At 39.3% G+C, this 144,179-nt stretch overlaps 1 protein-coding gene and 1 long non-coding RNA gene across 3 annotated transcripts; one reads left to right on the top strand and one right to left on the bottom strand.

Annotated features, from left to right (window-relative positions):
• Positions 1 to 45,247: 45,247 nt before the first annotated feature.
• Positions 45,248 to 103,932, bottom strand: LOC133823525 (D-lactate dehydrogenase [cytochrome], mitochondrial). Of its 2 annotated transcripts, XM_062256338.1 has the most exons (18): positions 103,569 to 103,930; positions 103,012 to 103,114; positions 102,729 to 102,829; positions 102,418 to 102,466; positions 102,074 to 102,166; positions 60,526 to 60,640; positions 60,350 to 60,410; positions 59,688 to 59,724; positions 59,520 to 59,581; positions 58,764 to 58,860; positions 47,749 to 47,823; positions 47,568 to 47,676; positions 47,346 to 47,455; positions 46,959 to 47,021; positions 46,612 to 46,691; positions 46,355 to 46,485; positions 45,981 to 46,024; positions 45,248 to 45,775 (listed from the first exon to the last, which is right to left on the bottom strand). In XM_062256338.1, the coding sequence occupies exons 1-18, from the start codon at positions 103,847 to 103,849 to the stop codon at positions 45,656 to 45,658; spliced, it is 1,731 nt and encodes a 576-aa protein (XP_062112322.1). In that variant the 5' UTR covers positions 103,850 to 103,930; the 3' UTR covers positions 45,248 to 45,655. The 2 variants fall into 2 exon arrangements, with proteins under 2 accessions (XP_062112322.1, XP_062112323.1); XM_062256339.1 differs by lacking the exon at positions 47,749 to 47,823 and having other exon boundaries at positions 103,569 to 103,932.
• Positions 103,933 to 104,008: 76 nt separating this feature from the next.
• Positions 104,009 to 104,878, top strand: LOC133823526 (uncharacterized). Its single transcript, XR_009888392.1, has 2 exons — positions 104,009 to 104,411; positions 104,671 to 104,878. It is a non-coding gene; the product is annotated as an uncharacterized LOC133823526 (long non-coding RNA).
• Positions 104,879 to 144,179: the final 39,301 nt, after the last annotated feature.

Below are 144,179 nucleotides of genomic sequence, written 5' to 3'. Positions count from 1 at the left end.
AGTCGAGGATCTATCTATTGTATCTGATTAAAAGCTCGACTTGTTATTCTAGAGTATATCTAGTTAAAAGGCTCTACTTATAAGTTGAGGGTTTACAAGACTCAGTTTAGAAGTCGAGGGTTTAAAGGCTCGACTTATAAGTTGAAGGCGGCAATAGCATGTTGAACGCCAACCAATGTGGTTAAGCTAACCCAGAAGTGTGGTATATGCTTGAACGACCCTATGGCTACCTAAAATATAAAGCGTCGGGTATGCTTGGCTAGCCCTAAGGCTAGTTATGCAGGGAACGGGAAAATGGGTCCGGTGTGGCCCTATAGTCACTTATCTGGACTTGTTAGTCGAGGGCGGCAATAGCGTGCTGAATGTTGGCCGAAGTGGTTAAGCTAACCCAGAAGTGTGGTATACGCTTGAACGACCCTATTGCCACCTGAAATATAAAGTGCGAGTTACACTTGGCCAGCCCTAAGGCTTGTTATAAAGGGAACAAGGCAATGGGCCCGGTGTGGCCCTATATTCACTTATCTAGAGAATAGGGCAATGGGCCCTTGTGTGGCTTTATAGTCACTTATCTGGATTAAATGCATGCACGAGTAGGGTTATTACTGCTAGGCATGTTAATTATGATTCTGTGACCCAATGATTTACCGCTTATGAGCATGATTATGTTTTCTTGCTGAGCCTCAGCTCACATGTGCTAAATGGTGCAAGTAAAGGAAAAGAAAAGCTAGACCAGCCATGAGTTGGAGACCTTTAGGGGCAGGGTGTACATATGTGACCTGCTCGACCGCCACATTGGAGGGTATCCCTTGGAACTAGGGTTGGTCTCTGATTTTTTTTTGCTTAGGTCAGCTTTTGTATTCATTTTGAGTATGTAATAGTTTTAAACTCTATTGGGATCCCCTGTATCGAACTCAAACTCTTTTAATGGAATAGTTGAATTTTGACTGAAATTGTTAGTACATAAACTTGGTGATAGTTTCAATTACAAGTTTTAAGTCTAAATGCCTTGTTTAGAGAGTTAAGCATTATTTTAATTACCAGTTTAATGGTCCTGGATTAGGAGGACATTACATACATTATGAGTCGCTACCTAAAGTATCAGATGAAGACAAATCTGTGGAAGCACAACCCCATGAGCTTCAGAAAATCTCACATGAGATTATCACAAAAGGTATGACTCTTGGCGAACAATTTCATGTTGATGTTTTAATTGATAAATTACCCCCTTCCTGGAAGGATTTTAAGAATGTTCTCAGGCGTAAGACTAAGGAGTTTTCCTTAGAGAGTTTGATTACCCGCCTTTGCATTGAGGAGAAGGCACGAAAGCAAGACCAGAAAAAGAGGTGATTGTTGTTTCAAATAACAACAACACTAAGAAGTCTGCTGTTATAGTTCTGAAGCCAAATGGAAAAAACTTTATGAATCAGAATCGCAAGCTGAATCCAAATTCCAACCGCAACAACAATCCTCAAAATAACAACAACAATAACAATAATCAGAATTGGAACCCTCCAAGGAACCAAAATGGAAGGCAGCAACAACCACCCCCTAAGAATGGCTCTGGACATTTTTTATGCTACAATTGTAACAGACCAGGTCATATGGCACGAAAATGTAGGAATAGGCCAAGCTCTGCTCCGTAGGCTAACTTGACTGTAGAGACTTATACGGCTATGATTTCTAAGATCAACCTTGTTGGTGGATCAGATGGGTGGTGGGTAGGCACTGGTGCTTCTCACCGTGTCTGTTATGATCATGCAATGTTCAAAACATACACTGCTGCTGAGGATAAGAGAGTACTACTGAGAGACTCTCACACCACTATTGTTACAGGAATTGGAAATGTGGAACTAAAGTTTACATTTGGAAAGACTTTGTTACTGAAAGATGTAATGCATACTCCAAAGATGAGAAAGAATCTGGTTTCTGGTTTTCTGCTTAATAAGGCTAGGTTTACTCAAACTATCAGGGTTAATTTGTACGTCATTACTACGAATGGTATTTTTGTTGGGAAGGGGTATGCCACTGATGGCATGTTTAAGTTTAACGTTGAATTTAATAAAGTTTCTTCTTAGGCTTACAAGTGTGATTTTAATGTTTGACATGCTGGACTTTGTGATGTTAATAAGCAAGTTATTAAGAACATGAGTAGCTTAGGTTTAATTCCTAAAATTTCATTAAATGATTTTGAAAAATGTGATTTTTGTATCCAAGCAAAAATAACATAGACCCCACATAAATCTATTATTAGAGAATCTGAGCCTTTACATTTTATTCATTCTGATATATGTGAACTTGATGGGGTTTTGACCAGAAATGGTAAACGCTACTTTATTATATTTATTGACGACTATTCTGATTATACTTTTGTCTATCTTATGAAAAACAAAAGTGATGCGCTTGATATGTTTAAATTATTTGTGATTGAAATTGAGACTCAATTCAATAAGAAAATTAACAAGTTTTGTAGTGATAGAGGAACTGAATATGATTCAAGCTTGTTTATTAAGTTTTATAATTCACATGGTATTGTACATGAAACCACTACACCATATTCACCTGAAATGAACGTTAAGGCAGAAAGAAAGAATAGAACTTTTACTGAATCTGTTGTGGCTATTTTATTGAATTCTGGTGGTGCATATCATTCGTGGGGTGAAATTTTGTTAACTGCTAGTTATGTGCTTAATAGAGTTCCTAAATCTAAGAACAAAGTTTCACCATATGACATTTTGAAAAATAGGCAGCCTAACCTGTCTTATTTTAGAACCTGGGATTGTTTGGCTTATGTTCGTATTCTTGTTCCTAAGAGAATTAAGCTAGTAAGTAGAGCCTATGAATGTGTATTTATTGGTTATGTAATTAATAGTAAAACATATAGGTTCTATGATTTAAATGTGTGTGTTATTGTGGAATCAAACAATGCTGATTTTTATGAACATAGATTTCCTTTTAAATTGAGAAATATTGAGGGTGCATTTACTAGCAACATTCCTATGATTAGGAGTATTGAGCATATTGAGGATAGAGAATCAGAACCCAAGAGAAGTAAGAGAGATAGAGTTGCTAAAAATTATGGAATCAATTTCTGTGCCTATACATTAGAGGAGGGTCCTACTAATCTCAAAGAAGCTTTGTCTTCATTAGATGCTCACCTTTGGAAAGAAGCCATAAATGATGAAATTGACTCTCTTAATTCTACCAAAACCTGGCACTTAGTTGATTTACCACCTGGTTGCAAGCTTATAGGTTGTAAGTGGATTTTGAAAAAGAAATTGAAACCCAAAGGTACTGTTGATAAGTACAAGGCTCGTCTTGTAGCCAAGGGTTTTAGTCAAAGAGAGAATGTAGACTTCTTTGACACTTATTCACCTATTTCTAGAATAGCATCCATTAGAGTTTTTTAATTTTTTTTTTACCATGAAACTTAGCACAAGTTTAATCACTATGCTAGGGGTACAGTTGGCGGATGACTATATGGAAAAAGAAAATGAGTAGAATATCTAGCTAATGATGATGTGAGCTGCTCGAGTTAGGACTTGACAACACAACATTTAGGTAATTGGTAGGTCTCCTCTTAGATGGCGATCCAGTTTGAGACAGGTAGTGGCCATATTCCCTTTAGGGTGCCCTGCGTATGTTCAGCTCGTGGAAACCTGGTCATGAAGCATACTGAAGGATCCCGAGAGATTCGGAGACACTCTATACGCTCATTAATGTCCAGGCTATATTGCATACTTATTGTCTGAGATAACAGGAGTGTATTCTGTAAGGCAATCATATCCCTACATAAATGGGAATTATCTATATTAAATGTATACCATATTTATGCACACGGTTGCCCAAACCTGTCTAGGAAATTCCACTATAAATATCATGGATAATGGACAGGAAAAGGGACAAATACTGAAACTCTGCAGAAATTTTGAGAGAGCAATAATATTGTCTCGTGGACTAGGTAGATTTTAACTATTGAACCATGTAAAATTATGTGTGTTCATATAAGTTCATTATGGTTTGCAAATAAGCACTAATACTCTTATTAGATTTCTAAATCTACTGTTGGCGAAAAACTGCGTCAACAGTTTAGTCTTTCGTTGAGAGGAAATTAGTGCTTAATCATTTACAAGTTTCATTCGATGTTCGTCGTGGTGGTTACTCGATTGATGCATGACAAAAAAATGGAACAACGTGGTGGGAAAGAACCGCATCATACAACCATTCCCACTGAAAATGGCCCAAATGTTCAGCAACGTTCTGAAAAGCAATTGGTGGGCCAAGACGACACTAGGAGTTCAGCGTCACACCCACCAAATCCTAATCCACGATATCTAACAGCCATCGAGATGGAGAATGCCCAATTAAGGAGCCATCTAGCTAGGAAAAATAGACAGATCGAAGAGGTCCTCGCTCAGTTATCCCCTATTGCAACCGATGCTAATGTCGAAAAGAGGCAGAGTGAAACCCATAAGTCCACAGGAATAACCGGTCCAAACCTAGTCGTTCTATTAGAACCACCACTCTGAGCTCTGTACCTTCAGAGCGAAATCACCGAAGTGCTCAACCCAATAATCATCACAGGAACCATCATCCACATGTCAGTCGGTCAGTTAGAACTGTGACCCCCAGCTCTGCCTTTCGCACAGATTCCCAGGAATGCACATAACAACCCTCCAGAGTGAGCTGGGACAAATTCACAGAGACAAAACACCCTAGTGAATCCTCCTACACCCCAGAGAACTCGAGACATCAGGGTAGAATTGAGACAGGTTAATTTAGTTCGTCCTGATGGAACGAGGATAGCCTCATCGATAAGACATCTGCCATCGCCGGTTAGACATCCTACACCACTGCGCCCACAAAGAGACGATCCAGCTCGTGGAAATAGTAGGATAAATCCTCCCCCATCAGTAGACACTTATGTCCCACGGGCATGGGCTGATAATCCAGGTCCTTAATCTCAGCCGCGGGCTGTAAGTTTTGCAAATGGAAGTTACTGGACGGGGAGCCAGCGTAGAGGCAGGTCTGAGAGCAACTTAAGGAATCATCTCAGCTCAGCACAATGTCCTCATTTCGATCCACATCCCAACCTGCGTGATCATCTTAATTCACGAAGGAGGTATCCAGCTCGCAATAATGATATGAGTTATAGTCAACACGAGGGAGGTCCGTCTATTGTACATGGAAATGGGAACATCCCACTAATAAAGCTCGTACTTGGAGGGACAACAACCCATCAAACGCGTACAATAGGATGCCAAACATGCCAACATTTGATGGAAACGCAAATCCATCCAACCACTTCAGGATGCTCAATATGTTGATGATGGCTCACAATGTCGGGTTCGACCTAAGATGTATTATGTTCCCCAGGACTCTGATCGGACCTGCTAGCCAGTGGTTCAAGAAGTACAAAAAACATTTGATAAGCTCTTGGAAGAAATTGTCTTCCGAGTTCAAGAAAGCGTTCCGAGTTTCAAAGGAAACTCGTGTAGAGGCCGACTCATTGGACATAATAAAACAGTAACCTGGTGAGTCCTTAAAAGCGTATCTAAGCAGTTAGCATGAGCTATAGACATTGATGATAGCTCCAAGCTCATGGAAATGAGAACAGGAATCCTAGTAGGAGGCAATCTGTGGCAGGAGCTCTAGCGAAAAGGGGTGAAAAGTGTAGATGAGTTCTGGGCCCGAGCTCAAGAGTGGATAAACTTGGAGGAGGTGCGATCTGCTATCGCAGGAACCAGCCAGACCCCTATTTAGCCCCCTGGAGCGGTGACAGGCGGTGGAGCTATGACTCAACCTGTTACTCAGAATAACCAAGCGGGAAACAATAAGAGGAAATGGAATGGTGATGATGACTAGAATGGTAGAAAGAAAAAAAGTCCTAGGAAATATTCAAGACCATTTATGCCACCTACACTGACCTGACAGATACACGGGAACATATTTTCCTGGAAAACTCTAATCACCTTCTGTGGAAGAAACCAGAGCCATTAAGGCATCAGAGGGCGAAGAGAGATCCCTCAAAGTTTTGCCGATACCACAATGACATCGGTTGTAATACTGATGATTGTCGACAACTGAAGGATGAGATTGAGACTCTCATTCAGGATGGATCGTTAGCCAATTACGCCCGAAATCAAGTTGCTCCCAATCAATCTACCAGGCAGAATTCTCGTCCAGCTTCGAAAACTTTAGCAGGTCAGCCGAGGACTCAGATGGATCAGATGAATCAGAACCAAGTTGATCCTCCCCCAATAGTAGGAGGAGATATAACTACTATTGCCGGAGGACCTCACTTGGTGGGCATGACCAATGGGGCCTAAAAGAGGTATATACAAGAGCAAAAAAACTCATAACGGTATGGAATTTATTCCGAAGCAATGGTTATCAAAACAACAGCGGTTGGAAAAACAACCAAATTTTCATGGAGGAGGACACTAGCCACGTTCAGTTCCTACATAATGACTCGCTGGTGGTAACCGTGCAGCTCGCTAATCAAAGGGTGCGAAGTATATTGGTAGATAATGGAAGCTCAGTAAATGTGCTTTTCAGGTCCACCCTAGAAAAGATGGGATAATCTGTGACTGTTCTAAAGGCGACCTCAATGACATTGTACAAATTTTCAGGTGAAGGGACGGCGGCAATAGGGACAATCGGACTGGTGGTTACACTAGGGGATGATGCACAAACTGTTACTAAAATACTTGAGTTCGTGATAATCAATTGTCTGGCTGCGTATAACGCGATTTTGGGAAGACCCCCACTGATGGTTTTTGAAGCTATCACCTCAATCCGTCATCTGGAAATGAAGTTTCCCTTAGCCTCGGGGTTATGCACGGTACGTGGAGACCAGTTCGTCTCCCGAGAATGCTACAAGATAGCCATGAAGGGAAAATTACAACTCGGGCAGCAGGCAATGGTCATAGACGAAGAAGGTGAGGAGTCCCGGGTAAGGGAAGTTACCCATGGGACAAAAGAACCTCGAGAAAGGGATAACAAGGTCACCTAACAGGACAACATTGATCCGCGAATAGACGATGATATATCTAAGCTCAAAGTTGTAGAGGAGCTCAAGGAAATCAGTATCGACCCAAAAACACCTTCAAGAGTTTTAAAAGTTGGGAAAAATCTTGGGGCTGAAAGGAAGAAGGAGATGGTTGAATTCTTAAGGAAGAACCTGGACGTCTTCACCTGGTCGCATGAAGATATGGTGGGAATCAGCCCGAGTATAATACTGCATACTTTGAACTTGGACAAGAATGTGCCTGCAAAGCCTAAAAAATGAAGGCTTCTGAGGAAAGTACAATCAGAGGCATTGGAAGAAGAAGTGGCTCACCTACTTAAATGCAAATTTATCAAGGAAGAAAAATACCTGTTCTAGGTTGCTAACCCCTTTTTGGTCCCGAAGCCAAACGGGAAGTGGAGAACATGCATTGATTTCTCCGATCTAAACAAGGCATATCCTAAGGACTATTTCCCACTACCTAGAATTGATCATTGGTAGACGCTATAGTCGGTCACGAGCTCATGTCATTCATGGACGCGTATTCTAGATATAACCAGATTGCGATGAACCCTACAGACCAAGAGCATACCAGCTTCATGACTGAGCATAACGTATACTTGTAACGACCCAAAATTACTAATAAGTCCTAAAGGCCTTGATTAGCATGCCTGGAAGGCATAATTGGTATATGTGTGAATAAATGGTTAAATGCATGATTAATATGATTATATGGATATATTATATGCATGTTTCTGAGTATTAGATATGCATGTGGGCCCTTTGTAGCTTATAAGGGCATATCTGTAACTTTGGCCCATTAAGGGCATAAATGTGATTATTTGTGATAAACTGTTGAGACCACATTATTATGTGGATATATTCGCAACATATGGCTCGAGACAGTCCTAGTGAGTGGATTAGTGAAATAGTCACAACATGGTTTAATACCCTGCTCAGAGGAGCCTAGGGGTATTTTTGGGAATTTAGAGAATATTTTGGGACTATTAGATGTTGAATAAATGTTTAGTAATTAATTGGATATGACGGGATTAATCGGTAGATATTAGGAACACTTGAGGAATTAGCGGGAACTGGGAGTAGAATGATTATTTTACCCATAGAAACAACTTGAGGATGAATTAACTTAAAGGGGTATTAGGGTCTTTTTAGGGGCTGAGAGATATACTTGGAAAAAGGGTAGGAATTCACTAGAAACTTAAAGAAAAGTTCTCAAACTCTCCTCTCTAGCTCCGTCTTACGATTTCTTCCTCTCTCTCACTCACTTGTGTTGAAGCTAAGGAAAATTGAAGGAGGAGGACTTAGGCTTGAAGCTAAGGGGAAGAGCAGAAGGAAATTTGGGTGATCAAGCTAGGAATACTCAGAGAAATTGAGAGGAATTTGGTTGCCACTTGAGGTAAGAATTCAGGTTAGAATCTCTAAATTATGTTGAAATTATGTTGAGGATTAAGCTTGCTTAAGGTCTTGTTTTGTTAGTTGGTTCAGGGTTAAATTTGGGTTCTAGTGAGAGTGTGAATTGCTACTGAATTAGGGTATTGATTTTAGTATAATTGTTAGGAATTTTATGATTAAAATATGTGATTAAAGGTCCTAACTCGTAGCTAGGCTTGGTTGTGGTTTGGAGGTTCTTTTGAGTTTTGAATTCTGGGAAAATTGGCAGGGAGAAATGAGAAGAAAAACCCAGAATTTCTAGGTTCAAAGGGGGCACGTCGCGACCCAGCTCAGGGGCGCCGCGATGCATGTGCCCATCAGACCCTGGGTGTGCTCTCTGTTTGGGGGAGCGCCGTGACCTTGGGGAGCAAGTCGCGGCCCGCCTCTCCTTGAGGCTTGGGGGTATAGCCTCTGACTTGGGGGCAAGTCACAACCCTTGGGGCCAGGTCGCGGCCCACCTAGGGATTTTTTCCTTAGGTTAGTTTCTAGGTTTGGTAAGGCTCAGGGGCTTGAACCTAGGCTCTCAGGACAATTTCTACTACCCGGTTTAGTGAAAATTGAGGTCCCGGAGGCTAGTTTTTATCTCCTAAGTATTTATTTGGATTAGAAGTTGAAGATTACCTATTGGGCACTGTGACTAGGTTTATCGCCAAGGCTGAGGACTGAGGATCATGCTTGGGATCGTTCTATTATCTTCGCTCAGAATTCAAGGTAAGAAAACTACACCCTGTGTGGTTGTGAACGGGACTGAGATTCCCAATTATTGATTGTTTATATTATGTATTTGTAAGATTGGTTTTTCATACAAGAAAGACTGGCCTAAGGGAGCCGGGGCTAATGGTAAGCGTACTGAGCGCGACCCTCCCTAAGCGAGCCGGGGCCAGCTAGATCAACAGGGGCTCGGCCTAAGGGTGCCAACCCTGATTACTTGAGATTATGTGATTGTCATTGATTAATTGAATATCTGTACTCTGTTTTATGTTTATATGAGATAAGCTTGATTGAATATTCTTATTGTTTCATATGATTGTTGTTTTGGTTTTCTTGTTGGGCCTTGGCTCACGGGTGCTATGTGGTGCAGGTAAAGGCAAGGGTAAGTTAGATCAACCATGAGTTGGAGAGCTCTGGGGGCGAGGTGTACAATGTCAGCTGCTTGTCCACCACGACCGAGGGAAGTACAGGGACAGAAGCCTAAAACTTGTATTTTTCAATTAGAGTGGCCATTGATTGTATATAATATTGAGAGTTTGTAAATTAACACTTAAACCTTGTTTTTGGGATCCCATGATCCAAACATCTATTTTAATGAAAAATTAACCTTTTATGATCAAAATATTTTAACCCTAATCCAATTGTTGACCTTAGGATCACATTTTTAATAAAATGACTTGATTAGCAAGTCCTGCACTATTTTAACTGCACAGTGTAACAGTCTTGGTTATCCAGGGCGTTACAATACTACTACAAAGTTATGCCATTCGGGATGAAGAATGATGGTGCTACGTACCAACGATTAGTCATCAAAATGTTCGCTAACCAAAATGGGAGAAACATGGAAGTGTATGTCTATGATATGCTCGTTAAATCAAAGACTGTCAATAACCATGTATCCGACCTAGAAGAGTGTTTTGGCGTGCTAAGAAGGTATGCTATGAAGTTAAATCCGCAGAAGTGCACTTTCAGAGTTTCGTCGGGAAAGTTTATGGGGTTTATAGTCTACACAAGGGGATAAAGGCAAATCCAGAGAAAATTAGATCGTTGTTGGAAATGCCTTCGCCTAGGTCGCGCAAAGAAGTACAAAGTTTAACTGGAAAGGTGGCGACCCTAAAGTGCTTCGTTTCAAAATCCACTGACAAGTGTCTTCCATTCTACAACTTGCTCATAGGAAACAAGAAGTTCATGTGCACCGAAGAATGTGAACAGGCATTTCACGACCTGAAAGCTCATCTGGCTGAACCCTTCGTACTATCAAAACTGGTGTCTGAGGAATGTTTGTGTTTGTATCTGGCTGTGACGGAAAATGCGGTCAGTGCTGTGTTAGTTCGAGATGAAAATCGGGCGTAGAAACCAATGTATTATGTAAGTAAAAGACTTCTCGGAGCTGAGTCTCAGTATCCATTAATAGAAAAGCTCTCTTTTTGTCTTATTTTGGCTTCAAGGAAGCTTAGACCATACTTTCAGTCCCACACTATCCACGTCTTAACCGATCAACCTTTAAGGCGGGTTTTGCGAAAACCTGAAACGTCAGGATGTCTACTAAAATGGGTCATTGAACTCAGCCAGTTCGAAGTATTATATATGCCACGCACAACAATCAAGAGTCAAGCCCTCGCAAACTTTGTGGCTGAGTGTACAGGTTTTTCAGGACGAGCCAATAAGAGAACCAGTGCAGGAATTGTGGAAAATCTTCATGGATGGATCCTCTAATGAAAATGGATCAGGAGCTGGGATAATTTTAATCTCACGTGAAGGGCATTGATTCCATACAACTCTCATATTCAGATTCGAAGCATCCAACAACGAAGCCAAGTATGAGGCCTTATTGGTAGGGCTAAGGGTGGCAAAAGAGCTGAAAGCAAAGGCAGTCCAATGTTATAGTGATTTCCAAGTCATAGTCAATCAGATATTGGGAGAATATTAAGCTCGCGGCATCAATATGGTAGCCTACTTAGCCAAGGTTAAAGGCGAGTTGTTTGAATTCGAGTTTAGCTACATTGAACAAGTGCCCCGCGAGCAGAATTCCAATGTTGATGCTTTGGATCGACTTGCTACCACCAAAGAAGCGAATACACTAAATGTATTTTTGGTGGAATTCTTGGAAAGCCCAAGTATAATAGTAGAAATGGTTGAGTTCGAAATAATTAACATAAAACCGACCTGGATGACCCCCATAGTGGAATATCTCACAACTAGAAAGTTACCTGATGATCGAAAGGGTGCAAGAAAGTTGTTATATCAAGCTCTGTGATACGTTATGGTTGAAGGGGTTCTATATAGACGAGGGCATTCGCTACCTCTCCTATGGTGTGTTTTTCCCGAGGAAGCATAGACTATCTTGCAAGAAATACACGAAGGCTTCTGCGGAGACCATACTTGGGGCAAAACTTGGCTCTGAAGGTACTGAGACAGGGTTATTTTTGGCTCACACTGACAAAGGACTCGATCTCATATGTACAGAAATGTGACAAATGCCAACACTTCGCCATAGTTGTCCGAGCAGCTCCCATTGAGCTAACCATGATCTCATCCCCTTGGTCATTTGCAGTATGGGGAATCGACTTGATTGGTTCTTTGCCAATAGGAAAAGTAAGATTTCGTTATGTTGTTGTTTCCATCGATTACTTCACAAAGTGGGTGGAGGATGAACCTCTGGCAAGCATCACCTCGAAGAGAGTCCTGAATTTTGTCGTAAAAAATATTATATGTCGATTTAGGCTTCCAAAATAGATCCTGTCTGACAACAGAACTCAGTTTGATAGTGATCTCTTCACAAACTTTTGTGAAAAATATGTCATAACCAAGAGTTTTTCGTCGGTAGCATACCCGCAGGCTAATGGGCAGGTCGAGGCCGTAAACAAGACCCTAAAGGTGAGCTTAAAGAAGCGATTAGATGAAGCCAAAGGACTATGGCCCGAGCAACTTCCGCAAGTACTCTGGGCCTATAGAACCTCACATCGAACCTCCATTGGACATACCCCTTTTTCTCTGACATTTGGAAGCGAGGCTATGCTCCCGATTGAGGCGCTAGTGATGACCCACAGACAGAAGACCTTTGATTGAGATCAGAACCATGAGCTACTCAGTGCATCTCTTGATATAATCGAGAAAAAAAATGAGAAGCATCACAATTGCAACTCGCCCATTATCAGCAGAAAATCACTCATTACTTCAACTCAAAGGTAAAAGGACGCAGGCTTGGACTAGGTGATTTGGTTCTCTAGAGGGTGTTTTTGGCAAGTAAAGATCCGAAGGACGGTGTGTTACGGCCAAACTGGGAATGACCATACCAGATCGTGGAGATCCTGTGTGAAGGGAGCTTTAAGCTAGCCTGATTAAGTGGAGAAATAGTTCCACATACCTGGAATGCCCTACACCTCAAAAATTATTATCAGTAATTTTGTTGTCTTTAATGTTTTTGGAATTATTGTTTATGTAAGGCTTATCTATAAAAGCCATTTCATTTTAATGACAATTGGATTATTACGTAATCAATTTTGTCGTTTTATTATTGTTGACGGTGAAATCTCGTCAATGAAATTAGATCGAAAAACTCAAAGATAAGTATGGAGATATTTAGATTTAGATAAGAACTTAGAATAATCTTAAGGAAGGGTAAAACACAGATCAACAATGGAGTAAGCCTTTGTATATTGCACAATAGCCTGAGTGTACAATGAGTTTTCCAACTCCTTTACTGGAGGGGTGAAAGTCTATTTATATTGGAGCTCTAATGGCTCATGGTACATCGTGGTCCCAGGGGACAAGATGGTACATAGGTACACTATCAGGGTTACGGCATAGGTCGTAGTGGTGTTGAAGGAGTGGTGGTCGGCTCTAGTACGTGTCAGGGGCCTGCAAAAGTACTCTTGTCTTGGTACCATATTATGCCTCCACTACTTTTCGGGTACGGACCTCATAAGTGTGCTAAGGGAGTCCTCACCATCTACCATTCTTGTACTGCCACTACTTTTCTGGCATGGACGCCGTATCCGTACTCTAATTCCTCTTGGTTAGTAGGCGCATTTCGTACCTGTACTAGCTCTTTGAGTCATACGTGAGTTCTTACTCTCACAAGGCTCCTTATTCCCACGAGCTTAATGTATTGAAATCCTTATGCGTTGCCTCGGATGACATGGTTCCAAGATGCCTGTGAGGGAAGGCCCTCATGACACCCTTGATGGGCGCGAGGCATTGAGGGGCGTGAGGCGCTGAGGGACATGAGGCACTGAGGGGAGCGAGGCCATGAGGGGTGCAAGGTGCTGATGGGCGCAATCCGTAGGTGCACATCACCTAAGCGCAAGACGAAGGCCATGAGACCATCGAGCCAAAGTTGCTTGGGTGCTAGGAGACGCATGTGCGAGATGGTGCCTGGGCATGGTCCGTAGGTGCGCATCACCTAAGCGCGAGGCGTGAGGTGGCTGGAACACTCGCGTGAGACGGCACCTGCGCAAGACCCATAGATGCGCGAGACCATGGGGTCTCTATTAAGGCAGGCGAGGCGAGGTCCATGGGTGGCTGGAGCACTCGCGCGAGGACCTCCTGGCCGAGACACCAGCATGTGTGCGAGGCCACCAGCGTGCGCGTGAGGCCCTCCTGGCCGAGGCATCAGTGTGCGGGGCTCCTTGGCCGCATGTATGGCGGGATGGTCCCGTTGAGCATGCGGGTCTCGCCAGGCGTAATGGTGCGTGGTTCCTTGGCATAAGGTGACTTAGTCTCTAGAAAGGCAGAGACCTACGGGGTTTTAAGAGTTTTGGCCAAAACGTGGTCTCATGAGACCTATGGGCACGAGCCCAGTGACATGACTAAGTGACTGTTATCCCTGTGCTCCAACCAAGGACTATAGATTTTTTTTCTTTGGTGGATTTTTGGCATCCACAATTATCACAGGCTCACTTTGTAAAATCAACCTAACATTTATAAGTTTTGGTTGCTTGAGGGGCACATAACCGAAGAGAGCTTTTAAAAGAGTTCATCGTATTCGGATGAAATCTGAAACTTAGAGTTTAGAAAAATTTATTATTCAACGGCTTATTAAAGCTTGGATTTTCAAATCCCGGACACAAACTAAGTTTGAGAAATTTCTAAAACAAAACCTCTAGAAATAACCAGGTCCGATGCCTGATTCCTAATAGGTACAATGTTATTCAGCAGACTAAAACCCCTGGATACGACCAGGTCGAGGCCTGATTCCTAACATGTACAATGCTATTAAGCAAATAAAACCCCTAGATACAACTAGGTCTGAGGCCTAACTAAGATATCGACTAAAATTAGTCGAGCCATCAAAAATCTATCTCGATCTAAAGACAACCCCTAAGATTTCAAGTGTACAAGAATCCAAGAATTCAAAAACATGAGAAAACAATAGACTAAGGGGAACACGAATAGATCACAAATTAAATATGTATTCAAAAGTATATTGTTATCTCGAGGAAAGAAATAAAACCTCGATCTGAGCCCGAAGGCGATTGTTTTAATCCCGATGGACTTAGTTACAAAATGTAAAATAAAGAAAAAAAATCATTGAGCTCCTTCGACTCGCTCGGAGGATGTCACTTCCTTGCCATTCCCTTCAGCAGCATCAGAAGCCTCAATAGTATCAGAGGGTTCTTATGAGAATCGAATCTTGAATTTGGAAAGATAAGGTTCCCTAAACCTTGGCTGCATGAAAGTGATGCTCCCGTCCTGGCTGAAAGCCCAGGACCAGTAAAGCATCTCCTCCATTTGATTCGACTACTTCGCAATCTCTGACCTCGCCCTCTCGACCTCGTCCTTGGCTTTGGCCTTTACCTCACCACGTTCTTTTTGAGGCCATCATTCTCGACCTCCAGCTAGTCTGGTCGATGACTCACCTCCACGACCTAAGTCTTAGCGATTCGCTCACCTTCCTAGGAAGCAGTCAAGGCATCCTTTGCATACTACTCGCTCTCTTGGGAGGCGACTAGGGTGGCTTGGAGTTCATCACTCCTAGCTTGAACCCGAGCAATTCCACGAAGTTGAGCCAGGATAGACTGCAAAAGGAAAAGGCAAGTCAAGGTTAGTAAAAAAAATAGAAGGAAAGAAAAAGAAATGCTAGAAGAATGAAAGGGGATCACAATGAGATTCATGCCCATAGCAGACTTTAGAACATATTTGGGAGTACGCTCCTCCATGACCCTCAGATTCTTGACATTGGCTCTATACGCATGGCCCACCATATGGCTTGCCATCTTGTAAACAGTCCTCCTAAATGCTTCGGGGATCCTTGCCAGCTCGAGTGGCTTTACTGGGATTTGAATTGACGGTGCTTCGCCTTGGATCACTTGATGAACCGAATGAGGTACAGGTCGAGTTAGAGGAGGAGGAGCCTCGAGAACTGTGACTGTTGTCACCAGAGCTGGGGGCTGAGTCTGTTGCTGATGGTCCTGGTTGGAGCTGGCACCTTTGTCTTTGACTGGAGACACATTGGAAGTTCCAGTCTTGGAGGCGTGTTTCTTAGGAACTGAAAGAAAATAAAAGAAAACTAAATAACTATGAAAACCTGAACTTAAGAATAAGAATACCTTGGATAACTATGACTTTGATCTACACCTCGAAATAACACTATATCTCACTTCCCAAGTGTTTAAAAAAGCTTTTATCCCAAAACCCAAGTGTTTCTCTCTATAGTAACCTTAGCAGCTTGGAGGCTCTGAACAATGCTTGAATGATGAGTGAAATGGCTGAGTACTAGGTCCTATTTATAGAGCTCAAGGAGAGAAACTAACCCCTTTTTAATTTGAATAAATAAATGAATATAAAATGAAAAAGATTTGAATTTTCGTTTAGCAGATGCCCAGAACTCGGTCAAAATCGTTCAAAGGCAGGTCCAAGTGGTTAAGGCTATTTTCAAATTTAAATCCTCAAGATTCCAAAAATTCACTCCTAGGGGCGATATATCGCCTACCCTGGGCGATATATTGCCTAGACCTATATCTTGAGCACCATTTGTTCGTGCGAAGTCGACATGTTTTCTGTATCTCTTGTAGGCGATATATCGGCCCCTAAAGCTGCGATATATCAGCATACGTTGATATATCAAACACGTATTTTCACATTTTCAACATATTTTGAATTGATTAAACAGCTTTGACTGAGTCAAAATGTGATCCTAACAGCTGCTGGAATGTTCTAGAGCTTCTAGATCTTTCTTTTAATTAAAATATTCATCAAAAATACATAAATCTTTAATAAACATGATTATGACAAGTGCCACATTCTTAATAATTCTATCTAAACCTTAGGTTATAATAAATAATATTTCTAGGATAGCAATATTAATCAGACCTTATGTTATAATTAATATTTCTAAACTTTAGGTTAAACTTATAAAATCCATAACTGTTGCTATGAGTTTCCAACTAAGTCCCGTCTTGACCCAAAATCCATGGAAACTAACATACTACAAACTACTACTACTATCTAGCTAAGTAAAAATTCTGGGACACTACAATTCTCCCCTACTTAAAAGAATTTCATCCCTAAAATTTACTTACCAAACAATTACGGTTACCGTGCTAACATGTCTCCCTCCAATTCCCACGTTGCCTCCCGTTCAGAACTATTACTCCATAGGACTTTGACTATCAAAATACTCTTAGACTGTAATTCCTTCATCCCTCTATCTAGGATGCTAACCGGTCATTCCTTGTAACTCAAGTCTTTCTAGAGTGCTATCGTATCGTACTTGAGGACGTGAAATGGGTCTGACACATATCTACGCAGGATCGAGATGTGAAACACATTATGGCTATCTGCTCGAGCTGGCGGTAGGGATAGTCTCGATGCAACTGTTCCCACCTTGTCCAATATCTCAAAAGGACCTATACACTGGGGACTAAGCTTGCCTTTCTTCCCAAACCGCTTCACACCTTTCATAGGAGATATCTTTAAGAAGACTTGATCTCCGACTTTGAATTCCACATCACACCACTTGGCATCCACATACTTTTCTGTCGGGTCTAAGCAGCGAGCATACACTTTCTAATCAGTGCCACTGCATCCTGAGCCTTTCTAATAGCTTCAGGTCCAAGAAGTTGCCTTTCTCCTACCTCGTCCCAATGTAACTGTGATCGAAACCTCCTTCCATAATGTAACTCATATGGTTCCATACCGGTCGTTGACTAGTAGCTATTGTTGTAGGAGAATTTTATCAGTTGCAAATACTTACTCCACGATCCTCCGAAGTCTAGTACACAAGCGCACAACATATCTTCTAAAATCTGTATGGTACACTTGGACTAACCGTCAGTCTGAGGATGAAATGTCGTACTAAGACTTAACTTAGTACCCATGGCTTGCTACAATCTTCCCCAAAATCTCAATGTAAACACCGACCCTCTATCAGATACTATGGCCGGAGGTGTTGGCTGCTGCCCTGGACATAGCTCGCTCTGGATCAGGACCCTGATTATCTTCAGGAGCTCTCCTTTTGCGCACCAGTGGTGCCATGTCTTCTTCCTCCTTGGTATCTTCAATGGCGGGCAAGACTTCTTGAGGAGGGGGGAGCTCGGGAAGAACGAGAGGTTGACCTCGGGTCCTGATAGCCAGCATCTGGCCTTTGCTATTCAAGTTGCAGGGCACCATGGTAGCATCATTCAATACTTGACGACAATCATTCTCCTTCGAAGGAAGGCGAGACAACATCTTGTATTGCCCCCCAAGGGTCTCAGACCACTCTGCCCTCTTGAATATAGTTGCACAAGGAACAAACTCAGTTAGAAGGATTAAACAAAAAAAAGAAAATGATAAGAGAGTTCGCGTATAGAATTCATAAATTTAGGAGACTTACGAGGGTGGTTGAAGTATCGATGATCGCAATTATTGAACCCATTTGACATAAAGAGCTGGTCTTTATAGTCATTTGGGTGGTTGGGGAGGTCAATGACGGATGGAGAATTGAGGAAGTGAGTGAGGTAGTAAAAGCCATCACCTCTCCCCTTATGATCAGGACTGGCCTTGAGGCAGAAGAAGTACCTAATATCTGCTGGGGTGGGGACCTCCCACTTGTGCCTCAGGAACAGATATTTTAACCCCGCCAAATTCGATACAAGTTTAGGGGGAGCTGGAATAAAGCCAGTTCGACGTAGTTCAAAAAATCTACGAAGTGCTAATCTAATGGGAGGAAAGCACCTGCCTTCAGGTGCTCATCACTCCAAGCCCCAAAGTCATCTTGAAGGGGGGCGCAGCTCTGCTCTCCTTCCAACAGAGGTCGGGCAAGGAGGCCATCAATTCACATCTCGATCCCATGGCTCAGTAGTATTTTGTTCACTTTCCCCTGCAACGTTATTCAGGACACTATGTGCTCGGCCTCGAAAAAAGTGTTGGGGTCGACAACAAGTTCCTCTCCACCACAGGACCAAAGCAAGGAATTGGAGATTCAGACACGATCTACTTTCCCTTATTCTTGTTCTGGGTAGAGGAGCTCAGGACGTTTTTCTTTGGTGGGGCCATGATTTAGCTTGCCTGACGACAAAGCGACCTATAAGTGGCGACCTAAGACAATTACTATCTACGAAAAAAAAAGGTACGGTGACTCGAGGGTTTGAGTGGTTTCCTTTTGACGAATCAAAATTTACACGAGCTAAGATATGTCTTACCATCAGCACATGGTTCCACGCGTAGTCCTAGGCCATGCGCTATGAATTCGGGAAATTCCCTGATACTTCAGGATTCGTGTGTCAGACTAGTCAGACCCACTACTTTTATTTTTAATGTAGTTTAATGCAAAACCGCTTAAGGAATCGTGACTCTTAAGCTACCCAGGGCCAAACCTAAAAACCTCTCAAATTCTACATCAAAACAGGTATCCTAATCTATTCATCAATGACATTTTTCTTGCAAAACCCAGAAAATTTGCTCAGTTTTCGAATACCTTATTTCTAAACAAGTCTAGTATTGTTCTTTTAGCCTAAACCAAACCCTATCTAAACTCAGACATGGCCAGAACATGAAACGATACTGAAGAAAAAAATGTTTTTTGAAGTAAAAAACTCATTGGAAAATAACAAAGTGAAATATTCAAACTAGATGAGGAAATATTTACAGTTTATACGTTTGTTCGATGAGAATGATTGATGCGTCCATAGGCAGGACCTTGAGAGCTTCTAAGAAACTGAAGGGCGATGAAGGCGATGAAATCTTGAAAAATAATCAACCAAATATCTCTTATTTTAAAACTTGGGGTTGTTTGGCATATGTTAGAATTCCTGATCCTAAAAGGATAAAACTGGCTAGAAGAACATATGAATGTGTGTTTATTGGCCATGCTGTTAACAGTAAAGCATATCAATTTTTTGATTTGAAAGACCATGTTATTTTGGAATCAAATGACGCTGATTTTTATGAACATAGATATACATTTAAATTGAGAAATAGTGGGGGTGCATCATCTAGTAACATGCCTGTGATTAGGGACATTGAGCATAATGAGGGTAATGAAAATGAACCTAGAAGAAGTAAAAGATCTAGAGTCTCTAAAGACTTTGGTTCTGATTTCTGTGCATATACATTAGAGGAGGATCCTTCAAACCTCCAAGAAGCTTTGACCTCATTAGAAGCTGACCTGTGGCAAGAAGTCGTACTCATAACCACCTATCTCATAAATCGTATGCCTAGTCGAGTACTACAATTCAAAACCCCAAGAAATTTGTTACTCGCAACATTCCCTCATATCTCAACTTTCTCCTCAAATATTCCACTCAAAGTCTTCGGTTGTACTGCTTTTGTCCATATTTATGATCACAAAAGAACAAAGCTTGATCCAAAGTCTCACAAATGTCTCTTCATCGGCTATTCTAGCACTCAAAAGGGATACAAATGTTACTCCCTAGTTACAAAGAGGGTTTATAACACTATAGATGTCACCTTTTTTGTAACGCCCTAGGTAACCAAGACTGTTACACTGTGTGTTTAAAGTTGTGCAGGACTTGCTAATCAAGTCATTTAGTTGAAAATGTGCTCCTAAAGTCATAAACAAGTTAGGGTAAAAAGATTTTGGACATAAACGGATAATTTTTCATTTAATTAAACGTTAGTACATGGGATCCCAGAAACAGGGTTAAAGGAAAAATTTACAAACTTCCAAAAATCAAATACAAGAAAAGGCCACTCTAATGGTAAAATACACATTTTAGGTTTTTTGTCCCTGTACAATCCCTCGGCCATGGCGGACGAGCAGCTACCAATGTACACCTCGCCCCCAGAGCTCTCCAACTCATGGTTGATCTATCTTACCCTTGCCTTTACCTGCACCATGTAGCACCCATGAGCCAAGGCCCATCAAGAATTCCAATATAGCATAGCATAAAAAATACTGACAATCAAATTATCCATAAAGAAGTTAACTTGGTATTCATCATGTTATAATAGACACATAATCAGTGATGGCAATCAACAAATCACAAGTTATTCATCCCAGTATTCAACAAGCCACAAACATCAGATTCGCAATAGTAAACATATTATTACTCAACAATTTATCATAATCATCATACAATACTCAGGGTTGACGCCCTTAGGTCGCACCCTTTGTTTAACCCACTAACTCCGGCCTGCTTAGGCCGAGCTCAGTGTTAATCTTAGCTAATCCCAGCTCTCAGTGGCTGAGCCGCATCCTGTGCACAAATATCAGCCCCAAAACTCTTAGGTCATTTATTTCATGCTCTCATGGCATATCATAATCATACAACATTTGTATTCAATCATAGGGTATCTCAGTCCCAACACATCCACACAAAAGGGTGCAGTTTTCTTACCTTTAAGTCCGAGCGGAGTAAACGAAATGATTCTGAGCACGATTCTTAGCCTTGAGCCTTGGCAATAAACCTAGTCACAAGGGCCAATGGTATCCATCAACTTCCAATCAAAATAAAATACCTAGGCGACAGAAACTAGCCTCCAAGACCTCGATTTCTACTAAACCGAGTAGTAGAAATTTTCCCGAGTGCCTAGGTTCGAACCCCCGAGCCTGACCAATTCTTGAAACAATTCTAAGGCTAAAATCCCTAGGCGGGTCGCGACTTGGCTTAATGGGTCACGACTTGCCCCCAAGTCAGAGAGCAAACACTCAAACCAAAGGGGGAGGCGGGCCGCGACTTGACCTAGTGGGACGCGGCGTGCCCCCAAGTCAGAGGCCACACACACCGCAGCGCCCCCAGGCTGGGTCGCGGCGTGCCCCCTCGAACCCAGAAAATCTAGGTTTTCTCTTCTTCTTCTCAGCCAAGAACACCAAGACTCTGTTGGAAAAACTTATACAGGATCTTTATTTATTTTCATGTATATCTAATATTAAACAAATTAATACAAGATAGCCTAAAACATGTTTCTAAAATTGAATTCAAAGAGAAACAAAAATAGAATACTTACAGTATACGCAGTGGAATTAAAGAGTCCTTCCTTCAGTATCTCTAACTCTTGAATCCTCTCTGTCGCAGAGTATTATCAAGAAACTGAACTGATCTTCTATTTTCTTCATGATCTTCCAATGTATCCTTAGAACCACCTAGACTAGTGTGGGCAATTCTCAACACATGAGATAGATATAGAGAGAAGAAGAGAAAATAACAAAGTGGCTTAGAAAAGGACTTGTGTTTAGAGAGAATATAAAACTATCAGAAAATCTGACTTGTGACTTATCTGTCGTCTCTCAAATCTTCTCTCTAAGCACTCCTTTTATAGACTCAATTAGGCCATTTAATTTAATTAAAAAATCAATAAAATAACAGCCATTTTGAAGCCCTAGGTCGAAATTATCATGGGCTATAGGCCTGTGAAATTTCCCATTTGATTATAAGCCCATTGGACTTAAAATCAAGGCCTATATTATTTTCTATTGATTTAATTAATTAAATAATTATTTAAATCCTTTATCAAATTAATTATTTATAATTTTAACCTTGATTTAAATTTATTTATTAATTTAGATACCAATTTATCTTAATTAATAAATCTGCCATAATTTCTCTTTTCTTCTCAAAATTACACAACTCTGTGAAACTATCCAAAATTGACCTGGTCAACTTTGATAATTCTAATTGATAATTAAATCAATTAATTGAGACTATCTAGATGATTTTATCCAAGATACAATGGGGACCATGGGCCTATGAAATCACGTTCCAATAAGTTATCATAAATCTAACAAATAAATTTACTAACTTATTAATTCCTCGTGACTCCACTATAGACTTGGAATTGCACTCTTGAATTCATAGAACGCTCTATAACAAATATAGATACGCTATTAATTATCCATTGTTACAACCATAATTGTCACTCAATCCTCTATAGACGGTCTACAATGAGATAGGACTAAAATACCGTTTTACCCCTCATTGTATTTTATCCTTAAAACACTTAGTTCCTTGTAAATGATATTTCAGTAAACTAATTTAATTACTGAAATGAGATCTCTATCATTTAACACCTTGAACCAAACTAAAAGGAAACCATCGTTTCACTTCTTCATCAGAAGCTATAGATGTTCATATCTATGATTAACACTCCCACTCAATTATACTACCGAGTTCCCAAGATGTAAGTATGGGCTAGTCCGTAGGGTAAGCTGGTAACGAACAAGTCAAAGAACTCAAATAATACAATCAGTTAGAATACTAACCACTCGGAATTGAGATTGAATTGACCTATGGTCAACTATATGATATGACTAGAATAGATAATAACGGTATGTTTACTTATCTTATCAACTGTCAATATCGGTCCTGTCCGATGTAACAAATACATCCGATCTTATCTACTTTGCTAATGTTCTGGAAAGAACATAACACTGTAATGTGTAAGTAGATCATATTGTAGATTGGCAAGTCAGTGTAAATCCAGTGCACTGACTAATCTTAGGACTAACATATTTTGAACATATAATCATATTTATATTCCACTGTGATTATGTCACTATAAATAAGATTAGCTATATGCTCGAGATTTAATAGATGTTTATATTAAACAAATAATCATGAAAATAAAACATGTGAGCAAAGTGATTGACCAAGTCAAAAAATGATTTCTATTCTTTTATTGATAATAAAATGAGATTACAAAGAATTTGAGTTTTAATTAGGGCATAAAACCCCAACAGACTCTACTCATATTTTTCCCTATCAACTCCCTTCAATTCAACACTGAACCAGCCATAAATTCAAGATTAAACTACCTTTTTTAGACACCAAAACCTCAGAGATTACTCCTTAATTACTATCTTAATTCAACTAGAATTCATCACCCAAGAACCCAGAATTGAACCAATTCTTAAGCTCTAGGATACTCAGCTCCTTTCTATTCCATTAAACTAAAGTCATCAACTAATTTATACCTAGAAACCCAGCAAAATACAAGGATGAAAAGTAGAGTTCTTACTTCAAATATAACTGACTTCTCCTCTATTTTCCAGCTCCAATTCCCAGCTTGATTCCTCTCCAATTCCTTCTGTTTTCCTTCAAAGATCTCCAGCCCAAGCCTAGCTTTCCTTTCTTTCTTTCCTTGAGTTATTCTACCACTTTCTGTTTTGTTCTAATAATTATGAGTATATCACTTAAACAAAAGACCTTTATACCCCTCCAAGGTTTACTAATCCTCAATTAGTCCCTAGGGATAGAATAGTCATTTTGCTCCCAATTTCCAACTAATTCCTCAAGTGTTCCTAATATTTACCAATTAATCCCATCATCCAATTATTTACCCAATGTCTAATAATCCCCGATATATTTTCTAAATTCCCAAAAATACCCCCCCCCCAAGGCTCCACCGAGACGGGTATTAATCCCCGCCGTGACTATTTTGCCAATCTGCTCGCTAGAACCGTCTCGAGCCATATACTGCAAATATATCCACATAATAATGTAGTCTCAAAAATTTATCACATATAATCACATTTATGCCCTCAATGGGCCAAAATTACAAATATGCCCTTATAAGCTAAACAGGGCCCACATGCATATTTAATACTCATAAACATGCATTTTACATATCCACATAATCATATACTCATGCATTTGATCTTTAAAATCACACATATGCCAATTATTCCCTCTTGGCACATTAATCAAGGCCCTTAAGCCTTAATAGCAAACTTTGGGTCGTTACATTTTTTGAACACCATTCTTTCTTTCCCAAACCTGGTATTCAGGGGAAGCATTCAAAGGAATATCAACTTTGGGAAACTCTTCAGGATCATCAGGCTGCATTTCTTCAACCCAATGTCTTCACACCTGAACATCATCAAACTGCTCAACCCTTACCTTTGTTGTCACAATCAACTGGTTCTCCCTTGCCTTCTTCTTTGCCTATCCAACCAAATCTCAGCCCAGAAAATACCTCCAGCCCATCCTCCTCACTTCCTATAGTCAGTCCAACCTCATTTTCCATCTCAAACATACCGTCACTTCAAACTCAAGCACAATTTGATATAGGTAACAAAGAACTTTGTGTTTATAGTAGGAGAAAAGTTGGGAATATATAGGTCAACATGCAAGACAAGGACTGTTTAAACACTCAACCGAGCTCTTGCGACCTTGAAAATCATGAAGGTAAGGATTCTATGACTCATGAGTTAGTTTCTCCTACTATTGATGACATTGACCTACATATTGCTCTTCGAAAGGGTGTTAGAACTTGTACTAATCACCCAATAGAGAAATATGTTGTCTATGGGAAACTAACACCTATGTACCAAGCCTTTGTCTCTTCCCTTGATCTTATTCAGATTCCTATAGACATTTATGAGGCATTGAAAGATCCCAAATGGAAGATTGCAGTCGATGAAGAAATCAATGCTCTTGAGAAAAATGGTACTTGGGTTCTCACTGAGTTACCTCAAGGAAAGCGGACAATTGGTTGTAAGTGGATTATCACCATCAAGTATAACTCAGATGGGAGTATCAACAGATTCAAGGCTTGGTTGGTCGCGAAATGGTTCACTCAATCATATGGTGTTGACTATCAAGAGACCTTTGCTCCCGTCGCCAAGCTTAATACAGTAAGAGTTTTGTTATCACTTGCTGTAAATTATGATTGGCCCTTATATCAGTTGGATGTTAAAAAATGCCTTCTTGAATGGGGAACTCAAAGAAGAAGTCTATATGGAAATTCCACCAGGGATGAAAAAAATACTCCAGTGGTCGAGTAGTGTGCAAACTTCTCAAATCTCTTTATGGCTTGAAACGGTCACCTCGAGCATGGTTTAATATATTTGCAAAGTCAGTTATTAAACATGGATATACTCAAAGCCAGGTTGATCATACCCTGTTTGTTAAATTCTCTTCAACAGGGAAGCTGGCAATTCTCATTGTCTATGTGGATGACATAATCCTAACTGGAGACGATTCATGCAAAATTTCAGATCTCAAAAGACTTCTTGCCTCAAAGTTTGAAATTAAAGATTTAGGTCCCCTCAAATACTTTCTTTGAATAGAAGTATCCCAATCCAAAGATGGAATTGTTATATCTCAATGAAATTATATTCTAGACCTTTTTAACGAAATTGGAATGATTGGGAGTAAGCCTGTTGACACTCCAATGGATCCAAACTTGAAAGCAATTCGAAGTGAGGATTCAACTCCAGTAGAGAGGGGGAGCTATCAAAGATTAGTGGGGAAACTAATCTGTCTCTCTCATACTAGACCTGATATCGCTTTCTCTGCCAACGTGGTAAGCCAACATATGCACAATCCTTTTGAGGAGAATTTGGAAGTAGTTCGTCATATTCTAAGATATTTAAAAATGACACCAGGTCTTGGTTTGCACTTCAGAAAACACAACAATCGAGACTTAGAAGTCTACACAGATTCTATTTGGGCTGGAGAGCTGACCGACAGACGATCAACCAGCGGTTATTGCACCTATGTATGGGGTAACTTAGTCACTTGGAGAATCAAAAAGCAGTATGTGGTCTCAAGGAGTAGTCCAGAGTCATAATATCGTGCTTTGGCCTTAGGTATATGTGAAGGAAGTGGCTCAAAAGGCTAATGAATGAGTTGAGAATTGACTCTCCTGAGTCATTTAAGATGTACAGTGATAGTCAAGCTACAATCAACATTGCTAAGAATTCGGTTCACCATGATAGAACTAAACATGTTGAAATCGACCGACACTTCATTTTTGAGAAAGTAAATTCAAAGGTCCTCGAGCTCAACTACATTCCCACAAAGAAACAGATTGCCGACATCCTAACAAAGGCCCTACCAAGAATGAGTTTTGAAGAATTTAATTCCAAGCTAGGTTTGTATAACATATACAACACAACTTGAGGGGGAGCGTAGAAATAGTGATAGCATATGTGTAAATATCTAGGGTGTGTTGTACAGCTAAGCATAGGTTGTAATATTTATTTCTTTCCTTTTTAGCTATCATGTACATTGTAATTTGCCTATATATTGGCATTTCTATTCTTCAATAAAATTATATTAGAAGAATTAATCCCAAAAACCTACACCATTAATGATGAAATGAACTCTCTTGAGTCTAACAAAACCTGACATTTAGTTGATTTGCCCTCAAGTTGTAAGACAATAGGATGTAAATGGATTCAGAAAAAGAAATTGAAACTTAATGGTACTGTTGATAAGTACAAGGCACGTCTTGTTGCCAAAGGTTTTAGACAAAGAGAAAATGTAGATTTCTTTGACACATATTCACTTGTCACCAGGCTAACATCTATTCGTTTGCTTATTGCTTTAGCTTCATTACATGATCCTGTTGTGCACCAAATGGATGTTAAAACTGCTTTTTTAAATGGTGAATTAGAAGAAGAGATTTACATGGACCAACCTAAGGGATTTGTGATCCCTGGTCAAGAACATAAAGTGTGAAAATTAGATAAATCTCTGTATGGTTTGAAATAGGCACCTAAGTAATGGCATGAGAAGTTTGACAATCTAGTTATCTCACATGGTTTTAAAGTGAATGAAAGTGACAAATGCACTTATTGTAAATCTGAGAATGACATTAGCACTATCATATGTTTATATGTGGATGACTTTCTTATTTTTGGTTCAAACTTGCATGTAGTGAATGATATGAAATATGTGCTATGTGAAAACTTTGACATGGAAGATCTAGGAGAAGAGAATGTGATCCTTGGTATAAAGATCACTAGGTTTGAAAAGGGAATTTCTTTGGATCAATCTCATTACATTGAGAAGGTCTTAAAGAAATACAATTACTTCAACTGTAAACCTGCCTGCACACCTTATGATCCCAGTGTAAAAAAATTTAAGAACACTGGTGATGGTGTAAGATAAACTGAGTATACAAGCATCATTGGCAGCCTTCGGTATGCCAATGATTGTACTAGACCCGACATTGCCTATGTTGTGGGATTACTATGCAGGTTTACTAGTAGACCTAGTGTTGAGCATTGGCATGCTATAGAAAGGGTCATGAGGTACCTTAAGAGAACAATGATCCTTGGATTGCATTATCATAAGTTTCCCGTTGTCCTTGAAGGATACAACGATGCTGACTAGAACTCCTTGTCAGATGACTCTAAGGCAACCAGCGGCTATATTTTTAGCATAGTTGGTGGAGTTGTTTCATGGAAGTCTAAGAAACAGACTATTTTGGTTAAATCCACAATGGAATAAGAAATGATAGCACTAGCTACTGATAGTGAAGAAGTAGGATGGTTGAGAGGCCTACTAGCTGAGAACCCTTTATGGGAAAAATCGATACCAGCTGTGTTGATCCATTGTGATAGTACCAAGGCTATTGCAAAAATTCAGAACTATTATTACAACGGTAAAAGACGTCAGATACAACATAAGCACAGTACTATTAGAGAGTTCCTCTCTACTGGAGCTGTAAGAGTGGATCATGTATGAACTAATGAAAATTTAGCTGATCCTTTGACAAAAGGATTGGATAGAGAGAAAGTCCTTAAAACATCAAAAGGAATGAGACTATTGCCCTTAGAATGATGAGTCACACATGATGGTAACCCGACCTATAGACTGGAGATCCCAAGAAATAGGTTCAATGGGTAATAACAAGTTATGATGTGATATGAGTTAGATCATGCTATTACTTAAAGTTAACTTGAAGCATGAATAAGATTGAGTTAATAGAAATTCTTAATGAGATCTATACTCTATGGACCCGGTGAAATTGAATTCTCCGTGAAGATGTGGAGTACCAACGTTAACTATAGCTTCGCAGCAACAACCTTGATCAAATGTGTAGGATAGGTGGGAGGTGGTGACACACAATGACCAATCCTGAAAGACCACTCTTTTGTCTAAGGAAGCCTAACTTCCACACCGATAATCCAGGGAGCGGGGGGGGGGGGGGGGGGCACAGTGAGGTGAGTAGTATATATGGAGGAGATTCCACCTAAAGAGTAACAGAGGTGTGTGAAGGTAGGCTGAAGCTAAGATTCTACTCGTAAGCGTAATGGTATAAGTCTGGTTGATTATGAGACCCACTGGTCGAATAGAGACGAAAGTCGACCATAGTGATCCGGGAGTCCAGTGTGGAAGGGCTATCGCTCAATGGATCAAAGGTACGCCGGGGATAACAGGCTGATGACTCCAAAGAGCTCTTATCGACGGGGTCGTTTGGCACCTCGATGTAAACTCATCACATCCTGGGGTTGAAGAAGGTCCCAAGGGTTCAGTTGTTCGCCGATTCTAGTGGTACGTAAGTTGGGCTTAGAACGCCGTGAGATAGTTCAGTTCCTATCTATCGTTGGTGTTAAAGGGAGAACTACGAAGTAGCCAACCCTAGTAAGAGAGGACTAGGTTGGGCCAACCTATGGTGTCTGATTACTATGCCAATAGCAATGCCAAGCAGCTAAGTTGGTATGGAAGAACTGTTGTACCGCGAGAAATCCTTCTCTATACAAGTTCTCGGACGAGGTTTTTGAACAAAACTTCGATAGGCGAGAGCTGTAAGCACTGCGAGGTGTGAAGTGATCTCGTACTAAACGAAGCGACTTTCATTTTTCATAACAAAAATGAAAGAAAGTCAACATATTCCTGCAATTGTGGTCAGTCTCGCTACCTCTTCAGTTACCGCCCCCTACTTGCTTATTCGCAATTACTACCACAAGAAAGTAGCCCCTTTCTCTAAGGGGGCTTATGCACTCCACAAATTTCTTATGTTATGGGGTCTCGAAGACTGAATTTAGCTTCCAACCCTAGTCAGCAAGCTAAAATATCCCTTTCCCCTTTTCATAATAATAAGGCTTCATAGCTCCAACCCAGACAAGGTAGTTTACTAGCTTACTTGTTAGAGTAAGGTCTTGAAGAGCCTTACTAAGCGCTGGTTCTATCCCGGCCAAGCAACCAAAGTCAGAGACTTAGGTGGGAATAGTGAAAGAAAGAGAAGGGGAAGAAGCAGGGTAGAGGAATTGGTCGACTCATCAGGCCCATGACCTGAAGACTGCAGGTTCGAATCCTGTCCCCGCCTAATCACTTGAGACGTATTTTTGGTATCGGTGGTATTGGACAAGCTCTTAGGGAATAATCTCTTTCTTATTTCTGCCTTTCTTTCCCATGATGACTAGGAACGGGCAAATCAAAAATTTCACTTTGTTGTTAAAAGGTGAGAAATTTAGGTGTTGGTATTGGTCGGTTACGCAGCTAGTGTATTTTCACGGTATGCCATACATGGCATGGATTGGGAAAGAGTACGACTGATTTATCACCTTTCTGTTTCAGTAGTGGTCTGTGTTGTAATTCTACTTTATCTATTTTATTTATCTAATGGAAACTTCTTGTCTTGGGCCGAATGTGTGGGCTTGGGGCTCCAACTAATCGAGCATTGGCTTGCAGGCCGACGACACCGGTAGAGGCGGCGGCTCTGTTTGCTTGCATTCTCTATCGCACTAGAAGCAGGTAGTCAATGAGAGTGTGATCTCGTTATCTATGTCAATGAATGAGACTATAGGCAGACTACTGTAACTACTTAATTGTCATTATAACATAACATCACTATAGACCTTCAACAAGTAGGAATCTAACCTACAATGTCACCCTTTTGAAAAGCTTAAATCACCATCGTCATTCGCAAACGGTAGCATCATGATATCTTCTTTGATGATGTGGGTAGACTACCTTCACTTTTCATGGAGCAAACAGAGTTTGGTAGTCAGACCAGTAACTAACTGTTAGAAAAGAAGTAGACAGAAGAAAGTGTTAGAAAGGAATAAGCGCGTTTCATAGTAGACTGAACCTCAGTTGACCGATGATTGGGTGAGACCGCTTGCCTTCCTCTTCGAACTGCCCTCTAAAACTCAGTTGAGCACAAATTTCCTTTCCTGAGACTCAAGCCCCGGGTCACTTATTTGCTGGTCACGACCTCTTTGTGGGAGAACTAATACTTCCCTTTGGGACAGGATTCCACAAATTTATCATTTTCATGAGAGCCCTTCTATGCAGTATACTTTTGCTCTGACTTCCACTGACTTTGGACTGCTGGAGCCAAAACTAGTTGGTGCTTTGTTGGGTCCAGGAAAAGTGGATTCTCAGTTAGCTGCTTTATTTTTAGCACAAGAGGGGTAGATCAGGAAACAAGTTTGACACTCATATTGGAAGGGACTGAATTCCACAACTTATTATGAATAGGGACTTATGGTCCACGCATTAAAGCGCTTATTTTTGGTTTGAAAAAGTGACTGTTTTAACACTGATTTGATAAGATTACAAACAACTCTCTTTCTTGTATGCTCCCATCTGATCTACGACCACCCTCAATCGTAGGTTTTGCTGCCCAGAGACTGTCCCCCATCTAACACTAAAGCAAAGAGCAAAGAGTAGTCCCTGTGGGGCAACCAGCCAGCAAAGGTAGGGCTAAGGATTTGGGGTTTTCATTGACCAGCGATTAGAAAGCGGTCAAAGTCAGGTCAAACCGAGCTGGTTAAGTAGCAAGAGGAGAATTGGTCTAATCTCAGGGAAACCACAGTCGAAGTCATAAGGAAAGTACCAGTTGGACAGGGGTGGTAAAGCCATTTCTTTACCTTCACAACTTTCAGAAGGTTGGCCAGCACAAGAGAAAGCAGAAGCATAGCTATAGAAGTGGGGGATTTATTCAAAAAATGGTTTCAATAAAAAAAAATAGGGAACAAGCCCAGTATAGGGCTTTGCAGGGACCAGTTTGGAGTACCCAGTGGTGAGGAAAGCAGTAGCTTGCTTTTGACCTAAGAGGGAAGCGCAAGTGGAAGATCAACTGGAAGAGAGAGGATAGAGGAAGCTTACTCAACCATTGGTGGAAGGGACCAGATCCTGATGAAACCACTTTTTCCTTGTGCCCGCTATCTTTGTCTTTGGAAACAAGTGACTTTTCCTCCCCAATCGCAAATGACTCATTCTTTGATTTGTCCCTGTCTTTTTGAAAGAGCTCTAGTTTTCTCTCGATGCGAGGGTCTGATTTTGAAGCTGCCGCTACGGCAGCCGATACAACTTGAAAGCGAGCCCTTCACTCTACTCCTAGTTGAAAGATCGCATGCATTGAAAAACTATTTGACAGGCAGACCTAACTGATTGATGTCATAAGCAATCTTCCTCGTATAGCATCAGCCTGAAATCTCTAATTCACGCTCAGTGTGAAGGAAAGCACTTCTACTCTCTATGAGCCCTCCATATAGTGGCACATCACCAACCTTTCCTTAGTTCTCTTCTTGTTCAATGCTGTTTTTTCAGCGCTGATGGAAGCATGCCAAGGTAAAGTTGACGATGTGTGGTGAAGTTTAGCCTTTCTTTGGATCTTCATCTTGCCCTACGAGCTCATGCAGTGAGTGTCGATGTTCAGGATCCCTTAGTCATGAGCGACGGCTTGACCCATTGAGGAGGGCATATTCTTCTGCATTTCTCTTGTCGGATTGCCCATGATGGGATTCCCCGTGTCCACGTCGTCAAAGAGAAGGTCTTTGGACCCTGATTTCCCATCGTAGGGAACACTCTTCCGAGCACCAAGATTTTCCAAAGGATGAGATCTTGCCTATGCAGTAGGATTCAAAGGAAAGTTATCCGAACAGTGAGACCTGGGAAGACTACTACTTCTGTATTTTTGAAAAATCAAAGAGGTGTTTGAAGCATATTTTCAAGCAGGGTCTGGATCGATAGGTATAGGGCTCAAAGCGGGACAAAAGGGCTTACAAGGCTCTGGGAAAGAAAGGTTCCACTACGGGACCTAGACTCCAAAAAGTCAACGAATTATTTCTTCCACGCCCTTTGCGATGACTTGTTCAGCTCACTAAACCCAACATGATTTCCGACTTCATTCACCAGTGCCGTCTACTCCGACGTTGGTTGATCTACTACTCCGCTTGCGCTTCTGGGCTTGACAGACACTGGTAACTAATGTTTGGGTAGTTCTTCTTTCTTTTTCCAGTGATGAGATTCTCGCAAACCGCCTTACTAACCCTTTTATTTGGCATACCAACAACTTTTCACAAAAGCCCGATAAATTGACTTCAAATATCAAAGAAAACTAGAGATGTTCGAGAGAGAGCTTTGGATTGAGAGGGGGAACTAGCGAACACCTTTGATTTGCTAGAAGGATGCTCAAAATACCACCGAAGGGCGTTTAGCACGAGCTTCCCAACAAAAAGGCCAGAAAGAGTGACCAACCACAGGGAGGGAAGGTTTTTATTCCACTACTAGAACGACACTGACTAAAGAGAGAGAATTTTCTCAATCCCACGAGTGACAACACAACAGAGACAACACACCTTATGATGAAAGGGGAGAGTGAAACCTAGAATGATACTTACCGGAATGAAAGCTGGAAAAAAACCTACTGGAAAGAGAGATATTTACCAACACTACTAGAGCAGAACGACACTGACAACTAATAGTCATAATGGCACTCGCCTATTCCACTCTCTGATCTACGACCACCCTCTCTTTCTATCGAGCTCCCTCAAACACAAGTACGGATAAGGCATGGGACTACCAGGCGCTATGAAACTAACCTTTAGTCTAGTCCTACTGCTACCACTTGCCTCAATACAGACAAGGAATATCTATCTCTTACTCAAGCAATGGAACAAGCCGGACTCCACTTGGGAGCTCTTCCTTCTTCTTCTGAAACCATAATTCATGCTTGCTTTCTGCTCTTGACCGGTCTTGACTTCAGGAGGTTCCACCACTAGGGGAAACAACAACTACAACACGAATCTACTGACGAACGACGTACTCACGCGCTTCAGCTCCTGGTAGCCTACTCTTGTTCTCCGTCGTGCAGGTCCTGATTCCGGCCACTTCATGTTTCCGTGACACCGTCTTTATGTGTTGTTAGGAACTGTCGCTGAATTCCAGAGCTATTTACAATCGATAACCCCCTTTAGCTAAATAGCATCCTGAGGAGTTTTGGGTCCATACCAGCTTATCTGCCTTCTTTGTCTTCGGTAAGCGAATAGCTTTAAGACTCTCCGCAGCCTGCACACCCTGGGATCCTAAAGGTTTATAGACGCACCATTCCCTACTCGCCAGCAAACATTGTTAGAGACTACACTCCATTCCCAACTAACCGCCTTCCACACAGCAAAAGTTTGCGATCTTTGTTTGGGAGTTAAGCCCTCCATAATGATACAATACTTCCCCTTGAGAATTTTGCTCCAAAGACTTTCATTACCCACTACCAAATCCAGCTCTTCTTCCCCAAAAGTGCCTGGCTCGCCGTGGAAACTCTCCAACTACCGAGACCACCCTAGTCTAAAGGCTTTTTCACAGTTTCCCAATTAATCGCCGTCCAATCCTCCAACTTTAGACCAAAAAAATAAAAAGTATATCTATTATTATTCAAGCTCTTCAACAATAGAAAAAGGAATCCTTAGGCAGGTCCTCTAATGCATAGGAAGACCCCCTAGAACTTACTTAATGAGTGTCAATTTTTCAGCAAAGGATCCAAAATGGGATTTCCCTCTCGGTAGTATTCCAATGAACCAATCCACCAAGGGTCTACAGTCTTCCTTGTTAAGGCAACGTACTTTTAAAGGAATACCCAGTTGAAGGGGAAAGTACCTTCATTCATGCCTAAATTCCTACCATGTCTTCTTTTAAGCGGGCATGAAGACTGAAGTAGGAATGTGACTTAGTAAAGTTCACCATCTGACTTGAGGCTCTGCAAAACAGGTTGAGGGCCATTGAAGTTTTTTTCTTTTAATAACACTAGTGGAATTTTCTAAAATTAGGGTGCAGTCATCTGCATAAAGCATATGTATGACAAGGGTTGCCACTCGGTCTACTTTAAAACCTCTAATTGTATTTCTTGAGGCCAATTCCAATAGATATCTTGAGAATACATCCATACCAAGAACATAAAGTAAAGGGGAAGTGGGTCACCCTACCAAAGTCCCCTTGAGCTCTTGAAACTTTAGGGGGGAGGGCGGGGGTGGTTCTCCATTAATAATGTTAGGAAAAGTTGGAATTTTCACACACTCCATAATCCGGTAGAAGAAAACCCTAGCTTCTTTAAGGTTTCCTCAATGGAAACCCATTCTATCTGATAGCATATGCTTGTTGCATATCCACCTTAACTGCCACATATCCATCCTTGGCCTTTGATTTATGCAAAACATGAACCAGCTCTTGTGCAAGGATTGCTTGATGGTGGTGCTTCCGTCCTAGAACAACCTGATTAGAGGAAAAAATCTTTGGAAGCACCCCGGCTAGTCATAATCTTGGAAATGGCCTTAGAAACAACATTACACAAACTAATGGGACGAAATTGTGATAAGCGAGAGGAACCTTCACCTTTGGGGAGAAGGGAAATGAAGGTATGATTGAGACCTCTAGGCATGGTCCCAGAGGAAAATAAGTTATGTATAACATCTACCACATCAGCTCCAACAGTGGCCTAGAGATATTGAAAAGGAAGCTGAAAATCCATCTGGTCCCAGTGTTTATGAATTGGGCATTGAGAAGATTACATTTTTTTATTTCGCTTTCTTCTGGCATGGAAATCAATCTCTAATTTTGCTATTCTGTGACCAATCTAGGAATAACTTCCATCAGCTTGACCCATAATCTAGGATTGTACAGATTATAAAAATAGGAAACTGTTTCATTCTGAATGCTTTGCTGCCCATAAATTGTTGAGTCATCATCAAGCCTCAATTGTGATAAGTGATTCCTACTTCTGTGGTTAAGGGTTTGGAGATGGAAAACTTTATATTCCAATCCCTTTCCTAAAGCTAATAAACCCGAGACTTTTTCCTCCAAAGAATTTCTTTTGGGAGTAGGCATTCATTATAGTATTTTTCGCACTTTAGCCTCTTCTTTGAGTTTAGGCCTGGATGCATTACCAATCTCAACATGTCAAGCTTGTAATCTTGTAAGAGCTTTCTTTATCAATATTAAGAAATTCCCCAGGTTCCATCTTCTTAATTCTGGAGCTGTCCTGTCCAGATTTAGGGAAAGTCTCGAGCTAGAAGGCATCGGGAAATGATTGTGCCAAGCTATTCTGACCACGTCCACAAGGGTGCCTTAACCAAAATTCATGGAACCAGAAAGGGAGCCTTCGAGGACCAGGGTATGGACCAGTCGAGATAAGTAAAGGAATTGAATATGATTTTGCTCTAGCAAGATGATTCACCATAGTCTCACTAAAACTCTATAATTTCCATTAGCAAGAGGGTTGGTCTGGCCGCTCTAAAACGAAAGAAAAATTGTCTAACTAAAGTTTGAACCAGAGAAGTCGAGCTCAAAGAAGTTGCATTGGGCCATAGTCTCCTTTTTCTCATTTGAAGCAAGCGAGGGAAAAGTACGCGAACCTTCGCACTTTTCAGATGTTGTAGTAATGGAATTCAAAGCCGACCGCCCCTCCATTCACCTAAAAAAAATTTTGACTCTTCCCAAAATAATATTCGTCAGAGATATTAGGGACTTGCATAAACCCCAAAGAGTTACCTCTTCGTTTGGTTCAAAAAGAAGAACATGAATGGCTTTCTTAGATATTAAAAGGGTTAAAAAATATTTACCTTTGTAGTCCAGAAAAAACAAATACCACCAGCTCTTCTTTCCAGATGAATACAAATGCAACAATCGTGCGAAGTCTGAGTTTCAACAATCACAGTTATTTCATTTTCGTGGCCTATAACACATGGTTATCAAGCTTCTTACTACCACCCTATGGGGAAGTAAGCAATAGCGCAAAGAGAGGGAAATGCGCTAAAGCAGTGAGCAAGTAAGAGAGAGCACACTTAAGAATGGGTTTTTTCGTAATAGTTGGAAGTTCCCGTGCAATTTAAAGTCCTATTAAGAGATGGGATTCTAGGATTGGGCGGTGTCCGTCCACTAATGTAAAGATTTGGCGTGGGAGAAGTGAATTTGATGAAAGAAACTTTCCGGGCTCTTCTAAGCTTTGATTTATGACAACCCTCACACTGCTATTAATCTGGCGGACAGATGCCAGTTCTGCTGATCCAAGCTTCTTCTTCTAGACTAGAACAAAACAGAATGAATCTTTATCTGGGAAGGCATGATTGGGAGCTAGCTCGAAATCCGATAAATTGAATACCTCTTGGCCTCAGTTAGAATGTTATTCGCCCCGCCTTGAGTTTCGGTCTTGCGCATTCAAGCGTTGAATAAGGCCTAAGAAGGGCTTTCTTGAGGCTGGGCGTAGATGTATCTATTCGGGGCCGAAACCCTCATTAATGATCATCTTGGGAAGGATTGGGTGGAATTTACAGAACCATGGACCATTACCATCGCTCCTGGGGGTTTTCATACCATCACCAATCAATTCATGCGCCTATTCAGGGACGTTCAAAGCATGAAAGAGGATCTACGACCACCCTTTCTTGTTTGGTGTAAGCCATTAAGGGATTTCTTTGTGAAAGAGGATGGGTTTTAAAGCGGTGCTTTAGAGGGTTTAATATCACCCGCTTCGAGCAATTCTTCTAATTACTTTCAAAGTTCTTCTAGGTCGACGGGAACCATCCAGTAAGGTGCTTTAGTTGGGGTCGTGCACCTAGAACCAACTCAATTTGGTGATCAATAGTCCTTCGGGGAGGAAGAGCTCTCGGTAGTTACGGTGGCTTGACATCCAAGAACTCAGTCAAAAAATTTGTTATTTCTTTTGACACCGGGAACTGTTTGGTCCTCTCTTATGATAGCATCATCATCAGCGCAATCTTTCTTTATCCCTTGCTTTTGACGGCCCTACTACTAATATAATACTAAAGCTTCATTGGGTGCTGCTCGCTGGCACCATGCACGGGGCCCTGTCATCCAAGATGCAAAGTGAGTTTCGTTTCAGAGGGACAAGGTTTCAAACGAGCATGCTCCAAGTGAGCTTTAATCAAATACAACTTCTAAGAGAGCGTGTAGGTCTGCGTATAGTTTTTGAGTAGGTCTGCTCGTACGCCTGCTAGTCACTTTGCCCTCTAATAATTAGTAAGAATGATGTATGGAGGAATCATAATCGCCTATTAAAGAACTAGGGCAAAAAAAAGGAACAATCGTAATAGAAAGCCAATCCCTTTTCCCCTTTCTCCATTGAAAGCTTTCTTTCTGACCTCCAAGGTCGAAAACGCTACAAAAAAGATCAATTATGAATAGGAGCAGGACTAGTCATACCAATTGCAGGAAAAATCTCCTTCAACTCAATCAAAAACGGGAAAAGCCAGTTAGCCAACAGAAAAATATCACCATCATATCTTCATATTAGATTAGGCCTTCCAGTGGAAACCATCCCAAATCATAGGTTGTATTGAACAGTCACACCTGCGAAAAAGCCCGAAAAAAGGGAAAAACCCAAGCAAGTGCTCAGTTTCAGATCAATGAATAAACCAAAAACTGTGACAATACAATAGAAAAAAAAAACCTTCGTTCATCACAGATTCAGAAACTGCGGAAGGTGAAGGCTCTAGAAGAGAGACAGATTGAGAACAATTTCCAGAGATCGGAACCCCTTATAGTAAGCTTAGCAGACCAAAACTGAGGGGACCAAAGATCATGGATCATGGACCTTTGTACGAACTATCTTTAGTTCAAAAGTGAGGAAAGAGAGACATGCCAGCCCGACTTAGATGACTAATGACTTCTTCGACTTTCGCTCCTCTCACATTCGTTCGAGTGGCTGCGCTCCTACTCATACTCTTCTTAGAAGTCGAAATCGACATCGAGACTCTTTGAATAAGAGGATAAACCCCGTAAGCAATAGCAATACTCGTCACTAGCTGCTTCGCTGTCTTTGACTGGAGTGGAGTCCTTGAACTGGAGTTCCTTTAAAAGAACATAAGATGATTTGAATAGCCTGAGCCAAGGAAATAGAAATTGGTTACGCAAGCGCAAGCATCCCACCGCAAGAAAGAAATGGCTCTTACCCTATCGTCCTTGGAAACTTTCGTCAATCAAGTCTGTTTCTCAGTCAACAGCTAGTCACAAAGCAAGAGCATAAAGTTATGGAAGAACTTAGAAGTTGGTGTAGGATTCAAAGGAGCACGTCTTGAAGTGAAGAACCTCCTCTAAGCCAAGCTATCGACATTGAAATCTACATTATCATCAGAGACATTGGCACTCCCTATCACTAAAAGAAAACTCTTGAAGATCTTAGATCCCCCCTATTTCGACTAGCTTCTAGTTCTTGTCTTTTAGGAGGAGCGGGAAGCATTCCTTTTTCTCTCGCTTCTACGCAGGCTTTTTTTTTTATAGAAAGAGAGTCAAGGGGGCAGAGCTTTACTTAGCCTTCTCCCGCCTTACTATGTTAATATTAAACCAATCTTCCAACATAGGGAAGGACAACGTACCAATCCTATATCATTTGTTAATAGATGGGGCGCCTCCTAGAGAGATATATATAAGGATATTTTGGAGAGAGTAGAGGCTCTCAAGCATTTAATATAATGCATTTAATCATATATTATGTTTATGCGTGAATACGAGCTTCTGCTTGGAGTAAGCTACATGTTATCCCATATTCTACGAAAGGGTTTGAGAGAAAAGGGGGGTTTTTGTTTCTAAAATGAATATTTTTGAATGCAAAGGTGGTAAGGTTCAGGTCGGATCTCCTTATTTATACGTAAAATTTGGGAATTAATTCAGACCAACTGATCGGGTCAGCTCGAGATCCAAAGGCCAAGATTAAATGACTCTTGCAACGGCAAAACGTTGATAGGACAGTTGTCACAGTCCTCGAAACCCGAAAAGACGCCAATTACAGACGGTCACGTGCTCAACACTCAAGTAGTAGGTAGACACGATTTTACATAACAGAAGCCTAAAAGCCCCTACTGTGCATGTCAGAAAGTGATGACGCTAAGCACGAGCAGGAGCTTGGGGGAAAATGTTGTACCCTAAAAATTAGCACGAGTTTAATCACTCAGCTAGGGGTACAGTTGGCAGATGAATATATGGAGAAAGCAAACGAGTAGAACATTTAACTAATGATGATGTGAGCAGCTCGAGTTAGGACTTGACAACATGACATTCAGGTAATTGGTAGGTCGCCTCTTAGGATGGCGGTCCAGTTCGAGACAGGTAGTGGCCATATTCCTTTTAGGGCGCTCTGAATATGTTCAACTCGTTGAAACCTAGTCATGAAGCATACTGAAGGATCCCGAGAGATTCGGAGACACTCTATACGCTCATTAATGTCCAGGTTGTATTGCATATTTATTGTCCGAGACAACAGGGGTGTATTTTGTTAGGAAATCAATTCTTATGTAAATGAGAATTATCTATATTAAATGTATAGGAAATTCCACTACAAATATCATGGATAATGGATAGGAAAAGGGGCAACCTTTTTGTAATACTGAAACTCTGTAGAAATTGTGAGAGAGCAATAATATTGTCTCGTGGACTAGGTGGATTTTAACCACTGAACCACGTAAAATTGTGTGTGTTCATATAAGTTCATTATGGTTTGCAAATAAGCACTAATACTCTTATTAGATTTCTAAATCTACTGTTAGCGAAAACTGCATCAACAGATTTCTTTAGCTTCGGTTCATAATTTAGTTGTGCACCAAATGGATGTTAAGACTGCTTTTTTGAATGATGAATTAGAAGAAGAGATTTACATGGACCAACCTGAAGGGTTTGTGAACCCTGGTCAGGAACATAAGGTTTGCAAACTGGATAAGTCTTTATGTAGTCTTAAGTAAGCACCTAAGCAGTGGCATGAGAAAATTGACAATTTAGTTATCTCACATGGTTTTAAAGTGAATGAAAGTGACAAATGCATTTATTATAAATTTGAGAATGACATTTGCACTATTATATGTCTATATGTAGATGACTTGCTTATATTTGGTTCAAATATTCATAATGTGGCTGCTGTAAAATTATTTTTGTGTGTCCAACTTTGATATGAAAGACCTCGAAGAAGCAAATGTAATCCTTGGTATAAAAATTACAAGGTCTGAAAAGGAAATTTCTTTAGATCAATCTCATTATATTAAGAATATCTAAATATAATTACTTTGACTGTAAACCTACTTGCACACCATATGATCCAAGTGTAAAATTATTTAAGAACACTGGTGATGGCGTAAGACAATCTGAGTATCCAAGCGTCATTGGCAGCCTACGGTATGCCACAGATTGTACTAGACCCAACATTGCCTATGTCATGGGATTACTGTGCAGGTTTACTAGTAGACCTAGTATAGAGCATTGGTATGCTATTGAAAGGGTCATGAGATACCTAAAGAGAACCATGAACCTTGGATTACATTATCAAAAGTTTCCAGCTGTTCTTGAAGGATATAGCAATGCAGACAAGAACACTCTGTCAGACGACTCCAAAGCAACAAGTGGTTATATTTTCAATATAGATGGTGGAGCTGTTTCTTGGAAATCAAAGAAACATACTATTTTGGCTCATTCCACCACAGAGTCTGAAATGATAGTACTAGCTACAACTAGTGAAGAAGCAGGTTGGCCGAGAAGCCTACTAGCTGAGATCCTTTTACGGGAAAGACTGATACCAGCTGTGTTGATCCACTACGATAGTATCGCAACTATTGAAAAATTTCATAATCGTTATTACAACGGTAAGAGATGATAGATACATAGTAAGCATAGTACTGTTAGAAAGTTTCTCTCAACATGAGCTATTAGAGTGGATCATGTATGCATTGATGATAATTTAGCAAATCATTTGACTAAAGGATCAGCTAGAGAGAAAGTCCATAAAACATCCAAAGGAATGGGACTGTTGCTCTTAGAATGATGAATCACTCATGATGGTAACCTAAATTAAAGACTGGAGATCCCAAGAACTAGGTTTAATGGGTAATAACAAGTTGTGAAGTGATATGAGTTGAATCGTTTTATTTCCATTGAAGTATTTAGAAGCTTGAAATTATGAAGCGATGAGAGGATGAGTTAATAGAAACTCTTAATGAGATACCTAGCTACAAGAGTACTTTTGATAGACTCATCTATGTGAATGTGGAAGTGGGGGAAAATTTCTAGAGCATTCACTATACTAGGATAGAGGTGCATGGCCATTAACGCACGGGCTTTTGACTACACCCTTGAAAGGTTGGTGTCCAGTACAATGCTAGGGATAGAGTTCAAGAATACGTTTTACTCTAGTATAATCTAAATTGTATTCACTACGCAAATGTTCAAGTCGAAAGATACATTTTTTTTATGCACAATCTTATAGATAATGATATTGCTCGAGAAAATATTTTTTAAAAATTCAAGTAGGGGATTGTTGGATTTTGGAAAAGTAAATGAATTATTAAATAAAACATAGAAAAAGAGTATTTGGTGTGTGATATGAGAAAAGTCTCACATGAATTTGGAACACTTTTCCAATAGTGTATACAAGATGCAAGTGTTAGCCATTGGAGTGTGCCCCAATGGGTACCTAGTTTTGTGCGAATGAGTGATGACTCATATACTTGACCACCACATGCACGCCGTCGCTGCCTATCCGACCGACCAATCAAGCTGGGCGAGTGGTGTGGTGTCACACTTTATTTTTTATTTGGAAGGCTTAAATATCTATTATTTCTCCTTAATTTTCTCACGATACCACTTCTCACCCTTGTTTAGAAAAATATTTTCTTCTTCCCGTTACATCTCGAATCTGGCTTTTTTAATTCAATAAGAGACATATCAAAGAACATAAGAAACATCTCTTTTAGAAAAACAAAAATATTCTTTTGATCCTCTCAAATTTCTTGAGAAATTATGGGGTGTATGTGAACGACTTCATTCACTGCAGAGGGATATCGTACAGTGACGATCTAGGATGTTTTATTCTGGTGACGACGCAATTGATAGACTGTTGTGCACACTTGGGGCAGAGCCATAAAACATCTTAAAGAGAGCGACTTGGTCTGCGACTCAATCTAAAATATTATATCAGTAATTTCGTTAAGCAATATTAATGGCGTTTAACACTACAAACTATATGAGACTTACGTTCCTATATAAAAATTATAATAATTATATAAAATTTGTCATTTTCTAGCGTGGGATGCATTTTTTTAAACAAAAGGATTCCATTAATTAAGAGGCAAATCTCGATTACCCTAAAAGATATACAACTAGAAATATCAATCAACAAATAAGATGCAACTCATGACAAAGCCTAAAACATCTCAACTTTTAATTATGTCACAATGTTGGACAATTAGAATCCATTCGTAAGGAACAGTAACAAGGACCAAGCATGACCAAGTGAATAAAACTCCACCACAAGGGTGGACTACAATACCACCTACATGGACTACAACCTCCCTCGTAGGGATATTATGAAGGAAACTAAAATAAAACTATACAAATCACCAAAAAACAAAACTAAAAGAAAGCACAAGAGCAGCACCCTACACTGAAGAATCAACTCCAAAGCGGACGAGACTCTACCACCCCGTTCCCATGACAAAAGACAACCCGCCAAGTAATAGGAACACGCCGATCAAACCACCCCAAAACCATCCATACCACCGAGGAAACAGGCTATGCTCTTCAAGCAAGCCCCATTCCGTCAAATTGCCCACACACCCCAACTAGTAGAAGCCCACAACCCATCAATCCACCATCGTTGAGCCTCACCACTTCCATCCTTCGCCGAACTAGATTTGGACCCAACCCCTGATCATTTCAACAGAAAGCCCCTGATGGAACACCAGGAAATAGTCGGAATCTACACACACCAAACGCGTGGGATGCACTTAAGGTGCTACCATAAATTCTAAATTAGTGTATAAATGACAGCTTAAGTACCCAATATTTTCAAAATGTTGCACTTTTATACCCATTTTTTTTTTTGCAGTATATATACTTAATGTGTTCAAAATGTTACACTTATATACCCAAACTTTTTTTACAGTAAATATACTCAATGTTTTTAAAATGTTGCACTTTTATACCTATTTTTTTATTATCTTGATAAATAATAAAAAAGTGAAGAAAAAATATAATATTTTAATTATTTTTAAAATTTTAAATTATTTTCTCTTTCTTATTCTTTCACAAAATAACTATTTTAAATTAAACATTAATAAATATTTTGTTAAAATTAATAAAAATTATTTAAAATAATTAAAAGCTTATATATTTTTATCAATTTAAAAAATAATTTTTAATTATTTTGATTAATTTTACTAATTTTAATTTTTGTTTATTATTTTGAAAGTAAAAATAATTTAAAATTTAAAAAATAACTACAATCATAATCATTTTCTTTCACTTTCTTATTATTTCTCAAAATAATTTTTAAAAGTATATATAAAAAAGTGCAATATTTTAAAAATAGTAGGCATATTTACCGCCAAAAAAATTTTTGGGTATAAAGTGTAATATTTTAAAGACATTGAGTGTATTTATCGCAAAAAAAAGATTAGGTATAAATTACAACATTTTGAAAACAGTGAGCAGGTTAGCAATCATTCACTCTAAAGATTAATTAATATTATAACATAAAAATTAAAGAGAAGCAACCTAAATATGAGAATAGTAATAAAATAAAATAAATATATAATACGTAGCTGAGCAGATAATGCATATCCTAATATGATTAAGTGGATATTATGGCAATAATTTTGGGACAGCCCTTGTGATAACTCTAAAAAAGTATTATTAACACTATAAATCAATTCTAAAATGTGCAACTACACACACACATTGAGGATAGAGCATGTTGGGAAGTGACATAAGCTTCGACTGCAGAATACAGAAAATGAACGGTTCGCGATGCTTATCCATAACAAAATCACTCTATTACATACAGAAAAAGGTTAACAAATCTGCAAGTACTAATTTAGAAAGACAAAAAAAAGTTACATGGGAATTTAAGATAAACTTCGTAAACAGTAAATATTATCTTCAAGAAATAAAAACAAGGAGAAGAATATCATAAATAGAGGTCTAATTGCGGTTCCTGCATGTAATTGGTCTACAGCAGTACAGCCTAGCTACGAAACTAGATTCTATAAGTTGTAGATACAATTCAAGAACCAAGATTATTTGATTTCTTAAAAGAATCTTGAAGATCTTAACCAAACAATCTTGAAGATTTCGGCACTTTTAAAGGGAAAAAGAAAGCACTTTCAGCATAAAAAGATGCACACGAATCTTTTCAAGAGTTTTGTATTTTTGTCCCCATACTTTTGTCTATTTCCTTTCCATCACCATTGACTTGAACTATACAGACATTTCGCTTAAAACCAGGAGACTCCCACCCAAACCAGGGCAACTTGTATTTGCATATTTTTTTTCAATGCAAATTGTATGTTATATAAATATATATATATATATATGTAATATAATAACGAGAAAGAGAGAGTGAGTAGAATCTATATAAAGTTAGAGCAAAAAGGTAAAGCACTATGAATACAAGCTGAAAATCTCCACAAAATCATCAATTGAGGTGACATCGAGTATTTTATTCAACGTGTATAATTAGATTTTTTCAGTTAAGGGGCAGCTGCATATCCCGTCTAATGGTCATGTATTTGATAATGAGGTTTGAATTAAGCTAAATAAATCAAATTCGGGTCCCTTTCTGTATTGATTCGAATCATCAAAGAATCACCAATTGAAAGGCAATTACTTATCCAAGAAAAAAGGGGTGAAAAAAGGAATTGAAGAAAAGCACAAAGGAATGATAGTAAAAAGTGATGTGATGTGATTGTGTGTAAAAAGATATGATGTTATTTATTGTGTGTGCTGTATGAGTGATTACAATCATCCATTGAAAGCCAAGCAAAAAGATTCAATCTGGATTACATTCCATGCTCATATCCAAGTAGTTAACTCTTCACATCAATGGGAGTGAGTGAAGTGTGAAAGGGAAAGATTACTGAGAAGTCCAGGGAATTTAGTAAATCTTTATTCCGATAAAGTGAAAAAGGGTGATAAGGTCTATCAACCTAGATGGCACTAGACCAACAACACATATCATGTAATGCCGAAAGGACCAAGGGACCGGGAAATATTCATGTTAATGTACAACAGTTTCCACAAAATTTTGCATGAATGCACAGATGCAGGACCAGGTGTTCACCACATTCATATTAAATGTAAAGAGAGGGAGGATTTAGAAACAAATGTGGGGAGGAATGAGCTTTCCTGGGTTCATGATATTGTTGGGATCTAAAGCTGCTTTTATTCTTTTCATGGTCCTCAAAGCCTCTGCTCCCAGTTCTTTTTCAAGATACTGGTAGACATAAAACAAAATTTAGTTAGAACAGTCTCTGAACTGAAGAATGTACCTAAAAACATTTGTGTACCAGTTCTGATACATGTCAAGACTGCCTCAACAGTTGACACAATATTTCTTAGCCAATGAAGTTTGCATAGTTAAACTTAAAGAGTACTAGAATCTTATATAAACTAAATAATTTAAAGCTATGAATGACTACCTTCATTTTCCCAGTACCAACACCATGTTCACCAGTACAAGTTCCTGTTCAGTTGTCAGAGACGCATGAGACATGTCAGTATAATTGTTGCTTTACAGTAGATAATGTAATATTTTGAAAGTGGACCACTAAAAAAGAAATAAACGAACTTGAGGTATGATCAACACCTACTTACTAAACAGTGAAACACTAGCCACTAAGAAAGAAAGAGAAAAAAAGAAAGAAGAAAAAAGAATAATCAAAGGACTTTTTGATATAGAGGTAAGAATGATGGCTTTTTTTACTTTTTTGAAATGGCACCAAAATAAAAGAAAAATAGGACAGAAATTATCCTGATGATACATTGGTCTCTAAAAGAGATGAAACATGTGTACCATCCATTGCCAAAGCAGCATTGACTATTAAATGGTTCAATCTCTCTGCTTCTTGCCGTTGTTCTTCTTTTTCAGGATCAAAAAGGATAACAGTGTGGAAGTTTCCATCACCGGCATGAGCAATGACTGGGCTGTCATTAGGAACAAATATTTAAGACATTAAACACCTAGGACATACATTTCAAGCAACATATTCCAGAAAAATACTTATTCTGATGTGTTTGTGTGTAGAAGAAAGAAATTTGAGGAGACAATACCAGATCAATGAGGATGCAGCCAACTTCTTTTTGGACTCCGAAATCAGTTCTGCAAGGTGTGAAAGAGGAACACATACATCCTGCACAAAAATGAGTATTTTTAATGTAAGACTAAAGAAAGATTAATTTGGCTAAAGCGTAAATGGAATTATTTATTTATAAAATATGATCGGCACAACTGTAAGAATCTACTAGAATAATGCAGAAAATGGTCCGTCAGAAATACCAATAGCAGCCACAAGATCACTGTATTTTATATATTTAGCAGATTCTTAATATAATTGTGATTTCTCACAGCAGTTAATTTGTGAAGAACAAAAGAAAACAAAATATATCCTGCAACTCACTGTAGTCATTGCCTCATGATTAGGTACCATTGCAAAACAAGCCCAGAGTGCCTCCTTTCTTATCTGCATGTAACCAAAACTTTACTGTATAACAACAAATAATTGGTGTAAACTAGACCCTGGCCAGCGACGGGACCTCAAATGACAGACCTAGAGCTATTTTTTAGTGAAAAGAAACTATGAACAATTTACAACAATAGATTTGTGATTCTGATTCTTTCAAGATTATGCTTCAAGAGATATAGAGATCCAAATTCAATTGAATGGGCACAGGCATGGAAACAAAGTATTCAATCTTTTTTTTTTAAGAAAAAAAAGGGAAAATAACAACAGAACCACAAACACTGGCATTGAAAGGTAGTTGTTATAAAGGTTTAAGTTCCCTACCTTCCAAAGTTCCTTCTTTGTTTTTAGGTCTTCTGCAAAAACAAAGTCCGAGCCATTGTGTTCGGAAGCAATCTTCTGAACAATCAGTGTTTGCTCGCGGGCATAAGCCTCTAGAAACCGTTAAGAAATTGAGTACAAATCACATCAAACAACTTTTATAAGAAACACCATTAAGATTTGACTATTAATCCAATAGGAAAAAATCAATAATATCTAATATACCTGTACCAATGAATTCGAACATTAAGGTTGGAGTTTCGGGCAAATTCTTTCCATTGGCAATGTTGATAGCCTTGACTTGAACCTCATCCAATAGCTCTACCCTTGATACCTTGCAAGAATTAACAGAAAAAACTGCTAAGAAAGTCAAAATTCACAACATAACATAGAGCCAGATTCCTACCTGTATACCAGAATGCATAGTAGCAATAGCTACATCCGCAGCTTCCTTTATAGTAGGAAAATTACACATGGCAACCTGCAATACATTGTGCTTAAAATCAAATGCATCTTGTATGAGACAGTATAAATTTAAATACACAGCCAGAACTAACAGACAGAAAATTAGCCCCAAGTAAAAGAAATGCTTTACAAAACAATTGAATTTTGTACAAGTAGTTGGGAATAAAATTGCATATTCTTATACATGACTAAATTAGCTTCTTGTGCACATATTGTGTGCGTAAACGTTCTGTAAGCGTCCATTATAAATGCTATGATACCTGTTGACAGATAAGAGAAAATCAAAGAAAATCAAATCCCATGATTTGATTGTAGCTGTAAATTAGTAGCTTTCCTTATTTAGAAGATTTGTAATTATCTTTGTGATTTGTAGTTTATTTTGTAATTAAGAAGATTAGGTGTATAAACCCTATAAATAGGATTGTATTTTAATGATGGAATACACAGAAATAAGAAAAACAAATTTCTCTTACAGATTTTCACATGGTATCAAAGCTGTAAGGTTCTTTTCTTTTTTTTTTTCTCGATCGGATCCATCACCCCTATCCAATCCGACCATTCCGTTAGGGTTCAAGCGACCTCTCCGGCTCCAGGAGACATCTACAACTCCAGTTCGGCGTAGGTGTGTTCGTCATCCTCGTCCAGACTGGCATCACTCTCAGGCGCAGGCGTAGCTCTCCAACCCTCTGTTCGTCGCTCCCAAGCTTTTCCTCTCAGTCCGGCGACATCTTATCTTCTTCGGCGAAGTCCCAAGCCATCGGACCTGTCCTTGTCCGCATTCGGTTTGGCCTCCCACCCAGGCGCTTTCGTTAGACTTCTGTTCAACCTGTCCTTCTTTTCCCACCCAACCCTCGGACCTGTCCTTCTTTTCCCAACTGCTGTTCCAGGCCCAAGTTTTTTTCAGATATTGTTCAGCCCATTGTCTCCAATAATGTCAAGGAATGAAGAAGTTTCATCCCAAACCAATGGGCCCACTCAACTTACAGCCCAAACTCAGGCCCACAGTCAGTCCTCTAGCACCATGGGCCACATTTACAATCATGACAGCAGCTCTCTGCACATAACAACCCACAAACTTGATGGTAGGAATTATCTACAAGGGGCAGAGTCGTGGCAAACTTGGGTACCTCATCGGTGACCTTCCTACCCCTCCTCTGACGGACACAACCTACAAGGTATGGTAGACTGAGAATTCTATTGTCCTTGAATGGCTTATTAATTTAATGGATCCTAAAATTAGTCGAAGGTATTAATTTTTTAAAACTGCTAAGAAAGTATGGGATGTTGCAAAAAAGATGTACTCTGACCTTGGGAATGCCTCTCAGATTTTTGAAATTCGTACCAAACTCAAAGAAATCAAGCAAGGTAATCACACTGGTACCCAATATTTTCAAACTTACAAGACATGTGGTAGGAACTCAATTTGTACTTGGATACCACACATTTGTGTGCTAATTGCACCACACTCCAGCGCCAACAATTAGAAAAGTAGCAGGTATTTGAGGTTTTACTAGGTTGAATAGTAATCTTGATGAAGTTTGAGGTCGTTTGGTTAGTCGTTCTCCGTTTCCTGACACTGAAGAAACTTTCTCTAAGGTCCAGCGTGAAGAAGCACGTCTTCGCGTCATGCTTACCACTCCAAAACAGCCGCCCATCAAGAGCTCAGCACTGGTCTCAAAGTCTAGCCCCCCACAACTTGGAAGATCCACTCCCGACCCTCGACCTAATCGAAAAGGTGAACGACCTTGGTGTGATCACCGTCAACGTCATAGTCACACTCACTCCACTTATTGGAAAATTCATGGTAAACCACCAAACTGGACTCCTCGTCGCCAGAATGACAAGGCCTACCAAACTCAAACTGAGGGTCCTACAAATCGGAGCAGTATTGCTCCTCCTTCATTCACTAAGGAACAACTCGAGCATTTATACACACTCATCAGTCAATCCTCCATGACACCCAAGTCTGGTCCAGAGTCTCACAGTGCCTTAGTTGTCCATTATGGTAGTTTTTCTTCCGCTTTCCACACACCATGGATCATCGATTCAGGCGCCACTGATCACATGATAGGTTTACCTCATTTGTTTGATTCTTATTGTCCTTGCTCTACTACCTCTTGTGTTAAGATTGTAGATGGTACTCACTCACATATTGCAGAAATCGGCACCATAAAATTATCTACTGATTTACTTCTTAAATCAGTACTCCATGTTCCTTCATTAAAATGCAATTACAATCACTGTCTTGCTAAATTTGTGTCCAATTCTTGTCAATTTCAGGATCTATCATCAGGGAGGATGATTGCTAGTGAGGATTTGTGACCGACTTTATTTCTTTCACTATTCGCCCAAAGAGCAGCCTTCTTTGCATTGTAAAGAAATTCAGAAGAATGGTAGTAATTGTATTTTTTTTATTGAGATGAATATGTTACAAATGTATAGGCTTTACATGATATTCTAACATTAATACAAAATCACATCAATTTCTAAATATAGAAATTAAATATAAACACACCTAATATACTTTGATTTCTTATCTGTCAATACTCCCCCTCAAGCTTGACTTAGATGTTGATGAGTCCAAGCTTGTGTGTAAGGAAATCAAATACTTTTTCAGATAATCCCTTGGTAAGAATATCTGCCAGTTGTTGGTCTGTGTGCACATATCTAATTTTGATAACACCTCCATCAATTTTCTCCTTGATAAAGTGACAACCCACCTCTACGTGCTTTGTTCTATCATGATGTATCGGGTTATGAGCAATACTAATAGTAGACTGGTTGTCACAGTTAAGTTGAACAGGAGCTTCATATTCAATCTTTAACTCCTCCAATAGTCTCTTTAGCCAAATTGCTTCGCACACTCCATGGGCCATGACTTTATATTTAGCTTCTGCACTACTTCTTGCAACAACAGTTTGCTTCTTACTTTACCATATTACCAAGTTACCCCATAATAAAGTACAATACCCAAATGTAGATTTTCTATCAATAATCGATCCAGCCCAGTCTCCATCTGTAAATACTTCAATTGTCCGTTCAAGAGCTTTCTTGAAGAATAACCCTTTTTCTGGTGTTTTCTTTAAAGACCTCAACACTCGATACACGGCATTGAGGTGACCTTGGCGAGGGTATGCATATAAACTTACTAGACTCACGACGAACGCAATGTCGGGTCTAGTGTGTGAGAGATAAATGAGTTTTCCAACTAACTGTTGGTATCTCCCCTTGTCAACTGGATCTCCCGTGAACATTCGTTTTTTATCTCCAAGTTCGATTGGAGTTTTGCAAGGTTTACTGCCTAGCATTCTAGTTTCCTTTAGGAGATCAAGAGTGTACTTTCTTTGTGATACAGAAATACCCCTTTCACTCCTAGCAAATTCCATACCCAGGAAGTATCTTAATACTCCAAGATCCTTGACTTCAAATTCCTTTGCCAACAATCCTTTGATCATAATCTTGTCTTTGGTATTATTACCGGTGACGATTATATCATCAACATACACAATCATGATAGTTATTTCTCCTTTTCCTGAGTGTTTAACGAACAGAGTGTGGTCTGTTTAGCCCTGCGAGTACCCAAGACCATTGATTGCTTTCAGAAATCGATTGAGCCATGCCCGAGGAGATTGTTTCAGGCCATAGCGTGACTTGTTGAGCTTGCAGACGATCTTGGAATTAGGAGTATCTTCAAATCCTGACGCTCGAATCATATAAACTTCTTCTAACTCTCCATTTAAGAAGGCATTTTTTACATCCATCTGATGTAACTCCAGATCCAGATTGGCTGCTCGCGAGAGTAAAACTCTGATAGTATTGAGTTTAGCAACAGGAGCGAAGGTTTCAGCATAATCAATCCCATAGGTTTGTGTAAACCCTTTTGCAACTAACTGAGCTTTGTACCTTTCGATAGATCCACTTGCATTATACTTGACAGTAAACACCCATTTGCATCCTACCACCTTTTTCTCAGGTGGTAATTCCATTATTTTCAAGTCTCATTTTTCTCAAGGGCTTTCATTTCTTCAAGAACAGTTGCTCTCCATTCAGGAATATCAAGTGTTTCTTTGATGTTCCTAGGAATGAAAATTTCTGACAAGCTAGAAGTAAAAGCTTTAAATGAAGATGAAAATTTTGAATAAGAGATGAACTTGGAGATGGGATGTTGAGTGCAAGACCTAGTTCCTTTTCTTAGGGCTATAGGAACGTCTAGATCAGTGTTTGAGTGATTATTACCTAACTCATTTGGAGGAAGAGGATCTACCATCGGGTTGGCTTCCTGACTGTGTTGAGGGTTCATAGTTTGGTTATTTCTTTGTCGTCTAGAATAAACACACAACTCTTGTTGTTGGCTTGGAGGATGTGCATCCATTTTTATTGACTCAGAAGATGAGGCAAGATCTTTTGAATTTGGATCTGCCGGAGGGTGACTGGATTTTGAAAGAGATGAGTCTGTGGGATGTGATGGGATTATAGATTGACTCAAAGGTAGTTCTAATCCCCATGACCACTGAGCTTCATTCTCTGGATAAGTGTTGGTCTCCCCTTGAAGCGAGGTGGGAGAGAAGTATGGCGTGGTTTCAAAAAAATTGACATCTCTAGAGACAAATTTTTTGGTAAGAGGGCAGTAGCATCGATAGCTTTTTTGAGTAGGAGAGTAACCAATGAAGATAGATTTTAGGGCTCTAGGGTTAAGTTTGGTGCGATCCTTAGGATGGATATGGACAAAAGTGGTACACCCAAAGGTTTTGACAGGAAGACTGTTTGAAGATAGATGGGGATAGGAAATCTGAACGAGAGAATATGGTGTTTGAAAACCAACGGGACGACTAGGTAGACGATTGATGAGATAGGCAGCGGTAAGGATAGCATCTCCCCAAAGGTATTTAGGAACATGCATAGTAAAAAGTAGAGCTCGGGCAACGTCTAAGAGATGGCGATTCTTACGTTTAGCAATGCCATTCTATTGAGGGGTATCGATACATAAACTTTGATGAATAAGGCCATTTTCAGATAGGTAGGGACCTAAGATAGAATTGAAATATTTTGTGTCATTATCCATTCGTAATATACGAATAAAGGTCTGAAATTGTGTTTGAATCATGTTATGGAAATTTTTAAACACATCAAATGTATTAGACTTGTGTTTGAGGAGATACACCCAAGTAAGACGTGTGTGATCGTCAATAAATTTGATAAACCATCGATGACCATGAGAAGTGGTGACTTTTGAAGGTCCCCATAGGTCACTGAGAATTAAAGAGAAAGGGCTGGTTAGAGTGTAATGTTTTGGAGGATATACAGCTAGTGTGTGTTTAGCCAATTGACAAATATCACATTGCAGAGAACTATAATTATTATTTGATAATAATGATGGAAAAAAATGTTTTAAATGTGAAAAACTTGGATGACCAAGTCGATAATGTCATAACATAATTTTACTAGAGTTTGAAATGGAAACAGAAATTATTATAAAAACAGAAGTAGAAGCCAAACTAGATGAACTAGGTTGCTAGAAGCCAAACTAGATGAACTAGGTTGCTGTATTATTTGTTTACAATTTTCAAAGAAATAAAGTCCACCATGAATCCTGGCACTGCCAATAGTCCTCCCCAAGGATAGTTCTTGAAATTGAAAAGAATTGGAAAGGAATTTAGCAAGGCAACGATTATCAGTAGTCAACTTACTGATAGAAATTAAATTGCATATTAAAGAAGGAATATGAAGGACAGATTTCAGAATTAAATCAGCCGACAATTTAATGATACCAATTCCTACAATAGGAGAGAGCGTGTCATTTGCTATTCTGACACTAGAAAGATTAGAACATGAAGTATAGGATTTAAATAAAGAATACAAACTGGTCATATGATCAAAGGCGCCAGAGTCAATTATCCAAGGTGTTTGTGAGAATCTATGAGAGCAGAGGAAAAATTACCAGAGTGGGCAACAAATCAAGACGCACTATGAGACCCGGAACCCGAGGAAGATGACTGATTCAAGAGAGCATACAACTGTGCAAGTTGTTCCTTACTGAATGGGAGTGAGGCAGAGTCTGGTGGAATATCAGTGATGCCTTAGTTCTGTGTTTGGTACACCTTCCTCTCAGGTTGACGCCGAGGAGTCCAATTAGCAGGTTTTCCATGAATCTCCCAGCAAGTGGAGCGGGAGTGCCCATGGCGTTGACAATGATCACACCAGGGTCGTTCACCCTTGCGGTTTGGACGTGGATCAGGATTGGATTTTCCATAGGATGAAGAACCAAACCAGCCATCAACAAGTTGGGATTCAGGAATAGTAAGCATGACTCGGCAGTGCATCTTCACGATGGACTTCAGAAAAAGCTTCCTCGGTATCAGGTTGAGGAGAACGACTGACTATACGGCCCCAGACTTCATCAAGATTGTTGTTTAACCCCGTAAGGAACTCGAAAACTCATTCCTTTTCCAATTGTTGTCTCTGGATTATGATACATCCAGTACAGAGGGGTATGGTCTCGAGATACAGATCGAGCTCCTACCATAAATCTTGTAAGTCTGAAAAATATTGAGTCACAGTCTTATTACCTTGCTTGATCTCTGAGTTTCGTGCGAATTTCAAATATCTGAGAAGTATTCCCAAGATCAAAATACATTTTCCCAGCAGCATCCCACATCTCCTTAGCCGGCTTAAAAAATAGATACCTACGGCTGATTTTCGGATCCATAGAATTAATGAGCCAAGCAAGCACAATTGAATTCTCAGCCTGCCATACCTTGTAAGATGCATTGGTCTATGGAGGCGCAGGGAGGTCACCAGTGATATAGCCTAGTTTTCTGCGACCACAAATGACAATTTTCACAGATTGGGCCCATTGCAAATAATTTACCCTCAAGTTTGTGTGTCGTAATTTGGATGGAGCCACTGTCATGGCTGTAAAGTGATCCCACGGAACCCATGGACTGAGTTGGGGCTAAAGAAGTGGTGTCTGATTGTTGAAGGGAACTGATTGGGCCGCTGGACTGAGAGGAGAGCTCTTCACTGGTGGTGGCCATCACTGGGAGATCTGAAAAGTAATTTCAAGTTTACAGAGGGGAAAAAATGCCAAGGCTGCCGAGAGTGATTCTGAGATCGTCGTCGAACTTCGCTAGACAAGGATAAGATCGTGAGAAGGGCTCCTAGGTTTGTGGGCTGCGAAGGGCTCCTGAGTTTCTGGGCTGCGACGGTACCGTGTAATGGGCTTGTGATGGGCTTCTGTGTGATGGCTCCTGGTTGTTTAACTGAAGGAGGACAGAGGACAAAGGCTACCGGTGCCGGAGAAGACAACCGGAGCTTGGACAATTTTTTTTTTTTTTGCGAAAGAGAGAATAGAGCCTAAAGCTCTAATACCATAAAGAAATTCAAAAGAATGGTAGTAATTGTATTTTTTAATGAGATGAATATGTTGCAAATATATAGGGTATACATGATATTCTAACATAAATACAAAATCAGATTAATTTCTAAATATAGAAACTAAATATATACACAACTAATATACTTGATTTCCTATCTATCAATACATTGTTTGACTTCAAGTTCTATTTCTAATTTTGTTTTTTATTCAACTTCTCGAACAATTATGTTATGGCATTGTCGACTTGGACATCCAAATTTTTTATATTTAAAACATTTGTTTCCTTCTTTATTTATCAATAAAATGGTTGTTGATTTTCAATGTGATATTTGCTAACTTGCTAAACATACTCGTGTGTCGTTTCCTCGTAAACTATATACTCCTTCCAACCGCTTCTCTTTTGTTCACAGGGACTTAAAAGGGACCATCAAAAGTCACTACCTCTTCTGGAAAACGTTGGTTTATTACATTCATAGATGACCATACACATATCACTTGGGTTTGTCAACTTGGGCACAAATCTGATACTAGCTAGGTCTTCCAAAACTTCCACCAAATGATACACACACAGTATCAAACCTCTATTCGGACACTTCGTACTGATAATGATGCTAAATATTTCAATACCACTCTCGGTCCCTATCTTCTTCAACATGGGATTCCTCATCAAAGTTCGTGCGTGGATACTCCGCAACAGAATGGCATAGCCGAAAGAAAAAATCGTCACCTCTTAGAAGTAGCCTGTGCCATTATGTTCAATATGCATGTTCCAAAATACATTTGGGGAGATGTTGTCCTTACCGCTGCTTATCTAACTAATCGCCTCCCCAGTTGGCCCCTTCAGTTCAAGATACCATACTTTATTCTTCAGTCTCTACCCTCATATTTCTACAAATACTTTATCAGTCAAAGATTTTGGTTGCACTGCCTTTGTCCACATGCACTCCCAACACCGGAGTAAACTTGATCATCGAGCCATAAAAACAATTTTCCTAGGATTTTCTCCTACACATAAAGGCTACCGTTGTTCCTGTCCTCTCACCAAGAAATCCTACACCTCAAGGGATGTCACTTTTTTTTTAAAATTCTCCTTATTTCACTCCCACCACGCTTCAGGGGAAGCACATCCATCACGAGCAAGAAGCTCAGTGCTCATGGGGTTTACAATTACCCCTAGATACTTCATTCCCTTCAGAGCCAGATACTCCTCAAGATCATCCTTCTTTTGTTTCTCAAATCACCCATCTTCTTCTGCTTCTCAAGATTATCCATCTCAATAAAGAAATGCAGGTGTATACCAGATGAGAAAGAAATAAACAAGTAACAAATCCACATCACAGTCAACAATTTGATCCAATGATAGAACCACTTCCCTTAGATGATCCAGGTAAACTTCCCTAACACTCAGTCAGATCTAGATATTCCTATTGCATTAAGGAAATGAGCTAGATCTTGTACCCAACACCCTATTTCAAAATTCATCTCTTGTGCAAAATTATCATCTCCACTTAGATTTTTTACCTCTAGTCTGACAGATGTTGTGATTCCCAGGAATATCAATGAAGCACTTGGTACTCCTTAATGGAAGACGGCAGTTCTCGAAGAAATAAAAGCCCTCGAGCAAAATGGAACTTGGAGACTAGTAGAGTTACCACCAGACAAGAAAGTAATAGGTGCAAATGGGTATTTACGGTAAAATACAATGCAAATGGATCTATTGAGAAGTACAAAGCGCGGTTAGTTGCCAAGGGTTTTACTCCGGTTACAAACCTATGGAATTGACTACACTGAAACCTTCGCTCCGGTTGCCAAACTCAATACTATCAGAGTATTGCTCTCGCTAGCAGTCAACTTGGATTGGGAGTTGCATCAACTAAATACATTCTTGAATGGAGAACTGGAAGAAGAAATGTACATGAGTCAGCCCCCGGGTTTTGAAGAATCTCCCAATACAACCAAAGTGTGCAAGCTAAACAATTCTCTCTATGGTCTAAAACAATCTCCTCGAGCATGTTTCAATCGGTTCCTGAAAGTAGTCAAAGGACTCGTATACATGCAAGGACAAACAGATCATACCCTCTTCCTCAAACACTAGAAACTAGAAAAATGTCAGTACTGATTGTGTATGTTGATGATATCATTGTCACTGGCAACCATACTGAAGAAATGATTATGATCAAAGAAATGTTGGCAAAAGAATTTGAAGTCAAGGATCTCGGCGCACTCAGGTATTTTCTAGGAATGGAATTTGCTAGGAGCAAAAGAGAAATTTCAGTTTCTCAAAGAAAATACTCTTGATCTCCTAAATGAAACAAGAATGTTTGGCAGTAAACCCAACAAAACTCCAATCGAGCTCAGAGACAAGAAGAAAATGTTTGAAGGAAGTTCAGCTGACAAAGGAAGGTACCAGCAGCTAGTCGGGAAGCCTATTTACCTCTCACATACCAGACCTGATATTTCTTTTGCATAAGTCTGGTCAGTCAATATATGCATGATCAATGTCAAGGACATCTCAATGCAGTACACAGAATTATGAGGTATCTAAAGCAAACACCAGGAAAAGGTCTTTTCTTCAAAAAGACAACTAAGAGGAAGGTTGAAGTATCCACAGATGCAGATTGGGCAGGGTCAGTTGATGATAGAAAGTCTACATCTGGGTATTGCACAATTATATGGGGTAATGTGGTGACATGACGAAGTAAAAAACAAACATTGGTTGCAAGAAGTAGTGCAGAAGCTGAGCATAGAGCCATGGCCCATGGAGTGTGCGAAGCAATATGGATTAATCGCCTATTGGGAGAATTGAAGATTGAATATGAAACCACCATTCAGCTCTACTGTGATAATCAGTCTACCATCAGTATTGCACATAACCCTATACATCATGACAGAACTAAACACGTTGAGGTGGATCGGCACTTTATTAAAGAAAAGATTGATGGAAGAACTATCAACATCAAATATGTACAGACGGATCAACAGTTGGCTGATATTCTCACAAAAGGGTTATCCGAACGAGTCTTTGATTTTCTAGTAAACAAGCTCGGACTCATTAATATCTACAGTCTAGCTTGAGGGGGACTTTTGAAAGATAAGAGAATCAAATCTGTAAATTAGTAGTTTTCCTTATTTAAAAGAATTGTAATTATCTTTGTGATTTGTAGTTCATTTTGTAATTAAGAAGATTAGGTGTATAAACCCTATAAATAGGATTGTATTTTACGGATGGAATATACATAAATAAGAAAAACAAAATTCTCTTACAGATTTTCACAATACCTCATTATTCAATCAAATTAATGGAAATAATATACTGTACATTTTAAAATGCATCCAACAATTTTTTAAACCTTCATTTTAAGCAGGCTCTAGAGAAACCGTGTGGTTTGAATATCCGAAAATTCATTTAAAAGTAAAATGAGAAAGAAACATTAACATGAATGATTTGTCATTAATGCAACATCTACATGAAATTACACAAATAAACAGGATTTCATTGTCGAAAGGCACATAAAATAAATCAGTAAATTAATCTGAATTGTCCAAATAAGCCTTCAGTAAATAAGGACAATGGTACCAACCACTGAGTGTTGCGGAATTTTCTGAAGCCTAAGAGTGACTTCTGTTATTACACCTAGAGTTCCTTCACTTCCAATTAACAGGCGAGTCAAGTCATACCTATTTATACAAATTTGTGGTTAAATTTTTTGAAAATTCCCAAGTTAACACGAATGCACGAGGTACAAAAGCCTTTAAATTAAAACAGTTCCATTGAAATAACAATTCAGAAATCCATTCATATTGTCAAAATCCACTAATTTGGCCAACCTTAGAAATTAGAATAATATGTATCTAAGGCTCATTTCTTACCCAAAACATGGAAAGGGGCATATACAATCTAAGGCTCTGAATACGGGTTGACAATTTTCTTTGGTTAGTAGAGGGTGTATGCAAGGATAGAGAAGATAAGATAAATATATGCAATATTTGCAAAGAATAAAATCACTGATTAATTACTATAATCTTGGCATCTTAATCTATTTTCCATTAGGTAGCATTTCTCGAGAACCTTTTAAATGAAGGAATATTGTACTAGCTTTTATGTTAAAAAAAATCCAATAATATAGTTGGATTATATATTTTTCAAAACACCCAAGAACATTAAAATCCATATCCTGAAAGTGAACAATAAATTTATAAACTACAATTATTTATCACAAAAGGAAAATTGTTAGCTTTTATGCTGATAAGATCACTGAAAATACTGTCCCTAGAGAGGGTATCCCTTTTTATAGTGTACTAATTCACAGAATAATATTGCCAGAAATTAAACTTACCCTGCAGCACTCTTCCGTGCACGAGATGCTGTCTTGACTACATCTCCATTGGCAAGAACTACCTGGAACAAAATTGCATTCATTAAGAACTTGGGTATCACAAGGAAACAGCTAACCAACCTTGAGATTCAAAAAATAATAATTAACAAATTAATAAAATCAAGCCACCTTAAGATTAATGACATTGTCGCGCATTGTTCCATACCTACAAGCTTAAAAAATTTCATTAAAATCAATCACTATTTAATAGCATCAAAACTGTGTCTTGGCATGTTGTTCATAATATTGTTCATAATGTTTGGTTAAACTAAGAAAATTTTAAGGAGCCATAATATTTTACATGATCAAAGATTCAAATTTCAAAGGCTATTGAAATGTGTAGTGAAGAAACAAAACTAATATAGGTCTTGTTAAAGAAAAATTAACAAGACCTATATTAAAATAAATGTGGCTAGCTGATTGTGAATTCATGAAAAATCCAAGTGGTGTCACTTGGGAATCTTTATATGCCAGGGAGTTTTTTTTACTTTATGTACCAAAGTTAGGCATGTCCAACATTCAAGATATAGCTCAAACTTTGTTGGAAGTTGTTATACTCATATAATGGTCTAAAACCTTAACCATATGAAATATATAATTCAGTTAAAGAAAATAGATGCAATCAAATATTACTACCAAAATAAACAAAGCTGGAAAGTTGAAAGATTATTTTTTTTTTTATAAAAAAAAAGTAGAAGCTACTATAGGATGCAACTATAATGCAAAAGTAAAATCAGATTTTCTTTTTCTTTTTCTTTTTCTTTTTCTTTTTTTAGAAGAAGCAGATTTACCTGACAGCTAATGAACCAGAGCAACGTGTAGCACACATTCCCCCTATAGTTGCACCAGGCCCTGCAAATTTTTAAATTATATGAAATCCTAAATAGCAAACATTGAACCCCGCATGAAAAGAACTGAAAACCATTCACACTGGCATGTTCTAGTCTGCAATAACAAATAAACTAACCTGGATCAAGGGGAAAGAATAGACCATAAGGCTCCAGGTACTCATTAAGCTCCATCCATCCGATACCAGGTTCAACAACAACATCCATGTCCTCAACATGTAATGCTTTAACTTTCTACAATGTGAATAATAAAGGCAATATAAGCACAATAACAATAAAATCTATCTAAATTATACAAGTACTAACCTTTAGGTCTAATTCTAATACATTGTTATTTTGAGAAAATTACCAGTCATGCATTTCATACAGAAAGTATCAAAGCTTAAAAGTTGTAGCGCAACGGGGACAAATGCCATCAGCTTAAGAATTTAGATGAAGGGAAAAGGAACCAACAAACATGTCAAAGATTGAAAAAAAAAATTCCATTATTGAAATTTTCATTTTCTGAAGATTACATGTACATATGTGAAGAAAATAGAAACGAAAAACTATCTTATTTCCTTCAATTTAGACTAGGCTACTTCACATAATTTATAGGAGAAGTATGACAACAAATCTGCCACTAATTCCCCTTTATTACATGATAAAATAATCCCTTAAAATCATGAATTTAAATACAAACCTGATTACATCAAATCGGCAAGTAGATTTCAAATCTTAGAGATCCTTTTTCTTTTATTGTAAGAATAAACATAAAAATAGAAATAAATCTCCTAGCAATAAATTCGACATTTGTAGAAAAATATACGTTTTCACTTCTAAAGGAATAGCCGTACAAAGGTATATTCTAAGTATAAACTAAATTACACATCAATTACACCTTAACGGTAACACACTAACTAATAAACTATAAAATACCAACAAATAAATTCTTATTATTTCTACACCCTCCCTCAAGCTGGTGCATACAAGTCCAACATGGCCAGCTTGCACACTTGCTCATCAAAACTTACTTTTGATAATTCTTTTGTTAGTAAATCAGCAGCTTCTTGTTTGCTTGGCACATAAACAACAAATAGTTCTTTTTCTTCAATTTTTTCTTTTATGAAATGACGGTCCACCTCCACATGTTTGGTTCTATCATGATGAAACAGATTGTTTGCTATATTAATAGCTGATTTATTGTTGTTGTATAGTTTCAAAGGATTCATCCTTTGAAGTTGTAGTTCTTCAAGAACTCGTTTAATCTAGATCAATTCACATACTCCTTGAGCAAGAGCTCTAAGCTCAGATTCAGCACTGCTTCTTGCGACAACGAGTTTTTTCTTGCTTCTCCAAGTAACAAGGTTCCTCATACCTTGGTACAATATCTAGATGTTGATCTTCTGTCCTCAATTGAACCTGCCCAGACTGCATCTGTGAAAACTTCTATGCCTCTTTCTTCATTTTTTATGAACAACGGACATTTTCCTGGTGTCTTCTTTAGATACTGTAATATCCTATAAACTGCCTCCAAGTGTTCTTCTAAAGGGTTTGTGCATATACTGACTGACCAGGCTAACTGCAAAGACAATGTTAGGTTTGGTCTGAGACAAATAGATCAATTTTCTCATTAGTCGTTGATACATCTCTTTGTCTATAGGTATCTCATTTTCTTTCTTCTTGTACTTCCTTTTGGGTTCCACTGGAGTTGCTGCTAGTTTACATTCGAGCATACCAGTCTCTGAGTAGATCAATAACATACTTATGTTGAGAGACTAAAATCCCTTGCTTGGTTCTTGCATCTCCATACATAGAAAATATCTCATCTGACCAAGATCTTTCACCTCAAATTCTTGAGCTAGTAGTCTTGTAAGCTCCCCCATTCCATTAAGGTCATTTCCAGTTAGAATCATATCATCAACATAGATAATAAGAATTACAATCTTACCATCTTGTGAATGTTTGAAAAATAGAGTATGATCCAACTAACCTTGTTTGTACCCATGCTTCTTAATCACTTAATTGAACCTCTCAAACCATGCTGCACGTTAGAGTAGAACCCTGATAGTATTCTTTTTTTTGAAAAAAAGAGATAGAGGTCGAAGTGACCTCCTCTCAATAATATTGAAAACCCTCACTTATGGCGGAGGAAAACCGTAGTAACATAGGGAAAAAGAAAACAAAAGTTATGACCACAAATGCACCCACTCCCTAAGAAGATCCAAAAAGAACACACCCTCAAATTCTTTCGTTCTATACACCCAAGTGGCAACCCAGAACCTGATTTTATCCCAAAGAGTGACCACTGAAGAAGAGGACTCGTCAAAAGTCCTAGAATTCCTCTCCAACCAAATAGCCCAAAATGTAGCGAGGACGGTACACTGCCATAAACGCCTCACCCTCTTACCTCCCTCCAATTGGGAGAGGAACAATTGCGCACAAGAGGAAGGCATACACCAATCGACCCCGAACTCTTGTAGAGCTTTATTCCAAACGAAACTGGCGAACGAGCACCGAAGAAACAAATGGTCCACTGACTCGCTATTGTTATTACAATTAACACACCAATTTGGCGACAAGGAATGGAAAGGTCTCCTCCTCTGCAAATTATCATGGACACTTAACTTGTCAAGGAATAATAACCATCCAAACACTTTAATTTTGTAGGGGACACCACTTTTCCATAACCTCTTCGCCCACGGCCACTCTGGCCCCAAATGATCATAGGCTAAACTTTGAAAGGCCGACTGGCAACTGAAAACCCCGCTACTGTCAGGTTTCCAGATCCTTTTATCTTCCAAAATTTCCGGCAGATGCACATCCTTAATCAAATCTAACATCTCAATCAAGCTAGGAATCTCCCTGTGGAATAAATTCCTTCTAAATCTGAAGTCCCAGCCTAGACCTTCAGTGCTACTACCAACATCAACCCCTAACAAGTCTCTGATCGAAACATTCGCTGCCTCGGACACCCTGAATAAATCATTGAACCGTGAGCTCAGGGAACAGTCACCAATCCAATTATCCTCCCAGAAACGAATCCTATCACCCCTCCCCACTTTGAAAAAGACCCTACGCCTATACTCCTCATACAACAAAGAAATGTCTCTCCACGGACCACGAACTAAAAATCTACTCCCAACGTTTGTATCCCAGAAGCCAGCATCTTCCCCATACCTACTGACCACCCTGTGCCATAAAGAAATTTTTTCCAAGGGAAAACGCCACAACCACTTCATAAGAAAAGCCTTATTCCTCAAAACCAAATTCCCAATCCCCAACCCTCCATGACTACGAGAATTACAAACATCGACCCAGGAGACCAAATGATCGGCACCTGACTTGTCCGCACCTTCCCAAAAGAAATCGCGCATCAGTTTCTCAATTATCATCACCACATTCTTAGGGAGACCAAAAAGCGACAGGTAGTACACGGGAATGGAAGACAGAACAGATTGAATAAGAGTCAGCCTCCCACCACTAGACAGAAAAGCACTCTTCCAGGAATCCAACCGATTAGCACATTTAGATATCACCGGGTCCCAAAACCCTTTGGAACGAGGGGAAGCCCCCAAAGGAAGCCCCAAGTACTGAATAGGTCACTCACCCACTTCACACCCAATCTCACTAGCTTTCTGATCTACTAACTCTTTCTGCAAATTAATCCCCAGAAGCTGACATTTCTGCAAATTGATAGATAACCCAGAAACTACACCGAAGACCTTTAGAATGTCCAAGAGAACCACCAGGGACTCATCATTTGCGAAGAAAATCGTATCGTCTGCAAACTGAAGGTGGCTCACATCCACTTTATCCTTGCCCACTGAGAAGCCTCTTAGAGCCTTGGCGCTTTTAGCTTTATCTACCATTCTTCCTAAAACATCCGCTATCAAAGTGAACAAGAATGGAGACAAAGAGTCCCCCTGTCGAATACCCCTATAACCTTTAAACTTTCCTCTCGGACGCCCATTTACAAAGACAGAGTAAGAAGTGGAGGATAAACACCCACGCATCCACCTCCTCCAAACTTCACCAAAACCCTTCATTTCCAAAACTAAATCCAAGAAACCCCAGTCCACACAATCATAAGCTTTAGTGAAGTCTATTTTAAACACCCAACATTTTCTTCCTTTGCTTCTATATTCCTCCACTGCCTCATTTGCAATCAGAACTGTGTCCAAAATCTGGCCCCCCTCGACAAAAGCACCTTGATTTTCGGCAATTGTGTCTGAAAGAACTCCTCGAAGTCTATAAGCCAACACCTTTGAAATAACTTTGTACAGACTAGTGACTAGACTAATAGGCCTGTAGTCCCTAACCCGACAGCTATTCAATTTATTCGGAATTAGGCAAATGAAAGTTTCATTGGTTCTTTCGTGGATAACACCATCCTTGAAAAAATCATGAAATACATCCATCAAATCCTTTTTCATTACCTCCCAATTGTTCTGATAAACTGCAATGGAAAACCCATCTGGCCCCGGGGCTTTAGAGCCATCACACGAAAAAACAGCTTGTCTGATCTCGTCTTCCGCAAAAGGACGCTCGAGGAAAGAAGCCATAACCGACGAAATTGGAGACCAGGAAATCCCGTCCACCCCAACCCAATCTCTCGGCACCGCCGAATACAAAGATGAATAAAAACCCACAATAGCCCTTTCAATATCGGGGTCTTTATCCCAAATAGTTCCATCCTCTTCCTCAAGCCTAGAAATGAAATTCCTTGCTTTTCGAGCATTAAGAATGCTATGGAAAAGTTTGGAATTAGCATCCCCTTCCTTTGCCCATCGACACTTAACCTTAAACCAAACACTTCTTTCTTCTTCAAAAACAATTTGCTGCCAATCCTCCTTCACCTTTGAACGTTCCAAGAGAAGATTCTCATTCCAAGAACCCCCTTCCTCCAATCTATCCAACTCAAATAGTCTCCTTTTCAAGAAATGTTTCCGCATTTTCCTCTCCCCAAAGACATGACGACTCCACTTCTTAATATGACTACAAATAGAAACTAGTTTTGACATAAATCTCATGCCCGGCCCCCCTTGCCCCTTAGCTGAACCCCACCACTCCTGGAAAAGAGGAGAAATCCTTGCGCTCCAACCAAGCATTATCAAATCTGAATGGAGAAGGGCCCCAAGACGGAGGACTAGAATCCAACACTACCGGACTATGATCAGAAACTACCCGAACCAAAACTTCCTGTCGAATGAAAGGATAAAATTCCGACCACGAAGGAGAGTGAAAAAACCTGTCCAGCCTACAGCAAATTGGCTTATGTCTAAAGTTTGACCATGTATAACGACCATTTTGAAGCTTTGGATCAACCAATTTTAATTCTCTAATCAAAGCGTCGAACATCTTCATGCTCCTAGTATTAGAATTGCTATTCAACTTCTCCTCAATTCTTCTAACCACATTGAAATCTCCCCCAACACACCAGTTATCCCCACAAATAGCACTCAACCCAGCCAATTCATCCCAAAAACTCTCTGCTACCATAGACTACAGGACCGTAAACACCTGAGAACCAGCAGGGACCTTTCCCCTCAGCCTCCAAGCGAATTGAAACTGAGAAATCCCCGACTAAAGAATCAATTACAGAGACACACCTCGTATCCCAAACTACCAATGTGCCTCCCAAACGGCCTATCGGATGCTGATAAATCCAAGCTTTAAACCTAGATCTCCAAATACTTCCAATGAAACTCCTATCTATTGAGCTCCTTTTTACCTCTTGTAGAACAATAATGTCTGGGTTTACTTTACAGATCAATTCCTTAATTGCTTTCCGTTTGCCTTTATTGCCACAACCTCTCACGTTCCAAGTAAGCATCCTCATAACTTGTAACTGTGCCCCAAACCCCTCTTTTTCCTGTTTCCATAGTTAACATTAAAGCTCAGCTTGCGTAATTCCCGGTAACTTTTCTAAGATAGACTGACAGAGTCTCCTAAACTTTCCCCTCCCAAAGCAGAATGGATCACCGATATACCCAAAGAATCCATAGACTTAAGAAGTCTAGAAGACTCGCTCAACTTCTCCTCATCCTTGTTCCTAATATTGTCGAGAGAGGCTGGCCTCTCCTGCGAAATACCTCCCTCTGACGACCCTTCTACGCACGTAGTCCCGTGAACTTCCTCAACCTGAGTGCTTTCTTCATATCTTCCTCCATCCCACAAGTATCTCACCTGCTCAACACAGTCCTCTTTGTCATTCTTTTCGCCGTCTCCAATCTCATCCACATATTCATCTTCTGAACTGCCTGAATCAAGCTCCTCATCTATTGGAAAAACTAAATCCTCCTCTTCTCCTACAGTTTCAAAAGAAGGCTTACCCCCAGCTTGATCTTCTATAAAATACTTACTTTCTACGCCACTGTTATTTTGCCTGCGAGAATACACTTTCAATCCAACCATGTTATCTTTAAACTCTGACTCCTTCTCCTCTAACTTCTCCAGCAGAACACTCTGCTTCGTGTTGACCTTCCTTCGCACCGAAACATCCCAATATATGATATTCCCTTGTGAAAAACTGCCACGCTGCTTAGGAGAAATTCCTTTTGAATTGGACAGCTTAGCTTTTGATTCTGTCCAACCCAAACCGTGGCCCAAAACCTTTAAAATACTTATTGGATTGAAGAGAGCCCTTGGCTTGACAATCAAATTAAAAAGACAAGGCCCATTTGCCAAAAAAATTTGAATCCGGCCCAAAGAAACTGCTGAAACAACCCAACATTTTTCCTTAAAATGCCACGTGTAAGAATCATTTTGAACCTCCTTTTTGAAAGTGAAGCACGTGCTTGCCATCCCACTAAAATTAATAGATAAGTCTGACTTTATTCTATTAAATATTCTCTTTAATGGCAGGCATAAGTTACGTGAAGTAACAGAATACTCATTAATGTCAACCATGTTTGACGCCGATCCTCTCCTTGCTGTCTGCAACTTCCGATCAGTCATGGCCACCATGGTACCGCCTTCCATCTCCTCAGCTTCCCCATACGTCTCTTCCTTCCCATCGTTGGTCCCCTTTTGCTTCTCCGAACAAACTCCTTCATCGGGACCCGATCCACACTTAGACTCCCTGGACGTTTTCCTCTCCCAGAATTTCCTGACCGGAAAAAACTTCTTCCCTCGAACTTTAAACATACGCAAGGAAAGCTGATTGCCATCATACGGGAAAGAGATCAAACTTGGAATAAAACCCAAAACATCCCCCTTCACTTTAATATTGGCACAAAATAAATTCTTCCTTTCCAAAGTATGCTTGTCTATAGCTAATAGCCCTCCACAGATTGAGCCGATCACCTTGAAAACATGGTGGTTCCATATATTCAACGAAATACCTTCAATACCAATCCAATCGTGTTTACAAGAAATTTTCCTGTTCACCAGTTGATTTCTCCAACTCCATTTTGCAAAGGAGACTATTGACACTCCAGGAATAGTAACCGAGCCAGTAGAGATCAGCCTTTCCTGCTCCCTCTCATTTGCACACTAGATTAAAGCCCTGTCGTCTGAGAAATTCGAAACACATAACTTTTTCCCCCACCATCTTTGGACTCCCTCATGAACAGCCGACCAAGGGCACCGACTGTCCCTTCTGAATATGAAAACAGCCAACCTCCAATCGAAACAGGCCTCATCCCCTGTTACCAAAGAATGGCAATCCTTTAATAACACATTTTTCGGTTTGACTGCCCCTTCCTTCTCATCCACGATTACCTCCTTGGGATTTCCTTTAACGATACAAGCCCAAGAGACTTTTCTGTCCACCTTCCTTCCGAGATCTCCTTGTGAATCAAAGCCCTTCTTCTTAACCAAGTGCTTCAGGCAATCCGCTAGTCCTTTCCATCCCTGAGCAAAGTCCTCCGGAATGATGATCGAATTGAAAGCACTGTTATTGAGTACGGAAATCTTCAAAAAAAACTCCTCTAACATTTTGAACACATTCCAACAACACCCTCGTGGAATTATCCCTGTAAGTTCTCCTCCGATGCACCCTAAGGTCAGCTTTAGAATCGATAAACCACACTACTACTTCTAACAGCCATCTAGAAGCGTCTAAAGATAGTGAAATCTCATAACCTGATAGCCTTGTCCTCTCACAAATCCTTACTGAGCCACCATCCTTAGAAAGGGTCAGCATAAACACCTTGAAGGCTGTACGAAAACTCCAATACCTCTGACCAGAAGACAAGATGGGATCCCCCGAACCAGATTTTTGTCCAAATCCAGTGGGAAAATGGACGTATTTCTTCCCATAACCAGTGGGGTTATGGTGCGCATTAGATATGGACATACACTCTCTCTCTCACTACACTCTCACTAAGCTTGGTGTGGATTTATTTCAGTAATTAGGAAGTTGACCACAGCTGTATATAGGAATCAATTTGGTATTAATACCAAATATTTTGTATATTTATTCTTTCTAAAATTAGGGGATTTTAATGGTGTACTTTCTAGAATTAGCTATTTATATTTATTAGGTCAGATTCTAGGTTGTATATATATTCCCTCTCTTTGAGATAATAATACATAGAAAAATATTCAAATTTTCACATGGTATCAGAGCAAGGTTCCGCTGCCTAGCTCTCCAAAAAAAATTTTTTTCCTCTTCTCTGTGTCCATCTCTGTCCTTTTCTGACTACCATGGCTGCCGAAAAAGACAGCTTCATCTCAGAGGTAACCTCCAAGACCTCCTCACCAGATCAGCCCCTCTCTACTCCAACTCCCTCTCACAGCAATGAAGCTATCTCACAGCAATCCTCCACTCCGTTGACTGCCACTCATGGTATTGAAATGTTGGCAGAACGAGGTAATAAATCAGTAGCTTATTTTGTCCATAAAAGAACTACTAAATCTTGGATTCTTGATTCCGGGGCTTCAGATCACATGACAGGAGATGCATTAAATTTTTCTGAGTTTCACATGAGTACAGGAAATCATACTGTCAAAATTGCTGATGGTACACTCTCTAAAGTTGAGGGTTTGGGTTCAGTCATCATTAATAAGGACCTAACCCTCACTTCTGTACTCTATGTACCGAAATTGGATTGTAATTTACTTTCTATTAGTAAATTTACTCGTGACCACCATTGTGTGACTAAATTTTTCTCAAATCTTTGTGTGTTTCAGGACTTGGATTCGGGGAAGAGGATTGGCAGTGCTGAGATGTGTTCTGGTCTTTATGTTCTAAGGAATGAAACTCAATCTACTAGCACAACCCAAAAGTTTAGTTTGCTTTCTTTGAATAATCAATCCATTTCTTGTTCTAATAACGATAGTGATATTATGTTATGGCACTATCGTCTTGGTCATCCAAATTTTTTGTATTTGTCAAAAATGTTTCCCTCTTTATTTATTAATAAAAATCCAAACTCTTTTTGCTGTGAAATTTGTCAGTTTGCAAAACACACTCGCAATAGTTATTCTAGATCAACATATAAACCATCCAAACATTTTTCATTAATTCATAGTGATGTTTGGGGGCCTTCGCGGGTCAACACTATATTGGGAAAAAGATGGTTTGTATCTTTTATAGATGATCACACGAGATTAACTTGGGTGTTTCTCATGAAAAATAAAACAGAAGTGAGTGAAATATTTCAGCGCTTTCATTCTATGATTCAAACACAATTTCACACAAAGATTCAAATTCTCAAAACTGACAATGCCAAAGACTTCTTTAATTCTGTTCTTGGTCCTTATTTGATACAACAAGGCATCATTCACCTAAGTTCTTATGTTGATACTCCTCAGCAAAATGGACCTGCTGAACGCAAAAATCGACATCTCCTTGAAGTTGCTCGGTCTCTCATGTTTGGGACTCATGTTCCCAAATTCTTCTGGGGTGATGCCATTCTTACTGCTGCATACCTCATCAATCGGATGCCATCCAAGGTGCTAAAATTTCCCTCATACTCTTTTGCAACTATTCCCTCATACTCGATTCATTAGCTTTGTTGACCCTAAAATCTTTGGATGCACTGTTTTTGTCCATCTCTATTCACAACATCGTAGTAAGTTAGATCCTAAGTCTATCAAATGTATCTTTATTGGTTATTCCTCCCATCAAAAGGGTTATAAGTGTTATTCTCCTACTACTCGAAAAACTTATAATTCTATGGATGTAACCTTTTTTGAAAAACATGCTTACTACAAATCTGAGATTCAGGGGGAGAATGTAAATGAATCTCATCTTTGGGAGAGTATTCCAGGTACCCATACTGACATTATTCTGGGTACTCATACTCATACTCCGCCTCTTGATCAATTTTCCAATCCAGTCAATGACACTTCTTCGACTTCTTCAGTCATGGAAAATCAAGGTCCATCTAGTTCTTCCCAAGTCATAGAAAATCAAGATCCACCGATGACTATTGAGCCTCAACAACAAGAACCTAAAGAGATCCGTGTCTACCAAAGAAGGAAAAATTCTGACAAAGAATTAAAAGATCGAACACATCTTGAGTGCCACCATGAATCAGAACTGGATCCACATCCTCCAGAAATACATTCAGGTTTGAGTAATCCTAGTCATGATAATGTTATTCATATAAATGATGATCTGCCTATTGCTTTAAGAAAAGGTGTTCGAGCTTGTACTCAACATCCTATTGGCAACTTTGTGTCCTACAAAATCTTATCTCCATCCTATCAGGCATTTGTTTCTACTCTTGACAGTGTACAGATTCCTCATACAATTCAAGAGGCGCTGATTGATCCTAGTTGGAAAAAGGCTGTACAAGATGAGATCAACGCCCTGGTGAAGAATGGTACTTGGGAAATCACAAAATTGCCAACTGGGAAGAGACCCGTGGGATGCAAGTGGGTATTCACTATTAAGCATAAAGCAGATGGTAGCATTGAGAGGTTTAAAGCTCGCTTGGTTGCCAAGGGTTTCACTCAGTCTTATGGGATAGATTATCAAGAGACCTTTGCACCCGTTGCAAAACTCAACACCATTCGTGTTCTTCTCTCTCTTGCTGCAAACCAGGACTGGCCATTGCACCAACTAGATGTTAAGAATGCTTTCTTGAATGGAGATCTTGAAGAAGAAGTCTATATGGATATTCCACCTGGTTTTGAGAATTCATCCAACCAGGATAAAGTATGTAGACTCAAAAAATCTCTATATGGCCTTAAGCAATCTCCACGAGCATGGTTTGGAAAATTCAGTAAGTCAATCATTCAGAATGGCTATACTCAATGTCAGGCAGATCACACATTGTTTGTCAAAATCAACTCAGATGAAAGGATAGCTATCCTAATTGTTTATGTTGATGATATAATATTAACAGGCGATTACAAAGAGAAACTAATAAGGTTGAAAAGTTTCTTATCAAAGGAGTTTGAGATTAAAGATCTAGGGTATCTCAGATATTTTCTTGGCATGGAAATTGCACGATCAAGACATGGCATTTTTGTTTCTCAACGTAAGTATGTTCTAGACTTACTCAAAGAAACAGGAATGCTTGGGTGTAAACCAGCCTCAACTCCAATGGAGTCGAACAAGAAAATTGGCTCGGGGACAAATCAGACCCCTGTGGACAGGGGGAGATATCAAAGGCTAGTTGGACGCCTTATTTATTTATCTCACACTAGACCTGACATTGGTTTTCCTGTTAGTGTGGTGAGTCAATACATGAATAATCCAACAGAGGAACACATGGAAGCGGTTACAAGAATCCTAAGATACCTCAAGATGACTCCAGGAAAAGGTTTGCTATTCAAGAAGAAAGAAAATAAGGAAATCAGAGTGTACACTGATGCAGACTGGGCAGGAGATATAACAGACAGAAGGAGAACTTCAGGTTACTGTTCTTATGTTTGGGGTAATCTAGTAACATGGAGAAGTAAGAAACAGACAGTTGTTTCCAGAAGCTCAGCTGAAGCTGAGTTTAGAGCTCTAGCTCTCGGTATTTGTGAGGGAATTTGGCTGAAAAAGTTACTTGGTGAACTGGGAGTATTTACAGAAGAGTCTATCCAAATGCTTTGTGACAATCAAGCTGCCATCAGTATAGCAAAAAATCCTGTTCATCATGACAGGACTAAACATATTGAGATAGATAGACACTTCATCACTGAGAAGATTGAGAATGCTATTGTTCAAGCTATTTATACTCCATCAAGATTTCAAACAGCCGACATCCTCACTAAAGCTCTCCCAAGAACCAGTTTTGAAGATTTAATTTGCAAGCTTGGGATGTTTATATACATAACCCAGCTTGAGGGGGAGTGTGGATTTATTTTAGTAATTAGGAAGTTGACCACAGCTGTATATAGGAATCAATTTGGTATTAATACCAAATATTTTGTATATTTATTCTTTCTAAAATTAGGGGATTTTAATGGTGTACTTTCTAGAATTAGCTATTTATATTTATTAGGTCAGATTCTAGGTTGTATATATATTCTCTTTGAGATAATAATACATAGAAAAATATTCAAATTTTCACACTTGGCAACCGGACCAAAGGTCTCGGTGTAGTCAATCCCATAGGTTTGTGTGAATCCCTTTGCTACCAATCGTGCTTTGTACCGTTCAATAGAGTCATTAGTATTATACTTGAATGTGAACACCCATTTGCACCCCACAACACTTTTATTAGGAGGTAATTCCACTATTCTCTAAGTATCATTCTCTTTGAGTGCTTTTATTTCTTCTAGTATAGCTAATTTCCACTCAGGAATTTTAAGAGCTTCTTCAATATTCCTAGGAATAAAAACATTTGACAAACTAGAAGTGAAAGCTTTAAATGAGGATGACAAATTTGAATAACAGATGAATTTGGAGAGGGGGTGTTGAGTGCAAGACCTAATTCTTTTTCTCAAGGCTATAGGAATGTCCAGAACAGTGTTTGAGTGTGTAGAGATAATTTGAATTATTACTTAGTATTTTATAGCTAAGGTGTAATTAATGTAAATTAGTTATACCTAGAATATTCCTTTGTACTCAGCCTATTTAAAGGCTATTCCTTTAGAAGTAAAAATAACAATCAAAAGTATATTTTTCCACATGGTATCAGAGATTTAAGAGCTTAAAAATTGAGAATTTTTTTCCAAATTAGGCTTATTTTTCTGCCTTTTCTTAAAAAATTAGGGTTTGATACTCTTGAGGTTCAATTTTAGAAAACTATTTTGGAGTTGTTTTCTCTTCTCACCACCACCACAGAGAGATTGCTCAGCCTCTGATCAACAAAACCCCAGCGTCCACTGTCCAGATCACCGGCGAATACTGTTTACGCGCGTCACTATTCACTCGCGGTACTGTTCACGAAAATTTATTTTTCTTCCCAGCCAGCACCTTTCCTTTGATTTTCAACGGTTCTGGGCTCTATCAGCTGATTTCTCTGCTGCACCACTTCCCAATCCTCTCCTCATCATCTCATCATCTTCTTGCACTTGTTTTTTTTTTGGGTTTGTTCCGTTGTTTTTTTCCTTTCTGACCATTGAAAATCGACCATGGTCACTTCTCCAACTGATCTCAACACCACTTGTGATAATTTAGATTGCATTAAGTTTCATTAAATTAAACTCCAATATCTTCTCTTCTTAAAATTTATCCTCAAACTCACCTATTCTCAGATATTCCACTAAAAATGTTTGGTTGTACAGCCTATGTTCATTTTTTAGGACCTAATCATACCAAACTTGATCCTCATTCTCAAAAGTGTATTTTCCTTGGGTATTCTTCCACCAAAAAGGGCTACAAATGTTACAACCCTCTCACTCATCACCTTAGTGTCTCATCAGATGTCACATTCAATGAAGAGTAACATTTTTATCCCAACACTTCGCTTCAGGGAGGGATTGTTAAATATACTCACTGCTAGGATACCTATTTACCAATGATAGGACCTGAATTCAGTCCACCCATTGAATCTAATCCACCAACTGAGTCTAGTCCGCCAATTGAGTCTAACTCTGCTAAATTCTGAACAAAACACTTTTGAAACGGAAAAGAAAGACCAAAAAAGAGTTGTTGGTTTATATTAGACGACGGAATAACATCAAGTAATACCGCCAGCTACGGATCTCGTCTCCCATGAGTCTGAACCAGTGACAAATCCCAATGTAAGTGATTCTTTGAGTCCAATTTCATTTGATTCTAATCTTAACCTACAATAATCTAAATATGGAAACTATACAAAATATACAGCTAGGTTTCCCATTCTAAAAGAGATATCGAATAATATTTCCTACACCCTCCCTCAAGCTGGTGCATAGAGATTCCACATGCCTAGCTTGCACACTAACTCATTGAAACTTTCTTTAGACAAACCCTTAGTCAGTATATCTGCCTGTTGGTGCTTGCTGGGAATATAGACAACACATAATTCATTTTCATCAATTTTTTCCTTGATAAAGTATCTATCCACTTCAACATGTTTAGTTCTATCTTGATGAATTGGATTATGTGTGATGCTAATGGCTGATTTACTGTCACTATACAACTTCAATAGAGCAGTCCTTTGAAGTTTTAGTTCTTCGAGTATGCGTTTAATCCAGATTAATTCACATACTCCTTGAGCGAGAGCTCTAAGTTCTGCTTCAGCACTACTTCAAGCTACCACTAGTTGCTTCTTACTCCTCCAAGTAACCAAGTTCCCCCAAACTTTAGTGCAATAACCAGTTGTTGATTTTCTATCCTCAACTGATCCTGCCCAATCCGCATCTGTGAAGGCCTTAACACCTCGCTCTTCATTTTTCTTAAACAATAACCCAGTCCCTGGTGTTTTCTTTAGATAGCGCAAAACTCTATACACAGCTTCCAAGTGTTCTTCTAAAGGATTGTGCATGTTTTGACTAACCAAGCTTACAATAAATGCAATATCAGGTCTTGTGTGAGATAGATAGATCAGTTTGCCCACTAGCCGCTGATACATACCTTTGTCAACTGTCTTCCTTTTTTCCTTTTTGTACTTGCCTCTTGGTTCAATCGGTGTTGCAACTGGTTTACAGCCACTCATTCCAGTTTCTTTGAGAAGATCTAGAATATATTTCCTCTGAGATACCGAAATACCTTGTTTTGTTCTTGCAACCTCCATTCCGAGAAAATACTTCATTGGCCCAAGATCTTTAACCTCAAATTCTTGGGCTAGCACTCCCTTGAGTCTTCCTTGCTCTTCATAATCATAATTATCATGTCATCAACATAGACAATGAGGATAGTTACCTTCCCCTCTTATGCGTGTTTGAAAAACAGGGTATGATCTGACTGAGCCTGTTTATATCCATGCTTTCTTATCACCTGATTAAATCTTTCAAACCACGCCCTTGGAGACTGCTTTAGGCCATAGAGTGACTTTTTCAAGTGACAGACATTCTCTGTTCCATATCTTCCTTCTAACCCTGGAGGAATCTTCATGAAAACCTCTTCTTCCAGATGTCCATTGAGAAAAACGTTTTTAATGTCAAGTTGTTGTAAGGGCCAATCAAGATTGGCAGCAACAGATAATAAAACCCTTACTGTATTTAACTTCGCAACCGGAGCAAATGTCTCATTATAGTCCACCCCATATGTTTGAGTGAACCCTTTTGCAACAAGTCTTGCTTTGTACCGATCTATTGTTCCATCTGCCTTGTGTTTGACTGTAAAGACCCACTTACACCCCACCACATGTTTGTCTCGAGGCCGTTTGATTATTTTCCATGTGGTGTTGGCTTCTAGTGCTCCAATTTCCTCATACACTGCTTTCTTCCAGTCTTCTTGTGTGAGAGCCTCGGTAATAGTCTTGGGAATCACTACTTGCTCGACTTTTGCTAAAAAAGCTTTATAGTGAGGATTCAGTCTACTATAGCAGACATATCTTGACATTGGATGTTGAGTACAACTTCTAACTCCTTTCCTTTTGGCAATTGGTAACTTAGACTCAGGTTCTACCATACTGGAAGACTCAATATTAGAATTATCAGAAACTCTGATAGAGGTACGGAACTTGTCCATGTTTCCTCTACTGGCTTTACCACACAGCAATCTTTTTTCTTCACACCTTCCATTATTTGCTTTAATTTTTCTCTCTTTTCCTACCTCCTCCTTCTCTCTTTTCCACCCACCACAACAGAGTCCTACATTATGAAGATTTTCTTTGTCAATAAATATAATTTTCTTTTCTCGATTTCCTCAAGGTGCACATGTGTCATGTGGTGTACTTGACCAACTGTATCTGTATGTTGTTGATATCTGCCAATATAGGAATTCTCATAATGCTGCATGCATAGAAATTATATATACATATATATATATATAAATAGACCAGCAATTTACTGCACTCAATGTCATATTGTATAAAAAACATATCAACTTCTGAATACCGTCAAATGCTTGTGCCATCACAAATCATGGGTCAGGAGGAAGTTCAAATGATCAAATGATTGAATCAATGTATTTGAGAGATCATGTCTAGGTCTAGGTCTAGAGGGCACCATAACCCCTCTGGTTATGGGAAGAAAGTTGTCCATTTCCCCACTGGATTTGGTCAAAAAAATCATTCGGTGATCCCCAATTCAGTTTCTGGTCAAAAATATTGGAGCTTCAGAACGTTTCATAAGGTTTTTATGTTGATCCTCTCTAGGGATGGTGGTTCAATTCGAATCTGTGAAAGGACAAGGGTTTCAAGCTTTGAGATTTCGTTGTCTTTAGACGCCTCTTTGTGGCTGTTAGAAGAGGTGGAAGGGGTGCTAGAGGTAATCTCTCTGTATATCGAAGGAGAACCTTCAGGAATAATTCCTTGAGGGTTCTGTTGGATTGTGTCGAGAATGCGAAAGGAGTTTTCTTGAAGATTTCAGTTTTAAAAGACAGTGCTTTTCATTCGATCGTCATTCCTCAGGAGAAGTTCAGCAAGGGATGGAGAGGTTTAGTGGACTGTTTGAGTCAATTGGTCAGGAAGAGAAAAGCTGAATCTCAAGGGACTCTTGGAGGGAGGGTGGACAAGCCAGTTTCTTGGGCCTCAATTGTTAAGAGGAATTCAAACTCGTCTTCAATGGCAGTGAAGGAGACAGATGACGTTACTGAAAAAAGGATATTGGGGGACTACCATTCAGATGATTCAGGGGAAGAGGAAAAACTCGACTGGCCTTTGGCTGTTCTTATGTTTAGATTGGATAGTCGATCTTCCTGGTTGTCTATTCAAGATGGAGTGCAGAAATGGGTGGGTCAAAAATTAAGGATTTCTTCATTCTCAGATGACAGAGTGAGAATCTGGTGTGCAAATGAGAGTGTGCAGGAGAAGTTGGTCTCCATTGGATTGGTCAACATTCCTGGACTCACTTCAGTTTCTTGTCAAGTGGTGTTGGGCGAGTCAATCGATGGAAAGGAGAATATCATGTAAATATGAGTGGATCGATGTTGAAGGAATCCCTCTAAATTTGTGGAACTTTCAAGTTTTTGAGATGATTGGTACAATCTATGGAGGGTTGTTAGAAATCGATGGAGATACTTTAAAAGGGAAGAATCATTGCCGTGCTCGTCTCAAATTGGTGGGGGGTGACTTTGGCTTCATTCCCAGCTGCATTACAATTCCGATCGAAGGGGAAACTCTCTCCTTGCGTTTGTTTAGATGCCTTCTCGTTGAAGGGAAGCGGCCCCAGCACTCCAAACAAGTTTGGATGAGGAAAGTCCCTTCGAAATCTTTGAGTGGTCAGAAAATGTTCATAGCGAAGGACTCAAAGGGCTTCAGTCGTGGAAGAATGGAGACTAGGGAGGAAGTCGATGGTGTTATGGGAGGACTTACGGTGGCCATCGACGATCCGGGAGCTTTTAATGCAGAGCAGTTAGAGGTGTCTTTTTTGGCAGATTCCCAGGGGTTAATTTTTCCTTCACGTAACGGGTGCATGCCATTAAAGGAGATTTTTAAAAGATTAAAGTCAGACTTATCTTTTAAAAATACAGAAAGGAAACACACGTATTCAGTTTTTAAAAAGGAAGAGTTCTCCTTATTCACGTGGCAGCTGGATGGATTAAAAGTTCCTGTCTTGGCCAAGGCATTGGGCTGGATCTCAGTTTTTAAGACTGATGGGCCTTGTTTGTTCAAAGTAGATTTAAGGATAAGGGCTCTCTTCAATCCAAGGTTGGGTTTTAATTGTCTGGGCCAAGAAAATTTCGCTGGGCCTCTTTCTTCTGACTGTATTAGACTCCATCAGGGATTTAATCCAAAGGGAAGGGGTAGATTCTCTCATGGACAAATTAATTTCTGGAATGATTCGTTCAGGAAGATCCACTCTAGTAGACAGTGTCTTGTTGAAAAGCACAAAGGACAATGAGTCACAATTTGAAGCAGACTTGAAAGGCTGGAAGGTGTACTCCCGCAAGACTTCTCAAAGGAGCACAGTAAGTCCTATCTCAGAAGAAGAGGGAGGGGCCACGTCTTTCTTTGACCCTGTTTTGGAGGAGGATAATTTTATTTATCTAGTGGTTGAAGAACTTGAATCTGGAAGCTCAGAAGAAGAATTTGTCGATGATCATTCCGATGATGGAAAGGTGGACGGGGATGATATAGGATTACAAATGAGCAGTTTGTGGGATGAAAATATTAGTAAAGAAGATTCCTTGCTTGGCGTTGAGGTCAAGGGTGAGGTACTGGAGGAAGGCTCTACACAGGAGGACAAGAATGAGGTACTAAAGGAAGATTCTACACAGGAAAATTCAGCAGTTTTGGGCATCTCCACGGGAATGGAGGATAAGAGTTTGTCTGAGTCTCTTAGACTTATTAATTCCATGCATTCTCTAGGTATCTCGGTGAAACCTTGTGTCATGGGAGAGGTCGATAAAGGGGGTTCTGTAAGTCTTTCTCATAAAAGTCACCGCGAATTACGGAAGCTGAGTTTCAATGTCAACTATGACAAAAGAAAGAGGAATGTTGGGGGGTATAATTATGACTTATGAAGATTCTTTCTTGGAATGTGAGGGGTTGTGGTTCCAAAGAAAAACGAAAAGCAATTAAGGAGTTAATTTGCAAAGTTAATCCAGATATTATTATTCTTCGAGAGGTTAAAAAGGCGTCTATAGATAGGAGATTCATTGGAAGTATTTGGAGGTCTAGGTTTAAAGGTTGGATTCTTCAGGAGGCCATTGGTCGGTCAGGAGGTACCTTGGTAGTTTGGGATACAAGGAGTGTTTCCGTTATTGAATCGTTAGTTGGGGATTTCTCCGTTTCTATCTACTTGGAGGCTGAAGGGAAGGAACCGTGGTGGCTCTCAGGTGTTTATGGACCTGTAGTGTATGGTAAGAGAGAGAGTTTTGGGGATGAATTAGCTGGTTTGAGTGCTATTTGTGGTAATAACTAGTGCGTTGGGGGAGATTTTAATGTGGTTAGGAGAGTTGATGAGAAACTGAATAGCAAGTCAAATACTAGGAGCATGAAGAAGTTTGATACTTTGATTAGAGAGTTAAAGTTGGTTGACCCCAAACTTCAAAATGGTCGGTTCACGTGGTCAAATTATAGACTTAAGCCTATTTGAAGTAGACTGGATAGATTCCTACATACTCCCTCTTGGTCAGGACTATACTCCTTCGTTCGTCAGGAAGTTATGGTTCGAATAGTTTCTGATCATAGTCCGGTGGTGTTAGACACGAGTCCTCCTTCGTGGGGTCCCTCTCCTTTCCGATTTGACAATTCATGGCTGGAGCATAGGGAGTTCTCTAGCTATTTCAAGCAGTGGTGGGAGTCAGCTAAAGTGCATGGTTGGCCAGGTTGTCATTTTATGTCTAAGCTTGCAATTAGGGGTGAACATTTGACCCGCAAACCCGCCCAACCCGCAACCCGAAAACCCGTTTTTTGGGAAAACTCGTCGAAATCGGGTTAAATCCGACCCAAACCCGAGAAAAGTCGGGTCGGGTTCAAGTTTGAAATTTGTTAGCCTCGGGTTCGGATTCAAACCCGAAATCCGAAAAAAAAAATAGTATTTTTGAAAAAAAGTGTAAAAAACATGGTATTTTTGCAAAATTTAGCTTTTCGGACCAAAACCCAATAGGCTCAACCCAACCCAAAATCTGAAAAAAAAAATGGTATATTTGAAAAAAAGTATAAAAAATGGTATTTTTGCAAAATTTGGCTTTTTAGCCCAAAACACAAATGGCCCAGCCCAACCCGAATCAAACCCGAACTCGAACTCGAGTAAAACCCGAAACCCGAAAAAACCCGAAAATTTCGAATCGGTTTCGGTACCATTTTTCTTAACCCGAAACCCGTAAAACCCGAACCCGAAACCCGAAAATCCGACCCGTGTGCACCCCTACTTGCAATGGTTCGAGATAAAATAAAGTAGAGTCGGCTGGTCTTTGAGGCTGGGAAAGTGCAAAAAAATCTGCTCGAAAGAAGGTTGTTTGAATTAGACAGATTAGAGGAGGGGGATCGTAGAATGACCATTTTCGTCTACAGCGCTCTAAGGTAAAGGAAGAATGGCAGCAGATTGTCTTTGAGGAGGAAAGGAGTGTTTGGTTTAAAGTGAAGTGTCAATGGGCCAAGGAAGGGGATGCTAACTTCAAACTTTTCCATAGTATCCTCAGTGCGCGGAAAGCGAGGAACTTTATTTCTAGGATAGAGGAAGAAGATGGTACTGTTTGGGTTGAAGATGAGGATATTGAAAAGGCAATTGTGGGTTTCTATTCTGCTTTGTATTCAGCGGTTCCTAGAGTTTGGATTGGAGCGGAGGGCATTTCGTGGTCCCCGATTTTAGCAGTAATGGCTTCCTTTTTAGAGCAGCCTTTCGAGGAAGACAAAATCAAACAAGCGGTTTTCGCATGTGATGGATCTAAGTCCCCGGGGCCGGATGGTTTCTCCATGGTTGTGTATCAGAATAATTGGGATGTTGTCAAAAATGATCTTCTCGCAGTCTTTCAAGGTTTTTTCAACGACGGAATCATTCATGGAGGAACCAATGAAACGTTCATTTGTCTTATTCCTAAGAAATTAAATAGTTGCCAAGTGAGGGATTATAGGCCTATTAGCCTGGTGACTAATCTTTACAAAGTCATGTCAAAGGTGTTGGCTTATAGACTTCGGGGAGTTCTTTCGGACACAATTGCAGAATCACAAGGAGCTTTTGTAGAAGGTAGGCAAATACTGGATACAGTTTTGATCGCAAATGAGGCAGTAGAGGAGTAAAGGAGCAAGGGTAGGAAGGGTTGGGTTTTCAAAATTGATTTCACTAAGGCCTATGATTGTGTGGATTGGGGATTCCTGGATTTAGTTATGAAAAAGAAAGGGTTTGGCGATCTTTGGAGAAGGTGGATTCGTGGTTGTCTTTCCTCCACATCTTTTTCTATATTTTTAAATGGTCGACCGAGGGTAAAGTTCAAAGGTTCAAGGGGTCTGCGGCAAGGGGATTCCTTATCCCCGTTCTTGTTCACTTTGGTAGCAGATGTTCTGGGCAGAATAATTGATAAGGCTAAAAGTAATTCAGCTTTTAGAGGTTTTACAGTAGGCAAGGATAATGTGGATGTCAGTCATCTTCAGTTTGCCGATGATACGATATTTTTTGTGAACGATGAGTCGTCTTTGGTTGTGCTTTTGGATATCCTTACGGTGTTCAGTGTGGTGTCTGGTTTATCTATCAATTTGCAGAAATGTCAATTGTTGGGGATCAATTTGAATGAGGAGGTCGTGGAACGACAAGCTAAAGAGATAGGTTGTGAGGTAGGACAATGGCCAATTCAGTATTTGGGTCTTCCTTTGGGGGACTCTCCTCGTTCCAAGGGATTTTGGGAGCCTGTTATCTCGAAATGCGCTAATCGTTTGGAATCTTGGAAGAGTGCTTTTTTGTCTAGAGGTGGCAGATTGACTCTTATTCAGTCGATTTTGTCTTCAATCCCTGTTTATTATTTGTCATTGTTCTGTATCCCTAAGAGTGTGGTGGGGATTATTGAAAAGTTGATGCGAGATTTCTTGTGGGAAGGGCCGGAACAGTCAGGGGCTGACCACTTGGTATCTTGGCATGAAGTATGTAAATCCGTAGTCACAGGGGCTTGGGTATTGGAAATTTAGCGTTGCGGAATAAGGCTTTACTCTTCAAGTGGTTGTGGCGGTTTCCTATGGAGAGTACTTCTTTGTGGCATAGGGTGGTCAGAAGCAGATATGGGAGTGATGGGGGCCATTGGGACACTAATGTTGGAGAAGGATTTTCCGCTCGTGGCCCTTGGAAAGACATCTCGACTTTGTATGAGTATAGAAGCTTGGTCTATTTTAAAGTTGGAAGGGGAGACAGAATTCGTTTTTGGGAGGATGTTTGGATTGGTGATTCATCTTTCAAACTGAAATACCCAGATCTGTTCAGGGTATCGGAGGCCAAGAATTATTTGATTAAGGACATGGTAGTGGAGGAGGAGGTCAACAGTTCGGAAGGCCTATGCTTGGACTTTAGATTCAGAAGGAATCTTTTTGATAGGGAGATTCCTAGTTTGATTGAGCTGATAAATTTGATTAAGTTTGTAGATTTACCCCAGATTTTGGAAGATAAGAGGATTTGGATTCCAGACACTAGTGGAGTTTTCAATTGCAAGACTGCCTTTCAAACTTTGTCCTGTGCTAATTTAGGTCCAGAGTTACCTTGGGCTAAGAGGTTATGGAAGAGTGTGGTCCCTTCCAAAGTGAAAGTGTTTGGCTGGCTGTTATTTTCGAATAAATAAAGTGTCTTCGACATTTTGCAGAGAAGAAGACTTTTTCAATATTTGTCACCAAATTGGTGTGTTTGCTGTAAAAACAATGGTGAATCAATTACCCATCTTTTCCTAGAATGCTCTTTCTCCACGGCTTTGTGGAGTAAAGTGTTAAAAGAGTTTGGGGTATCTTGGTGTATGCCTTCTTCGTGTTCGCAACTGTTCTTGTGTCAACTAGAGGGAGAGAAGAGAATGGCTCGTCTTTGGCAAAGTATCGTGCTGGCGACTTTCTGGGTTATTTGGTTGGAAAGAAATAGCAAGATCTTTGATGAGTCCTCTTCTTCTGTTGATTCCCTTTGGGATAGAATTAGATTCTGGGTGACTACCCGGGTATATAGGTCGAAAGGATTTGAGGATGTTTTCTTTTTGTATCTTTGTAGGGAATGGATGTATTTGTGGCCATAATCTTTCTTGTTCTGGTTTATTCTAGGGCTTTGTTTATGTCTTATTTTTGTTTCCACGGTATTCCTCCGCCAAAAGTGAGGGTTATTATTGATTTTGTGAGGTCTTTCTGACCTCTAACTCTTCAAAAAAAAATATTAGAATTATCAGTAGGTACAATAGGGTTAAGAGGAGAATTACTTACATCAGGATTGGTCTATGAGTCAGAGTCATGAGATGTTGGAGCAGTAGTTGACTATATTACTTGATGATTTCTTGGTCGCCGAGAATAAACTAGGAGTTCCTTAGTTTTGGGCGACTGAGTTTGTGACTGCTGAGGTTGTTGCTCAGAAGAGAATTCAAAAGTAGCCTTAGGAAGGCAAGTATCCCAACTACAAACATCACTTACAGTCCCTCCCTGAAGTGAATAGTTGGGATAAAAAGGTTGCTCTTCATTGAATGTAATATCTAAGGAGACGTACATACGTAGAGTAGAAGGGTGGTAGCACTTGTACCCTTTTCTAGTAGAAGAGTATCCCAAAAAAACACATTTTAGAGCTAGGGGATCAAACTTAGAATGATTAGGATCAAGAACATGAACATGAAAGATACATCCAAACGTTTTTAAGGGAAGATTGGAATCAAGTGGTGTATATGGATATTTTTTAAGAAGCACTGAGAGAGGAGTGTTACATTTTAACACTCGAGAGGGCATTCTATTGATGAGATATACGGCTGTAAGAATAGCCTCACCCCAGAAATGTTTTGGGACAGAATTTGTAAACATTAGGGCTCTAGCAATTTCTAAAAGATGCCTATTTTTGCGTTCAGCAACCCTATTTTGTTGAGGTGTGCCTGCACACGAGCTTTTATGCACAATACCATGAGCTAAAAAATAATCACCCAAGATTGAATTAAAATATTCAGTTCCATTATCTGTGTGTAAGACTTGTAGATTTGCATTGAATTGAGCTTTTATCATAGAGTGAATTTTTTTTAATGTCATGGCAGCATCAGATTTAGTTTTAAGGAGAAATACCCAACTAACACGTCTGTGATCATCAATGAAAGTAATAAACCATCTAGTATTTGTATAATTTGTTATTCAAGATGGTCCCCACTATGAATAAGAGTAAATGGTTGGGTGGATTTGTAGGGTATAGAATAAAAAACAGCACGTGTTTGGCCAATTGACAAATTTCACACTGAAATAAGCTCAAGTTTTTATTTTGAAACAACTTTAAATATGAAAAACTAGGGTGGCCTAGCCTATAATGCCACCTCATAATATCATTGTCACTAGAAGAAATACAACCAGAAACAAGAGCTTTATTGACTTGAGCAGGAGGAAATGGATCAAGGTAATACAGCCCACTACATGCCTTCGCATTCCCAATCGTCTTCCTCGAGGACATATCCTGAAAAGTACAACAAAGTGGTGAGAAAGAAGCAAAACACTGTTGGTCATGAGTGATTTTACTGACAGAGAGGAGATTACAAGAGAGATTAGGAACATGGAGAACATCTCGTAGAAATAAGAGAAGGAGATAATTGTATAGTTCCTTTACCAGCCACAGAAGAAAGGGAACCATCAGCAATTTTAATTTTTTGAGTACCTGGACAAGGAGTATAAGTAGTGAACTGATTGGGCTGACCAGTCATGTGATCCAAGGCCCCCGAGTCCACAATCCAGGCAGTATTTTGAACATTGAAGGCAGCGGGAGTACCTGGATTGGAGGTGGACGAAGGAGCAACTGCAGGGACAGCAAGAGCAATGCTTAGAAGCTGATGGAGCTGAGTAATCTGAGCTGGAGTGAATAGAAAAGGTTCTGGTGGAGCAGCAACCAAGGCTTGATTGTCAGAGTTGGGACGATTTGAGGGACGAGGCTTCCAATCAGCTGGTTTACCATAGATTTGCCAACATTTTTCATTGGTATGACCAACCTTGTTGCAGTGGGAACACCATGGACGTTCACATCGATTTCCACGAGGGTCATCACCATCCTTAATGCGTCGGGCAACAAGAGCAGATTGATTAGTTTCAGCAGTGACTTGGGGTCCCATCATGACTCTCTTCCTGCTCTCCTCCCGTCGAACCTCGGCAAAAGCCTCACGGATGGTGGGAAGAGGATTCTTGCTTGAGAGATGACCACGCACCTCATCGAGGTCTCGGTTAAGGCCATGGAGAAAGTCAAAAAGTCTTTCTCGATCAAGTATTTTTTCATAGAAAGAAGCATCAGCAGAACATTTCCATTCAGGAACATAAAAAGATCTATTTATTGCCAAAGATTATAAAGGATGCCATAGTATTGTGTTACTGTAAGAGAATTTTGTCGCTAATCCCGAAGTCGGGATTTGAGTTCAAAAACCTGGGCAGAATTTTCCAAGTCCGAAAAAGCCTCCTAAATAGTGTCCCACACTTCTTTAGCAGTATAAAGGAATAAATAAGTCTTACCAATGTCCACTTGCATTGAGTTGATAAGCCAGGCCATGATGAGAGAGTTTTCGGACTCTCACTTAGCATAATAGGGATCATCAGCCTGAGGAGTAGGAACAGAACCAGTGAGATATCCTAAGCGTCCACGTCCTCGAAGGTACATCTTCACGGATTGAGACCATTGCAGAAAGTTCTGACCATTCTGCTTGTGTATGGTAATTTGGAGAGAGTTTTGGTGATCAAAGGATGTGGAAGAGACATCAGAGGGGGTTTTGTTGATAATGGAATCGGCTGAGGTGTCATCAGTGACAGAGGCAGTGGGATTTTGAGTGTTTGGATGGGTTACAGTGGCCATGAGGGAAGAAAGAAGCAGAAAAAACAAGACAAAGGCAGAGAGTAGCGGCAGCTTTAGGGTTAGGCTTTTAGGCTCTGTTACCATGTGGACTACAAGGCGAGACTGGTTGCAAAGGGGTTCACTCAAACTTATGGGGTGGACTACACAGAGACATTTGCACTAGTGGCAAAACTAAACACGGTAAGAATTCTCCTATCAATAGCTGTTAATCTTGATTGGCCATTGCAGCAACTTGATATTAAGAACACCTTTCTAAACGGAAATTTAGAGGAAGAGGTCTATATGAAGATTCCTCCTGGTCTCGAAGGAAAATATGGAAAAGAAACAGCATGTCACTTAAAGAAATTTGTCTATGGCTTAAAACAATCACCACGAGCATGATTTGAGAGGTTCAATCAAGTGATCAAGAAGCATGGGTACAAACAAGGTCGGTCGGATCATACTCTATTCTTCAAACATTCATAAGATGGTAAGAATGTAGTTCTTATTATCTATGTTAATGATATGATTCTAACTGGAAATGACCTTAATGGAATGGAGGAGGAGCTTAAAATACTACTAGCCCAAGAATTTGAGGCAAAAGATCTTGGTCAAATGAGATACTTTCTGGGTATGGAGTTAGCAAGATCAAGCTGGGGATTTCAGTCTCTCAACGTAAGTATGTCATTGATCTACTCAAAGAAACTGGTATGCTCGGACGTAAACCAGCAGCAACCCTAGTGGAACCCAAAGGGAAGTACAAGAAGAAAGAAAAGGAGAAACCTGTAGACAAAGGGATGTATCAACGACTAGTGGGAAAATTAATCTATTTATCTCACACCAGACCTGACATTGCCTTCACAGTTAGCTTAGTCAGTTAGTATATGCACAACCCTTTTGAAGAACACTTAGAGGAAGTATACAGGATATTACAGAATCTAAAGAAGACACCTGAAAAAAGTTTGTTGTTCAGAAAAAATGAAGAAAGATGCATAGAAGCTTAAACTGATGCAGATTGGGCAAGTTCAATTGAAGACAGAAGATCAACATCTAGATATTGTACCAAGGTGTGGGGAAACCTTGTTACTTGGAGAAGCAAGAAACAACTTGTTGTAGCAAGAAGCAGTGCTGAAGCTGAGCTTAGAGCTCTTGCTCAAGGAGTATGTGAATTGATCTGGATCCTCTACGACTTCAAAGAGCGAATCCTTTGAAACTATACAGTGACAATAAATCAGTTATTAATATAGCACATAATCCAGTTCATCATGATAGAACTAAACATGTGGAGGTGGACCGTCATTTCATAAAAGAAAAAATTGAAGAAAAAGAACTGTTTCGTTTATGTGCCAAGCAAACAACAAGCTGTTGATTTGCTAACAAAAGGATTATCAAAAGAAAGCTTTGATGAGCAAGTGTGCAAGCTGGGCATGTGGGACTTGTATGCACTAGCTTGAGGGAGCTTGAGGGAGGGTGTAGAAATAATTTGAATTATTACTTAGTGTAGAATATCAAGATGTCGATACATATTCAAGTGTATTTATTACTGCTTTCTTTTCCTAGTTAGTAGATTTACTGCTATGCTTATTTCCTATTTATAGCTGTATTTTTATTTTTCCCTAGGTATCGTTTCCTCTTCTGTATTAACTAGCTGCTATGTATGTATATATATACTCCTATACTCTATGAAAAAGATATAAAATAAAATTATTCTTTTACCACAGTAAACTTCATGGTATCAGAGTTATAGTTGGCTTCTTTGTTCACCTCTACTTTCATTAACCAAAACAGAGCTCCTGCTCCTCAGAAGTACAGCCCTTCTGTCAACTACTCTTTATCATTATTTCATCCTAATCTGTTATCTTTTGCTATTTGCTTCAATGGCAAATGGTGGAAACACATCTCCAAAGAGTGGCGACTCCTCTTCCACCACTAATTCTCAAAAATCTTCAACTCCAGTCACTTTGCTCCCATCAGATAGCACTGTTATTCCAGTGACCAGTCACAAACTCAACGGTCAGAATTATCTTCAATGGTCCCAATCTGTTATGATGTTCATCAGTGGTCGAGGACGTGACGACTGTCTTACTGGGGTTGTCGTTCAACCAAGTGTTGATGACCCGCAATATAGGAGCTGGCGTGCTGAGAACAACTTGGTGATGTCTTCACTGAAGTCAGCGAGAATTTTCTTCTCTACAAAACAGCACAAGATATTTGGGAAGCAGCCCGAGATACTTACTCCAGCCAAGAAAATACTTCTGAATTGTTTCATGTGGAAAATCTCCTCCACGACCTTCGACAAGGTGAAAACTCCATTACCACATACTTCTCTGCCCTTAATCGATGTTGGCAGCAACTAGATATCTTCGAAATTTATGAATGGAGGTATCCAGATGACAGCAACCAATTCAAACGAATCACTGAGAAAAGACGTATTTTCAAGTTTCTTTTGGGCCTTAATAAATCCTTAGAAGAGGTGAGAGGTCGTATACTCAGTACCAAACCTCTACCTAGTCTTCGGGAGGCTTTTTCTGAGGTTCGTAGAGAGGAAAGTCGCAGGAAAGTGATGATGGGACAGCCTGAATCTGCTGTAGAAATGGATGGATCAGCCTTGGTAGCCCTCAAAAATCAGGTCATCCGATTCAACAGCGTTTAATAGTTGTGGGGGGCCTCAACATCATGACAATCGGTCTCGTAAAGGTAGACCATGGTGTGATCATTGTAAGAAACCTGGGCACTACAAGGAGACTTGTTGGGTGCTGCACGGCAAACCACTGGATTGGAAACCAAGACGAGATCGAGATAGCAGAAGCAATATGGCCTCAGTTGAAGCTGAAAAGACCCTGCCAAATGTGCAAAATGTGCCTTTCACAAAAGATCAGCTTGAGATGCTTCAACAGCTATTCAATAGGCCTTCTCAATCAACCATGGCTTCTGATTTAGGGGCAGTCACTCAGCCAAGGTCTGATAATCATTCTCTACATGTTGCAAAGTCATCTTCTAGCCCTTGGATTGTCGATTCTGGCACATCAGATCACATGACAGGTGACAAGTCATTTTTCTCTCAATACTCTCCAGTTAAGAGTCGTCATACCGTTCGGATAGAAAATGGTTCTCATGCCATAGTTGCTGGGAAAGGAACCATACATCTCTCTAAAACCCTGACTCTTTATTCAGTCTTATTTGTTCCTGATCTTGACTGTAATTTGCTCTCAGTTAGCAAACTTAATAAAGATTTGAACTGTGAAACTAAATTCTTGACAAACTCTTGTGTTTTTCAGGATCTGGATTCGGGGAGGACGATTGGCATGCTGAACTTTGCTCTGGCTTATACATCCTCAAAGGAAACAATTCCTCTTCATGTCGTGTTCCTAGTTATCAGTGTCAAAATGTCAGTTTTGAGTCTAGTAAGGATAGTGAAATTATGTTGTGGCACCAACGATTAGGTCATCCTAATTTTATGTATTTAAAGCGTTTGTTTCCCTCGTTATTCAATAATAAAAATCCAAAACTATTCCAATGTGATGTTTGCCAATTTTCAAAACATACTTGCAGCAACTATCCTCCTCAGCCTTATAAATCATCTCATCCTTTCTCTCATTCATAGTGATATTTGGGGACCTACAAAAATATCCAATATCACTGGTACCAAATGGTTCTTGTTATTGGTAGATGATCACACACGCCTAAGTTGGACCTTTCTTACGAGAGAAAAATCTGAAACAAGTCAAATTTTCAAAAACCTTCATGCTATGGTTCAAACCCAATTCCAAATGAATATTCAAGTGCTCAAAACAGATAATGCAAGAGATTTCTTCAATTCCTCTCTTGGCCCTTACCTTGTTTCTAATGGGATCGTTCATCAAAGTTCATGTGTGGACACACCACAACAAAATGGAGTGGCAGAACTCAAAAATAGACATCTGCTTGAGGTGGCTCGATCATTGCTCTTCACTTCTACTGTTCCTAAGAGATTTTGGGGGGAAGCGGTTCTTGCTGCAACCTACTTTATCAATAGAATGCCTTCCAGAATTCTAAAGTTCAAAACTCCAATGCAAACTTTCCTTGAATACTTTCCAAAATCTCACTTGGCTTCGCAAATTCCTCTTAAAGTCTTTGGATGTACTGTATTTGTTCATATCCATAGTCAAAATCGAGGTAAATTGGATGCAACAGCCACAAAATGTATCTTTGTTGGGTGAGTACAAATGTTATTGTCCTACTTCCAAGAAATTTTTTCACTCAATGGATGTAACTTTCTTTGAACACCTTCCATACTTCTCCAACTCTGCAATTCAAAGGGAGAACTACAGCCATGAATCACAGAATTGGGAATGGTTTATAGATTCGAATCTGCCAAATACTCATAAACTTCATTCATCAATTCCAACACCTCTAGACCAGCCATCAACTAGTACTTGTCCTAAGTCTACACATCCTGAACCTCCATTTCAATCTATTCCCCTTCTTTCTCCAAAAAATAATATCAAGGTTTACACAAGAAGGAAAACCTGTGAACAGCCTGTGTCAGTTCAGCAAAGTCATGAGTCCAATCCGAGACCAATCAATCCTGAGATTGTGCAAGAAGAAACTAAACTTGACCCTCGTATTGAGTGTGATTCAGAGTTAGACAAGCCAATTGCTCAGAGAAAATGAGTCAAGTCATGCACTCAACACCCACTTCGAAATTATTTGTCATACTCAAGTTTGTCTCAGAACTTCAGAGCTTTCATCTCAGCCCTAGATCAGATTCAGATTCCCAAGACAATTCATGAAGCTCTTTTGATACCTGAATGGAAGGTTGCTGTTCTAGAAGAGATCCGAGCCTTTGTAAAGAATGGGACATGGGTGATTACTGATTTACCTCCTGGAAAGAAGACTGTGGGATGTAAATGGATCTCTTCAGTAAAACAAAAGGTTGATGGGAGTATAGAAAGATTCAGAGCTCGTTTGGTGGCTAGAGGTTTCACCCAATCTTATGGGATCAATTATCAGGAAACCTTTGCTCCTGTAGCCAAATTAAACACAGTTCGAGTCATCTTATCTGTTGCTGTGAACCAAGATTGGCCATTGTATCAGTTAGATGTTAAAAATGCATTCTTGAATGGAGATCTTTTGGAAGAGGTATATATGGATGTTCCGCCAGGTTTTGAAAGTAACCACTCTAAGCCCCAGGTATGTAAACTTCGAAAATCTCTTTATGGGCTCAAACAATCACCTCGTGCTTGGTTTGAAAGGTTTGCAAGAGTACTTAAAATAGATGGTTACTCACAATGTCAAGATGACCATACTTTATTTGTCAAACACTCATCTAACAATAGAATTGCATTATTGATAGTGTATGTTGATGATATAGTAGTTATTGGAAATCATGAGGAGGAAATCAATCATCTAAAGAACTTGCTTTCTAAGAAGTTTGAGATCAAGGATCTTGGGCAGTTGAGGTACTTCTTAGGAATGGAAGTTGCTCGTTCCAATCATGGTAACTCTGTCTCTCAACGGAAATATGTTTTGGACCTTCTAAAGGAGACGGGAATGAGTGGGTGCAAACCTATAGAGACACCCATGGATCCTAACATTAAATTGGAGCCTCGTGGTGAAGGAATAGTGGCAGACAAAGGGAAGTTCCAACGTCTTGTGGGTAAATTGATCTATCTAACTCATACTCGCCCAAATATAAGCTTTGCTGTCAGTATAGTTAGTCAATTCCTGAGCAATCCTTCAGAGGGACACATGGAAGTTGTATATCGAATCTTAAAATATCTCAAAAAGGATCCTGGAAAAGGTCTCATGTTTAAGAAATCTCTCAATCGCTCGCTTGAAATTTACACAGATGTTGATTGGGTAGGGTCCCCAATTGATCGAAAGTCAACCTCTGGCTATTGCTCCTATGTATGGGGTAATTTGGTTACTTGGCGAAGTAAAAAGCAACAGGTGGTTGCTCGCAGTAGTGCAGAGGCTGAATTCCGTGCTTTAGCTCATGGAATATGTGAAGGGATCTGGATAAAAAGACTTTTGGATGAACTCAGAATCAATGTAGAAGGCTCCATAGAAATGATGTGTGATAATCAAGCTGCTATTGCCATAGCCAAAACTCTAGTCCATCATGATAGAACAAAACATGTAGAAATTGATAGACATTTTATAAGTGAGAAAATTGAAGGCATAGTAATCTCACTAAAGCATGTTCCTTCTCGTTTTCAGATTGCTGATATCCTTACTAAGGCTCTACATTGTCCAAATTTTCAGGATCTGAGTTCCAAACTTGGTTTGACAAGCATATATCATCCATCTTGAGGGGGAGTGTAGAATATCAAGATGTCGATACATATTCAAGTGTATTTATTACTACTTTCTTTTCCTAGTTAGTAGATTTACTGCTATGCTTATTTCCTATTTACAGCTGTATTTTTATTTTTCCCTAGGTATCGTTTCCTCTTTTGTATTAATTAGCTGCTATGTATGTATATATATACCCCTATACTCTATGAAAAAGATATAGAATAAAATTATTCTTTTACCACAGTAAGCTTCACTTAGTAATTTACAGCTGAGGTGTAATTAATGTAAATTAGTTTATACCTAGAATATTCTTTTGTACTCGGCCTATTTAAAGGCTATTCCTTTAGAAGTAAAAATAACAATCTAAGAGTATTTTTCCACAGAATAACAGTGAGAATAATAGAGAGCGAGGTGGGGAAGTATTTAGTAGATTGTAATTCTGGAGAGAATCAGGCTCTCGAACTCCTGAGTAATTTCCAATACAAGCTTTCTAGTTTCTTTGTTTCCCTGTTTTGTCTTTGGCTTTTATCTAACAATTGCAGGGATATTCATAACACCTTACCAATCATATGATCTAAAGCACCGAGTCTATTATCTAGGAGTTAGATGTCTTAGCCTGAGAGTTCGGCGCGATTGAAAAATTTCTCCCAACTATGCCTATACTTACAGTAGTAGTATCAAATTTGGGCTGAGATATTGAAGATCCATCTTTTCCTTGCTGAAAAAACTGGTTGTAGGTTTGAGATTTGAATCTCTGATTGTAGCGAAGCTGCAGTTTTCAAGAACTCCCTTTGGACTATGCCCAGTGATTAGCGAAGCTGATCCTTCAAACGTCCCTCTATGACAGGAGAAGATAACATCTAGAATGGAGGTCACTTTGGAGGTGGGACTTAGCCTCCCACCAACCATTCCATACTTAACCATCTATTTTTTTTATTTTACTTTTTTAGTAGTGCAGAACCAGCTCTGATACCATGAAGAAAATAAAGATAAACTATCTTTTTTCCTTCATTTTAGACTAAGCTATTGTAAATAATTTATAGGAGAAGTTTGATAGCAAATCTACCACTAATTCTCCTTTATCACATGATAAAAATAAACCAAATTACATCAAACCAGCAAGGAGATTTCAGATCTTAGAGATCATTGTTAGGAAATAGAACATGGCAGGGGTAGGCTTAGTCATTTTGTTCTAACCGTTTGTGTACACCTCTACCATATAATCATTGGCAAATTATAGGGACCACTTTTCTGTTAGAATATTCACCTTTATTGTTATGATTTGCTGTACGTTTTGTGTGCGTGAGGTGAGGGAATGCAGGTCTAGAATATTCTGTTTAATGTATATTATAAGTACTCATTAATGGTTACTACCCATAGATGGTTACTTTAATATTAACCATTGGATTAAGATCAATGGTTTACATTTATAGTTGTTAATTAATATTTCTAAAAATAAATTTTGATTTTTTCAAATTTTTGGAAGGGTTACCTAATGAAAAGTATATTTATTATGAAAATATAATATTGTAAATTTTTTCATTTTTCAAATGTACGTCAATTTCTAAATATAACTAGTGTTTCTCATTGATTGAAAACACCATTAATTATGGCAAAAAAATAACTAAATTCGAAATTAATATAGAAAAAAATATATTTACCTGTTGGTGACTTGCTATACCAAGTCACTATGTTGCCACATTATCATAATTGCAAGTACCCATCTATGGGTAGTAACCATTGAGAAGTCTTCCATATATATATATATCAATGCATAATACTAGCCAACTTTTGAGCTGAGTTTTACCATTTCGTGAGCTTTAATTTTTGGGGATTTTTTAATAATACATATGTAGAAAAGTTTTAATTCATTTATACCGTGTTTCAAAAATTGTTTCATTTATATATAACTCAGTATTTTTTTTACAAAATTACGGTTTGTGTTGATATCAGATTTCTTTTTTCACAATCTAAAGAAATCATTAAACAAAAATATATATTTCATGTTAAAGGCATATATATATATATATAGTATACATATTTAAATTTATAGAAATATGACTAATGTAATGTGGACTAAGTCAAGATTTCCTCTTTATCCTTTATTAAAGCTTGGCTATATCATGTATACTAAAAACTATTTCTGTAATAAGCAATTTAATTATAAAGTTGTAATAATAAAATAATTAATTAAGATAGTGTTCCTAAAATATTAAAATAAAATTAAGAATATATTGACAATTAGAGTCAAGTTATACAAATCATGCAATTCACACGTAATTGAGATCCAAAAAAAGTCATCTACATCACATGCCCAATTTTTATCCACTTATTTCAGATTAAAAAGAAAGTTTGATCCACCTATCAAATAATACACATTATAAAGTTGAGAAGAATTTCTCTATACTTGTAATTAGGTTGCATGAGCTTGCATTAGAAGTTGCAGTGGGTTTGTTAGGTTGTATTGGGTTGCCATCGAGGTTGCACCGAGTTGCATTTGAGATTGCACAGAGTTACATTAGACTTGTATTTGAGGTTGTAGTGAGTTGCATGAGTTGCACAAGAATAAGCATTGGGTTTGATATATTTATGGGTTACTTAAGGCGATTTATGGGTTGCTTTACATGTTATTTTTGGTGGCTTTCTAAATCGACATAGTTGTTTTAACATGTTAATTAGGTTGTTTAACAAGTTGTTTTAGGTTGCATGAGGTTGCAAAAAGATGATTAATTTGCATAATGAAGTTGCTATAGTTTCTTAAAAAGATAAAATTTGCAAATGAATTTTTTTTAAGCTGCTTTAGTTGCATAACAAGTTACTTAACATGCTATAATTTGTATTTAAGGTTGCAGTGGATTACATATTGTTGCATAAGGATAAAATTAGCATATGAGTTTTTAAGTTATATTATTAGGTTGCATGGGCTTGCATTTGAGATTGCATAAGGTTGCATTGGACTTGCATTTGAGATTGTTTGGGGTTGCATTTAGCTTGCATGAGCTTGCATATGAGATTGCATATGAGATTGCAGTGAGTTGCTATAGCTTGCATTGAGCTTACATATGAGGTTGCTTTGGGTAGGCTAAGTTGCAAAAGGAATTTGCAATTGAGATTTTTAAAGTTGTTTTATGTTGCATTGAGCTTGCATTTGAGGTTGTAATGAGTTGCTTGAGGTTGCATAATCATGCATTTGTGGTTATAATGAGTTGTTTGGGGTTGCATTAGCTTATATTTGAGGTTGCACTAGATTGCATGACTTGCATTAGGATGATTAAGTTGCATAATGAAGTTGCTTAAATTAATTTAGTTGCATTTGAGGTTACACTGGGTTGCATGAGCTTGTACTTAAGGTTGCGGTGAGATTAATTAGTATTTATTTGAATATATATATATATGTAAAAATATATATATATTCAGTAAATCCAAAACTAGTTATTTACTGGAAATATAATTTGCATTCAAATGTCAGATATTGGGAAAGATAATGAAAATACTGAAAAAGTTGAGGTTTAATGACTATACCGTATAAATGAAAGTATAAATTTACTATTAATGTAAAAATGAAAGAAACAATATATATAAATGAAATAAAATAATATATGATGTAAAAATGAAAAAATTAGATAAAAAATCGTATGCCTGCTAATTTCCCTTATTTTTTTCATAGTATCTTTTTTTATTTATTGCAAGAATAAACATAAAAATAGAAACAAATCTCCTAGCAATAAATTCAGCATTTTGCAATGTGTAAATTTAATTGTATAAAAAGAGAAATAACACAGCACAATATATTAATTACAATATAATGGAAGAATAAATTCTCAAGACAACATATATAATTAATTCACTATGCTATATTGATGAGGCTGAACCAAGATACACCCAACAAAAAACATGAGTCAAGAAGTATTAAATTAGCTTGACGAGTTTCAAATCAAAGAAGAATTAATGTAATCTTAGCAGCAAATTTCCTATGATTATGATTACTTTTGTCACTGAAACCCTTCACACCTTTATTGATATCTTGCTCTCAAAAAGAGAACAATCAAGAATTACATTTGAATTCGTTAGACTAGTTGTAAGTAGTCTACTCTACACCTCCCCTTACAATTGATCACCGGATACCCCAATTGAAACTACAAGTTTTCCTTATATTCACTAACAACCCAGTAACTATTCTAACTAATCAGACCCCTATACTAGCCACCTCAGCATTTAGGTCTCCTAACATATGTAAACTTAATTGGAGGTCTAACATTACTCCTCGCCCATTTGTGAACCTTGTCCTCAAGGTTAAAATCAAGAAATTGGTGACGGATAACGTCAAATGACTCCCAAGTCGCTTCAAAAGCTGGTAGACCTTGCCATTTGATCAACACCTCTACTACAGCAGATGAATTGAGCTGACACACCTGTTGCTAAGCTAAATACTAAGGGTTCTGCTATCAATTGCTGCAAATCTCGATTGGCCACTTCAACAACTGGACATAAAGAACGCCTTCCTTAATGGACACTTGGAAGAAGAAGTCTACATGAAGATTCCTCCAGTGTTCAAAGAGAGATATGGAGAAGGGAGGGTGTGTCACCTGAAAAAATCCTAGTATGGCTTGAAACAATCCCCACGGGCATGGTTTGAAAGATTTAATCAGGTGGTAAAAAAGTAAAAAAGTATGGGTACAAACAGGCGCAGTTAGATCATACCTTGTTCTTTAAGCATTCATAAGACTGTAAGATAACTATTCTTATTGTCTATGTCGATGACATGATACTAACAGGAAATGATTTTAGAGAACAAGTGGAACTCAAAAGACTGCTAGCCCAAGAGTTTGACGTAAAGGACCTTGGATCAATGAAGTATTTTCTGGGTATGGAGGTTGCAAGAACAAAGAAAGGAATTGTTGTATCTCAGAGGAAATATGTGCTTGATCTACTCAAAGAAACTGGAATGAGTGGCTGCAAACCTGTAACACCAGTCGAACCAAAGAGCAAATACAAGGAGTTAATTAAAGAAGATACAGTTGACAAGGGAATGTATCAACAAATAGTGGGAAATCTGATCTACTTATCCCACACAAGGCCTGATATTGCATTTGCCGTGAGCCTAGTTAGTCAATACATGCATAATCCATTAGAGGAACACATGAAGGCAGTATATAGGATACTACGGTACCTAAAAGGAACACCAGGAAATGGATTACTGTTCCAAAAGAATGAAGAAAGAGGGGTTGAGGCTTTTACAGATGCAGATTGGGCAAGTTCAGTTGAAGATCAACAACTGGATATTGTACTAAAGTATGGGGGAATTTAGTCACATGGAGTAAAAAACAACCAGTGGTAGCTCGCAGTAGTGTAGAGGCAAAATTGAGGGCCCTTGCTCAAGGAGTTTGCGAACTGTTATGGATCAAACGAATATTCAAAGAATTAAAGCTGCAACAAATTGAGCCTTTAAAGTTGTACTGTGACAGTAAGTCAACAATCAGCATAGCACATAATCCAGTTCATCACGACAGGATCAAACATGTTGAAGTGGATAGACACTTTATCAAAGAAAGGATCGATGGAAAAGAGCTATGCGTTGTGTACATTCCTAGCAAACTGCAACAAGCTGATATGTTAACCAAAGGCTTGTCAAAAGAAGTTTTTATCGAGTTAGTTTGTAAGCTGGGCATGTGGAATCTTTATGCACCAACTTCAGGGAGGGTGTAGAAAACATTCTATTTTTAGTATTTATTTAGTATAGCTGTATAATTATAGTAGATACTATAATTAGATTATTCTGATTAGGCTAATTGATTTACCCTAGAATATTTGTAATTATTTTTTGTATATTTGGTATTAACTACCAGATTTGTTAGATCTGTGCAGTGCCTAGTGCCTATTTAAAGGCCTTATTCCTCATGAATAAAACATATAAAAAAAGTCTCTTTTTCCACATTCTCCAATCCCTCCTTATAGTGTATCTCAAAATCAAACACCAACAACTTAGTCAACCACTTTTGATGTTCTACTGCCACCCAACGTTCCAATAAGAACTTAAGACTCCTTTGATTTATCCTTACCACAAAATGTCTCCCTAGTAAGTAATGGCACCACTTTTGGATAGCCAACACAATAGCCATTAATTCTCTCTCATACAGTGATTTGAGCTTCGCCGAAGGAGAAAGAACCTAACTAAAATAAGCGACTAGGTGATGATTCTGCATCAAAACAGCGCCCAAAGCATGGCCTAAAGCATCCGATTCTACAATAAATTCCTTAGAAAAATCTGGTAAAGTCAAAACAAGGATTGTGATTTATAGCTTTTTTCAAAGCCAAGAAAGCATCTTCGGCTGCCGCGAACCAAGCAAAACAATCTTTCTTTAGGAGTTGTGTTAAAGGCCAAGCAACACTGCCATACGACTCCACAAACTTGCGTTAATACCCAGTCAAACCAAGGAACCCTCTTAACTCTTTAATCGTTTTAGGAGTAGGCCAATCTTGCATCACTTTGATCTTGGACTGAACTGCCGCAACACCTATCTTAGAAATGATGTGCCCCAAATATCCCATCGAAGATTGCCCAAAAATACATTTCTTCCTATCAGCATACAACCCCTGTTGTCTTAAAATCTATGTTACAAATTTTAAATGAAGTTTATGGTCTTCCATTGATCGAATATACACCAACACATACTTCCGCAACAACTCCTTAAACACCGAGTTCATTAGAGATTAAAAAGTGGCTGGAGCATTGGTTAACCAAAACGACATCACCAAAAACTCATAACATCCCTCATGAGTTCAAAAAGTTGTTTTATGGACATCTAAAGGATGGACCCGAATCTGATGGTAACCTGATTTTAAGTCCAGTTTTGAGAAGACACATGCTCCATGTAACTCAACTAAGAGCTCATCAATCATCGAAATCGGAAGCTTATCCAATACAGTAACTCGATTAAGAGCCCTATAGTCAATGCAAAACCTCCAGCTGCCATCTTTCTTCTTGACTAACAATACTGGACTCAAGAAAGGACTGCTACTTGGCTGAATAATGCCCGCCTATAACATTTCCGCCACCAGTTTTTCAATTTCATTTTTCTGAAATTGAGGGTACCGATATGGTCAAATAGTCACTGGTTCTACTCCTTCCTTCAAAATTATGGCATGTTCTTTGCCTCGTACAGGGGGCAACCCTTTTGGCATGTCAAAAATGGAAACAAATTCAGCCAACAATTCCTCTAATTCTTCATGATCCACGGAAATGGCACCTAAGTCCAGCGAAACCCCCAAAGAAGAACACCCCGCTAGAGAACCAATAGCATCTGTTTCCAACAAAAAACCTTGATCTTCCTTCTTAAAGGTCTTGGCCATGGATTTCAGAGAGGCCAATGAAGAGTGAAGAGTTGGATCACCCTTGAAAATCACATGCTTCTTACCAGCCTTGAACTTGATCTTCAAAGTTTTCCAATTAAATTGCACATCCCCTAGTGTCTCCATCCATTCAATCCCTAAAATCACATCTACATTGCTCAAATCTAATGTAATAAATTTCCCTTCAATCCCTACCTCTTGGATGAACAAGGTCACTGCATTGCACACCACTGTCATCTTTGTGCCCACCTTCACAGAGTACAACAATGTCTCTTTGCAACCTGTAATCCCAGCTGTTCAACTAATTTTCAGCAAAGAAATTGTGAGTTGCCCAACTATCGATCAAAACTACTACCACTTGTGAGTCAATCATCCCTCAAATCTTCATCATTTTAGGCCCTATTAACCCCACCAAAGAATTCAGTGAAACTTAATGCAATCCAAACTTAAAGCTAACATCGATGCTTCTAAAACTCAATCGTCCAACTCAATCTCCTCCGCCACTTGCTCATCACACACCACAATAACATTGAGTTCTTTGTTCTTGCACTTGTGTCCCAGAACGAAGCGCTCATCACACCAAAAACATAATCCATTAGCTCGCTTCTCTTGTTCTTCCGCTGGAGTCAATCTCTTGAATTTCAGAGTCGTTCTTCCATGATGGACCACAAGAATCTCTGTAGCTCCTGGGCCTTGAGCAGGTGCACCCAACACAGCCTTGTTCTCACTTCTTACTTCAGTTTTAGCATCATTCTTGAACCCCGAAATTGAATTCTTGGATGTCGACCCGCCGAGCGTGGACTTGTGCAACATAGACCAATGTTGTTTGAATAACAATTGATTCTTTTCTTCAATCTTCTAAGTCATTTCCATGACCGCCACCAATCTCGAAGGATTAAACAAACTCAACTCCCCTAAAATGTCCTCCTTTAACCCATTCAAGAGAGCTCCTTCTAGTACATCCTCTGAAATTACCACCAATGGTACCACCAAAATCTCGAATTGGTCCCTATATTTAGTAACAGAATGGACTTGCTTGAAAGCCAAAAGCCTCTGTACCAAACACCAATCCTTTAACGGACGAAAACGTTCCCCCAAACACATTTGAAGATCCACCCACGTTGAGATAGTGAATCTACTGGAATACCATTGAAACCACGATAAGGCAATACCTTCAGAACAGACCACTGTTGCATCGATTCTTTCAGAGTCCACTACCCCACTCACTTGAAAATACCTCTCAGCCTTGAATAGCCACTGCTCCACCTCTAATCCATTAAAGAGGGGCATCTCCAGTCATCGCACGCTTGCTGCCACCCCTGGTCGCACTGTCTAGGGAACTACCATCACCAATTGTCCTTCTTCGACCGTCGCTGGCATTGCCGGCATCGCTGGATTGTGCTCTATCGAAGCTTCTTGAGTCTTCTTGCTCTGCTCCATTGCCTGGGACAGCTTCTCCAACCGCACCAAAATCAGATTTTGCGACGCTTGTAGAGAATCCACCTTCCTCAAGTCCAACTGATCGGACTCCATGTCCGGTATGCTAGAAATGCTCCTGGTCTGCACCATCTTGCTTGGGATCGTTACTCTCTGATACCAATTTGATAGAATTCTCTACTTTTGTCACTGAAACCCTTCACACCTTTATTGATATCTTGCTCTCAAGAAGAGAACAGTCAAGAATTACATCTGAATTCATTAGACTAGTTGTAGGTAGTCTACACCTCCCCTTACAATTGATCACCCGATACCCCCAATTGAAACTACAAGTTTTCCTTATATTCACTAACAACCCAGTAACTATTCTAACTAATCAAACCCCCTATACTAGCTACCTCATCATTTAGGTCTCCTAACATATGTATACTTATCGGAGGTCTAATAGATTAACTGTCGTCTTGTCCATCCAAGTACATTTGACTTTTAATCAACTAAGGTTGGAAGGCAGGAAATTTCCTATGATTAACTGTCGTCCCGTCCATCCAAGTACATTTGACTTTTAATGAGCTGAGGTTGGAAGGCAGTAACTAGCAAGTTGCCACTAAGTGGGTTCAAAAGAGACATTTCTCTAAGTTAGGCTAATGTGATGTTCAACAACTATTGTAAGGCCAAAGATTTTACTTGTATAGTTACAAAAGCAACAAAAGGAAGTGTTGTATGTTCAAGATTTAAATGACACTAGCGTTTTAGTTTTGGAAAAAGACTAGTGTATCTAAAGTTCAATGCTAAAAAGTACTTAGCACATACTTTCATTAGTGACATGTCAATGCAAACACCTCCATATGGTGACAAGGTGTGTCCTTCAACTGATGTGGCTCCACCATATGGTACAATAGGAACCTGCTCATGGATTAACACAAATTAGTTGTATCTAATGAAATTATTATCAAACTCCAACAAAGTATAGAAAGCAAATAAAATTCATAGCTACAAAAGCATGGGATACATAACACAAAACTGTATACAAAGCACTATCTTATCAAACAAGAAGTAAGAACCAGACATTTGAAAGAATTTTTTTTACATGGAACAAAAGAAAACTTAAAAGAGGGAAATCACAGCAAACTAATAGAAAGTGGAGAAGATCAAACCTTATGCTTATCACATAACCTGACTATCTTGGACACTTCCTCTTCAGAACTGCAAATTACAGAAAATTTTGTAGACAAAATAAGTGGAGTATAGAAAAACATGACCACAGCAAAGAAACAGCCAGTGCATATAATAAATTTCTACTTGGCTGGATGAGCACGAAGAAAGGCTAAATGGATGCATGTGATAGATCACAAATTTAATGTGAAACTCAATTAGCAGTACAAAGATATTATTTGAAACAAAGAAACCATTCAGTTAGCTTTAAGAAGCTAGGTGCATTAAACTACGGATGAAACAGTATCCTCACCTAGGAAAAACAACAACATCAGGGATGTTAACAGCTTTGTGGAAGCTATGTTGTGGTTTTCCATGGGTATACCTCTCATCATAGTCCAATGTCATGTTATCCTACAAAATAGATTATATTATACATCTGCAAAGCGTGAAATGATATCTGGGACACCATGAGTTTTCAAGTTAAGACATAAACACACACCAAAGATACATAGAAACAGTATACTCTAGCTTATTTGTTCTTTCTTCAAACAATCAATCAGCTATTATAAATTTAAAAAGAGTAATGATGATACTTGGCATATAGCCTTCAATTCATCAATGAGCTCTTCTGGAACTTCCTTGTGCGAGCCCTTCACCACATAGTCGGTGCTACCTTTGCCCCCAAAAGTGACACCTCTGAGATTCAAAAAGTAAACTACAACTCATGATCAAACCAATATCTCATATATACCTTTAATCTCATTATATCGATATATATTAGCATCCTTGATTTTTCGGTATGTCTATATGATAAATACACTGCAACCCAGTTGAGCTAACAGGATCAAAATCACATACCAGTAACTATACGAAGGCAATTTGAAACACAAATATCTTTGTTTTTTCTTTATATTATAACCAAAGTAGATTAAAAAAATTGTAGGGTTAGGCGGGTAGCCTAATTTCAAAAAAGTAAATTAAAATAACCAAAGTCGATAAAAGAATAATAAAGTAACTAAGTTGATCAACTAAAAGTAAGAAATCCACTTATAAAATGAATTCAAAGTATAAAAAATTATCCGTAACACTACAAATATATAAATTAGTAATCATTTAAACAAATCAAAATAAGAAATCACGAGACACTCACCGAGCGTCACAAAGTGAGGGATTCGAATTAGATGCGAGGGAAAGTGAGCCAGCTGAGAATGCAAGCGCCAAGGGAAGCAGAGAGCTCGACCACCACGACGAGAATGAACTAGTATTCCTGTACCGAAAATGGAAACCATTGATGGTGGGTGGTGGTGCGTTCAGTGAGCTCCTGCTAAAGCTGTGGGAGGCAGAGCTTCCGAAATTGAGTTTGAGAGAGTTGTATAAGCATTTGGAGTTAGAACGCAGTGAAGAAAACCAGGAGGATGATGACGACGCCATTGATGACCACGAAGAGAAGAAGCTCCTTTTTTTTCGATAGCAAAACCAATGATAACGATGATGAAAATAAATAAAAAAGAAAAATCAGTACTTAACTGCCCACGTGATATTTTCTTGTAGAAATTAGATTGGGTATCCAATTTTTAGAGAATGATATCTCTTTTTACGCACGTTTTAATTTTTTTATATTTGTACCCACTTTTTGAATAAGTATTCCCACAATACCCTTTTAGGGTTTATTCCGAGTATTTTCCCATTCTTCTCACGATTCCCCTCACCTTCTCTCTATTTCGACCTTTGAGCTTCCCCTGTCTATGGCGAGCTTCCCCATCAACACCTTCGAGCTTCCCCTATCTGCAGCGAGCTTCCCCATCACCACCTTCCTGCTTCCCGTCTCTCCGGCGCCGGCTATTATTCGACAACCGCGATTGTGACGGCAGCTCAATCGATGGAACTGACCTCCTATTGAAGCAGACCTCCGAATTCTTTTTCTTCCCTAAGGATGGAGCTTACCTCTGATTTCCAATATAGCTATTTTAGAAGCTTGCTTTCTTATAGTAAGGTATGTAAAAGAATTTGTTTAATATTTTTGCACTCCATTTGTTTGATGAAAGTCCTCGTTAAACATCGAATTGTTTATTTTCTTATATAGTGTTCTCATTGTTTGTTTTATTTTGATGAAAGTACTTTTTTTTTTTTACAAAACTTTAAATGGTTGTACAATTTTCAGATTAGTTGTAGAGTTCTTTTGATAGTCATTTAAATTGAAATAGTTTTGCTTGAAAATGCATAAGAATGAATTCCATCTTTATTGCTTGTAGCTCTACCGGGAGTGCCTTCGCAGAGCTAAGTATATTGGTCACAGGGTAATTTTTTTCTTCAAAATTGATTTATTTATTGGTCACAGGGTGTTTGCCACATCAACTCCAAAGAATTTTGATGTCTTTTATCCTTACTTACATCTGTTGTTTCCACTTTCATATCTCCATGACTTTCCTAAATCAATGAAAGCTAATTCCTTAGACCAAAGTTATGTATAATATGTTATAAGAAAATGTTTAGTTATCACCCATATTAGAGAGAAAGAGAGAAATTAGGCTCTCCTAGATCTACATATAATCTTCTTAATCTCAATAGACAAACCAAATTGGTTATAAAATCTGGTATGCAAATGAGACCCTTATAGTTTAATGAATAATACCTTCTACATACTCTAAGGCCCGTAGAGGAGAGGTTGTATATTGATTTATATATTGTCTATATGTTTAATTTTGTATTAAGTATGCTTGGTATCATTTGTTAATGATCTATCACTAGTTTATTAATTATTCATTCATGGAATACTAGGAAAATGCATAACAATGATATTGACTATATATCTTTTATATATTTGAAATTAGCTAATTTATACTTTCCTTATAGAAAAACTAAGCATTAAGCTTGTGGTGTAAACTAGTTCACTGATCTAGTGGTCTAAACTAATTGATTTTTTTCATTATTGAAAAAAAAATGGAGAAAGGGTCCTAGTTAAATTGTTGTAAAAGTAACTACTTTGAAGTAAGATATGATTGATTGGAGTTTTGAGATATGTGCATCAGATTAGCTTAACAATGGAGATGTTTACTAGTATTAGTAAGATTGTTAAGTATTTGAGGCTGAGCTCTTTCTGATTTTTTTTTATATTAATGTCCTTTTAATCTGAGTTAACATTGGGTCCTTACATTTGTCAATTTTAATTATAAATTGATATATGTTTCTTCTTTTTAATTGTAATTGTATAGTCCTTACCTTTGGATTGTTGGACATGTAGAATCAGCAAGTAAGAAAAAGTTAAAGTGACCATCGAATTAAAAATTTATTTGTACTAGTAATATGGTAAAAGAAATATGGTGGTACCTTAAGACCAGATTCTTCATTATTATTGTTATTTGAAGAATTCCCAGCCTTTTTTCTTTTCTTAGTAGTCCTTAGAGCTGACAGGTTATCATTGACATTAGCAGCCTCAGACTTCACAATAGACTGCTTTTGTAGGTTTTCCTTGGGCTAGCGAGGACCCTCAGTTTCCTTGTTTGCAAACACATGTTCTGAAGTAACAACACTCTCTTTATTTTCCTTTGCAGCAAGCCCAAGCTTTGTTGAGTTCCCCTGATCTTTCTCTTTTTAACAGCCAATATCCTCAGGAACCTTTTTCAATTTGAGATTTACAGATTCTGGAAGCTTCTCTTCGACCTGTGAACCATCTAATTCTGATTTAATATCTAACAGGGACTTAGTATCAGCTTCCTGATTCAATGTACTCATTTTTCTCTTTCCACGACCCCTTTGATAGGAGCCTATATTTTCTCTTATGTTCTCATCAAGTTTAGGTGCCAGCTCTTTCACATTATCAGTTGTTGTTGAAGTTCTTTTCTTTGAAACTGAATTTTTAGAAGGTAAACTTTCGATACTCTTCTGATCATCAGTGTTTCTAAGACAAGATGACCTTAAAAGTTTCTTTCCACTAGACATCCAAGAATTATTATAGTCTTCCTTTGATTTCATTAATGAATTTGGTTTCCGTCCTCGCTTTTTGATAGCAGAATATGGCTCACTTTCAAATTTTTCTACCTTAGTAGATTTCATTAAAGAATCAGTTTCTGTCTTCTCTTCCGTTAAAGTATTTATTGAATTTTCTCTTTCCAATGGGGCATCCTCTACATCCATCAAAGAATTTAACTTCTAGCCTCTCTTTTTGGGATCATTGTCTGGATCACTTCCAGTTTTGTCTGCCTTATCTGGAAAGGAAAATTTTCCTTTAGCAGTATCTCTTGACTCAGTTCTTCTGAGGTGATCTTCTTTTGGATTCTTCAAAGAATTTTGCATCTGACCTTTGCTTTTAAGAGCTGAGTCTAGCTCACTTTCATGTTTCTCTGTCTTAATTAAGATTGAACTGCTAGGTTCAGCATTACCTCTTGAATCAGCTCCTTTGGAATTGTTTTTCACAACATTCTTCAAAGACTTTGGTTTCTGAACTCTCTTTTCTCGAATAGATCCTTGTTCAGAAACATCTTTTGAATCAACTCGTTTAGGATGCTTAATACGCTGTAATTTTTTAAAAGAATTGTTCTTTTTATTTTTTGGAAAAGGCATTGGTGTGAATAAAATACCTTCTCTTTGATGGCCATCATTTCCTATACAAACAACATCTTGTACAAGACCATTCTTCCCCTGCTACAAACAAAAATAAAATTTGTTACAAAAGATTTTAGCCGAAAAAGAAAACAGTGATGATAAGGCAATTAGTAGTTCTATACTAAATCTTGCAGCAGCCAAGTGTATAGAATTAATTCTATGACAAACAAATATGACATGATGTATTTAATAGTTCCCTCCATTTCAAAGATCGTTTATGTGTGATGTTTATACATATCACATATTTGGCATGTTTTCTTATGATGATTTCAAGGTTATAATTTAAATATAGTAATTTGATTTTAAATATGGAATTATTTATTTTGGTTTGATTATGTGAGGCATACACATGATATATGTAATGACCCATACTTTTAAGACTCGATAATACGGAAATATAAATGTTTTCATTTAACCAAATGTCTCAAAAACCCGCATATAAAAAAAAAAATTAAAAGTCGTATGGACATACTTAACATTTAATACAAACATATTTTATAAAGAGTAGAGTGAGCCTAGTTTATGAAAATAACACAACATTTCCAAAAATAAACGGCTTCCCAAAATGTCAGTCCACATGTACATACGCAAGGTAGACTCCAGCGCTCACTGGTCTACCTTGCCCTTGTTCTTACCTACAACAGGAAAAAACTAGGTAAGCGAAAACACTTAGTAAGTTCAACTATAAAACAAGAGCATGCAGGGAATTAGGATTCCGGATTCATCCGGACCCTACACAATCAATTTCAAGAATGCAAAAGCATCCTGGCAAACTTATGGTCATGCCTGATAACCAATGACAAATTATTTCATATAAACAGATTAACCAATGGCATCAAAATTTAAAACACAAGGTCTAAGTTTTAATCATTTAAGTTTAAATCATAAACATACTCCCTTTAATCTATATAATGTAATGTGTGAGTTATATCCAAAATCTTTATAATTTTAAACCAAAATGCATCAAATTTTGAACCACAATGCTAAATGACATCAAATTTTGAACCACAAGGAAAAATGGGATCAAATTTAAATCACAATTTATAATATTTTACCTATTAAGTTTTATTTAAAATCCAAGTCTCTTTAAACCACAATGTTTTAAATTTAAACCACAAGGCTTAAAATGTAAACCACTTGCCTTAAAATTTAAAATGCAAGCCTTAAATGACTTAAATTATGAACCATTAAACTTAAATGACATCAAAATTTAATCCACAAGATTTAAGTTTTAATCCTTTAGGCTTAATTCATAAATATACTCTCTTTAATCTATATAATGTAATGAGTGAGTCTAATCCAAAATCTTTATAAATTTAAACCAAATGGCATCAAATTTTGAACGACAAGGTTAAATGGCATCAAATTTTAAATCACAAGGCTAAATGGCATCAAATTTAAACCACAATTTATAAATTTTTATCCATTAAGCTTTAAATATAAATCAAACCCATTTAAACCACAATGTTTTAAATTTAAACGAATAAGCTTTGAATTTAAACCACAAGGCTTAAAATTTAAACTATTTGCCTTAAAATTTAAATCGCAAGTCTTAAATGACTTAAACTATGAACCACTAAACTTAAATGACATCAAAATTTAATCCACAAGGTTTAAGTTTTAATCATTTACGCATAAATCATAAAGATACTCTATTAAATCTATATAATGTAATGTGTGAGTCTAATAAAAAATCTTTATAATTTTAAACCAAATGGCATCAAATTTTGAACCACAAGGCTAAATGGCATCAAATTTAAACCACAATTTATAATTTTTTATCCATTAAGCTTTAAATATAAATCAAGACCATTTAAACCACAATGTTTTAAATTTAAACCACTAAGCTTTAAATTTAAACAACAAGACTTAAAATTTAAATCACTTGCCTTAAAATTTAAACCGCAAGCCTTAAATGACTTAAATTATGAACCACTAAACATAAATGACATCAAAATTTAAACCACAAACTCTAAGTTTTAATCCTTTAGGCTTAAATCATAAACATACTCTCTTTAATCTATATAATGTAATGTGTGAGTCTAATCCAAAATCTTTATAATTATAAACCAAAATGCATCAAATTTTGAAGCACAAGGCTTAAATGACATCAAATTTAAACCACAATTTATAAATTTTTATCCATTTAAGCTTAAATTATAAATCAAGTATCTTTAAACCCCTAGGTTTGAAATTTAAACCACTAAGCTTTAAATTTAAACCACAAGGCTTAAAATTTACACCATTTGACTTAAAATTTAAACCGCAAGCCTTAAATGGCTTAAAATATAAACCACTAAACTTAAATGGCATCAAAATTTATTCCACAAGGTTTAAGATTTAATCCTTTAGGCTTAAATTATAAACATACTCTCTTTTATTCTATATAATGTAATGTGTGAATCTAATAAAAAATATTTATAATTTTAAACTAGTTGACTTAAAATTTAAACCATTATTTATAAATTTGAACCACAAGGCTTAATTGACATCAAATTCAAACCACAAATTATAAATTTTTATCCATTTAAGCTTAAATTATAAACCAAGTATCTTTAAGCCCATAGATCTGAAATTTAAACCACTTGCCTTAAAATTTAAACCGCAAGCCTTAAATGGCCTAAAATATGAACCACTAAACTTAAATGGCATCAAAATTTAATCCACAAGGTTTAAGTTTCAATCCTTTAGGCTTAAATAAAAAACATACTCTCTTTTAATCTATATAATGTTATATGTGAATCTAAACAAAATATTTATAATTTTAAACCAAATAACTTACAATTTAAATCACTATTTATAATTTTGAACTACAAGGCTTAAATGGCATCAAATTTAAACCACAATTTATAAATTTTTATCCATTTAACTTAAATTATAAATCAAGTATCTTTAAACTCCTAGGTTTGAAATTTAAAACACTAAGCATTAAATTTAAACCACAAGGCATAAACTTTAAACCACTTGCCTTAAAATTTAAACCACAAGCCTTAAATGGCTTAAAATATGAACCACTAAACTTAAATGACATCAAAATTTAATCCACAAGATTTAAGTTTTAATCCTTTAGGCTTAGATCAAAACCATACTCTCTTTTAATCTATATAATGTTATGTGTGAATCTAATACAAAATCTTTATAATTTTATACCAAATGGCTAAAAATTAATCCACTATTTATAAATACCACAAGGCTTAAATGACATCAAATTTAAATCACAATTTACAAATTTTTATCCATTTAAGCGTAAATTATAAATCAAGTATCTTTAAACCCCTAGGATTAAAATTTAAACCACTAAGCTTTAAATTTAAACCACCAGCCTTAAAATTTAAACCGCAAGCATTAAATGGCTTAAAATATGAACCACTAAACTTAAATAGCATTAAAATTTAATCCACAAGGTTTAAGTTTTAATCCTTTAGACTTAAATCATATGCATACTCTCTTTTAATATATATAATGGTATGTGTGAATCTAATACAAAATATTTATAATTTTAAACTAAATGACTTAAAATTTAAATCACTATTTATAAATTTGAACCACAGGGCTGAAATAGCATCAAATTTAATCCACAATTTATAAAATTTTTTTCCATTTAAGCTTAAATTATAAATCAAGTATCTTTAAACCCCTAGGTTTGAAATTTAAACCACCAAGCTTGAAATTTAAACCACAATGCTTAAAATTTAAACAACTTTCCTTAAAATTTAAACTGCCAGCCTTAAATGGCTTAAATGTGTACCACTAAACTTAAATGGCATCAAAATTTAATCCACAAGGTTTAAGTTTTAATCATTTATGCTTAAATCATAAACATACTCTCTTTTAATCTATATAATGTAATGTGTGAATCTAATACAAAATCTTTAAAATTTTAAACCAAATGGCTTAAAATTGAAATCACTATTTATAAATTTGAACCACAAGGTTTAAATGGCATCAAATTTAAACCACAATTTATAAATTTTTATCCATTTAAGCTTAAATTATAAATCAAGTATCTTTAAACCGCTAAGCTTTAAATTTAAATCACAAGGCTTAAAATTTAAACAACTTGCCTTAAAATTTAAACTGCAAACCTTAAATGGCTTAAAATATGAACCACTAAACTTAAATGGTATCAAAATTTAATCCACAAGGTTTAAGTTTTAATCATTTAGGCTTAAATCATAATCATACTCGCTTTTAATCTTTATAATGTAATGTGTGAATCTAATACAAAATCTTTATAATTTTAAACCAAATGACTTAAAATTTAAATCAATATTTATAAATTTGAGCCACAAGGCTCAAATGACGTCAAATTTAAACCACAATTTATAAATTTTTATCCATTTAAGCTTAAATTATAAATCAAGTTTCTTTAAACCCCTAGGTTTGAAATTTAAACCACTAAGCTTTAAATTTAAACCACAAGACATAAACTTTAAACCACTTGCCTTAAAATTTAAACCGCAAGCCTTAAATGGCTTAAAATATGAACCACTAAACTTAAATGACATCAAAATTTAATCCACAAGATTTAAGTTTTAATCCTTTAGGCTTAGATCATAGACCTACTCTTTTTTAATCTATATAATGTGATGTGTGAATCTAATACAAAATCTTTATAACAAATGGCTAAAAATTAAACCACTATTTATAAATACCACAAGGCTTAAATGACATCAAATTTAAACCACAATTTACAAATTTTTATCCATTTAAGCGTAAATTATAAATCAAGTATCTTTAAACCCGTAGGATTAAAATTTAAACCACTAAGCTTTAAATTTAAACCACAAGGCTTAAAATTTAAACCACTAGCCTTAAAAATTAAACCGCAAGCCTTAAATGGCTTAAAATATGAACCACTAAACTTAAATGACATCAAAATTTAATCCACAAGGTTTAAGTTTTAATCCTTTAGACTTAAATCATAGGCATACTCTCTTTTAATATATATAATGGTATGTGTGAATCTAATACAAAATATTTATAATTTTAAACTAAATGACTTAAAATTTAAATCACTATTTATAAATTTGAACCACAGGGCTGAAATAGCATCAAATTTAATCCACAATTTATAAATTTTTTTTCCATTTAAGCTTAAATTATAAATCAAGTATCTTTAAACCCCTAGGTTTGAAATTTAAACCACCAAGCTTGAAATTTAAACCACAATGCTTAAAATTTAAACAACTCTCCTTAAAATTTAAACTGCAAGCCTTAAATGGCTTAAATGTGTACCACTAAACTTAAATGGCATCAAAATTTAATCCACAAGGTTTAAGTTTTAATCATTTATGCTTAAATCATAAACATACTCTCTTTTAATCTATATAATGTAATGTGTGAATCTAATACAAAATCTTTAAAATTTTAAACCAAATGGCTTAAAATTGAAATCACTATTTATAAATTTGAACCACAAGGTTTAAATGGCATCAAATTTAAACCACAATTTATAAATTTTTATCCATTTAAGCTTAAATTATAAATCAAGTATCTTTAAACCGCTAAGCTTTAAATTTAAATCACAAGGCTTAAAATTTAAACAACTTGCCTTAAAATTTAAACTGCAAACCTTAAATGGCTTAAAATATGAACCACTAAACTTAAATGGTATCAAAATTTAATCCACAAGGTTTAAGTTTTAATCATTTAGGCTTAAATCATAATCATACTCGCTTTTAATCTTTATAATGTAATGTGTGAATCTAATACAAAATCTTTATAATTTTAAACCAAATGACTTAAAATTTAAATCAATATTTATAAATTTGAGCCACAAGGCTCAAATGACGTCAAATTTAAACCACAATTTATAAATTTTTATCCATTTAAGCTTAAATTATAAATCAAGTTTCTTTAAACCCCTAGGTTTGAAATTTAAACCACTAAGCTTTAAATTTAAACCACAAGACATAAACTTTAAACCACTTGCCTTAAAATTTAAACCGCAAGCCTTAAATGGCTTAAAATATGAACCACTAAACTTAAATGACATCAAAATTTAATCCACAAGATTTAAGTTTTAATCCTTTAGGCTTAGATCATAGACCTACTCTTTTTTAATCTATATAATGTGATGTGTGAATCTAATACAAAATCTTTATAACAAATGGCTAAAAATTAAACCACTATTTATAAATACCACAAGGCTTAAATGACATCAAATTTAAACCACAATTTACAAATTTTTATCCATTTAAGCGTAAATTATAAATCAAGTATCTTTAAACCCGTAGGATTAAAATTTAAACCACAAGGCTTAAAATTTAAACCACTAGCCTTAAAATTTAAACCGCAAGCCTTAAATGGCTTAAAATATGAACCACTAAACTTAAATAGCATTAAAATTTAATCCACAAGGTTTAAGTTTTAATCCTTTAGGCTTAAATCATATGCATACTCTCTTTTAATATATATAATGTTTTGTATGAATCTAATACAAAATCTTTATAATTTAAAACCAAATAGTGTAAAATTTAAATCACAATTTATAAATTTGAACCACAAGGCTTAAATTGCATCAAATTTAAACCACAATTTATAAATTTTGATCCATTTAAGCTTAAATTATAAATCAAGTAGCTTTAAACCCCTAGGTTTGAAATTTAAACCACTAAGCTTTAAATTTAAATCACAAGGCTTAAAATTTAAACCACTTGCCTTAAAAATTAAACCGCAAGCCTTAAATGGCTTAAAATATGAACCACTAAACTTAAATGACATCAAAATTTAATCCACAAGGTTTAAGTTTTAATCCTTTAGACTTAAATCATAGGCATACTCTCTTTTAATATATATATATATGATGGTATGTGTGAATCTATTACAAAATATTTATAATTTTAAACTAAATGACTTAAAATTTAAATCACTATTTATAAATTTGAACCACAGGGCTTAAATAGCATCAAATTTAATCAACAATTTATATATTTTTTTCCATTTAAGCTTAAATTATAAATCAAGTATCTTTAAACCCCTAGGTTTGAAATTTAAACTACCAAGCTTGAAATTTAAACCACAATGCTTAAAATTTAAACAACTTGCCTTTAAATTTAAAGCCTTAAATGTGTACCACTAAACTTAAATGGCATCAAAATTTAATCCACAAGGATTAAGTTTTAATCATTTATGCTTAAATCATAAACATACTCTCTTTTAATCTATATAATGTAATGTGTGAATCTAATACAAAATCTTTATAATTTTAAACCAAATGGCTTAAAATTGAAATCACTATTTATAAATTTGAACCACAAGGCTTAAATGACATCAAATTTAAACCACAATTTATAAATTTTTATCTATTTAAGCTTAAATTATAAATCAAGTATCTTTAAACCACTAAGCTTTAAATTTAAACCACAAGGCTTAAAATTTAAACAACTTGCCTTAAAATTTAAACTGCAAGCCTTAAATGGCTTAAAATATGAACCACTAAACTTAAATGGTATCAAAATTTAATCTACAAGGTTTAAGTTTTAATCATTTAGGCTTAAATCATAAACATACTCGCTTTTAATCTATATAATGTAATGTGTGAATCTAATACAAAATCTTTATAATTTTAAACCGAATGACTTAAAATTTAAATCAATATTTATAAGTTTGAACCACAAGGCTTAAATGACGTTAAATTTAAACCATAATTTATAAATTTTTATCCATTTAAGCTTAAATTATAAATCAAGTATCTTTAAACTCATTGGTTTGAAATTTAAACAACTAAGCTTTAAATTTAAACCACAAGGCTTAAAATTTATACCACTTGCCTTAAAATTTAAACCGCAAGCCTTAAGTGGCTTAAAATATGAACCACTAAACTTAAATGACATAAAATTTTTTACTACAAGGTTTAAATTTTAATCCTTTAGGCTTAAATCATAAAATACACTCTTTTAATCTATATAATGTAATGTGTTAATCTGATACAAAATCTTTATAATTTTAAACCAAATGACTTAAAGTTTATACTACTATTATATATTTGAACCACAAGGCTTAAATGACATCAAATTTAAACCCCGATTTATAAATTTTTATCAATTTAAGCTTAAATTATAAATAAAGTATCTTTAAACCTCTAGGTTTGAAATTTAAACCACTTGTCTTAAATTCTAAACTGCAAGTCTTAAATGGCTAAAAATATGAACCACTAATCGTAAATGACATCAAAATTTTATCCACAATTTTTAAGTTTTAATCATTTAGGCTTAAATCATAAACATACTCTCCTTTAATATATATAATTTAATGTATGGTCGTAATTCAAAATCTTTATAATTTTAAACCAAATGGCTTAAAATTTAAACTTTGGCTTCCATTATATTGCATAGAGAACCCGCTGAAGACTTCCAAGGAATAATCCAGTCCCATTTGGTATCTGCACACAGTAGATAATATATCCATTTCATTTATCCAATTAGTTGACCAATATTTTGACTTAATAACCAAAAAAAATGAGGAAAAAATTTGTTTCTATAGGAGAAGATATATGATATTAGAGTGTAACTTACTCCAACAAATGTGTCTTTTGCAAGTACAGCATAGACAGTCCAAACTCCACCATTCAAGAAAAAGACAAGCAAAAGAAGGAATGGCATGTACTCAACACTTTTTGTCAAATATACTATTTTCTGTAACATCAAAATGTAGCATTAGACTAAAACAGATTCACTTGAAAAAAAATAAAGAAAGAATTGAAATTCTTTGTTCTGCATACCGGAATTCTCTGTCTTGGAAACTGTCCAATATTTCCTACCAAAGAATTCATGTATATATTAGACTCTGATAGGAAACCGAGCTACTGTATTTCAGTAAAAGATGGTGCAAAATATGACTTGGACCCTTTCATAGAGATCCTTACAATAAGCATTGTGTCAAGCTTTCTCAAAGCTGGCAGGTTTATATAAATATCAGCTCTTGGTCTACTTGTCATTATCTGAGAGAATAAAAGAGAAACAAATATATATGAAAAAGGTTCATAACAAGCAAGAGTAGAGCAGAACCAAATGAATTTAATTTCAGCCCATGAATCATTCATGTATGTATATACCTCTAAGGCTGTTCCATCTCTCAAATTTTGTGATGTGGCGGGGATGAATTCTACTATGCAATCACATACAGATAGAAGGTCGTCCATTTCTCTCTTCCACTTAGCCCTATTCTCAGAATTTAGCGGCTCTAGTCTCAAATTTTGTCCAAAAACAATAGCTGAATATAAAAAGAGATGTGAGATTGAAACAAGAAAGAGAAAATAGTCATATTTGCTTAATCTCAATAGAATATTTAATTTACCATAGAGATTGGTTATGGAATTTGAGATAGTAACTGCAGTACAAACTCCTTTCCCACTCCCAGACACGTCTTCACCGAGCAAAAGTTTTGCAAATCTTTCTTTCATCAACTAAAGTTCTGCCATAAATTCCATTCACTCAAGTCAGTATATTCCTATGTATTTAAGACAAAACTAGTTAGTATAAAAAATAACTTGAAAAGGCTATCAAAACACACCTGAATCCAACACTTCTTGATCATTGAGTTTGTGATCACCAACTAGAGACTTGTGTTGCTTCATGCCTAGTCTGGTAAGAACAGAATGGTTATTAACTCCGACGCCAGACTTTAAGGACTTCAAGGCGTGCCAACATGAAGGAGAAGGCTCACTTGAATAGCTTTGATCATCTGTAGGCTCAGAAAAGGCAGAGGTCTCTGAATTAGTCCGGCAGTAAGCAAAAGAGTCACCACAATTTGAGTGTTTTAATTGAAAATTTTGTATGATAATAAATAAATTTGCGAAAACTTCAATGTAACAAATAATTAATGAAATAATGAACAAGCAAATAGAGGGGACAAAAGAGATACAACACACAAGGAAATTGGAAGATGTAAGGCCCAGTTTCAAGTGATATCCTTGACGGCTCATTTTCGCCTCTTGAGAGGTTCTTAAACAAAGCTTTGACTTGCTGTTTGTAAAATTCAACATCTCTAATATCACGGCCATCATCGAGTCCTCTGCTAGTAGAAGACCGTCAGTAACCCGAGCAATCATTGTTAGCTTCACCATCCTGAGAACCCAAATTCCCAAATATCAAACTTTAACTGCGCAATATATCAACAGTCAGTTACAGAAGCTCAAATTTATATAGCAATACTTATAGATTCAAGAGAGAAGAGAAAGAAGAAACAAGAGAAAAAATCTAGAAAAAGAAGAAAAAAAAAGCACAGAACTTTTAGAGCGAAATAATAGTTTAGAGAGTGAAAAATCTGTAATTTCATTAACAAGCCAGTAAAGGTAACGAACATATAAATATATATTGATGGATGGTGGTGTAAAATGTTAGAGGGAATGGTAATAGGTGATATTGTTTTTAGAAGAGAATCATGTGGTCAAGGGTATTTTTGGAAGTTTGTGATAAAAATGGGTAGAATTAAACTAAATATATTTAGAGGGTAATTTTAGTTAAGTATTCATTAAACTGGCTAATTTTTATACTATTGTTTCAATCTCCCGAATGGTCGGAGGATTTAAAAGATTGGAAGAGAGAAACACTTGTTAAATGCACTTATAACGGCATTCAATTAGCAGAAAACGAATTTCCTATTTTCTTTCTTAAATGCTTTGCATCTATTCTGTAGTGTTAGAATATACATGTTTCCTTTTTAAAAAAAAAAAAAAAAATATACATGTTATTTTTTGTCTTGTGTATTTTTAATTTTGTAGGAGAACAGTGCAATCATTTTCTTAATATTATATATTATTAAATATGTATACTATCAAATTAATTAATATTATTTTATTCTATATAATTTAATATTATGGTATATATATTAATTTTGTTTAATTAGTTTTTATTTTAAAGTTACATTAATTTTTTTTTATTTTGTATGAGTTGTTGTTATATCATTTTTCAAAGTGTATATGTTTTATGTGGGATGGTATATCAAAGTTGTAAGGTTAATATTATATAAAAATTACATATTTTTCTTTAATTATTGTTAACACAGTATATGCATTGTTTATACTAAAGTATATCAAATTTCGTTATTGATACTTCATATTAATTGATTTTATTTGTTTTTTTAAAAAAAAAAATATAGTTGTTGTCCGTGTTTTCACCATCAGACACGTGACAAGGCAATGCATATACTTCTCCAGGCAAGTCGTGAGGTTTTCGGAGTGTGAACTTCTCCAGGCAACCCGATCTGGTCAAAACGTGGGTGTCTCCAAGCGAGGTCATGCCTCGAGGTCTGTCCTCGAGGTGAGGATGTCTCTGGGTGAGAGCACGTCCCGAGCATGCCCTGAGCCAATCTCCATGTCATAGATGTCTCCAAGCGAGGCCACGTCCCGAGATCTGTTCTCGAGGCGAGGATGTCTCCGTATGAGACCACGTCCTGAGAGGCTCTCCTCACTCACCCATCTCCCAGGTTTAGGATTCTGGTCCTCAGACTCGGAGTGGCTACCAGGTGTCAATCGTTGTGGGCATGGGCCACCAGAAGATCATCTGACAACTTTTTGTGGGCCTCGGATTAGTGGTGTCGAGTTCGTACACTCGACAATCAATATTTCCCACAATGTCACCTGACATGAGCAAATGTGCGCCGCACCCTGACAGTCAGAGATATGTTCCCCATAAAGTTGGTACGTGACTTTCTGCAATGGACCCTGTGAAATCTGCCTAGGTCGTAGTCTTTATTTATTGCAGCCCTTTTTGTATTAACTCAACATTAATATCACAGGATTAGGGGGGGGGTCTTGTATTAAGGATAGATGATTAACATTAATGGCCCCAGCCTTTATAAATAAGGTTGGGGTATCTCCTTGTAAAGGGTTCGGATTTTTAGAGAGAGAAACGCTGTAACTCAGTGCAATACACACGCTGCCTGAGAACCACCAATGAAGCTTGCTCAAACGAGCTTCAAGCTCACTAAATACCAGAGACTCGTGGAGTAGGGCTCTTTTATAGGCTGAACCACATTAAAACCCTGTGTTCTTTTAGATTATTTTCTTTATGCTTATTATCGTGGACTAGGGCTCTTTTATACTCTGAAAGCTTTGCTCCCGTTGCCAAGTTTACCACCTTGAAGCTGCTTCTAGCTCTTGCTGCCACTCAGAATTGGTCCCTACACCAAATGGACATAGACAATGCCTTTCTTTCACGATGATTTGCATGAATAAGTTTACATGACCATTCCTAAAGGAAATACTATTTAGGGGGCGCTGCCACCAAATCCGGTCTACAAACTCAATAAGAGCTTATATGGTCTAAAACAATCTTCTCACCAATGGTATGAGAAACTCAGCTCTACACTTACTACCCTTGGTTTTCAGCAGTCACAATCCGACCACTCCTTGTTCATTCGCAAACAATCAGGTGTTTTCCTTGCATTACTTATATATGTTGGTGATATTGTTATTACTAGTAACAATGATGAAGCTGTCTCTAAATTCAAATTACAACTAAATAGCTTTTTAAAACTCAAAGATTTAGGTCATTTACATTTTTTTCCTTGGCCTTGAAATAGGTCGTTCTTCTAATGGTATTTCAATATCACAAAGACCCTTTATATTACAAATTCTCCATGATGCAGGTTATCTCGGTGCAAAACCTGCTTTCACACCCATGGAACCTCTACCTGATCCCACCATCTATAGAAGCATGATTGGGAAATTGATTTATTTAACTATCACAAGACTGGACATCACATTTGTTGTCAATTGCTTAAGTCAGTTCTTATCTACTCTTCGCACACCTCACATGCAAGTTGCCACTAGGATATTACAATATTTAAAGGGCACTCCTGGACAAGGCCTATTTTATCCCTCCAACGCAGATGCTAATATCACTGCATATGCTGAAACTAACTTCAACTCTGCTATTCTCCACCTAAATGTGTTTGCTGATGCTGATTGGGGTAGTTGCATTGACACAAGGAGATCTATATCCGGTTTCTGCATTTTTCTCGATCAGTCCTTAATATCATGGAAATAAAAAAAGCAGACCACCGTCTCTCGTTCTTCCGCTGAAGCTGAATACCATGTTATGGCCAATGCTACATGTGAAATTATTTGGATTTTCTCCTTACTCAGAGACTTTGGCATTCCTCATGCAGCTCCTGCCACCTTGTTTTGTGATAACATAGCTGCTATCCACATTTCAGAGAATCCTGTGTTTCACGAGCGCACCAAACATGTTGAAATTGATTGCCACATTGTTAGAGAAAAAATTCACGCTGGTATTATTAAGCTCAACCATGTCTCAACTAAAAACAACATGGCTGATATTCTAACTAAAGCTTTATTTCCTTCTCAATTCAAGGACTTTGTATCCAAAATGAGTGTAAATAATTTATACACTCCATCTTTAGGGGGCGTATTAAAACCTTTATTTTATTATTATTTCTGTTAGATAATAAGTTGTTTTTTTCCCTTATATTCATTGGATATCTGTTGGTCTTGTTACAACTGGTAACAACTTTTTTGTTATAGACCTCATAGCCTTTTCCAGCTATATACAGCTGTCTTTTGGTTCATTCAAAACCGACAGACACCATACACTGTAATCACTGAGTTCATTTTTCAAAAAAATGCATTTTTCCTTTACTTTGTAATACTATATGTTAACTAATTTTTAACATTCATTGATTCATTATTAAGAGTTATTAATGTTATTTTTTCCCTAAATTGTTGCAAGTAATTCTAACAAATAACTCTTTGTATTTTATATGATTTGATTAAAGACTAATATAGTTCGAAAAATACATGTCCTTCTACCAATATGTGGTTTTCCTTATGTCTCTTTATGTGGATCTGCTATATGAGTATGTAATTTTTTGAGACAGAATTGTGTTCTTGCTCGAGTCTATACACATTCTTTTGTATTGTTCCTAGTGTTGGACTATGAGATTTGGCAAATGTATTGTTGCTCAAGTTTTCTTTTACTTATTGTGGTGGACAAAATTTGTCTATTATTAAAGTCCAAATAGCCAGCAGGCCCTGTTGACTGATTTTTTTGGCCAACTAACTCGGAGTTAAAATAATTAATTAAAGAGCTTTCATTCAGACAATCAATGAATCATAAATAAGCCAAGAACCCAATAACTACGATCAATGAATGATAAAGGACACCAGAAATTATAGAGGTTCGGCCCCAAAAGACGGTAATGACCTACTTCCTCTTCAATTTGTATTGATCTTAAAGGTTTACACAAGATGACCAGTGAAAACAGGTACAACTCCAAGTGTGAAAATAATACAAGATGGCAACAATCTCTGCTAAGTGTTCCTAAGGAACTGATCAGTATATTCCTAGTGCTGGTTGGTAGGCTAAAAGTCTGAACCCCCCCACGGTGGTGGAAGACCTGCATTTATACTGCTCCAGACGCCCAGCAGTTGCGCCTACCCCGTAACTACTGCAAAATATCATTTCCTTTCCGCAAGTGGTTGTTGTCCTCTTTGTTAGGGGAGTTGACCGAGTTTTCAAGCACACTGTTAGGCGTGAAGAGGATGTAACTGATCTAATCTGACCAGGTATACCGGGTTTCCTAGAGAGCATACCGAACAGCCTTGTTTCTGGTAAGCGTATCACGCAGCTACTTTCCTGGTGAGCATACCGAGCAGCAATTGTCATTCTTTGGGCAAGTGTGCTCTCTCTAGCTTATTTAACAGTTGGATGCGTATGCCATGTGTGAAGAATAAAACGTCATATGCCCATATTATGATGCCACGTATTCATCCTTCGTGCCTCGTCAGATGTGTATATTTTTGGGATAACATTTGCCCCCCAAGTTTGCAATGATGCTGAGCAGTATGTAAACTTTCCTTCTGGATACCACCCTGTCCAGCCTGGTCGGGGGTATGTTCTCTTTGCTACGTGGCATTTTCATTTACAAGAGTCGAAGACCTTTGCACTTCTTCAAGTTTCCAAGAAATGACTTTTCACTTTCTCCCGCCTCTTCTTAATATCATAAAGTGTCATAATGGCTCCTCCTAATAACTGTACCATTGGTCTGTGCAGTTACCGAAGAGTGGCTGACGTGTTCGACGGTTGAGGTGAAGTGATTGGGAGGACGTGCGGGGTAATGCGCTGACATGTCTGGGGAGACATGCTTGTAGCAGCCGAAAGGTTGTTTCATTAATGCCCATGGGAGGAAATGGGGGGTTAAACCTGGATTATAAATAGTCTTCTCCTCTTATGACTTTCTTTTTCTTTTACAGTTCCCTCTTCATTCAAATTCCCCAGACGTTCAGAGCTTCGACTCTTTACACTGACCATGTAACGTTCTGGATAGCCAAAACTGTTACACTGTGTGTTTATAAAGTGCTAGACTTGCTAATCAAGTCATTTAATTAAAAGCGTGTTACTGAAACTATAGAGGAACTAGGGTTAAAATGTTTTGGTCTCAAAAGTCGCATCTTCATAAAGAAATGTTTCCTGTATACACGGGATCCCAAAAATATCAAGTTTGAAGACTGTTTACAAAAGTCATAAGGTTTAGATACAATAACAAACCATATTAAGGCAAACACAGACAGTTAGGCAATCCCTGTCCTGATCCACTCCTCGACCATGGCGATCGAACAGCTGGCTATGTACATTCAACCTCGCAGCTCTCCATCTCAGGATTGGTCCAGCTTGCCTTTGCCTTTACCTGCACCACGTAGCACCCGTGAGCCAAGGCCCAGCAAGAAAACACAACAGCAGAGCATAAGCAATCAACAGACAAATCAATATCTCATATTGCATCACATATTCCCAACCATATAAGCATTCAGTATAATCAGGTATTCCACATACTAAACATATCAACTCATATCACAAATATCATTTCACAAATGATAACTAGGGCTAGCGCCCTCAGGCCACTCCCTCCGTTATCCCACTGACTCCGACCTGCTTAAACCGAGCTCAGTGAATATTAAGCTGTCCTCGGCTACCAGTGGCCAAGCCGCGCCTGTGCGCAAATATTGTGTTCGGCACTCTTAGGCCGCTATCACATGTCCCATGGCATAATACCATCGTTGACACAATACAAATATCGGGAGCACTTAGTCCCATCACAAACATATAACCGGGTGCAGTTTTCTTACCTTTCGATTTGCTAGCTTTGATCACTTGACTCCTTGAGCACGATCCCTCTCGAGCCCTAGCGCTCACCTAAACACAACCATAGGCCAAAGTCATCATCGATCCTCAAGTCCAAAACCTAGTCTCGGGGCCAATCCCGAGCCCCCGGGAAGTCCTAGTTCCACCAAACAAGGTGGTGGAATCAAACCCCAAACCCTTGGTAAAAAACCCTTGCAAACAACCCTAAATCCCTTTCTGAAAGCAGGGCAGCGCTCTTAGGAGGGCGCTACAGTGCTACAAACAAAAGCAAAATCCCCTCAGCATGCATGGCCTAGCGCTACAGCGCCAAAGGCTAGCGCTGTAGCGCTAGTCACAGACAGACAAACTCCAAATTTCCCTTCCTGCGATTTCCTCGAACCAAACTCAACCAAAACTTCTCCAAACCTTTACCAAACTCAAAAACAACCTTATGAACATACTCCACTCATCCCAAGCACCCCAAATACTCAAAACCCAATCACATGCATCTCTAATCCCAAAATTCACCATAGCTGACCCTAAGCTCAGGAACTCAGTAAAACCAGTCAAAACATCAGAGTTAGAAGCTTAGAATTCATACCTTTACTGGGGTTCGATTTCAAGACAACCTCTACACCTCTTTGGCTTACTCTCCCTCAACTATTGGCTTGAATTCCCATCAAACTTAGCTTATGCACCATAGTTTAAAAACCAAAACCAGAAACTAAAGAAACTATAGAACCTTACCTCAAGTGTTAGGGTGTTCCTGCTAAACCTCTGCCAATTCTCCAAGCCTAGCCTAGGATTCTTGATGCTCAGCCTAACCCAGCTCTCCTCTGAGCTTTGCTCCAAGAAAACCCCATAAAAGTGGTGAGAGAACCACAAACCGACCCAAGAGAATACAACTCTGTTTTCCCTTCCTTTTCTCTTCTCTTTCTTCTTTTCTTTCCAGACTTCTATTACTTTCTACAATCTCCACTAACATAAAGCTTTAGCAACACTTAACTCCTGTAAGCCAAATGACTATTATGCCCTCCCTATTAAGTCTAAACCCTTTAATCCACTTAGGGGCATTTTAGTCATTTTACCCAATTCCCGCTAACTCCTCGAGTGTCTCTAATATTTCCCGCTTAATTCCCGATACCTAACTAATCTCCAATTATATTCCTCGATATTAAAATTTACTCTAATATACTCACTAAATTCCCATTTATACCCCTAGGCTCACCCCGAGTCTGGTATAAATCCTCGTCATGACTTTTTCGCTACTTTGCTCACTAGGATTGTCTCGAGTCACAGATCACAGATATATCCACATAATAATGTGGTCTCGACAATTATCACATATATCAATACAGTTATGCCCATAATGGCCAAAATTACAATTATGCCATTCTAACCTAATTAGGGCCTACATGCATACTAATACACATAGTCATGCATCTCAAATATTCAAATAGTCTCATAACATGCTTTAAATCATAATCATGCATCTTAATCATTAAAGTCACACATAATTCCCACTATGCCCTCCAGGCACACTAATCAAGGCCCTTAAGCCTTATTAGCGAATTTGGGTCGTTACAACTATCCCCTCCTAATGAGAATTTCGTCCTCGAAATTTACCTGAAAAACTCGGGATACTGATCCTGCATCGCTGTCTCAAGCTCCCAGGTCGCCTCCTCGACCTTACTATTCCTCCACAGCACTTTAACAAGAGGAATCGTCTTATTCCGCAATACTTTATCTTTCTGATCCAAGATCTGAATTGGTTGCTCCTCATAAGCCAAATCTGTCTGTAACTCCAAATCTTCATACCTCAACACATGAGTCCCATCTGTGACGTACTTTCGAAGCATGGAAACATGGAATACGTCATGAACTCCAGACAACGCTGGTGGCAAGGCTAATCTGTAAGCCACTTGACCAACCCTTTCCAGAATCTCGAATGGTCCAATGAATCTAGGGCTTAGCTTGCCCTTCTTTCCAAACCTCCTCACCCCTCGCAGAGGTGAAACTCGAAGAAAGATGTGGTCCCCAACCTGAAACTCCACGTCCCTACGCTTAGGATCAGCGTAGCTTTTCTGTCTGCTCTGAGAAGCGAGCATTCTAGCCTGGATCTTCTCTATAGCTTCACTTGTCCTCTGAACCATATCTGGCCCCAAATATCTCCTCTCACCCATCTCATCCCAATGAATGGGTGATCTACACTTCCTCCCATACAACATCTCATAGGGAGCCACTCCAATCATTGACTGATAACTATTGTTATACGAAAATTCAATCAACGGAAGATACTTACTCCATGAGCCCTCAAAATCAATCACACATGCTCTGAGCATATCCTCCAATACTTGGATCGTCCTCTCAGACTGTCCATCAGTCTGAGGATGAAAGGTTGTACTGAATTTCAACTGGGTCCCTAAAGCCTTCTGCAAACCACCCCAAAACTTGGAAGTGAAGATAGGATCCCAGTCTGACACTATAGACTTAGGAACCCCATGGAGACGTACGATCTCCCTCACATACAACTCAGCATACTGATCCACAGTATATGTCGACCTCACTGGAAGAAAATGGGCTGACTTGGTGTATCTATCTACTATCACCCACACCGAGTCATGAAGTCCTACTGTCCTGGGTAAACCTCCCACAAAATCCATAGTAATGTCCTCCCATTTCCATTCAGGAATACCCAAAGGCTGAAGCAACCCTGCTGGTCGCTGATGTTCAGCTTTCACCTGTTGACAGGTTAAGCATCTAGCGACGTACTCTACCACATCCTTCTTCATCCTTGGCCACCAATATAAAGTCCGCAGATCCTGATACATCTTTGTGGTACCCGGATGAAGTGAGTACGGCGTCGTATGAGACTCATCCAGTATCTCTCGTCTAATCCCCTCATCAGCTGGAACACAAATCCGTCCCTGATACCGAAGTAATCCAACCTCAGAAATAGAATAGTCCTTAGCTACTCCTGCTAAGACATCCTCTCTAACCCTCTGTAACTGAGCGTCTGCCAACTGCCCTTCTCTGATTCGCTCTAGCAGGAGTAATATTAGCCAATCAGCCTACCACCAACTCTATCCCCGCTCTGACCATCTCATCAGCTAACTCCCTTGAGATCTGAATAGAACTATACAGCTGACCTGGACCTCTGCAGCTCAATGCATCCGCCACCACATTGGCTTTCCCCGGATGGTAAATGTAGACGCTCAATTTTCACCTAAGGTCTGGCCTGGCCTTGCGTGGGTACCACCTAAGCCTCAAGGGTCCCCCGTGAGCCCTCGCCTTGCCATAGGCCGAAGTGACCAAGTGGCCCCACCTAGCCTAGTAGGGCCTCGCATGGCCTCGCCAAGGAGGGCCTCGCCAAGGAGGGCCTCGCCAAGCATGGCCCCGCCAAGAAGGGCCTCGCCAAGAAGGGCCTCGCCAAGCATCCTTAGACGTCTGCCAGGGCCACATGCCTATCGCCCAGACTCGTGAGTGACCTCGGGAGGCTTCAGGCATCTCATGCCAAGGACCTAAGATCTCCACCTCACACCAAGGGTCCCATTCCTTACACCTTGAGACCCCTATGCTTAAGAGATCCAGTACGAGTCGAATGGGGCATACTTGTACGACCAAGTACTGAGTACGGATACCAGTGCCAGTGAGACTGCTGGGGTAAGGATCATGGTCCATACGTCTACGGCCATAGGTCAGAGCCAACACCACTACCTCCTGCGCCACTACGCCTGCCACCACGCATAAGACATGGGTACAGACAAGTAGTGGAGACATCCTCTTGACACCTGCTCCTGTACGGGATGTACGACCACAACCTCTGAAGCCACCCCCCTGACACAGTACATATGTACCACTTGGTCTCCTGAACCACTATGTACCTAAGGCCATTAGAGCCTGCTATAAAATGAACTCTCAGACCACCTGAAAGGGGGTTGGAAATATTACTGTAGCAGAGGCTTGAGTGTGAATGAAAGACTGAATTCTCCATTATTGTTCTATCATTGTTCTTGAGTTATTGTTCAAGTTTTTACAGCTTTCCGATTAGTGATCTTGATTTGATAATTTTTCCAACTCAACTTAGTTGACGAGTTCTTACCGTCAACAGTTTGGCGCCGTCTGTGGGAACGTTAGTTTCAAGCTACTGTTCCACCATTGTTTCCGGCAAGAAGAAGATGCCAAGACGCTCGAAGCGACTGAGGGAGCCGCGAGAGGTAGAGGTTCACCTGAACGGAGTCCAGCTAAAGGCCTCCATGAAGGACGCTCCTCCACCCAGAGACGTGGAGCCCCCGAAAGACCTTGAGGTTCACGGAGGTGATAGGGTGGCCTCATCACCAGCTGCTCCACCTGGAGGAAGTCCTCCAAGAGCCCCACCGGTAAACGCCGACGAGTTCCCTCCTCCAAAACCGACGCAGGCACCGAACTTCGGCCGGCAAGACCCGGGCCCTTCTGCCCGTAGGCATGATAAGCACCCCCGGGTCCACTCCGTGAGCTCAAGTTCGAAATCCCGGTTTTACGAAGAGGAAATACGTGAGCTCCACCGTAAGAACCAAAGGTTGGAAACCACCTTGGAAAACATGCAAGAGGTCCTTAACGGCCTGCTGCAGGGTAAGTCAAGCGTAACTTTGCCTAAGAGGAAGGAGAAGGACAAGGATGGGGTGGAGACCACTGTACCGGTAGATGATGGGAGAACCCGACATTCAACTAGTAACACCCCCCTGACGAAGCAACGTGATCACCCCGAACCGCCTAAGCAGGCCCAGAAGCCAGCACCGAGGACCAACGCTGCCCCTCGCAATGAGGATGAGGTCACCTCCAAAAGAGCACCCTCAGACTTGCGGGAGGAGCTCAATAAGAAGAGGGCGGGCAAAGGGACCACGCCCCTGTGGCGCCTCGAGAAGGCAAGGGAAAGGCGGATCCTAGCCCGTCCGCTTTGAGGGACACTCTCAACAAGAGGAGGCAGGACCTAGACACGGAGATGAGGAGCCTGCGGGGCAAGATCGTCACCGCGTCAGGCGGCCAGGCCTTTGAGGAGGACTTCGACCATGAGTCACCCTTTGTGAGAGAAATTCAGGCAATCCGGCTCCCTGCCAATTTTAAGGAGCCCAATATGACCCCTTACGAAGGGAACACGGATCCGAAATACCACCTGGATGCGTTTAATGATCTGATGAAACTGAGGGGGATCGGAAGTGGTGCCAGGTGCCATTGCTTCGCTGTTACTCTGAAAGGACCCGCCTACAAATGGTTCAAAAGACTAAGGCCGGGGTCCATCAGGTCCTGGCAGCAGTTTTCTGACGAATTCCTCCAACAGCACCATGCCGTGCGGGACTACACGATGCCAGGTACCAGCCTGGCAAACGTGAAGCAAGGGGAGAATGAAAGCCTGAAGAGCTACATTCACCGGTTCAATATGGAGGCCGCAAAAGTGGGGAGTCTAACGCGCCGAGAGTTAAAAATGGCCATTACCGTCGGAGTGCTCCCAGGAAGCAAGTTGTGGGACAACATGTTGAAGAGAGAAGTCATCGACTTAGATGACTTCTATGAGAGAGCGCAGAAGTACATCCGTGTGGAGGATGGCCACGCAAACCTAAAGGCGGGGAAGGAGGAGCCCCACGCGAAGCCTCCAACTAACGACGAATCGAATGTAGCGAAGAAGAAAAGAACGTACGATGGGCCAAGAGATGACCAGTAGAGGAAAACCAAACGAGGGGGTGATCATAGGCAAACGACTTATACTTACTATACGAACCTCACGGACACCAGGGAGCATATTTACATCACCAACGAAGATCGAGTGCCCTTCAAAAAGCCCCCACCAATGAGAAAGGATCGGTCCAAAAGGGACCCCAGTAGATACTGCCAATACCACAAGGACATCGGACACACCACGGCAGAGTGTATCCATCTGAAGGAGGAAATTGAGGAGCTCATCCGCCGGGGGCACTTGGGCCGCTATGTCAGGAGAGAAAGGCAGAGGCCAGAGGACGAGCCCACAGCACCCCAGGCACAAGAGCGAGCCCCAGAAATACAGGGGGAGGTCCGAACCATTTTTGGAGGTCCAGGATTTGGGGGAGACTCTAGGAAGGGGCAAGATAGATATGCAAGAGAGGCTCGGCGAAGTCCGCCTCCCTGCGTCATGAGTTTAGAACAACGACCCCCGAAGAGTTTCAAGGGGGAAAACGACTCGATAACGTTCACTGAGGAGGACGCACGGGGGGTACACTTTCCCCACAATGATCCGCTGGTGTTGACAGTTCAATTGGCAAATATGCGTGTGCATCGAGTCCTAGTGAACAACGGGAGCTTGGTGGACATCCTATATCGCCCTGCTTTGGAAAAGATGGGACTGGGCATTCGTCACCTGAAGCCCTGCCAGTCGTCCCTATACAGATTCACAGGGGACTCAGTGCAACCCCTTGGAATGATCAAATTGACACTTACCATGGGGGAGCAACCCCGACAGACTACAGTCATGTCTAACTTTGTTGTAGTAGATTATGCATCAGCTTTCAACGCGGTATTGGGGAGACCCTCCCTAAGAGAATTGAAAGCCATAACTTCAATATATCACTTGGTTGTCAAGTTCCCGACTCCAGGAGGGGTCGCTAGTATGAAGGGAGAACAGAAGGAGGTGAGGGAGTGTTACAACACCTCACTCCGCATGCCTGCAAAATCGCGCGAGCCAATGGCCATGGTGGTACATGAGGCGCTATGTATGCCCACGGGAGGTCCGCAGGAGCTGGACCCTTAAGTCATGGATGAGTCAAGAGCAGAACTAGTAGAAGAAGTAGAGGAGGTTACGGTGACGGAGGAACCCCTAAGGAAATTAAAGATAGGGAGAAGCCTGCAAGGTGACGTGAAGGAGGAGTTGATGAAATTTTTGAAAGATAATCTAGACGTGTTTGCATGGAGTCATGAGGACATGGTGGGCATAGACCCCAGTGTGATGTGCCACCACCTGAACATCTCCCCAGAAGCAAGGCCCGTCCGGCAAAAGAGGCGGGCGCTAGACCCAACAAGATACGCAGCATTAAAGGAGGAGGTTGACAAGTTGAAGGCCAACGGGTTCATCCGTGAGTCTTTCTACCCTGTGTGGGTATCGAACCCAGTACTCGTGCCGAAGCCGAATGGGAAGTGGAGAACTTGTGTCGATTTCACGAACTTGAATAAAGCTTGTCCTAAGGACAACTTCCCACTTCCCAGGATAGATCAGCTAGTAGATGCGACAGCAGGACACGAGTTACTAAGTTTCATGGATGCCTACTCAGGATACAACCAGATCCCAATGAACCCGGCAGATGAAGAGCACATGTCATTCATTACAGACAAAGGGCTCTACTGTTACAAGGTGATGCCCTTCGGGCTCAAAAACGCGGGAGCCACCTATCAGAGGCTGGTGAATAAAATGTTCGCCAATCAGATAGGAAGGAATATGGAGGTGTATGTGGATGACATGTTAGTGAAGACCAAAGAAGCAACAGAGCTCAACAAAGACCTTGGTGAGATGTTTGACACGCTCAGGAAATACCGGATGAAGTTGAACCTAGTCAAGTGCACCTTCGGGGTATCCTCAGGAAAATTCTTGGGCTTCATGGTCAATTCCAGAGGCATCGAGGCCAATCCTGACAAGATAAAGGCACTAATAGAGATGAGCCCGCCAAAGAATAAGAAGGAGGTGCAGTGCCTAACGGGAAGGGTGGCGGCCCTTAATAGGTTTATCTCAAGGTCCACCGACAAGTGCCTCCCATTCTTTGACATCCTCAAAGGGAGCAAAAAGTTCGCTTGGGATGAAAGATGTGAGGAAGCATTTGTCAAGCTGAAAGAGCACCTGGGGAAGCCACCCCTGTTGGCAAAGCCAGGGAAGGGTGAGAAGCTGTACCTGTACTTGGCAGTGTCTGAGCATGCCATCAGCGCAGCCTTGGTTAAGGGAGAGAAGAAGCAGCAACAACCTGTATACTATATCAGCAAGCGTTTGGTGGACGCGGAGAACCGGTATCCAGAGATAAAAAAATTGGCCTATGCACTAGTGGTGGCTTCGAGGAAGTTGAGGCCTTACTTCCATGCACATACAATTGAAGTCCTAACATATAGTCCTTTGAGACAGGTCTTACATAAGCCTGAGACTTCGGGGAGACTAATGAAATGGTCGATCGAGCTAAGTCAATTTGATATTGTATACACTCCACGGGCTTCCATCAATGGACAGGTGCTGGCAGATTTTATAGTAGAGCTCACCCATCAGCCGAATGAAGGAAGGAATGAAGAAGGGGAGCAGCCTGTTATGGAGGAAGAGCTAGGAGGCATAGAGGAGTGGAGTTTGCATGTTGATGGGGCGTCGAATGAAGGAGGATCAGAAGTAGGCATCATGATGACTGGGCCCGAGGGACACAGAATGTATTGCGCAATCCGATTTGGGTTTGAGGCCTCCAATAATGAGGCAGAGTATGAGGCGCTCCTAGCTGGCCTGCGTTTAGCCCAGGAACTGAGAGTGACGCGCCTTCGTATCTTCAGTGACTCTCAATTGGTAGTATGCCAAGTAAAGGGGGAGTACCAGGCGAGGGGACCCAAGACGGCAGCCTACTTGGAGAAGGTGAAGGGCTACTTGGGACGGTTGGTGGCATATATTATAGAGCAAATCCCCAGAGAAAAGAACACCCACGCCGATGCACTCGCAAAGCTGGCATCTACCAAAGATGGCGATATCTTGGAATCAATACCCGTGGAGTACTTACCAAAGCCCAGCATCGAAGGCGCGGACGTGCACATGATTAGTGTCCCAAGGGAATCATGGACCGAGCCAATCAAGAGGTACCTGGAAGAAGGAACCTTGCCTGCGGATAAAAACGAATCCCGGAGGTTGGTGTACAAGGCCGCAAGATACACCCTGGTAGATGGGGTCCTTTACAAAAGAGGATTCTCAATGCCACTCCTGCGGTGTGTAGAAGAGGAGGAGGCGTTGAAAGTGTTACAGGAGATACATGAGGGAGAGTGCGGCAACCACGAGAGCGGACCCTCCACGGCTAGGAAGGCCATGAGACAAGGATACTACTGGCCCTCCATGGAGAAAGATGTGCATGAATTTGCCACGAAATGCGACAAATGCCAGAGGCATGCCAACTACCCTCGGAAACCCCCAAGCGAACTGACTAACATGACCAGCCCCTGGCCCTTCGCTATCTGGGGGATAGACTTAATCGGCGCTCTTCCTACAGGCAGGGGTGGAGCGAAGTACGCGGTGGTGGCAGTGGATTATTTCACTAAGTGGGTAGAAGCAGAACCCCTTGTGAAGATAACCGCCAAGCACATCACCTCTTTCGTCAACAAATTCATTGTATGTCGATATGGAGTACCCTACAAGATTATTTCCGACAATGGTACCCAGTTCGAGGGAGGAGCTTTCGATGAATATTGTAGGGAAAGGGGCATAAGGAGGAGTTTCTCCGCAGTTGTGCACCCCCAAGCCAATGGGCAAGTGGAGGCCATAAACAGGGTCCTTAAGAAGAACCTGAAGACAAAGCTGGAAAAGATGAAGGGAGCCTGGGTAGATGAGCTACCAAATGTGCTGTGGGCTTACAGAACCACCCCACTCACGACTACTGGGGAGTCCCCATTCTCCTTGGCCTATGGGTGCGAGGCCGTGCTCCCAGTCGAGATGCGAGTCGAGTCCCACAGGGTACAGGCATATGGAGACGAAGCCAACCGCGTAGCCCTGGCCGAAAGCTTAGACATGCTTGAGGAGAAGAGAGAAAAAGCAAAAATAAGGGTGGCGGTGTACCAGCAGCGCGCCGCAATGTACTACAATTCGAGGGTGCGAGAGAGAACTTTCAGAGTTGGCGACCTGGTGCTAAGGAAGGTACTCCCTAACACACGAGACCCAGGCGCAGGAGTGCTGGGGGCGAATTGGGAGGGGCCCTACCAGGTTGCTCAGTGCGTCCCCCCGAACACTTACAAGCTGGCTCGCATGGACGACACCATCATACCCCGAGCATGGAACGCAGAGCACCTAAGGAAGTACTACCAGTAAGGCGCCCATGTCTGAGGGTAAAAGAACAAGTGTTGCACGCTGTCTTAATATGATAGGGAGAAATCAAAGAGGTTACTTAGATAGCCTCCTAAGTAGGTGTGAGTCTTTTTATTTTTGTTTTATATGAAAACCTCATATGTACCGTTGCAACTATTTGTATGAGACTGTTTATTATGAATGTGATGAATGGAACTGCACGTTATGGGTAAAACTGTTCGCAACCTCATGTATTATTCTCCTTCGCTACGTGGGCATCAGCCAAAGTGCCTGCCGAAATAAATTTCACCAGACACTTGGGGGGTAGGATAGGAGGCGACAGCAGGAGGCTAGCAAAGGGAACCTAAAAAGGGCCCTATAATGAAGGATCCTAAAAAGGGACCCCTTGCCCTCCTAAAAACGAGACCCCTAAAAGGGACCCTCTACCAAGAGGACCCCTAGCCCTCCTAAAAAGGAGACCCCTAAAAAAAAAAAAGAGGACCCTCTACCAAGAGTATCCTAAAAAGGGCCCTCTATCAAGAGGAAGTGACCCAAAACCAAAGAGACCCCCTATACTAGGGCCTTAAATGAAGTCCTTACAAGGCATCCCTTGGGATCGCAAGGATTAGCTACCCTTATGAACACCAAGGGAGGCCATAGGGACTTACAAAAAATGTATGGTGACGACAATAATAATAAGTCTAGAGCGGCCACCAAGCCGCCTAGCCAAAAAGGGCCCCAAAGGAGACCCTTGCAAAAATAGTACTATGAATAACGACGAGAAGGACGCTTCTCGCAAAGAAATAATAAGCGCGCGCAAGAAAAACATAAAAGGATAACTAAGACCCAAGGGGTCAAAATATCCTTATAGAAGCAACCAAGAGGCACCAAAAGAGGTCCCAGTGAACCCTCTCGCATGGGCTCCAAAGGACCTCCAGCCTAATAGATAAAAGAGGGGAACCAACCAAACCCCATCATACAGGCTTAAAAGGGCCTCAAATGCAATAGAACAAGAAATAAACAACAACATATGTATTTATACATTAGAAAAAAAAGGAGTTCTCGAGATAGTACAAGAGTTACCAAAAGAAAAGTAGCACTGATAATGATATTACAAAGTAAAAAGAAAACAAAAAAGGAGCAAGACTATTTTAAGGCCTCCTATAGTGGGCACTCCACCAGGCCGCTCGGGCAACGACCTGTTCACCAAAAGAGAAGAAGTCGAAGTTGGGATCCTGCCTCCACACATTGTAAAGAGCACGATCTATAGACTTGCGCTCGGTGATGATCCTCTCCGCCTCCAAAGAAGCCCTCGCCACCTCCAAGGAAGCCCTCTCCGCCTCCAAGGAAGCGTTCTTCTCCTGAGCCGACTGTAGTTCGGCCCTAAGGGTCTCAACTTCGGTCTCCAGTTGAGTAACCCTCTCCTGCGACGCAGCCGCAGCGGCCTTGGCCCCCTGGAGCTCGCGCTCCAAACGTCTAGCCTTGCCCTTTAGTTCCTTGAACTTGGCCTTCGCCTTCTCCCTCTTCGAGAACAAGTTGGCAGACTTAGTCCGGGCCTTTGACAATTGGACCTTGGTTTCGCTAAGCTCATTTTCGAGCTCCTGGACCCGGGCCATGAGGCAGTCCCTCTCAGCAGTAGATGCGGAGAGGACGCCGGACGTGTCAGCATGCCGAAGAGACACGATGTAGATCTGCACAAGAAAGTGAATGGCGTCAGCGATAAGTAACAAAAAGAAAAACACATGTACATCTATACATAATACTAATCGACGCAAGGTGCAAGACCTCACCCAGGCCGCGGCATGCCTTAGGGTTTCCCCAAGGTCTGGTTGAGTCACATTCCCTAGACCCCTCCAGTCGGAGACAGGGAGGCCCGAGGCAATGTGAATGAAACGCTGCGCATAGGTGGAAGCCATCCTAGTCACCCAAGGCTCCGCCTCCGCGCTAGGAGCATCTTGTTGGACAGGAACGAATGACCCGCTCGCTGAAGCAGGAGGAGGCGCAGGGAAGGAGAAAAACTGAGACCCTGGCACATTAGAAGGGGGCTCCGCGAGGTCGACGAAATCAGCATCCGGTAAGCCAATATCATGAGGGACTTGAGGGAAGGCGTCACAACCATCAAGGCCAGGGAGAGTGTGATAACTCGATGATATAGAGTTATTTATTTGACTTTTACACTTAATTATGCATAAAAAGAGTGATGATTTTGGTGTTTGTTTGTTAATTTTAAGTTGTTATCTATCTATATAATTAGTTGATCTAATATTGGAGTCTTACAATATTTTGGGTTTAAATTGGAATTAAATAACTAATCTTGTTCTAGTTTTCTGTGTAAAAAGGGAATCAAGCGATCCATGGAAGGATTGAAGAAGAAAAATTGGAAGCTTGGTTTGGAAGCAAAAGCTGAAACTTTCCAGATTGCTAAAATTCATGCTGCAGCATGCCGGAGCTCACTTGCTGACGTGGAAATTAAAGGCAGCTGTGTCATTTCCTTCTAATCTGTGACCAGGTGGCATGGGTCCATAACTGGTGCCAGCTGGAGTTATTTTTGGGCAGAAAAGTGGTCCAATTTAGTGGGCCTAAGTGGAGGAAAAGAAGGTGGGCTTTCTAATTGGAGAGATGAGGTTTTTGTACCCTAATTTGGAAAATAGGGAGAGGGAGCCATATCACCTTAGTAGCAGCCATTGAAGGACTATCATCAGAAGAAAAAGTACAGAAAAACAGAGAGAAAAATCGAGAGAAGTACAATTGTTGAAGGGGAACGAGAAGGACAAGGAGGATTCACACACCAACTATATCGGATTTGTCCCATTTACTCTTCTTCTTTAATTTTTGTATTTCCTAATTTAGAATAGCTATTTTAGAACTCATGGATATCAATTTTCCATTTCAGATTTTGGATACTAATTTAGCTATGAGCTAAGCTTTTTGAGACTTGAATGGTTAAAGAACCCTATGTCATAGTTATTAAAGTTTAAATGCATATTTACGTAAATTCACCATTGTTCATTCAAGTGTTGTTCATGATTATTGTTTGTTGTTGTTTGGCCAACAATGGCAGATTATTAAGCTAGATTTAATTCTGGAAAGGTTGAATGTAGTAGTTTGTACTTGAATGATGCAAGAGCATAACCATTGTTAGGTTGTTCTTAGTGAGTAGAATAGGAATATTTTACTTACCTTGCATAACTTTTGAGAATTGGTGCTGTTATTTGTGTTCTTAAGTCTGATTTGATATAGGAATATATTTAATTGGATGGTAGAACTATATTCACGAGTTTTGGAAAAATCTGGTGAGCATATTGGGAATTCTAGTTAACTCTGGTGCGATTTGCTAAATTTAATGCTATAGCATTCTGGGCAGTTTCTGACATAGGGGGATTTAACTATTCAAGTCCAATTGTTCCATTGATAATTCTTCTTTCTGTTATTTCTCTAGAACTTGTGGTTAATTTTAAGCATATTGTAATTTCTTTCAGTTTATTTTAGTTTAAACAATCACTCAATTCAGTTTCTTAAATTTCTAAATTGTAATTAGTTGATTTTACATTGTATTTTGTTTGCAATCCCTGTGGAGACGATCTTACTTATCATTGTATTACTTGTGTGATTGCGTATATTAATTTTCACAACAGAGCGTAACATCCCGCTGCGGCCTGCGGGTCCAGAGATTGAAAGGCCATGTCCTGGTCATGGGAGCCATAGGGAGGGCATCCCCCGGGGGACAGGGGGCGCTGATGAGATCCCCCACATTCGAGGGGGGCATCCTCCATCTCCTCCTCGGCCTCACCGTCGTGTAGGGACGGCCCAGCCGGCATAGCCATAGCCTTCTTAGACCCAGTAACTGACCACAGGAGCTTGGGGTCAGAGACCGAGGACAGCTGATGGGGGTTGAGGTTCGCCACAGTAAATAGGACCGCCGCCTTCTTCAGGGCGGAGTCTGCATTAATGAGCTTGTTTATGGCCTCCGCCTCCGGCCCAATGACCGAGGGATCAGCAAATTGCCCTGCAAGATCCACGCCAATGTCAGTACAAGCAAGAGTGCAAAACAGTAAGTTCTAAGAAGAAGAAGAGAAAGATCGGGATACTTACTAGAGTCGGCGCGAAAGCCTTCACGAACCGAGAGAGGCCCCTCTACCCAGAAAAAGTCTTGTTTCCAAGGCCCTGTGTTGGACACTGAGCCCTCTATTAAGGGCAGCTCGTTGTTGGCCTTCTGCAGGTAGTAGAAGCCCTTGGACTTGTGCACTCCCATGAGGTTATACAGAGAATGCACCTCCTGCGCCGTCGGGGCGTGTTTGACGTTTCCCTTGAACCAAATGAAAAGGCAACTTAAATTCAACCAACTGTTGGGCGACAGTTGAAGAGGGGCCAAATCGAAGTAGTTGAGAACCGCCACGAAAAATGGGTGCAAAGGAATGGTGCCACCCGCCTTCAAAATCTGCTCACTCAAAGCCACAAAACCCTTCTCAGGGTGATCGGCCCGGCATGCCTCCTGGGGAGCATATAGGGCGTATTCTGGAGCAATACGGTAATGCTTCACGATCTCCGTCAATTTATTCGAAGACACACAGGACACTAGGCTGGAGGCCAGTGGAGGGGCGTCGTCCTCTTCCTGGACGGACACCTGTCTGCGTGCCTTCGGCATATCTGCAAAATCAAAAGAAATATGTGAGGAAGAGGCAGAACACTTAACCCTCCATTTTTTCTTCCTAGCAAGAGTTTTCCATCGAGGGAGCAATGGCGGAAGCACTAAGCTAGGATAAACCGAGACTAGGGGCTGGGGAGAGGAGCTAGCAGCCCCATGACCGTCATCAGGCGAGGAGGGAGTGGGAGGTTCTGGCGGAATGTGTCCCTCCATAAATTCTAACTCCCACCGCAATTCAAAAAGGGTCGTCCTAAGACGCGCTATATGGTCACTAAGGCCCAGGGGTGAAGGTCCTCCATCTCCTCTCGACACCGAGTCAATTTCGCTCTCCACCACCCAAATTTTACGCCTAAGTTCGGCCATGCACTCAAGGTGGCGGATGTGGGCTTGCCTTAAGGAGTCATAGTCCTGGTGAAGGTTGCCCTCAGGGGACTCTGAGTCTAAGGACAGGTCAATAAACTCAGCCCTTGGGGGTATGTCGGACGGGCCGTCACTGGCCATGAAACCACGTCCCAACAGCAAAAAGGGGCTCACGTATAAACGAGGGGAAGGCTACAAAACACAAAGGAATAGGCTTAATACCTCTAGATGTAAACGCCCTAAATGGCCTACTACAGGGTATAAAAAAAAAAAAACAAAGAGGAGGGGTGTGCATATGGTCAAACTCACTACAAGCTCAGACTAATATACCCCATCCCAAGTACTGCTAGTTTGGACCCGATAAACAAAAAATATATATATATATATAAAAGGGAGAAGGAAAGAAAATATACCTCAAGCGATTAAGAGAGCGAGGTTGGGGTCCAAAGGAGGTCGGGGAGCGAAAAGCACCAAAGAGTCGAAAATGCGCGTCTGCAAGAATGAATCAGAAAGATGTGTTAGTCATAAAATAGACACACCAAGAAATTAGCTCATATGTAAAAAAAAAAATGAAGTGAAAAAATATATAAAACAAATGAAAGGAACTATGGTGAAAATGAGGTTGTAAGGGATTGAACCCCTCACCTCTTGAAAAAAGAAGGGCTCTCCAAACCAATAAGCCAAGGGAGTAAGGTGAAAATATTAGGCCATGCATGAGGATCTATTTATAGGAATCAAGGTGAATAGTCTACAAGAGCACCTAAAGGTCCTCTCCTAGACTGGGGGGCAAGTGTAGACGCTCAATTTTCACCTAAGGTCTGGCCTGGCCTTGCATGGGTACCGCCTAAGCCTCAAGGGTCCCCCGTGAGCCCTCGCCTTGCCATAGGCTGAAGTGACCAAGTGGCCCCACCTAGCCTAGTAGGGCCTCGCATGGCCTCGCCAAGGAGGGCCTCGCCAAGGAGGGACTCGCCAAGCATGGCCCCGCCAAGAAGGGCCTCGCCAAGAAGGGCCTCGCCAAGCATCCTTAGACGTCTGCCAGGGCCACATGCCTATCGCCCAGACTCGTGAGTGACCTCGGGAGGCTTCAGGCATCTCATGCCAAGGACCCAAGATCTCCACCTCACACCAAGGGTCCCATTCCTTACACCTTGAGACCCCTATGCTTAAGAGATCCAGTACGAGTCGAATGGGGCATACTTGTATGACCAAGTACTGAGTACGGATACCAGTGCCAGTGAGACTGCTGGGGTAAGGATCATGGTCCGTACGTCTACGGCCATAGGTCAGAGCCGACACCACTACCTCCTGCGCCACTACGCCTGCCACCACGCATAAGACATGGGTACAGACAAGTAGTGGAGACATCCTCCTGACACCTGCTCCTGTACGGGATGTACGACCACAACCTCTGAAGCCACCCCCCTGACACAGTACATATGTACCACTTGGTCTCCTGGACCACTATGTACCTAAGGCCATTAGAGCCTGCTATAAAATGAACTCTCAGACCACCTGAAAGGGGGTTGGAAATTTTACTGTAGCAGAGGCTTGAGTGTGAATGAAAGACTGAATTCTCCATTATTGTTCTATCATTGTTCTTGAGTTATTGTTCAAGTTTTTACAGCTTTCCGATTAGTGATCTTGATTTGATAATTTTTCCAACTCAACTTAGTTGACGAGTTCTTACCGTCAACAGTAAAGAATATCACAATCATAATCCTTTACCAACTCCAGCCAACGCCTCTGTCTCATGTTCAGGTCCTTCTGTGTAAAGAAATACTTTAGGCTTTTATGGTCAGTGTATACCTCACACTTCTCCCCATATAGATAATGTCGCCAAATCTTCAGTGCAAAAACCACTGTTGCCAGCTCCAAATCATGAGTAGGATACCGCTGCTCATACTCCTTCAGCTGTCGTGATGCATAAGCTATAACCTTCTCATGCTGCATCAACACACAGCCTAAGCCCAACCTCGATGCATCACAGTAAACAACAAACTTCCCTTCCCCCGAAGGAAGACTCAACACTGGCGCTGTAATAAGTCGGCGCTTCAGCTCTTGGAAACTGTCTTCACACTTGTCTGACCAGATAAACTTCAAATTCTTTCTTGTCAATTCTGTCATCGGTGCTGCTATCTTTGAGAAGCCCTCCACAAATCGTCTGTAGTAACCTGCTAAACCAAGAAAACTCCGCACCTCCGAGGCGTTCCTTGGCCTCGGCCAATCCCTAACCGCCTCTATCTTAGATGGATCCACCTTAATCCCATCTACACCTACGATATGTCAAAGGAATGTCACTTCGGGTAGCCAGAATTCACACTTCTTAAACTTAGCGTAGAACTGATGCTCCCTCAACCTCTGAAGAACCTGTCGAAGATGAAGCTCGTGCTCTGCCTCTGAACTGGAATACACCAAGATGTCATCGATGAAAACAATAACAAACTGATCCAGAAAATCCTTGAACACCCTATTCATTAGGTCCATAAAAGGCTGCTGGGGCATTGGTCAAACCAAAAGACATGACCAAGAACTCATAGTGCCCATACCGCATTTGGAAGGCCATCTTAGGTATGTCCTCATCCTTGATCCTCAGCTGGTGATAACCAGATCGAAGATCAATCTTTGAGAACACCGTCTTACCCTGCAGCTGATCGAACAAGTCATCAATCCTTGGTAGGGGATACTTATTCTTGATAGTTAACTTGTTCAATTCTCGGTAGTCAATGCACATTCTCAAAGTCCCGTCCTTCTTCTTTACAAAAAAAACTGGAGCACCCCATGGCGAGTAACTAGGCCTGATAAACCCTAAGTCCAGAAGCTCCTGCAGCTGTATCTTTAATTCTTTCAGTTCCGCCGGTGCCATCCTATATGGTGCCATTGACACTGGCTCTGTCCCTGGCGCCAACTCAATAACAAACTGAATCTCTCTACATGGCGACAACCCAGGAAAATCCTCAGGGAACACATCCAAGAACTCGCAAACCAATCTGGTCTCCTCCGGCCCAACTAGTGAAACTCTGGTGGTATCCACCACACTAGCCAGAAGCATAAGCCAAGGGGTCCACCCTCACCAGGCAGTCACCTAGGGAGCACTCGCCCAAAACTAAGTCGCCCAGTTCTCTGCCACTTAAAAAACAAACCAAGCCATCAGCACCTCTGTCCAAACCTTGTGTGGCCCACCGAATAAGAAGCTCGGCGGGGGTAGTCATCTAAGAGCCTGTTGAACACAGTACTCCAAAAATTGCTACTGCCCCCAAGTTGGAAAGGGGAAATAGATTGAATTGGAGCATTTAAGCTCTAGCTCCTCAGACAGTGATGAAGACTATAACGCCCTAGATAGCCAAGACCACTACACGGTGTACTTATAAAGGTGCAAGACTTGCTTATCAAGTCATTGATTTATAAACGTGTCACTAAACATGTACGAGCTAGGGTTAAAAAGGTTTTGGTCTCAAAAGTTTTATTTTATATAAATAAGCAGTTATATACACGAGATCCCAAAAGAAACAGAGTTTAAAAGTTGGATTATAGACTCTCAAAATAATACAAACAACTGTCAGCCATACTAAGGCAAAATGGACAATTTCAGGGTCTCGCGTCCCTGCCTAAACCTCAACCGTGGCGGCTGAGCAGCTTTCCATGTACATTCTGCTCGCAGAGCTCTCCAATCAAGGCTGATCAAGCTTGCCCTTGCCTTTACCTGCACCACGTAGCACCCGTGAGCCAAGGCCCAACAAGAAAACATGTGCAACACAAACAGTAATAACAGATAGCAAACTCACTAAGCATGAACTCTCATCAAGTAATCCACATTAATCATTCAACATATATTTAGAATCATGGATCCAATCAAACACTTATAACATTCATATCACATAATAATCAAGGCCAACAACTTAGGCCGCACCCCCTGTTTAGCCCACTGACTCCAGCCCGCTTAATCTGAGCTCAGTGCATATTAAGCTGTCCTTGGCTACCAGTGGCCAAGTTGTGCCCTGTGCGCTAGTGTAACCCTTGGCACCCTTAGGCCGTTGGTTCACTAATTAGCTGGCATGGCATAATACCATCTATTCAAGCATACACAATAGGGAACCCTTAGTCCTGTCACATATATTCAACCAGGTGCAGTTTTCTTACCTTTGGCTTCCAAGTGAACTAGTTACGAGCGATGCTCCTTGAGCGCGATCCGATCCCCGAGCCCTAGCTTAGCACCTAGTCACAACCAAGATAAAGGATACCATCAAAAATCTTAAATGAGCTTCTAGACAAAGTTCTAGTCTCCGGAACATCGAATTTCACCAAACATGGTAAAAGATTCAATCCCGAGCACCCTAGGTTAAATTCCCAAGCCTAGAATCTCAAAATCCCAAAATCCCTTAAGGGCCGTGGCATTAGCCATCCATGCCACAGCATGGACCCAATCAGAGACCACCCAATGCCCAAAAACAGGTAAGGGCCGCAGCCCTACTTAGACCATGCCGCGGCCCGCCCTCCTTCCTTAGCATCCATCAGCTTCGAAGGGCCGCGGCTCACCAAGAACTATGCCGCGACCCGACCCCTTCGAACCCAGAAAAACCTACATTTTTAACTCCCAAACCTCATGCAAACTCACTCAAAACCACCCCAAAACCACAACTCAATTATCCAAAAACTTCCCACAAGATTCCAACAACACAACCTAGCTGAAACCTAGGCTAGAAACCCATCAAAAACCCATTTCAATTACTGAAACTTTCTAACTTAAAAACATAAAACCCAGCCATTCCAAACTCGAATTTAAGCCTCTAAATCATGAATTATAACTTACCTCTTTAGCTAAACTTCTTTTCTAAGCAGAATCCCTATTAATTCCCAAGTTTTCCAGCTCCAATTCAACCTTAGCATCAATATCACAATCATCTCATTACTCAGTCAAAAACTCAAAGTTTCTAACTTCAAAACACAGTTTAATTCTTACCTTAGCCTTGATTAAATGTTCCTTGGACAATCCTTGAGTTGAGCCTCTAAATCCCCACCTCAATTCTCAGAAATTCCCAGCTTGAATCACTAAATTTTCAGTGGTTTCCTCCTTGTGTTTTTCCTTGAAAGAGAGAGTAGAGAGAAGAGCTGAGAAGATAGGTCGGTCTAATATTTGTTCTACTGTTTTCCTTTAATTTTAACCTATTCTTATCCCATTAAGTCAATCCCGAGGCTCGGGGTGCCGGAAACGTCCCCGAGGGCAAAACGGTAAAATTCCCCAATATTCCCGCCTAGTCTTCCTAACCTCAAATATATCTCCATATATTTATTTTCATAACCTGATAGTCTAAATAACTACCCGATACCTAAAATACCCCTGACTTATCCAAAGTCAACTATTAAGCCCCGTTGTGACTTTTCCCGCTATCTAGCTCCCTAAGATCGCCTCAGGTCGCATGCTGCAGATTTACCCACATAATAATGTGGTTCTCACATTTATAACATTTAATCACAATTCAACATTCATATAATCACACAGGCATTCTTAACATATAATCATGTATTAAATCAATAAATTCACACATAAACCAATTATGCCCTCCTGGCACACTAATCAAGGCCCTTAAGCCATATTAGTGATTTTGGGTCGTTATAAGGACACTCTTTCTAGAGCAGTCGATTGCCATGGGGGAAACGAAGAGGGTGACTTCACTTTCTTCATATAATTTTTTTTTCATTCTTTTGTAATTATAATAATTAATTATTATTTTTTATTTTTTTTTGTTCCAACACTGCCTCCAAGCAAACGCCAGAAGATAGTCTCCCCTGCCAAACCTGTCGAGCAGGTTGCCAAAACCCCCAAACAAACTCCCTCTCAGGAAAAGTCACAGTCGCAGGCTTCAACTCGCAAGTTTGCCAAGGGCAAGGGACCTCAAAATGAGGAGGCGATTCACTTGTCCCCTGCACAAAGGTTTTGCTCCTTGAGCGGAGTTCCAGAGGGTGTTGTTGAGGACCCTGCCGAGGAGTTACAAGGACCTTTGAAGAAAGCGCTAACCATCCATCAAGGCAACACAAAAAGGGTGTCTTCTACCCAGTCATGCT

The sequence above is a fragment of the Humulus lupulus genome, chromosome 3 (assembly GCF_963169125.1).
Source record: "Humulus lupulus chromosome 3, drHumLupu1.1, whole genome shotgun sequence".
Lineage (NCBI taxonomy): Eukaryota > Viridiplantae > Streptophyta > Magnoliopsida > Rosales > Cannabaceae > Humulus > Humulus lupulus.
The sequence above is the reverse complement of the archived record's forward strand: the minus strand, read 5'-3'. Positions and strand labels throughout refer to the sequence as shown.

Coding starts and splice junctions, on each gene's coding strand:
- LOC133823525 (XM_062256338.1), bottom strand. CDS start 103,849: ATGGCGTCGTCATCATCCTCCTGGTTTTCTTCACTGCGTTCTAACTCC. Junction 60,641..102,073: donor TTGACATGTCACTAATGAAA/GTATGTGCTAAG, acceptor TTCACATTGTAG/AAAGTTAAAGCATTACATGT. Junction 47,022..47,345: donor CAAAGAAGGAACTTTGGAAG/GTAGGGAACTTA, acceptor GGTTACATGCAG/ATAAGAAAGGAGGCACTCTG.